General features: G+C 44.9%; 2 protein-coding genes across 3 annotated transcripts; one reads left to right on the top strand and one right to left on the bottom strand.

Annotated features, from left to right (window-relative positions):
• Nucleotides 1-16452: 16452 nt before the first annotated feature.
• On the bottom strand, nt 16453-95878 carry LOC139048706 (monocarboxylate transporter 12-like). Of its 2 annotated transcripts, none has more exons than XM_070523201.1 (5): nt 95726-95878; nt 61919-63487; nt 58471-58698; nt 53798-54080; nt 16453-31189 (listed from the first exon to the last, which is right to left on the bottom strand). In XM_070523201.1, the coding sequence occupies exons 2-5, from the start codon at nt 63134-63136 to the stop codon at nt 30876-30878; spliced, it is 2043 nt and encodes a 680-aa protein (XP_070379302.1). In that variant the 5' UTR covers nt 63137-63487; nt 95726-95878; the 3' UTR covers nt 16453-30875. The 2 variants fall into 2 exon arrangements, with proteins under 2 accessions (XP_070379302.1, XP_070379303.1); XM_070523202.1 differs by lacking the exon at nt 95726-95878 and adding an exon at nt 94428-95030.
• Nucleotides 95879-96039: 161 nt separating this feature from the next.
• On the top strand, nt 96040-131567 carry LOC139048705 (uncharacterized). Its single transcript, XM_070523200.1, has 10 exons — nt 96040-96236; nt 96360-96419; nt 96542-99146; nt 107406-108613; nt 113534-113680; nt 114124-114290; nt 117091-117345; nt 125985-126078; nt 130388-130527; nt 131020-131567. The coding sequence occupies exons 1-10, from the start codon at nt 96210-96212 to the stop codon at nt 131222-131224; spliced, it is 4908 nt and encodes a 1635-aa protein (XP_070379301.1). The 5' UTR covers nt 96040-96209; the 3' UTR covers nt 131225-131567.
• Nucleotides 131568-134845: the final 3278 nt, after the last annotated feature.

Genomic DNA, 134845 nt, shown 5'->3' with positions numbered 1-134845 from the left:
CTTCTGGAGTGTGTTGGCGCTAGGACTGCCGACGTTTCAGCGAACAATGGCGGCTGGCTTGTCTGCCCTCTCAGATTTGTTCATGTTGTCAAATGTAGCGACGCAAAGTCAGCAGCCTATTGCTAACGCGGCGGCAGCTGCTCGACAAACCAGCAGCTTTGGTTTTGAGTGTCTCAAGCGGAACAGTCAGGCTGGCGCAAATGCGACGTAGGCAGACGTACCACGTCGATCCCCTCGCCGCATCGCGACGCGGACACAGAGGCACACATGCCACTAAATAACTCGACCCGGACGGCGGAGGCATCCGGCCCTTTGGGCGAGAGTTTGCCGTCTAGCGAGGCAATGCTGCAAAATGCGTTGCTAATCATGCAGAGCTTAGCCGGCGCCCTGCAAGGCACAATGCAGGCCTCGTCGCAGAGCGAGCGACCACGGATTAAGGTAGACATGCCTACCTACAGTGGGTACCACGATCGCACGAGTGCAAATGAGTACCTCGACTGTCTGCTGTATTACCAGCAGGCAACCGGGCTTTCAGACGCCGAACTAGTCGCGCGCGTGATCCCGGTTTCACTGACCGACCAGGCGGCTCAATGGTTCCGACTCACCGGACACCGATGCCGCACAGAAGTTTCGCGCGAACTTCCGCGAAGAATTTCTTCCGGCCAATTACGACAGGCGTTTGAGGAGAGAGCTGGAGCTTCGTACCCAGCATCCGGACGAGTCCCTGCTGGAATATGTTAGAGCGATGGACGAACTTTATCGTCTCGCGAACCCTCTCGCCACCGATGAAGAGAAAGTTGAGCGCGTCACACGGCGGGCGCACCCCACTTTCGGGGCCTATTTCAGAGGGCGAAGGTTTAGAGACCTAGACGAACTCGCCGCCGAGGAGAAGCGCATCCAGGGAGACATTCTCGCGGCGCGTGCATACCGTCCGCCTCCACCCGCGGCGCTGTCACTCGAGCCTCGCTGCGCGTGGAACGGCGGCGCGATCACTTCCCACTCGTCTAGAGTCGACGCGTCGGTATCGTTCGCGGAGCAGCAGGTCCAGCGTGGTTGGGAGTTATCAGACCGCGCTTTGGACCCGTACGCCTACGCGCTGAGAACAGCACCGACTAATGCCGCACTCAGCGCGCCGCGACAGGAACGAGAGGCCGATGCGAGACTGGAGGAGCGGCACACGCCGAGCGAAGTTCAAGGAAGCTACGGCGGGCCGGAGTGGAGCGACGGCTGCCCAGCCCACCGACGCTTCAGCGGCCGCTGCTACCAATGCGGCAGACCAGGGCACATCGCCCGCGACTGCGGCCGCACGCCGGGCCGAGGACGAGCGCGTGGCTCGGGAAACGGGCGAGGCCGCCGGTGATCCGTGCACCTTGGGTTCCGTGCGGCGATGTCGAACTTGCGCCTTCGGCTTGTCGCGTAGGGGGTGTTGCGGACTCGCAGGCGCCGTTCATCGAGCTAACGATAGCCCGAAAGAAATTCGCTGCATTATTGGATACCGGAGCAAGCGCTTCATTATTCGGTGACGAGGTGTTGCATCATCTCCGCGAGAGCAATATCCGCTTGAGTGATAATGACACCACCTTCCGACTTGCTTCGGGCACAGCACAATCGAGCGATGCAGCTAGGTTAGTGATCCGTTGGGAGAAACGCGTCAGGAGACAACGCCTCGTACATCTCCCGGGCTTATCAGTGCCTGTTATTTTGGGTCGAGACTTTCTCGTCAAGTCGGGCATTGTAATAGACATCGGCAACGGAGGTTACCGAGAGAACGGAAAGGGTGCTTTAAAGCTTTTCGCAAAAGCGCTCGTGGCAGCGGAGGCACGCCAGTCTCCGGGCGCGGCGCGAGTGGGCCACACCCGGCCACAGTCAAGCGAGCAAACCGCAATCGGCGCAGGCGAGGAGGGCACAAGAGTGCGCCACTGTTCTGCGAGGAGTAACGCACCCGCCTTTGTCAGAGGTCAATATGCTGGAGAGAGAACGGGCACGACTGTGGTCGCTGTTGTACGAATACGACGCGATTTTCACCGACCGTCCGGGCCGCACTACGCTTGTCAGGCACAGGATATAGACGGGTGACGCTGCGCCATGGAAATGTAATCCTCGGCCGATTAGCTTGACTAAGCGGAAAGCACTTGATAGCGCCTTACGAACTCATCGACACAGGCGGGGTGGAAACGTCGAACAGCCCATGGGACTTCCCGGTAGTTCTAGTCCCGAAGAGGGACGATACCTGTCGCCTTTGTGTAGACTACCGCAGGTTGAATGAGGTTACGAAGAAGGATGCGTACCCTCTACCCTCCATTTCCTCTTTAGTGTCTAACCTGGGCGGGGGAAGTACCTTACGACGCTCGATGCTAGTCGTGTATACTTTCAGGTCGAAATGGACGAGCGTGACAAAGGGAAAACGGCTTTCACTTGTCCCCGGGGGCTCTTTCAATTTATGAGAATATCTTTTGGTTTAGTCGGAGCTCCCGCTACTTATCAAAGGTTGATGGACCGAGTACTAGGAGACGCGAAGTGGCAACATGCCCTCGCATATCTGGACGACATAGTGGTTTATTAGAAAACATTCGAGGAGCACTTGCGCCACTTGAGAGACGTCCTAGACAGGCTGAGGTCCGCGGGTATCACGCTGAACCCGAACAAAGCTCAGATAGCTGCGAGCAGAATAGCGCTGTTGGGATTCACGCTGGACAACGGCCGCATCCTGCCGAGTGAGGATAAGCTCGAGGCTATGCTGAGGTACCCGTCGCCGAAAGATATCGGCGAACTGAGGCGCTTTCTGGGATTGGTGAACTTTTATCGCCAATTCATTCCAGACTGTGTGGCAGTGCAAACGCCTTTGACGAAGGTCTTGAGGAAAGACGAGCGGTGCACTTGGGGTCAAGAGCAGGAGGCAGCACTGCGTGGCCTCACGAAGGTGCTCGCTGACACGGCCGAATTGCAGCTGCCCGATTTGAATAGGGAGTTTGTGATTCAAACAGATGCAAGCGACCTAGGTTTAGGTGCAAATTTGCTTCAGGAGCACGGAGGCACTCTCCGACCGGTTGCGATCGCGAGTCGTTCGTTGACGCCGGCAGAACGGAACTACTCGGTGACAGAGAAGGAGTGCCTCGCGATAGTTTCCGCTCTGCGAAAGTTCGACTATTACGTCGATGGAGTGGCATTCAAGATTGAGACTGACCACATGGCTCTCATTTGGTTGAGGCACTTGAGCGAGCCGAGTGGCCGCCTGGCACGTTGGGCACTGCTGCTGCAGCGTTACGACTTCACCGTGCGCTACCGCAAAGGAAAAAGCAATGCTGCAGCTGACGCACTTTCGCGAGCGCCAGTCCGAGGCGATGGAGAGGCCCAAGTAAGGTAATCCGTCAAAGACCGACGTTGCTCGGCCTTTGACAGATCTAAAGAACACGCCATTCTCATGGGGCCCGGAGCAGGCTCACGCGTTCGCCGCTCTCGTCGGGTTTCTGACCACCTCTTTCATACTTGCCCACTTTGATCCGTGTGCACCGACCGAAGTCACTGACGCAAGCGGCTATGGCATTGGCGCTGTTCTCGCCCAACACGAGAATGGTACCGAGTGCGTGATAGCTTACGCCAGCCGCCTGCTGTCACCTGCCGAGAGAACTTACTCCATCACCAAGCGGGAGTACTTGGCTTTAGTTTGGGCTGTCGCCAAGTTCCGGCCATATTTCAAAGGCCGCACGTTTTCGGTCGTCACGGACCACCACGTACTCTGCTCCCTCCGGGACCCGACTGAACGGCTTGGTCGCAGGGCTTTGCGGCTCGAACTATTTTCATTTAGTGTCCATTACAAGACTGGACGTCTCCACAAGGACGCTGACTGCCTCTCGTGTCACCCCCTTGATCCTCCCGATCCTGTTGCGCATGATCCGGTGACCTGCGTGATGGCTTTGACTGACATGACCGACATGCGCCCTGAACAACAATGCGATGCATCTTTACAGTCCATCATCGCCGGAGTGCAATCTGGCAGCCCCGAGTTGCTGCTTGTCCTTCCTCGTCATCTGTGACCCGTCATTCTCGAACAACTTCACGATGCACCACCGGCGGGACGCCTTGGAGTTTTGCGTACATATGACCGCGTACGATGCTGATTCTTCTGGCTGGGTCTCTACCGTTCTGTGCGTCGTTATGTCGCAACTTGCGAATTGTGTCAGCGCCAGAAGGAACCACCCCTGGCACCTGTCATTGAAGTTCCCTCTGAGCCGTTCTTTCGCGTAGGCCTTGACCTGCTTGGCCCTTTTCTGACGATTAGAGGGAACAAGTAGATCACCATCGCTACTGATTACGCGACATATGCCACGCGATAACAAAGGCATTGCCGACTAGATGCGCAACTGATGTCGCCGATTTTCTCCTTCACGATGTCATTCTCCAGCACGGTGCACCTCGACAGTTACTTACACACCGCGGCCGCTCGTTCCTGTCTCGTGTTGTGGACGACCTCCTCCGCTCTTGTGCCACTGAGCACAAGCTGTCCACCGCCTACCACCCACAAACGAACAGTCTTATGGAACATCTCAACCGAACACTTACAGGGATGCAGTCGATGTACGTTTCCAACGATCACTGGGATTGGACTGGGATCACCGCGCTGGCTTACGTGACATTTGAGCACAATTCGTCTCGACATGACACCGCAGGATATTCACCCTTTTATCTCTTGTATGGTCGCGACTCCACACTGCTGTTTGACACCATCCTCCCTTCTGTGCCACGTGTTGCAACTGAGTACGTTCGTGAAGTCATCGATCGCGCTCGCGTGGCACGTCAAGTCGCCAAATCTCGTTTATTAGCCACACAGCATATACACCGGACAGGCCACCATTGGAATCTGAACCTGGCAATGTTTAACGCTAGAACGGTATCTAGTGAGGCGAGTCTAGCAGTGCTTTTGGAGGAAGTAGAGGGCAGTAAATGGGATATAATAGGGCTCAGTGAGGTTAGGAGGACGAAAGAAGCATATACAGTGCTAAAACGTGGGCACGTCCTGTGCTACCGGGGCTTAGCGGAGAGACGAGAACTAGGAGTCGGCTTCCTGATTAATTAGGATATAGCTGGTAACATACAGGAATTCTTTAGCATTAACGAGAGGGTGGCAGGTCTTGTGAAACTTAATAAGAAATACAAATTGAAGGTCGTACAGGTCTACGCCCCTACATCCAGTCATAATGACCAGGAAGTCAAAAGCTTCTATGAAGACGTGGAATCGGCGATGGGTAAAGTCAAAACAAAATACACTATACTTATGGGCGACTTCAATGCCAGGGTATAGGCAAGAAGCAGGCTGGAGACAAGTCGGTGGGGGAATATGGCATAGGCTCTAGGAATAGCAGGGGAGAGTTACTAGTAGAATTTGCAGAACAGAATAATATGCAGATAATGAATAACTTCTTCCGCAAGTGGGATAGCCGAAAATGGACGTGGAGGAGCCCGAATGGCGAGACTAGAAATGAAATAGACTCTATACTCTGCGCTGACCCTGGCATCATACAAGATGTGGACGTGCTCGGCAAGGTGCGCTGCAGTGACCATCAGATGGTAAGAACTCGAATTAGCCTAGACTTGAGGAGGGAACGGAAGAAACTGGTACATAAGGAGCTGATCAATGAGTTAGCGGTAAGAGGGAAAATAGAGGAATTCCAGATCAAGCTACAGAACAGGTATTCGGCCTTAACTCGGGAAGAGGACCTGTGTTGAAGATATGAACGACAATCTTACGGGCATCATTAAGGAGTGTGCAATAGAAGTCGGTGGTAACTCCGTTAGACAGGATGCCAGTAAGCTATCGCAGGAGACAAAAGATCTGACGCCAATGTATGAAAGCCTCTAACCCTACAGCTAGAATAGAACTGGCAGAACTTTCGATGTTAATTCAGAAGCGTAAGGAAGCTGACATAAGGAACTATAATATGGATATAATTGAACATGTTCTCGGGAACGGAGGAAGCCTAAAAGCAGTGAAGAAGAAACTAGAAATAGGCACGAATCAGATGTATTCGTAAAGAGACAAAGCCGGCAATATCATTACTAATATGGATGAGATAGTTCAAGTGGCTGAGGAGTTCTATAGAGATTTATACAGTACCAGTGGCACCCATGACGATAATGGAAGAGAGAATATTCTCGAGAAATTTGAAATCGCACAAGTAATGCCGGAAGAAGTAAAGAAAGCCTTGGGAGCTATGCAAAGGGGTAAGGCAGCTGGGGAGGATCAGGTAACAGCAGATTTGTTGAAAGATGGTTGGCAGATTGTTCTAGAGAAACTGGCCACACTGTATACGCAATGCCTCATGACTTCAAGTGTACCGGAATCTTGGAAGAACGCTAACATAATCCTAATACATAAGAAAGGGGACGCCAAAGACTTGAAAAATTATAGACCGATCAGCTTACTGTCCGTTGCCTACAAAGTATTTACTACTCAACAATATACCATATTCACACTATCAATCAGGTGATAGAGAAATGTGCGGAATATAACCAACCCTTATATGTAGCTTTCATTGATTACGAGAAAGCATTTAATTCAGTCGAAACCTCAGCAGTCATGGAGGCATTACGGAATCAGGGTGTAGACGAGACGTATGTAAAAATACTGAAAGATATATATAGCGGCTCCACAGCCACCGTACTCCTCCATAAAGAAAGCAACAAAATCCCAATAAAGAAAGGCGTCAGGCAGGCAGATATGATCTCTCCAATGCTATTCACAGCTTGTTTAGAGAAGTTATTCAGAGACCTGGACTGGGAAAAATTGGAGATAAAAGTTAATGGAGATAGAGTACCTTCGTAACTTGCGATTCGCTGATGATGTTGCCTTGCTTAGTAACTCGGGGGACCAACTGCAATACATGCTCACTGACCTGGAGAGGCAAAGCAGGAGGGTGGGTCTAAAAATTAATCTGCAGAAAACTAAAGCAATGTTTAACAGTCTCGGAAGAGAACAGCAGTTTACGATAGGTAGCGAGGCACTGGAAGTCGTAAGGGAATACATCTATTTAGGACAGGTAGTGACCGCGGATCCGGATCGTGAGACTGAAATAATCAGAAGAATAAGAATGGGCTGGGGTGCATTTGGCAGGCATTCTCAGATCATGAACAGCAGGTTGCCATTATCCCTCAAGAGAAAGGTGTATAACAGCTGTCTTACCAGCACTCACGTACGGGGCAGAAACCTGGAGACTTACGAAATGGGTTATACCTAAATTGAGGACGACACAACGAGCTATGGAAAGAAGAATGATAGGTGTAAGGTTAAGGGGATAAGAAAAGAGCAGATTGGGTGAGGGAACAAACGCGAGTTAATGACATCTTTGTTGAAATCAAGAAAAAGAAATGGGCATGGGCAGTACACGCATAGAGGAGGGAAGATAAGCGATGGTCATTAAGAGTTACGGACTGGATTATAAGGAAAGAAAAGCGTAGCAGGGGGCGGCAGGAAGTTAGGCGGGCGGATGAGATTTGCAGGGATAACATGGCCACAATTAGTACATGATCGGGGTAGTTGGAGAAGTATGGGAGAGACATTTGTCCTGCAGTGGGCGTAACTAGGCTGATGATGATAATATACAGAAAGAATCTTACGACTTCTGCCATCGCGATGTTAAGCTCACACCAGGTGCTTGGGTGCTCCTCTGGTCACCATATCATCGGGCTGGCCTCTCCCAGAACCTTCTCTCTCGCTATGCAGGGCCCTATGAAGTCCTACACCAAATTAACGACGTCAATTACGAGGTTTCGTCGCTACACTTTGATGCATCCTCAAGTCAGATGCCTGTCGACGTACTGCACGTTTCGCAGCTGAAGCCATAGTTCGCTCGCAATTCTTCGCCTGCCATGCACCGAGACGGCGCTTTGCCACCCGGGGGTTCTGTTACAGAAGGATGAGAGAAGAGAGAGAAAGAAGATTGGAGACGCTGGCTGCTACGTGTTGTTGGTGGTGGTCGGCCATATTAGCTGTTCCGACTCATCCTGCATATATCTGTAAATATAGTTTTTATATACTCGCAACATCCCCGTAACAATACATACGCCCTCCCTGCAAAGATCTCTTGCGAGATCGGCAGTATTCCTAAAATAAGTGCGACTTCCGTTTGCCTGCTTGAGCGCATTCAATCGGTGCTCTCTTCGCTGCAGGAAAGGAATTTTTTTTTTCCACCCTTGGCGCGCCTGAAAACGTGGATGCAGCAGAAGAGCCATTCGCAAAATAAATATTGAGAACACGAAAAACTGTATAAATTACAGCAATGTGGTACATGCAAGTTTCGCAGGCTGGAGAAAGTGACCGGGCTTCAAACCACTTCCGTCTAGCAGGAGACAGCCAACACATCGCGACAAAGCTAAAAAAAAAAAAAAGAACGGAGCAACGCAGATATTCTGCCGAAATTCACTACAATCACTTCCTTCGGGCAGGTTAACAATACTCTCTCATTGTTTCTCAAGTATTACACAATATAAAATAAGATAAAAACACATGCACAAGCAGCAGAACTTATTATTCAATGTCTCAACTCGCGTAACTCTAACAAGGCTGCTCTACTTCTCCCGAGTGCCGAAACTGGGAAGGCGTCAAGTGACCAGAGGAAGCGCGCAAGGCATTTGGGATGAGGAGATATGTCTCTATGCTTAGTTTTTAGTCCTGAAGAAACTAGTTCATTGGAACATTTTACAGATTTTGTTTCACTTTGCTACCAAAGCAGTTTGTGGCAGAAATATCACAAACACAGTGAACAGCCCAAAAGACCTGTAATCCTAGAATTTACACCAGTAGGCATATCGAACTGAGCATAACAGAATCCATTGGCTTTTGCGCTTGTGCTATTGTTTGACGCTATTCTTGTGGTTCTGCCAAGCGTCAATATATTTGAAAAGTAGCATTGTTAAAGGGGTTGGGACACCAAATTTTGAGGCTATAAAAGGCATGTTGTAGGCTGCTTCCGTATGCAAGGACACCCAGAACGAGGTATCGGACGCTGCAAACATTTCAAAATATTTTTAATTCAGCTCCAAAAAGGCATTAAAAACTCCTCGTAGTCGAGACCCATCGCTAGCGCGGCAGCTACTACGTCACAGAGGAGGAACGAAAATATTGACGTCATAGCACACCAGCACAAAAACGTGACGTATGATGAGTAGCGATGAAATGCCGATTACGGAGCCTGCTGAGCCGAGTGACCGAGCATAGCCTCCACTATGACCGAGCTACAGGCATATAGAAATCCTTTCTTAATGCAAAGAAGGGGTAAGGCGTGCAGACGCGGACACAGGAGGAGAGAAGTGGACAACACGAACGCCACACGGCGGCCCGCGAATGGCAAACTGCGTGCGGCGAGTTGCCGTGCCGACGGGCCTTTGCACGTTTGAGTGTAAAACAGTAGCCGGCCGACTCCGAAAGGGACCAGGATATGCGGCGTTCGTGTTGTCCGCTTCACTCCTCGCATAGTTCGGCAGCTCGGAGCGGTCTCTCCTTCGCTTGGCCTTTCTCAATGTGAAGGCCCGTCCACGTTACCGGCACGGAAACTCGCCGCACGCCGTTTGCCGTTCGCGGGCCCCCGTGCGACGGCGGTTTTGCTCGCGAACGGCGAGATTTCCTAGCCGTAGAGAGCACGGGCCCGGGACCCATTTGTGCAGCAGCCGTACGGCGAAGCGGCCAATCAGCGTCCGAGGAGTGGTCACTCTGTGCACCGACGGCAGCTTCACCGCCGATATCGTGGCTAGGCCTTTTCCGGTTCACTTCGAAGCTAAAGCTTACGGCGCTTCGGAATGAATCAGCGACTCTCACAAGCCGCAATATTTTCTTACCGTTGTTGTCGCTCTTCGCAATAATTATAATAATCGCGACATGCACTTCGAATCACCAGTTGACCTCTGCTGGCAGAGCACGCGTATGCGCTAGCAGACGACGCAGCATAGTTTTACGTCACTATTTTTTGTGGCCCACGTGACCAAGCCATGTTCCGTTTCCTCCTCTGTTACGTCATAGCATCTCCCGGAGCCCAGAAACCGAAACCGAAATCGCTCGGTATAATAATGCTATTGCTAAATTATTTATCGGATATATATGAATCCCGCTGTATGTATCGTGCTCCCTGAAGCATGACGCAACGTTTGAATCAACAAACGCATGAACGAAAATTTTGATGTCTCCACCCCTTTAAGCTCGAGGACACGGTTTGATCCCCGGTCGCGGCGGCCACATTCAGATGGGGGCGGAATGCCGGAACCCCAGGTGTTAAAAGGCAATCCGGAGTCCGCCACTGCGGCGTGCCTGTTAGTCATAACTTAGTTTGGGAAAATGAAACCTCAGAAATTATTATACGAGATGTTAGCTGAATCATACGTAATGCATACACCATAAAGGCAACATTTTGAAATAACACCCCCCAGCTAGCCAGCCCCCTCTCTTGCTATGCCTACGATCACCGGAAAAGTACTTGGTCGAGTTCCAGTGGCGTGCTTGTCAGCCAGAGTTGTGAAGATGGACATTTGTTTTTGTTTCTCGGAAGGACACAGAAAATCCGGTGTCGGCGTCTGTTGACAGTGAGCGAAAATTTCTGATAAAGGCAATAAATAAATAGATGATAACCTGAAAATATTGTGGGGGTGTGGATTCGACACCAGGAACTATTGGTTACGAGACCGGCATGTTAACCTACTCAGCCACTGTCGGTCGGTGGTGCGCAAGCTCTTGAACGGGGTTGTACATGAAGAAGTTCGGACGCAGCACATACACATACCTTTGATGCTGCATCCACTTCCTCTTTGATAGGATCCCGCCAACCACCACCTTCCATGAATTCCGATGCGAACGTGGCATGCTTACGCTATCGCGTTCCAGTTTTAGAGGGAACTTCAAACGCCTTCAATTGTTGTGCTAGCTGCGATATACTCATGCTCACTCACCCACCTTCGTACTCACGTCTACTAACACTCACGAGCACTTACTCACATTCATACCGTCATTCACACTCATATTCAGTCACCTCAACTCACAAGCACTCGCTCACATTCACGCTCCATCCGCACTCAATAACTCACGTTCACGCTCATCTCCACTCACCCACGCTCACACTCACCTGCACTCATTCGCAAACACCACGTTCACATTCATTTCCACTTGCACTCACATGCACTCACTCACGTTCAAACTCACCTGCACTCGCACTCACAGTACTCGGTCACATTCACACTCACTTCCACTTGCACTCATTGCCACTCGCTCGATGTCACCTCTACTCAGACCCACCGTCACTCGCACTCACCTCCGCTCACTCACTTGCACTCACGCCTGGGTGATTCCACGAGAGATCAACACGGGTCAAAAATTTCATATTTTAGATTTCAATGAATATTTTATATTTTATGCGCATATCACCAGGTAGCACTAAAGTGAACGTGGCTTCTTTGCCAAATGAATATTTTAGGAGAAAAAAACGAGATTATTCAGTGTGGAGGTGCGTTTAGTACACTACTTATTCGCTTGAATGGGAATAACGAAGCGTCAGCATATCCATTACGTGGCTCATTTTTGCGTTTAGTACACTGCTTATTCGCTTGAATGGGAATAACGAAGCGTCAGCATATCCATTACGTGGCTCATTTTATTTAACAGCAAGTGTGTGCGCCTTGCAGCGTAGATAATTTGTGCCTTCTGTTAATGCAGGGCTTTTATTTTTGTGTGTGCTACAGAATTAACAGTTAACTCTGTATAAATGTACACAGGCAACAGAATGTACGGCAGGTAAATGCCTCTAAAAATGTCATACTGGTCATTACATGAACGTCATTATGCAACCTAAGAGGCTGTGGTGGGAGTGGGGGATGGTGTTGGTCAAGGCAGGGTTAGCTGGCAGATATTTCCAGCGACTGCTTATTTTACCGCCTCTGAAGAAAAACAAAAACATTAACTGTTAGAATACTATATAATCAAAAATTCGCAGTCCCTAAGGGTCACCACTTGTCGGAAAGTTCACAGTTTCTTAGAAAAGCTGGAAAGGAGCACGAGACTTCCTCCTTCAGATACTTGGGTCTTTTGCGAGACATTACCTGGTCTGCGCACTCTTGAGGAAATTGCCTTCTGTGAAAAGCCTCAAGTAGAGCATTTATTTCTTCGTTGAAGTATTGGCAGGACCAGATGAACTCTCGGCCAAACTTGCTGGTTTACAATGTATGGGATAGTCGTTGAAGCACCTCTGGCGAATGCTAAACCATGATAGTGTGCTGAGAACACGTCCAAAGTTTACGAAGCGCTGCAGTACTGGCAGCTCTTTCCGCATTTTTCTATAGGACCAGCTGATCCAGAGGGCCAGATCACGCAGTTCTAATGAAGCGAATCCAATACGCAGTGGCACAGCTGCTTGCCTGTTGACTTACTGACCTGTCAGTGCACACTTGTTCATGATGCGCACATGCCGCATAGAGGCAGGGAGAGGGCACAAGGAACTTCGAGCATACCCGCTGTATACGCTCAGAAAGACTTGATCCTTTTCCAATTACCTGCAGCAGTGTGAGACACTAATACAACGCGATCGAAATTGGTGGCGTCAGGCTCGCTTAACCAAATGTGCCATAACCGTATGCCCGGAACACGTGGCAAAGATTTCCACTGGTTCCTTTTGACGCGGCGAAAGTTCTCTACTTCATCCACATCTGCATAGAGCAGTTTTACGTTTTTCAGAGTTGCGGCCTTCTGCGCCACCATTTCAGAGGCTGACCTAATGACTGTAGTGCTGTCTGCTCCGAGATTGTACAGCGAGGCTTGGTGCTTTACTAAGCCACCAACAACATCGCAAGCGTTTTTGCCATGTCCTGCGGCCGAAAAAAGCCACTTTGTTGACGCATGCCCCTTCTGGGACAGCTGCTAAAGCTGATACTTGTTTTTGAAATGGCTACTGGCGCCGTCAGACACGTATGTAGCATGCTTGCAAAGCTGAAGTTCTTCCTTCATGCACTCAGAGATTTTTTCCAGCGCAAAGCAAGCATGTGCAGCATCATGACATACGTGAACTGCAAAACATTGAGTGGATCCGCTACTCGTGACGACACACGTAAACAGCGACACCTGTATTTTGTGCCAATGGTATGATTGTACATCGTTCGGTACAACAGCTGTCCAATTCTCTGCAAAGTAAAAGACACGGGATCCGTGCTGCTGATTCCGTTTGGCGTCGTGTATTGCTGATGCTTGAATGTCCTTATATAGTCATGGGTGATCCACTTGACAAGCCATGCACCAAGCTCCTGGAGAAAGGTAGTAGCCTGTGCTTTCTTTTTGACGAGGTCGCCATTTTCCCGTACCGCATTGTTTACCTCTGTCTCTTCAGGGATTCCCAAAGTTGTAGTAGTAAAAGCCTCCTTATTTGCACAATAATCACAATCGCCCAGGAAAGAATCGGTCGTGGGCGAGGTGCAAAGACATAGTTCTTTGAGGTGGGTAATTGTGTGGGCACCTTCAATGAGCTCTTCTAGCGCGGAAACACACTGTGTGGTGTTGGCGCAATAGATGCAAAGGTACACTTCTTGTGGAGCAAGAAGAACCCATTTCGGCCGGAGAGAATAAAGCTTAGAGAGCCTAATAGATGTATCCGGATTGGCTTGCTTAAAGAGACCATATGCCTCTCGCACCGAGCGGTTCATGAATCTCTTAGCAGCATACTGTTGGTTTCCATCAATCGAAACAGATACTACGTCCTTTTTGTTGGCACTCTGCCGAGCACATCCATGCTCGTCTTTGGTATAATATTCCACAGTGGTCAAAACGTCTGTTGGCTTCAACCGTGTTCTCTCAGGTGCGTCTGGTGCTCACCACATTCCACATTTCTCGCGCCAACGTAGGGATTTGTATGTCATGTAGGCTGACAAATTTGGAATGAGAGCTTGAACTTTTCGGCACTCCAGCTGGCTTCGCAGCAGAGTCAACAAGCGCATTCGCTTTAGTACGAAGAGCACATGTCATAGGTTTCTATAAATTTGGTGAACCATTCGGTGCACATGCCATATGTGGTACCTGAGGGGTACAAATGGCGCCTGCACTATACGAAGTAAGATTTGGATCTTGCAGGGCCACCGAGTTGAATTTGCTTTGGCACCGGGCGAAAGTTCCTTCGTCGCGAATCCGACTTCTGCTGATGAACGTGAGGCAAAGTTTCAAGTGGCACTTCTTTCTACCTCCCAGTTCGTCTTCTTCCGGTAAGAATTCATCGCCTCTCGTGGATTCACTTCCCATTCTTCTACACTCTATCAACTCGATCAAAAGAGACGATTTTTACAGCAGCCGCATCTGAAAGCGCGAACTACATATGGGCGACAATGATGGCTGAGAAGAGGCATGACTCCACAAATTTATGTCAGAAATTCAGACATTTTAGAACGGCGTGGTTGAAATAATTATAGTTTACCAAAACTGCCTTTACATTACGGTAAAGTTTAGGCAAGTCAGAGCCTTATGCACGCTGTTTTTACCCCGATGTCCCCTTTTCTTAGCACCTTGCTGCATTCTGGCAAAGCTCTCATTTCTACCACCTGTATTGTGATTACAAACAAAATAATGCAACATGTTTTTTAATATTCTTTTTCACGAGCCTTTGAATAGTTGTTTATGAGTTTTTGAGAAAAATTGACGATGTTTTTTTTTATTTTCATTTTTAAATAGCGTTCATTTTTGTCAAAACTTTATTTTGAGGCGAATTATAGAAATGGTAATTTGCGATACAGCAAGAATATTCAGCACAATTGTTGGACAGGTTAAGGTCTCGCAGTCCAGCAAATTTCAAGAGGCTACTTGTATTGGTTTAGTTTATAAAAAATCGTAAATATAGCAACTTTCGAATATTGTAGCAAATTAAGCATTTTTTTAAAAACACTTCCGTTTTGCACGGAAGCGTGAAACAGTGCCAGCTGACCCTTCTGTATGTCTAGGTTTTACACACAAGAACGTATTTTTTTGTAGCGGTAACATACTGTATTTCACATCGTTGTGAGTTTGTGAAAATGCCTTGTGCATTAAATAGGCACCTCCACACTGAAGAATCTCGTTATTTTTTCTCTGCTAAAATATTCATTTGGCAAAGAAGCCACGTTCACTTTAGTGCTACCTATTGATATGCGCATAAAATATAAAATATGCAATGAAATCTAAAATATGAAATTTTTGACCCTTGTTGATCTCTCGTGGAATCACCCGCCTTTGAAATGAATTCGAGTGAGTGCGGGTTAGTTCGCCAACCTATGCTGCTATGTATCTCGCTTCCCCGTTTGCAGGGCGCGTTCCTCAGTGGCATTTGTCGTCTCTGGCAGTGCTTGCGCCTGGCTGTCCTTCTCCCGCCTTTACTCTTGCCCTATACCTCCCCTTACCGGGCGCAGTGCCGTTGCGATGACTCGACAGGCAGTTGTAGCGTTTCGTCCCCTTACTTCTATTTTCCACCCTAACCTTGTGGGGCCACATTGAGGTCTGTCTGTCAAAGAATGAGTGCGTGACTTCTACTCAATTACCCAGAAGGTGCCTGTTCTTGAAATAAGGCAGCAGCTGTGCTGAAAGATCGCATTACCAAGAAGTGTAATTGTCAGCTAAGCTCTTTAAATCAAGATTGATCCCACATTACCCTTGTGCGTTATAGCAGTAGGGGTTACAGCAAAGATATAGATAACTTTATTTTGGCAACGTACCTGCTCTTCAGTCAGCTTGCTCCATTCCACTATGCACTTTGCTAAGCACTATTGTTTAGTGCTATGCCATCTTTACCGTTTGTTAAAGTTTCTCAATGTCCTTATACATTTTGACACATATTAATGCCACATTTTTCCTGAATTTTTAACTGCTTTTTAAATTGTGACCATGCTCCCCTCTTTAAAGCTTTGGCAATTGAAGGTAGTTAAAATAAATAAAAAAATAAACAAACTGTACCAGACACATATAAATACTTGGGAGGAACTTATCTGGAAACTTGCATCGAATTTTATGTTTTAATAATAGTAATAATAATAATAATAATAACAATAATAATAATATCCTTTATTTCATGAATATAGCAGAAATTCAAAAACCGTTCCTTAACATCCTGAACCTGCACAGTGGGATGCTGTAGCGGATGTTTCTGGATAAATTATGACCACACGGGGTTCTTTAAAAATGCGAATTCGAAGCCTAGCATTGCTGTATCCCACCTCCATTAAAATACAGCCAGTATCAGGACCCGTGACCTTGAGCTCAGCCACAACGCCATAGCCACTAACCCACTGTGGCAGGTAAGCTTTATTCGCCAAACCCGTTACTCTCCATATTATAAAGCCTTACCATCATCATGGAATCCATGCACACTATTGTTACAATAGGTATTGCAACAGCAAATGGGAGCTGCTCAGTGAAGGCAAACGGGAAGATACCACCACTGATAGAACAAATATGGTGACAAAAGATGACCACAGGCATTACCAAGAAAAGTGTCCAGTTTATTAAATCAGTTTACTATATATACAGTTCAAGGCTTGCCAAGCACCTTCTAGTTCTTGGGCTATTTGTTGCATCTTAAGGAACATAATATACTTGGGAATATTTTGCACCACAAGAGCACAAACTAAGAAGTGAAGACTTTTTTTCCCCCATCCATTATCACAACAGACCACATTCGGGAAAGTGCGTAATGTGTAAGGGCATAATATAAGAGCTACCAAAATTGCCGAGTCGTAACAAAGGCAACAAGAATATGCTGGAATATGCTAGGAAATACACACACATTCATGCTTTTGATGCTTGATAAAAACGGGTAAAACAGACAAGAGAAGGCAAGGAGGACATCTTTTTCTTTTTCCTTTAAAAGACTAACACTGAACGCACTAAACTCAAGAATTAAAACACGGCTGAGAAATGAAACATTGATTACATAACGTACGAACACCTAAACTTCCAATTTTTTATCACAGTCTGGTAAGGAAAACTCAAATGCTTTGCAGCACAGAAACACACCGACAATCTGAAACCACAAGTACGTAACACGAGGGAAAACACATGTGTACCTAGAGTTCATTAAAGACGGGATTAAATTAACGAAACAACTAGTCGGCACATTCGAATGATCACTCAAATTTCAAGAAAAGCTTAGCAACACCTTAGTGACAATTTCCAAAATAAATATGAACATAAAGCATGCAATAAAAATGACTGCTCAGGACAAATTCGCGGGTCACATCTCTGGAAATGTGTACAGCTCGCATTACTGTTGCATAGCAAAGTTGTTTGCAAACCAATAAGTGAGGGAAAGTATAATAAGCATGCCCTGGTTCTACATTTTAAGGAAACAAAATGAACTTGCTGCAGCACCGCACAATATGAAATAAAACAAAATTGCTCCAGTTCTTACTCTTCCATCTTTTCTTGGCTGCACTGCAGTAACTTGCCGTACCAACTTATGCACTAGTTGCACCTGTTTTTCCAATATGTCTTGCACAATAGAATAGAATGTAGCCAGCACGGATAAAATCGTGAAACTTTTTTGGCTCTTCATGCTTCTTTATGAAGCATGAACCAATCATTCCTGAACCAAGCATAATCTGAACCAATTAGAGACACTCCACAAAACTTGTGTAAGTGCCACAGGCCACCGCAATGCACAGCTCAATGGCCAAGTTCTTGATTTTTCAAACGAATCTGGCACTCCTAGCTCTCCAAGTGCGACTCACACAGAGGCGAAATAGAAATAAAATGTTTACCGAATCTTATAGTTCATTGTTAGGGGTTGTGGCCACCACACAAGCCTGTACAGCGCTCCTTCACTTTCACGTTAAATGTATACGTACTTCCTTTGCTCCATTTTCATATTACAGTTGTACAGAAGGCTTAAACCCTGCAGTTTCTCTTCCTTTGAAACATCCTTCTTGTAAATTTCATCACATAACACATTAAAATAAGCAGTCCTTAAAAGTTTCAATTTCAAAACTGTTATGACTGTCAGCGAGCGTATGGCACCGAGCAGCCAACAGTACAGAACAGAATGATGAAACACAAAGTGTAATAATTGTAGGAAAACATTTCTAGAAAGTTCCACAAGAAATGTTTTAGCACTCTATCACAATTTCATGATTGACCAGCTGCAATTACAGAACTTCCAGTAGGCGGCTAACCTCCAGAGCCAAACCTGCCTTTCCAAACAGAGACATCCCACTGGCATCAGCATGTCCAGCACTGCCAGAGCTGCTGGCGACTACTGAAACAAGTGTGCCACAAGAAAATACACACCTTGAAATAACAGCACTCAGTGACACAATCAATCGCTTCGCCTTTTGGCATCCATTAACATGCCTGCACAACACAGGAGCAGTCGCTTGTCTGCTGGTGCACTAGTAACGAGAAACAAAGAGGAATTGACCGGGGGGGGGGGGGGGGGGGCAAGGATAGCCTTCTGCGACAGACCTGTTGCTACTGCAAAGCTGTGTGCCATGGAACACAGCTTACGCAGCGAAGCACAAAAGTTACCAGTGCTCACCCATCGTATTCGAGAATCTGTGAAGCACAAAAATGCGCAGACGCTGACCCATTTTTGAAGGATGGTTGTTGCATTTAAAGAAGCAGTATTCTGATCACTAGGAGTTGACGAAATTTCAATAACAAGATTAATGAAATATGCAAGAAAGGGAGAGAGAGATGAGAATTCTGTTCATCAGTATGTAAAGTTAATAAAACCAACATTTTTCACAACTCCAGAAAAGACCACTTTTCTGTAAGGACCTTGCAAAGCTCAAATAATACAAGTAAGCAATGTGTATAAGGCCACCAATGCTGCTAATTTATCTACTATTAGTGTTCTAAAAGATGGTGGTTACAGAATTTCAATGCTTGTCCTTGTACATTTTTTTGTGAACTACATGGATTTGTTTTAATTTTATATTTCAATACTTGTTAATTTTTCTGATACATTTGAGGGACATAACAATAACATCCGCTGACTGCAGCCACAAAAATTATGTCCTTCATTTCAATGCAACACATTCTACTTAGATTGGTTCAGTGATTGCCTAACAACAGCACTTCAACAATTCACAATCTATTTGAATAGAGAAACTAAAAGTCAAACCTTGCATCTAAGAGCGAACGTAAAAGTGTGTCTGAGTATACTGAACATAGGGTTGAACTTGGGAAAAAAATTAATGGGGAATGATTGGCAAAGCAGGTAATGAAGGATTTCATGACCATGAAACACTGGGAGAGGCACAACAAGTAAAAAATGTTACACTAAAACACATATGCATGGAATGCTATGGGAGTACAAGGAGCTTCAACACAATGCACATGCATACGTGCAAAAAATAAAGAAGAGACTGCACACCATTTATCTACAGTAAACATTGCAACGCCTGTTTCACCGCTGCAGGTGAAAACGTTAAAATTTTTCCAGCAATAATCATCTTGACGTGAAAAATACGTACGTTTGTCCATTTTGAGATGACGTGTTGAGCAAGTTTTTAAAACCTATTTCCCTTACAGGCAACATTACATGAATTACATGATAAATGTAAGAACGCCAGTGTCAGCACTATTTGAAGACACGGGTAATGCACAGCAATGTTGCTGCCGAACAAACCTTCACATAACTTGCGGGTACTCCACAGGACACCTTGATTTAATAATCATAGTAAGGGTTGGTTGCTTATTGTTTGCTTACAATATTTCACAGGCATCTTGGAAAAAGAAAACATTTTAGTTAAGGAAAGCTAACAACAAGTTCTTAATCTTAGTTTATGAGAACTCGTTATGACATAGTAACTACCAAAAACAGCGTCGTTTTGGAGCTCAGCTGCGATTGCAAGCAGTCAAGACCAGTACAACAAATTAGAACAAACCGACAAAAGAGATGGAGAGTTGTATGACATGCATTGTTTGAAAAAAAAAAAGAAAGCTTGAGCACCGGGTGACATTTTTATCGAGGAAAAGCGGCAGACGGCGACTAGACTGAACTGGACAGAAGGTGCTAGCCTAGAAAACTCGGTGACTAGATACAGGACAGTCACACACAGGCATAAGTCACAGCCAACATTTCAAACAAGCTTTACTGCTGGGCAGTGCTTAAAGAATGCACATTATTAAAGTACACATTATTACACGGCAATCTTGATCGGAAATCTTTTAGCTGTGCACCAGTCTACAGAAATGGTATGAAAAGTTGTAATGACGCATGGCGATGTATCACTATTGCGGTCAACGTGGTGTAGAGCAAAGTATGGCATTTGCTTGAAGTCATTTTGGCATCATTTTCTCACGCGACTTATGCCATGTGTAGTACTGCCTTCGCAGCTGAACTGTACTGTAAGCAACAAAGTAAACATGCAGCATTTCACACACACTCGCTACAGTCACTCCAGGTACGCAACTCAATATATGCCATGGGTTTAAAGAAAACATAAATATAGTAAACAAGATTGAAACTTGATGGCAGAAGGTAGAAGACCAGCTGGTCACTAGATCATGCACAACAAAGTGCTATGTCACTACAATGGGGTTGCAGGAGAAACTGCTATCTGAAACCTCTGAAACCGCTTCCTCACCACTCAAAGACCATCTCCGAAAAGAGTGCACAAAATTCAACTAAGCTTATTGCCTCATTCGTCCCCAATGTATGGGGTAGTTCAGTTTAAGCACTCAAATGTTCAAAATGCAGCCAATGCGAACATCTGCAAAGTCCAGTTGCTGCGTAGTGTTATGCGAGGCAAAACATTTGCTGTGAAGGACCACACACCTGTGCTCTACAGTGCTGCCAACCCTAAGGATCACCCTAGATTAAGAGCTACTGATCAGTTTGGGGGAAATGGAAAGATCATGCAAAATCTATGGAAATTTCAAAACTTTCTGCCAGAGTTCCCAGATGCAGTTCTTAATTGCACAAGAGTAAACTGATGACTTGAAGAAAGTTTAAAAAAATTGCACACACTACACTAGATAAAGCGATATTCAACAGTGGCTGGAAAAAAACAAAAGGAAGTTTGAAATCAAAAATTTTGTTTAAATGTTACGCCAGAATTTGCAGTTCTGGCTACCTAATTGCAAAGTGGGGGCATTTATTTTATTGCTTCATACGGATATATTTGGAACCACGTACACTTGTTAGTCATCACTGTGAAAGCATTCATTAAAAAAATTTTCCATCGTGGAAGCGCAGGAAGTATTTCTATTTATGGGCTAAGTTTGGTTTAAAGATTTGGCATTGGCGAGACATTGCAAAATTAAATTTTGTTGAAGGTGCAACAAATGCTATCACGGTGCCACCTCAGCTTAAGTGCAATGGTTGTGCAATTTAAATGCTTTAAAATAAATTTAAAACAAGAAGTACAAAATTTGCACTCACTTTGCTTAACAATCAGTGTTAATTTCATCACTGCAGAAAACCCAGTGACAAAGTGAAATACCACATTTCACTCGCAAAGAAAAAAAAAAAGGAGGGAGGGGGGAAAATTGGTTCTCAATTCTGACAGCACTTTTTAGAGCTGTTTCACCTTGTGCCGTGTAGCACTGTACACAAGACACACTGTTAACCCTTGCTGCACCGCAGGTCAAACAAACCAGACATGTACACTTGGGATATATGAAAGGGACTGCCTGATGGGACTTCGAAAGTGTCTGTCCTCTTTCAGTGATACCAGAGAAGTACTACCACAAGAAAGACTCTTGAAAAAAATAATGTGCGCAGTATAAGCGAGTGATGCTGGAACTGGCACTGCAGCAGTAATAATTGTTTTCATATCAAATACTTGTTCCCTTCCATTACACACCAGCTCATGCCACAGATATTGCACAAACATGCAATATCCTCCCCTGGCATAGTAGGTCCTTATTCATTCGGCATCAACAACAAGCACAATCGTCACTCCACAAGGCATTATATCCCAGTCTCTTTAACTTTTCACAGAATCGACAATGGAGGTGGGCAGCTCTCGCAGAACTAACTGGCAGAACTGGCTTTATTGTGGACCACAGTAAAGCCCATGACGTAGAAGCTCCTAATAACCAAAGTCACCATGGCTCGAGAGTGAAGAAGCGGTTTCTTTAAGTTTGTTTGCTAGCCCCATTCGCAGGCACAACACTCTGTGCAAGCTGAAGCTTGCCTCATTTCGATGATGGAGAAGGGCAGCATGCCCTGCCCCCTTACACACCTTTCGAAAAAGGTGCAACGATTGTCCGTTTTTTTGTTACGCAAAGTTCTTGACTCCTGTGATGTCACCCTGTCTCATCTGGTACACACAAAGTGCTTCCATGACAAAACTTCTTTACAACTCTTCTTCCTCAAAGCTGCCTCACTTGAAGGAAGGCACTGCAAAGCACAACTCAGTCTCAAGCCCGCAGAAGATGCTGCTACAGACATTTGCACCCCTTGAGATTTCTTGCGAGTGACTTCAGTTTGCTTACATCTGCTGTGACAGAAGCCGACTCCACGAATTACAGTTAGCATGCCACAATGAAAAAGCATGCAATGAATATGTCCTTGACACGTAGACCTGTCCTCTAAATTTATCAGAGCACATGGGTTTGACAAGCACCGATACTAAGTAATGTATCATCATCCTAGTGGCATCACTGGCATCTGAAACTTCGAACCCTCCTCGCTTTGTTGGCTTTTCAGGTTAAGTTATGCAAGTTAAACCTTCACAAGCTTCCCATTTATAAAGTAAACCCCACTTCGCAACCTGTGCTAAGTCACATCATCAGTCGTGGGGCAACTTTTGAGTTGAAATGATTGTATCTGGAGAATAACTAAGCTCAACCATTCCAAACCAGTAAAATTAACAAGGCCCACGATCTTCATTCGTGGCTGATACAGAGTGCGACGCAAAAGCCACAATCTCAAAAATGAAGCCACAACCATTTGGCATATCTCTGATGCAAGCCATGGTGGTTGGATCATCAACATGTGCCTTTTCTCATGTAAGAAAAAATTAACTTTACAAGAGTAAATGAGAGCCTAGCCAAGAAAGAACAAGACCTTCTTTGCACTATGTACTTCCAAACCAAATGAGCGTTATGTGTGGTCTCAGACAATTCTACCAGCAACGGAGGCACCAATAGGGCTATTGCCAAAAACATGCATGTCAGATGTGGCTCGTTGCCACTCCCACCCCTTTCCAACTCCTCACGGACAACTTGGCAAGCAGCCATCCGGACCTATAAGGCCAACATCACATGCGTCTTGCGATGCAACACTGAGATCCTTTCCATTACTGAACTTGTTGAACATCCATCTCACAAAAGATCACGTGAGGTTCCTGGGCAGTGGAAGCCAGTGTACATACAGGCAATGCAGTCTCCATTCCAGCTGAGACTGACAACAAGCCGTGACCACGCTACTGTTGATGAAAACTTGAACAATCCTTGAACACATTTAAACACTCTCATTCTTCAAACATAGTTCATATGGCGAACAAGACAGTGCAGACAAAGAAAAAACCCACATCAAATCCCTTTCAGTGCTTTCAGACAGAGTAACAAGTTCATCTGGTTTGATTTGACATACTTGGACAGACATTAAGAAAAGCTACATCCCCAAAATGATCATACGGTCTCCATAATAAGGATCAGGTTTCCAATCCTGAAAACCTCCTGGGCCCACCAATGGGGTGGCTACAGCCTTTTTGCATCCAGAAACTTGGGACATGTGCATCCACAGCATCAAGTAGAGAGAGCATCTACTGACTAACAATCTATCCTAATGTCTTAATGCCTGCAGAGAGGCAAAATATTGTCTCAATGTTATACCTATGCAGCTAAACCACACTGTGAAGAAGAAGACTTAACTATCACAAAGAGTTTGAAAAAGGAGTAGTAAGAGAAATGTTTACTATGTAGACAAGTGACGCTAGCCTGGGTTGTGAATGAAAATGTCTCAAAATTGTAAGCGTGGCATTGACAAAGCTCATCTGAGATGAGTGAATAAGGTGAAGAGCATGCATAGAGTTAAAACGCCTCAACTCCAGTGCAAAATGCTATTAGTGATTGATTAAGACCCGAGGCTGAATAACTGTGCCTCTCTGAAGTACCAGAAACTAATTTTGAAAAGGATAAGCTCATGCACGATCTAAAACTACAACGAATCATAATGTCAATATTAGAATTTAGCTATCCTGGTAAGGCCACCTTTCACAAATGACCCTGCCATTCGAGTGCAACATGCATTGCAGACGTACTTTGCCACCACTTCTCTAAGAACAAAAACCAAAGAATGTGCACAGTCCCACTTCGTTAGGTGTAGCATATTGCCCCCCCCCCTCCCCCCCCAATTCTGTAAAATAATGCAGCCATGATGTGGCATCCTCTCTCTAAGGATGAAAACCTTTTTTTCAAGTGCAACTTTGGTCTAGCCGAAAATTTTGGCAAATTTGTTTCCTGTTAGGTTGTAGCTGGAAGGGTATGACTCCTCGTCCATACGTTAACTATGTGAACCATAAAATCGAGCCTTTAGGGAACCAGTGCAACAGTGGCATGAAAGTTACATTTCAGCCTTTGCTCCTACAGCGGCATTGAGATTGCCACTTCAACTCGATTTGTCACAAAGTCGTCACGTAGTGCACGATGTGCCACTTTCAGCACGTGCTGTCCCTAAAAAACAATATGTACTCCAACTGAATGGCAGAAACACCCTTGCACTTCATGCACTGATACTCTACTACAATTTACTGATAACCCTTCCGTCTTCTCGGAACACCTTTCACATCATCCCTAATATGTGAATGTATGCATTATTTCGTTCAATTTATTCTCACACGTAAGTTTCGAGAACTCGTGAATAATTTTTGCATGCAGTTGTGGCATTAGACCTCAAATCTGTGCTACACATGGAACCCGATGAAACGTAATGCTATTGTATACTAAAAGAAGGTCCCAAAAAAGTGCTTGCACTATTGACTAACACTATGCAAAGATCTGTTTAAACTTCGTAAGATTGCCTAAATTGATGATGGGCACTGGGGATTATGCAAGTGAATGGCAGGAATTCAGTATTACGCATCCACTTTCGGAGGAGCACATGATGAACAGCGGCAAAACTGGCAAGCCAACAAAGACTTCAACCAGCCTATTGTGCACTTGCCCGTAAAATATTGTGGGGCACGCAAGCGCATGACCGTGTGATGGTTGTGCTCCTCTGATAGCTAGAGCAGCCAGTACAGCCATGCATCGAAGCAAACCTGCACAGACTTTCTTTCAGTAGCTTTTCACAAGCTTTTCTTTCAGTAGCATATTGCCTTTGCACCAAGACAGCTTTGCATTTGTGTACCACATGTGAAAAGACAGCAGTTTCACCAGCTCGAGCACAGTACATTGAATCGTCGACTCAAGTAAACATTTTGTTGGCACACTAAGACATTGTAGCAGACAACATGACGCCATGCCCCCCAGGCATCACTTTACCTTTGCAAATATTTGTTTCATTGTGCAGTCAAGCGTATTGCCTGCAAGGCCCGCAATAATTTGTAGGCAAGCATACATATTTTTTTGCAAACCTCATAACTCTTTTGGATCTGCTTGGCTTTTCCATGCGACATTGCTTTCAAAACGGTTGTAATAAACACATCAGTACAGGCTGGTTAGTTTGTCAATGCAACATTCTCAACAACACAGGCTTGTCAATTGTTTCAACTGAGGCTCTTGCAACAGTTGGCATCGTAGTCATAATTTTGTCTCTTTCTTCTTTGACCTTCAATTTTTTATTTTCCAGGGGCCAGCAACCTGGGTTTCAAAGAATTACCGTATTTACTGGCATAATGATCGCACTCGCGTAATGATTGCACCCCTAAATTTTGTCGTCAAAATTCAAATTTTTTCTTTCCCGTGTAATGATCGCACCCTGAACTTGTCACAACGATATGTCGTGTGCCAAGTCTAGCTAATGATGATCGCGCTTACCATCTGTCAAATGCTATGCAAACGACTCTTGAAGACATACCAAGCGGACTGCACACACCCAATATTCTTAAGCAGATGACCCATTTCATTCCTTTAATCACTTTCCGCACTTACATGAAAAAAGAAGCGATTACCAAACTTGCCTCGGCTTTATTATTTGTAGGCTTCATGATGGTTTTGGTCAATAACAACATAAAGGGCACCTTTTGATTCTTCTTGTCTGCACTCGTGGGCACGCAACGAATCGCAAACGGCAACGATAGTGGTCACGTTTACACTGATACGTTAGAAGTGTACCCTATTCATACGCCGACGCTTGTAACGCAGCTAAGATATTCGCTCACCCTTAGCGGAAATGCGCCGTGTTAGGACAGTATAGCAGTGAAGACAAATGCCGCAGTTTCCGCAGCATGCCCGCCATATGTTTCTATGTCACTGGCAGCTAAGCGCGCCCATCTCTGTTTCTGTCCCTTCAAAGCGGACATGCCTATGTTATTGTCACAAACTTGCTGATATTAACGATATCATTCATTACTGATACGGAAGAAACTGTTTCAATGCACGCAATGTACTCAGTAGAAGAAAAACAATCGCGTTCCGCGCGTTTGGTTTGCTCCACCGGCTGCCATTTTTGTTTTGGTGTCCCGCACTGACAGCGGCAGCCGCCTGCTTGTTGCACCGTTGTCATCTCGCAGCAAATGCAGGAACAAACCAGAAAATGTTTCTTTTCGTGGGAAATTTAACCCGCAATGATCCCACCCCTGAATTTGCTTCAATTTCTTTACAAAAAACTGCGATCATTATGCGAGTAAATAAGGCATCACACGCAACAACCAAGAAAATAACAATTTAACAAATTTATCAATATAATGAAATGGCTAAAGCAATAAAGCAGCAAAATTTACTGAGCAGGTATTGGAGGGCTAGTTGTCCATAATTGTTCTAAAGGCAGTGCACTTGTTGACACATGGATGGCTGTTTGTCTGCTTTTGTGTTAATCCGTGCGTCAAAAAGTACATCTAAATTTTCCTTAGAAACACAGCTTTTTGCAGATATGCATGAATGTTGATGAATAGCAGTGGTTGAACAAGGAACCTTGCTGAAGCCTCAGCAACATTCCTTGACTGACTACTGCTAATTACTTCAAACCTCTATCTCGCAAACTTTTCTCTTGTTTGAATGTGAAGTTAGTTTGGCAATGCTGAAAAGCGTTGTATGAAAGTTGCTGAGAGGCCCATGTTTTCATACATTTCCTTTCTCTTTTTCTAATCTATTCTTCCAATGTCATTGGCTTGCATGGCGCCACACCAATGGTTATCACCGAGATCGGCCAGTAAGCGCTATGGCTGATAAGTAAAGAGCAAAGCTCATAAGAAAACAACTGTTACATAACATTGCCCCTGGTTGTACACAATGTGGATACAGGAGTCTTCCAGAGCAGGCAATTGATTGCACAATCCCTCCCGTTTTCTCCATTTGCAGTGGTAGGCCCTTAGAGGTGACAGTGGGAAACACTTAGCAATGTAGCTCTGCCCATGAAACTCTCAGCTGTTGTGCCAAGAGCTCCACACGTCGTGCTACCAACTTAATCCCTGGGGATTCCCATTTCAGCTTCTCTTTCATAAGCGAACATGCGCAGCTGCTACTACAAGTTTCTGTTTTCGTGACAGCGGTGCAGCGGAGCACTGAAACGAGTGCAGTGATTCTAGGACTTGAGCTCGATGTATTGCATATAGGACTTCCTACAAGGTAGGCAGGCTCTATGACCTCTGTGCACCTGCAGGCTCAAACACCTATTGTGTACAAACAAACACATGCCTTCCACACGTGTGTACAATAGAATAAATACATTGTCTTGCAGATGCAAGTTTGTACAGAGCGGGTGAAAGAACTAGTTGTGAAGAGTCGAGAGAAAAATCCGTGGTGTACCACGGTGTACCAGACGGTGCAGGGGAAAAGTTTGAACCTCAAGCAAAGAGCATCAAAAAGCTGTGCTTCGGGAGTACCGTACTATCGGCAGGACCAGTGTAAGGCTAAATGAATCACGGCTGAGATGGTGATTCCCGATGGACTACGTATGAGATCTACGTGCCAGTCACGCGCCCAGCAGAGATGCTGTGCATCCCAGAGCTAGGCTGTAAGCATCTAGTGCAAAAACTACAAAACCTTATTGTTGAATGCCTTTGTAAAGCTCCATCACTTGAGAAGAAATGGGGCGAGAGTTCAAGCTTAATGTAAACATGCTACCTAGAGAAGTTCAAGGCCTAGGCATTCCAAACCACACCGGATTGAAGAAGCGTTGTCAGCTTCCTCTGGGACGTGCCTTTGTCCCAGTTTTCTGTAGTCATTTCCTGTGTCAGCTGGTGCAAAATAATGACATTCATCTTTTTGCACACAGTTGTCACAATGTATCGTAACATTCAGCTATGAGCTGCACCATCACACTGGTATTAAAATGTGTTTGAGAAAGTCAGAGTAGGGCACCTAATACGCTTGGTCGCTTGAAACTGCTATGTGTGATCCAACATACATGGCTGCTGGACCTAAGCGCCTGATTAAGATTTGTGTCGATGCAACATGCACTCACAAATGTGGATAAAGGAACTCGACTTCTGGATCGTTTCCTTACATTTCCGTTTCTTCCTGGTGTGACAACGCATGCAGATTGCACTTGCACAATCAGACCTTCGGCCCTCAGAACAAGCGGTCGCACACGGCATCACGGCGAAAGCGACACTGGTTATACACGAGGATGCAGTGTCCACAAACACTGGCTCTAGTCAGGCGGCATTTCAAAAGACTAGCCAAGTTAAAATGTTTAGCTAAAACCAAGGGTGGTGCTGTGTAAACAAACTGCGCTTTAAGTGCTGATGAGGTTTAAGCAAGAAAGTGTGTCAAATAGAAGGGACCACTTTATGGGAACCAGTTTGCAGTATTTTTCACGAGACTGCCCATACCTAGAGCTGTGTTATTGCTGGTTTCAGGCAGCAAAAAGTACCGGTACCCACGTGTCATCGCGCAGAGCAAACAGTCATGCAGACAGGGTTGTTTGCGCATCCAGAAACGCTCAACACAGCACCACTTGGCAAAGTTTCAACTTGGTTCAAGATGTTTCATACTGTGTCTAGTAAAACGCCTCCTACAGTGCATGGCTGTTCAGCCTGCTGGGCCACAGCTGTGTCCCATTCATTTGCACAGAAAGCCTGAGCATCTAGCTGCACGATTTCAAGATTTCAACTTTCCCAGAAACGAGGTTTTTCACTGAAAGATGTATGGTCACAAATAGGTTTGCAACATTGGCATGCACAAATTGCCCCGCATTCTGAGCAAACTGACTCGGCCTTGACGACTGACAATTTACCTGCTGCAAGATAATGGGCTCTATTGTGCTGCATTTTCAAGCGTATAAGCCATGCCAGTGATTTCTCAAATAGGGGCGAGAAAAAGGCAGGGCTCCTATCAATAGCCGAACGTCACCTTCATGTATGGCTTCATGGCAATGCAGCAGAGGGCTGCTGTGAAGTTGCATTTAAAAGAAAAATTCAATAATAAAAGTGGACTATGAGGATGAATTGCCATGAAACCACAGTGCACTTGAACAGTGAGGAAACAGTGATGGCCAAACATACAAAACCAGATCATTTACAGAGCTTAATTTTGTGCCAAAGGCGCCCCCTCAGGAGTGCTCTTACAAGGTTATAAATGTTGCACGCAATTATAAGGTTATGCGTGCCATAGTTCTCTACAATTTATTTTGTAGCCGGGGCTGTGGGTTAAACGCACAAATGCACAGTGGGCTGCGTCACAATGTTTCACACAGGTTTGCAATATGCACAGTCATGTTGTGTTTGCAACATTACGTTTTTGTTATTTCATCTTGGCCTGCCTAGGCCTCTTTTAGACCAACCTTTAATAGAAGAAACTTTTGTATTTTGAAAAAGCTTACCATCACTGTGCATGAGCCACAAATGGTTAAGTGAAAGGATCAGCCGGATACTGTGCTGATTCGTTATATATATACATTTTTTTAATATCCTAGTGTGTCATGCTATAAGTACTGTTCGCAATAAAGTGAACCATGGTGGTACAGGGACCAACCACTGTTGCAGTGGTTAACCGATACAAGTTGTATATGCTCAACATAGATGCGGGAAAGTAAAGCTGGTGTAAGTACAAATTGATTCAAGTTTCAATGTAATTCTGCAAGACCTTAGATAAACAAAAGATAATGCAAGCAGACAAGAAGAGGCAATGGCAAAGAATCAACAAGACTGCCAGAAGCATGTTAACACACAAGGCAGGTGCTGTGTGCATCTCGCTGTTTTTGCTTACTTCGTGTTCACACTTTAAAAGAAATGCTTGCATTTGAAAAGAAAGAAAACCACTGTGCAAGTGACTACATCCAACTCCATGTGTTATCTAGGAAAGCCTTTGTTACGCTTGTGTCATTCTGAAGGAGAAGGTGAACTTGTCTTTACACTTGAGAACTTAGGCAGCCAGAAGCAACATTTTGTAACAATCCATTTCGTTTAATTTTCATTTTTCTTATCATCCATCGCGCAGAGTGACCGATCTCGGTGATAACAGTGACTTATGAGCCAATGGCACAGGACAAAATGTATGGACAAGTTAAATGGATTGTTGCAAAATGAGCCTCGGGCTTTAGCAACGTTGAAAACCCAGCAGCTGCTGCACGAAACAAACTGGGCCACGTTTTTCAGAGGCATCACATGAGACCACAGAGAGACCACATGCACCTTGCTAAAAATCCCCTTTGCAGTAACAACCCACAATGTGCTGCTACATAATGCGAGGAAAGATGTGCCGGTCTGACCTTCCCATGTGCAGGCCAGAGATCACATGACTGCCAATGCAGTGCACAAGGTAGACAAAACCAGAGAAAGAGAAAGTCTGACTGTCTGACGCGGCTTGCCGGCGTCGTGCTTCCAGATCCAGAAGATGGAGGGCAAGCTCACACGCAGATGCCGTTGCTGACTAGTGCCACGGTCTCGTGCGGAGCCGCTGCCTCTTCACCGAATTTAGCCACAGCAGGGTTGGCGCCGTTCTGCGGGAGGAGGACCGTCGTGACGTGCTTGCGCCGCTCGGTGGTGGCGGCAGTTGCTGAAGAGGAGGACGTGCTGTCAGTGTCACGGTTGTTGAAGGAGGCAGGGTTCTGGCAGCGCCAGCTGCTGGCCACGGGCAGCATGAGCACGCCCGAGGCAAGGATGCTCAGGCCGCTGAAGTAGAAGGTGGCATCGTACGCACCGGTCGTGTCGCACAGCCAGCCTGCGTAGAGCACCGAGGCAGAGCGGGTTATGACTGTGATGCAGCATTGTTGGAGACATCAGAAGGCCACAAACTTGTCGGCAAATCATGGAGCACTGACATGAGATTTTTAATGTTCTGCATATACAGTAAAATCTCGTTACTACGAACACCACATTAATGAACTTTTCAGATTTATGATTTTTTTTATCCCCGCCAAAATGCCTATATTTTCAACGTAAAAAACTTTCAGTACTGCGAATGTCAGATTACCGAATATTTCAGAATAATGTACGTAATTTAATCTGTAATCACCAAGATGCTTCCTTATTGATGGTTTTACCGCATCCAGCAAAGGAATGGCATTGCATGGCAGGTTGCTTGTGGCGAAGAAAAGGCAGCAGATGGTGAGAGTGCAGTTGACTGGTGGATCGAGTGCTTTCAAGAGATCGAGTCTTTCTCTCCAGACGACGTTTTCAACAGCGATGAAACAGCATTCTTTTATCAGTTGTTGCCTGATAAAACAATAAAACTTCAAAGACAGGTGCAAGGGCGGAAAGAAACCACATCTCCACGTATCGGTTCTGTTCTGCTGCAACTCCACGATCACGGAAAAACTCAAGCTGCTAGTTGTTGGTAAGTCTGCTAAGTCGTGCTGCTTGAAAAACGTTGTCTCGTTGCCTTGCGACTACCGAGCCAACAAAAGAGCGTGGATGACGCAAGAAATGTTCAGTCAGTGGCTGCTGCAGCTCTACAACACAATGAAGAAGAAATACAGAAAAATTCTCCTCATCGTTGACAATTGCTCCGCGCATATCGTAAACGTGCGATTGAGCAGTGTGTAACTTGAATTTATGCCCCCGAATCGTACTTCTTTGCTCCAACCTTTCGACCAAGGCACCATCAGATGTGTGAAGGCTAATTTTGGAAGGATCATGTGCAGCGCCTCCTGATCAATATTCGACTGAAGCTGCCCACACAGGTAGACATCCGTCAAGCTGCAGAAATGCTTACAAGGTCGTGGTGGAATGTGAAGGCAAGCACGATCAGCAACTGCTGGCGAAAGGCAGGCCTTTTAAAAGCTTCACCTACGCCACAAGACTGCAAGGACACAGAGGAGCTCAACCCAGAACTGTGGAATGCGCTTTCCAACAAGCTCCCCGTCGACACCGCGGTGACCTTTGATGATTACATTGACAGCGCGGCAGCTACATCCGCGAAGCTCACCAACGAAGACATCGTGAATAAAGTGCATGAGCAAGAAGATTGCAGTAGTGACGAAGATGATGCCGACACTGGATCAACACACGAAGAGGAAGACACCGTTTCCAGCTTGGATGTTTTAGTTTTTCTAGAAAAGACGCTATCGTTCCTCGGGTGCTGTGAAGATGTCCCCGATGACGTTCAAGGATGTGGAGGCATTCGTCCTGCAGCGCTTGCTGCCTACTTGCCAGAAGATTACAGGCTTCTTCAAGCAATAAACAGTAGTTAAGCTGTGCCCTGTGTTCTCGTTTATTATTTACGTACGAACACGCGCATCTGCTGCAAAGGTATGTAATTTTCGTTGTTGTGTTTCATTACCAACACGAAAATATTGCTTTCTCACTAGTATGATAATTCAAATTAACGAATTAAGTTTGGCGGTCCCGCAAAGTTCGTTGTAACGAGATTCTACTGTATATATACAGGGTGTCCCAGCTAACTTGGACCAAGATTTTGAAAAAACCTATGTGTTCTTCAGAACAGAAATCACGTGGATGTTGTTAAGAGTTTATCTAATCTTGCAGTCCCATATGTTTGCTCGTCTTTTTTAGTAATTAGCCGAGATAAATTATTTACCTTTTTAAATACAGCTTGAAACATTCAGGTGTCAATAGGAAAGTTGTGGAGCTTCACAAATATTGCCCAAGCCAGGCACTTCCAACGAGATAGACTTAGCATGGCCGTTTTTATTTGGGAAAAATGCAAGCCTGCAGAGTTTAAAAAATACCATGCGACAGCGCGCTTTGTGTGCCCAAATGCGCCGCGATTACAGCACTCTCATGAATGATTTGTAAAAACATCGCCAGCACCGCGCCTTCCCTTCACTGAAGAGAAAGGGCTTCTACCTTTGCTGGGCTCTGACATTACCAGCGGCAGCTGGCAATGGCACTCCAAAAAAGTGCTTTGTCAGCAGCCGCTCGTGCCTGTCGCCGAAGAACACGCAATCATCTATTTATTCCGATATGATGAGAAATGCAATTTTTTTTCCAGCGTTCAAGTTGATGCGGAATAGAAAAAATAATTACAAAACATGCATCATACATCTGGAATCTGAGCGAGAGAGAGCATCATTTGTTACAACGCCGCTTTTCTTCCACGCTGTGCCAGCGGCTAGATGCATGTGAGCTCGGCTGTCTATTACTGTCGTGCAGCGCAACCGTTTCGAAGAATTTGTTTGCAGTACCTAAAGCATGCCGTACTCAAGTGAGCAGAAGGCGAACATGGTCTTAGCCTTGGGAGCAGCACAGGCTGGCAAGAGGAAAGCTGCCAAGGTAGACCGAAATTGGCACTGTGGGGGAAGATCTAGCGCGAACACAATTATGAGGAGTTACTCAACGCTGGAAGAAACAGGTAGCTTCAAGAAGACGTGACACAGAAAGGGGACTATTAGTGAAGAGACTGAAAGAGACATTTTGGCTTTCATGACTGCAAACGCTCATTCGAGCGTGCGTGATCTGAGTGGTGAGGTCGGCATATCAAAGTCTTCAGTGTCAAGAGTTCTTAGGAAGACTGAAATGCATCCGTGTCACCAACAACTGCATCAAAAACTGCAAGAAAGAGACTTTCCTTAAAGAAGGGAATTGCGCTAAAAAAGACACGGACGAGTAAGGACATGGACGGGCGCAAACTCGCGACTGATTTTATTCAGAAGGAACACAAATATATATTTGTGTTCCTTCTGGCATGAAGCGCATGAAGCATGAAGCGAGCGATGTTTCTCATAAAGCATGGTCGAGAGCGTTGTAATCGTGGCACATTCGGGCGCACAGGGCGCGCTGTCATATGGTATCTTTTTAACTCCATGGGCTTTTGTTTTCCTCTAATAAAAACGGCCATGATAAGTCTATCTTATCTTGTTGGAAGTGCCTGGGTTGGGCAATATTTGTGGAGCTCCACAACTTTCCTATTGACGCCTGAACGTTTCAAGCTATATTTAAAAAGTTATTTCTCAAAGAAAGACGAGCAAAAAATGGTACTGCAAGTTTAGATAAATGCTAACAACATCCCCGCAATTTTTGTTCTGAAGAACGCATAGGTTTTTTTTCAGAATCTTGGTCCAAGTTAGCTGGGACACCCCGTATATACTGCGATAACGGGACTGACAAGTGGACAGAACGTGTTTTGAGATATTGGTGGAAAATGAAAAAGCATGACTTAGGTATAGTGATATAACTGAGCACTCTAATTGGCATAGAAAGTTGTGAAAAACACTGTCACGCTAACATGAGGTTAAACCTATGTAACCTCGATTTAAGGGGAGACGCGGGTCGAAAGATCGCGGTTTTCTAAAAAAAAATCACTTTTTGTTTTAAGCTGCATTGTCATCTTTGGTCTATTAACTTTCATTTGTGTAAATATCAGGCCAAAATTCGCACTAGAAGTCACCAAAAAAATGCGCCTAAGTGAGCGGCAGAAACTCTATAGTCTACCGAAAGTTTAGAAAGTCCGCGCCGTTTACATCGTTCTCACGCAATTGAGCGTTACTGCCCGCCATTTGCAATCATCGGGGCGTGCAGCGTCAGCCCTTTCCTCTAAGGTTCAATGGCTGCAAGTCTCGTATGTTCACGGAGAATAAAGGAAAAACGAGAAAGAAGACGAGAGTGTCGCGCGTTTAGAACTGCGCGCCATGCAGCGCAGCCCTGCCATTGGACGGCGGTGCTCCTTTTAAGCAGCAAAGCCGAACCACCGCCGCAGCGCGTTCTCGCTAGCCGCACAGTTTCCCGTGTTCTCTTGTTCCTGCGTTTTCTTGAGATGACTAGCCCGAAAAAGTGCAGTTTCAATGCCCGGAAGTATCGAACTCGGCACAAGTACCGAGGGAAATGGCGTAAGACTTAACAAACCCACAGCCGGGAACGACGCCCGCAACGCTCCGACGTCGGTTAGGCCTACTGCCGACACCGGTCACCGTGACAGTGGTGAAATCGACGCTGCTGTGGATTTCGTCAGTGCATCGCAGAAAAAGATGGAATTCTTCAGAAGTGAATGAAGGTTGGTCGGTGCCCCTGCTGCTAGCACGGTGTTGTGCGAGATTGGTGCATTGACGGCACCGGTGACAGGTTCGGCATGTCCCACTTGCCGTGAACGGAAACTCGCTGTCCGAGAAGCAGCTGAGAAGCACAAAGGGCTTTCGTCGTACCTAGAGCTACGCTGCGAAAATCCCAACTGCCCTGAATCTGTGCTTTCATTCACGCACACGTCAAAGCGGATCATCTCGGCCGGTGCATGCGGTGACCCCGGCGCAAACACTCACTATGACAGCGGGAGCTCGCGCAACAGCTATGCCGTAAACGTGAAGGCTGTTTTGGCAGCGCATGCTATAGGTGCTGGATATGACCAGCTTTCGCGATTTTGTGCGATCATCGGCCTTGCATCAAACCGCTGCATCACAAGACATTCCATGCTATTTCTAAGTGTGACCAAGATTCATGCAAAAACAATTGGATTTTGAAGAATAGAAGGTTTTGAAACTTTCAAACCTGCTTTTCTCATTTTCAAATTTTTTGATATTTTCGTGTCTTCCGGGAAGCCTTTTGTACACTTAGAATTGGTGTATACCAACGAAATTTGGCATACATACTCTCGAAGGTATGTAGAATGCTGATATAATATCAGTCGTCAATAATTGCAGTAGTAAGAAGTTATGTCTCGGGGAACTGAAGGAAACAATGGTTGAAGTGTCAAAATTTTTTTGTCCCACTTCCAATGACTGAATGCGTTTTTTGACTAGATATCAGCACTCTGTGATCTATGAAGAGCTAAATAAGCTGTAGCACAATACCTTTGTTAAAGTTTAGTTAATAAAAAGTGCCTGTAAAGATCGCTATATTTGTCATTCAGTATAATATAACTCGAGAACTATAGCAGCTACACAAAAACTAATTGCATAAAAACTCTCTAATTGGCTGAATTTTGAAGTCTCTGGTACAAATAATAAAAAAAAATGTTTCGAGGAGCCTCTCCCTTTAAGGAACTATTTTCCCTTTTCCCAATCTTAGTTCCCTTGAAAGCTAGATATTTATTTTTGCAATTTATCAAAGTAATTTCGTGAGGTGGTTTTGATTTAAGGGGGGAAGTGGGTCTTAAAATTTTTTTTCTTATTTTTGGGTGAATCTTTAATAAACTCCACTGTCTGGGGTAATTTTTCATGCTGATTTCAGATCTGTAATTAGATTTTTGATAGCTGCAGCAGTTCAAAAAATATTGAGGTCTGAAGTCAAATTAATTTCAAACTCGTTACGGGGCTTTTTGATGATGCCGTCTTGCTAAACCAAAAACTAAATGCATGACACCATTGCTAAAGACCTACTGTAGGGGGTGATGCTATTTTTATTCATTTGGAAGCATTTTGCGGACAAGAAAACAATCTTGCAATTATTATGAACATTTTTTTCTAATTAACAGCGAGTACTATACCTGAATGTAATTTTCATGACGGTGCAAGAGTAATAAAAATAGCATCACCCCCCAGATCATTTCAATACGAATAAAATGATACCACCCTTTTCATTTTTGGCCAAAGAAAAACCAGAAAAAAACCCTTGTAAGGTGGAGTACAGTGTGCAAAAACATCGAACTGAAATAAACGCATTTGAAGTTTCAAACAAATGTAGCTTTTGCTGAAGTGAATCTACAGCAATACAAATGGCACCATTTTGAAGCTCTATGTTTTGTAAGAATGGCCATGCTAAATGTGTGACTGCACACTCTCAAAATAATAGCACACTGGCCACTGAACTAGCACAAGAAACTTTATTAGGCACCATGCTCTACAAAGAGCATGGTGCCTGGGTTTCAAACCGAAGTGTAGAACTCTGTGTGGGCATGAATATACCGTATTTACACGATTGTAAGTCGACCCCTTTTTTTAAATTTGAAAGTCTGAAGTTGGGGGGTTGACTTACAATCGAAACCGAAACATGGCCCCGCCAAAAAAAAAAAAAAAGCGATGCCAACGGGAGCTACAACGTAGTTAGAATTTTGTTTGCTCTATGGCCCTACCCGTATCTTTTCGCTATCCCGCGTGTTTGTTCGCTTTTCAGAAGGGTTTTTCAACATTTTTGAGAGTTTTACAGTACATGCAACACTCATGGGGGGGTGGCAATAGTTGATGGAAGCGCCGCTGTTCCCATTTGCAGCAGCACCTCTCAGAACGGCGGCGCTTGCGGGGAGTATCGGTAGTTCATAGAAGAGCAGACACCTCTCGCTGGTTTCTCTTTCTCTGTTTGAAGGCATTGGTATTGACATGGTATTGGTTTGACGCGTTCTACTTGACTGCCAGCTACGTGCTACTTATATGCTTCCCCAGTCGTCACGAGTGCTCCAGGCCCACTAATCGTTCGGCACTCGTTCACAGCAGCGTTCAAGAGGGCTGCCATCCTTTAGGCCGAAGAAACAAATCACTGCACAGTGGGCCGCAATTTCGATGTTTCTAAACGGGTGGTGCGAGAGTGGCGACTGCAGCGAAGCGAAATTTTCACCTGAGATGACAAGTTGAGTTGAGTTGAGTTGGGGTTAATGGCACATAAGCAGCTTAGGCTATCATGCGCCAAACACTAGGTATGGATTCTTTCAATAAGTTGGGACACCTCAGTGAGTCCTTGTCTGGGCAAGAGCCCGGAAAGTCCCAACAAGTTAACTAAGGACCTCGGCCTTCTTCTCAGGGATGAGAAGGTGGATGAGGTGCTCTGTAATATGTAGTTAATATGTAGTTAAGTTAGGTTTTAAAGTTTTAAGAGAACTCCAGCTTCTTTTAAAAAGCTAAAAACACATGATACTTCAACAAGTCCATCTTCTCCTAAAATCAAAGCTGGGTGAAAAGGGATATGTTCTTTGTAGAATATGGTAAAAGACTTCTTCCTCAGTGGTTCAAGTTTTCTGCATGAAAATAGGATATGGTTAACTGTTAGTTCATCTCCACATAGTTCACAGTGGGGTTTGTCTTGCTTTGTTAGAATGAAGTTGTGTGTTAGGTGTGTGTGTCCTATGCGAAGACGGCACAGAACCACTTCTTTGAAACGTTCCTGGTGTGTACAAGATTTCCATTCGCCTAACGCAGGTTTTAGCAGGTGTAATTTGTTGTTTGCTTCATTGTTCCAAGCAGACTGCCATTTTTTTCTTAGTTTATGATGTATTAACTTCATGCAGTCGTTAGGAGGTATCTTTACTTTTGTTATTTCTTTGTGCCGGGCCTGTGCCGCACATGCGTCTGCTCTCTCATTGCCACTAATTCCGACGTGGCTCGGAACCCAGCATAATTTAATGTTCAGTCCTTGTGTGGTGGCTTTTATTAAATTGTGTATAATGTCTCCTAATAATGGTCTGACTGCATTTTTGGGATGAAGAGCTGTGAGTGCACTTAGGGAGTCTGTGTATATGATACTATTTGCGAGGTTCTCCTTTACTATTTTCTCTATTGCTATAGAAATGGCGTAACATTCGGCAGTGAAAATGGATGTGCACTGCGGAAGTCTTACTGTTTTTTCCCAGTTCCCTTGTACAACTGCGCTTCCAACATGTTCGTTCGTTTTTGAACCATCAGTATAAAAGTTTGTGAAGCTGCTGTATTTTTCTTCTAGTGCAAGGAATTCCTGAATTATGTGTTGTGGCGGAGTTTGTGCTTTACGGAACTGCGTTAAAGTGAGATCGCAAACTGTGGGAAAGATGAACCATGGGGGTAGTGGATTTTGTCTGTGGGTAATGCCAGGTAAAGTGTCCAATATGCTAAGATTCCGGCACATCTCTTCAAATCGCAGGAGCAGTGGTCTTGTAGTTTGTGGTTTGTTGTTGAAAAGTATTCGGGAAAGGCATATTGTTACAAGTGGGTAGCAAATGTGTTTTGGTAGAGATTGTATCTTGAGAATATATGCACAGGTTAGAGCGGCTCTTCTAGTTCCTAGTGGGGGTTCGTTTCTTTCTACGTAAAGGCTGGTTATAGGAGACGTTCGGTATGCACCACATGAAATACGCAAGCCTGAGTTATGTACTGGGTCTAATTTTTTAAGGTATGTCGGTCTTGCTGAGCCATACACTATGCAGCCATAATCTAAGGAGGAACGCACTAAGAAACGATAAATATGTAGAAGACATGCTCTGTCAGAACCCCAATGTTTATAAGACAGTATTTTGAGTATATTTAGTGACTGGGAAGCTTTCTTTTTCAGGGTGGTTATGTGTGGTAGGAATGTGAGCTTTTTGTCAAAAATTATGCCTAAAAATTTGTGTTCATTCTTTACTGGAAGTACGGTTTCATTTAGGTGTAGGGTGGGGTCAACCTGTAGGCCTCTTTTGAGTGAAAAGAGGACAGCAACTGTTTTTTTGGGGGAAAATTTAAACCCGTTTGTGTCTGCCCAAATCGCGAGTTTGTTCAATGTGAGTTGTATCTGTCTCTCGCATGTTGGTAAGCTGGAGGATGTGCATGCTATTTGGAGGTCATCAACATATACAGAATACATAATGGACCTAGGAATTATTTTTGCTATGGAGTTCATTTTTACTATGAAAAGTGTCGTACTTAAAATACAGCCCTGTGGCACTCCATTCTCCTGGACGAATTTCTTCGACAGAGTTGCACCAAGGCGTACATGAAATGAACGGTCGGAGATGAAATCTTTCAAGCAGTTCAGCATCCTACCACGAATACCAAGTTCTCCTAGGTCGCGAAGAATACCGAACCTCCAGGCGGTATCGTAAGCCTTATCGATATCGAAAAAGACTGCTAAACAGTGTTGCTTGTGTACGAATGCTTCTCTCACTGTATTTTCTAGGCGGACGAGATGATCAGTCGTTGAACATGTTTTTTTAAATCCGCACTGGTGGATGTCAAGGAGTTCACGTGACTGAAGAGTGAACGTCAGCCTAACGTTCAGGATACTTTCGAATGATTTTGCCAGGCAACTTGTGAGGGCTATAGGCCTATAACTACTAGGGGCGGTTGGTGGTTTTGCAGGTTTCAGGAACGGTACAATCACGGCTTTTTTCCAAGCCTCCGGAATTTTACCCGATACCCATATTTTATTGAAGAATTGCAGAAGTGCGTTTACGGCAGCGTCTGAGAGGTGAGCGAGCATTTCATAATGTATCTCATCAGGGCCGGGTGCTGTCTGTTTACCTGCCGACAGTACTTTTTGGATTTCGTGAAATGTGATTAATGCATTATAGGGTTCATTTGTAGAGCCACTTGTAGGAAGTTTTTGTTTTTCGGTTGTATGTTTGTGCTTCAGGAATGATGGAGTGTAGTGTGAGGAACTTGAAACATGAGAAAAATGTTCCCCTAGTACGTCTGCCTGTTCCCCTATACTTGTTTGTGTGCCAGGAGCTGTTAATAACGGAATTGTGAAAGGGGAGAAGCTGCCATTTAATTTATGCACTTGTTCCCACATTTTTTTGGATGTGATTGAGCTGTTAATAGATGATATGTAGTTCTTCCAGGAAGTTTTCTCAGCGTCTCGACGGATGCGGCGTGCGTTGGCTTTCGCCTTTTTAAAATTTACAAGATTATCATGGGTTGGGTATCTACGGAATATGCCCCACGCTTTGTTTTGTTTCTTTTTTGCTTCCCTACATTCTTCCGTGTACCAGATTTTATGATTATGTCGAACCACTCCTGAGGACTGAGGAATAGCTAGCCGCGCGGCATTAATAATACAGGTTGTGAACAATTTGTTTTGGTTGTCGACATTTAAATCTTTCGAGAAAACTTTTTCCAAGCTGGCCTGTTCTTGAAACAGTGCCCAGTTTGCTAAGTGTAGCTTCCAACGACGTGGTTTGCTTGGGATGATTTGTGGTGAGGATGATAAGTTAATTTTTACAGGAAGGTGATCACTTCCATAGGGGTTGTCAACGACATCCCATTTAAAATCTGTAAAAAGTGATGGAGAGCACAGTGACAGGTCTAGGCAACTCATAGCTCCTGTGCTTGGGCAACAGTAAGTTGCCGCACCAGAGTTTAGTAGGCATATGTCGTTGGTTAGAATAAAATCTTCAAGTGTTTGGCCCCTGGTGTCAGTAGTTTTACTACCCCATAACGTGTTATGTGAATTAAAATCACCACATATTAAAAATGGTTCAGGTAGCTGCTCTAAAATTATCTCTAGGTCTCTTACGGTAAAAAGTGAATGTGGCGGAATGTACATTGAACAAATGGTGATGGTTTTGTGAGCTAAAACGGTGACAGCAACGGCTTCTATGTGAGTGTTAATGGGAATTTCACTGGCTGGTATACCAACTGGCAGAACAATGGCTACACCACCTGACAGCCGGTTCGCCTGAGTACGGTCGCGCCGTATAACAGTGAAACCTTTTAAAAAGTTCTTGTGTTTTTCGCCTAGGTTGGTTTCCTGTAAGCACAGGGCCACAGGAGAGAAGTTTATTAAAATATCTTTCATGTCACCTAAGTTATGAATGAGACCTCTACAATTCCAATGGATCATGAAAGCCATTATGAAATTAAAAGGCAAAAATTGATATTAACGAGTGAATGGGAGATAAGAAAGATGTTAGGTGACATGGATCTGAAGAAGGCAGATACAAACAGAACGATAACCCTTAGGTTATCGCCTTCTTATTTTGAGTTGTTATTGGGATTTTATCCCTCTTACCGCGCTCGAGGGAGCGCTTGTCCTTCGGTGTCGAGGACACCGGGGTTTTTGTTTCGACCTCCATTGCTCTCTCTGAGGCGCTGGAGGACCGAGAGTTTGGCGCCGAGACACGTGTCTCGGGCCTTGGAGTTCGCGTGATCTTAGGGCCCTGCGGGACAGGTGTCTGCAGGGCCGTTGAAGAGGGCGGAGCAGTACTGACTGCTTCCACCACGGGGGCGGGAGGAGTCACTGTGGCACCACTGCGCGTGGGCTCGGAGGACTCCGGAAGCCTCTGTGACGCTGCCCCCGCCTGCGTCACATCGGCATAACTGCGTCGCGGAAGGTACGACAGTCGTTTTCGGGCTTCAAAGAACGATATTTTTTCTTTGACTGTTAGTGCTATTACTTCTTTTTATTTTTTCCAGCATGGGCAAGACCGCGAGTAGGCTGGATGGTCTCCTTTGCAGTTAGTACAATGTGGGGAGGAAGTGCAGTTTTCAGATTGATGATCAGTTGAGCTGCATCTAGCACAGGTTGTTTGGCCTCGGCATGCATGTGAAGCATGTCCGAACCTTTGACACTTGAAACACCGCCTTGGGTTCGGGATATATGGTCTGACGTTTACTTTTACGTACCCTGCATCCAGAGAGGTAGGCATTACGCTTGTACCAAATGTAAGTATGACATGTTTCGTGGGGATTTCTTGGTCATTTCTGCGGATTACTATTCTTTGAACGTTTGTCACATTTTGTTCCTGGAAACCTTCCAGCAGTTCCTCGTCACTTAAGCCAATAAAATCTTCTTCAGAGATTACTCCCCTGCTTGTATTAAGTGTTCTGTGGGCTGAAACAGTCACTGTCGCGTCGCCAATACTGGTAAGTTCAGAGAGCTTATCTGCTTGATCTTTGTTATTGAGTTCTAGGAGGAGGTCCCCGCTAGACATCTTGGATGCTTTGTATGTTGGTCCGATTTTGTCTTTCAGACACTTCGCTACCAGGAAAGGAGAAAGTTTCCTTACCGGAATGTTGCTTTCACTATGCACTACATAGTACTTTGGAAATGTTGGGGCGTTGCTTTGAAAGGAAAATTGAAAGGGTACTTCGGTGCGGCATCTCTTCAGACGCCGATCATAAACAATAGAGGCTTGTGCTGCCATAGGAAAAAGTGTATGTTCGGCAACAGCGCCGACCGCCCACCACGGAGCCCAACGAGGGGACGCGGCACAGCTTGTGTACAAGCCTGCACGACGCCAGCCGTACGCTATCACTATAACCCAATATGGTGTACCCAAGGTAGGATATCCACACAAGGTTAACCCTTGCCGCCGTGGAGAAAGGAAGTAAATGGAAGAGAGAAGAAGACAGGAAAGATGTAAAGTGAGAGATAAAGACGAAGGTTTGAGAAGAGAGAGATAGGAAGAGGCGACTACCGATTTCCCCCGGGTGGGTCAGTCCGGGGGTGCCGTCTACGTGAAGCAGAGGCCAAAGAGGTGTGTTGCCTCCGCCGGGGGGCCTTAAAGGTCCGAACACCCGGCATCGGCTCAACCTCCAGGATCCCCCTTTCCCCGGACACGGCTAAGCCGCGCACGGCTACACGCGGGAGGGTCCAACCCTCATGTGCTCGGGTCCGTGGTGTCGCAACGCACCAAACGCCTGCTGACGCAGACGCCCCTGCGGGGTGAGATGACAAGTGAGAAATTCCCGACGTGCCGAAGTCTGAACGCTTTCCGGAGCTGTAGGCTAAGCTTCCAGCGTACGTTGCTGAAATGCGTGATCGGTCCCTGCCAGTGAAGTGCGACGTGGTCATGAAACAAGCCCGGACCTTCGCCTTAATTTTAAGGTTCTGCTCCGCCGTGAGTACGAGTGGCTGGCGGCAGAAGACTGCAAAATTACGCCAACCGGTCCTGTCAAAAGAGCCTCCCTGACGGCTGCGTGTGGTTGAGTGCATTTGGCGTGGGCGGCTGTTCTGCAAAATGTCCTGGTGTGGTCGTTTGCCAAATTTGAAATTTCGCTGGACCACGACGCGCTGTGGGACCGCAGCAACGATGACGATGACAGCACTAGTGAAGACGAGTAGTTCAGTGACCATGTCAGCTACTAATAAATTTTCGTTATCGAATACGCCCTCGGGTATGCTCTTATTTTTTTTTTTTTCGGTCACGCAATATGGGGGGGTCGACTTACATTCGAGTCGACTTACAATCGTGTAAATACGGTAGTTCCAGTGTTGTACATGCAGGCTGTCTGATTGATAGCAGTCTCCATTACAATCAGTGAGGCATTTTTTCATTTGGTATAATTGACCATGTTACTGAATGAAGGCTCTGAGTGTAAGTAGCCTTCCAAGTCATCTTCACCTGACAGTGGCTGTGGAACTTAGGATCAGAGAGCCAGTGATAGATATGCAGCTGCTAGGTGCTTTCCAGAATTTTACTTTTGTATGATGCCTCGATCACTTCTGCAGCCAGGTGTGTGCCAGCCCAAGAGGCCTAGTGAACAGAGCTCATGATGAGGTTCTCTTTATGAAGGGGTGGTATGATAGATATTGTTACGAGCTATCGTGACAATATGATAATAGAGTGAACGCGCAATGTGCTTGGTTGCGAGTCAGAAGTGCCGATGTGCGAAATGCACAGCCACAGATACAAGGAGCCGACGCGCGATGTGCTTAGTCGCGCAGTTCAAGGTGCCGACGCGTGAAATGCCTAGTCGCGGGCTCGAGGAGTCGACCCTCGACGCGCTTATTCGGGCAGTCCGAGGTGCCGACGCACGAAATGCCTAGTCGCGGGCTCGAGGAGTCGACCCTTGATGCGCTTATTCGGGCAGTCCGAGGTGCCGACGCGCGAAATGCCTAGTAGTCGCGGGCTCGAGGAGTCGACACTCGATGCGCTTATTCGCGCAGTCGGAGGCGCCAATGCACAAAATGATTAGGTGACGGTCCGAGAAGTCCGCACGCGATGTGCATGATCGCCGAGTCGGAGACTCCCTATGCGCGAAATGTTTAGCCGTGTTTCCGAGGACTGCGTGCGCGATACGAATTTGTCACGAATTCGAAACACCGAGTGCTGAAAGGCTTAGCTGCATGTCCGAGGATCCCGCGCGTGAATGTTGGTTGCGAAGTCCGCGTCGCCGATGCTCGGAATGCTTAGCCGCGAGTCTGAAACGTCCACAAGTGCAGGGATCGGCCACGCTACTGCGATGTCCGCGTAGCGCCCGTTTTGACACGTCGAGATTACGGCGAGTGGAGACATCAAACTCGCGAGGTGCAAAGAGCCGAGCAGACGACGCGAGCGCCGGACCAATGGCGAACCGCGCTGGACCAATGGCGAACCGCGCTGGAGTCACGTGGCAGGCGCGGCCAATCGCAGACTCCAGGATGACCTTCAATCATTTGCTTTTTGTGCGCTTGTTTCTGTATGGAGGAGATCGCTGAAGCGGCAAATTTGAAGACGGAGAAATGCGCTTTCCAACGAGACCAAGATGGCGGCGCTCGGTCGCGCCGTTCCGGAGATATCGTGGCGTGAAAAATGCTGTTCTTTCTTGATTTCCGCGAGATTTTTCGCGACCTTGGCTGATAAAAGAAATTTTTTAGAGCACTTCTAACTGGTTTACAGTAAAGATATTTGGGCATCAGATAGAAAAGGGGTTATAGAAACTGAAAATGTGATTTTCAAAAAATCGATTTTTTGGCCATTTTTCGCGATTTAAAACCCGCGTCCCCCCTTAACAAAGCTTTCGGCCATTTGAAGCATGTACTTGGAGCCTCTGTGTCAAGTAAAGCTTGGAAAGAACTTCAAGAATGTCAGCCGAGGCAGACGTCATCGTGTGCCAGGCACCCTTTCGCAAAATAAGTCTGAATGGGAAAAATGCCGTTGTGTGAACGGGATAATTGGATTCCTCAAAGCGTGTGTGCGGGAGCGCAGTATACAGGAAACATTGCAACACCATCTGTCACGTTAGTAAAAAGAAACTTGTGAAGGCTGCAGCACGTGCAGTAGCTCTAAGTAATGGCGGCCAATTCTGAATGCCATGTGAAGACGCCTGGTGTAACAGTAGCCAATTTCAAAGGCCACACTATTGTATGTTGAAGGTGCTGGAAGCAATTTTCGGAGTCAGAAACATGCACTGCCAGCCATGCTTTACCCCATGGCCAGTTCCTACAGTGCAAGCAGGGGAGTGGGGGTGAGCACGCAGTCAAGTGCGTGGTGGGGGGAGGGGGGGGGGGCAATATTGCATGGAGTCAAAAATGTGAGTTTTGAGAAAAATGCAAAAAACAAACAGCACAAAATTGAATGAAAATTAACACGTTTTGCACATTTACACACGTACATTCGTAATAACCACTAGAAAAATAGTCTAATTGCCTGCTGCTGTCTAAATGTCGTCTCTTCAGTGCCCCTTGAGCACTGTTGGCCAAGGAATGACTCCGAGCACATTCTTTTTCTCTGCGTTTGTCCTTCTCAGCCATCCGTTTGTTGCTCATTGGGCTGGGATTCAGGCTGAGCTCGTTCAGGATTGCTGCCGATGTCCTCCTGTTGCCTGCGTTGAATTGCATCACTGCTTCTGCCACAGCCGCTTTTACAATGAATAGTGATGGATGGCGTTGCATTGGTGCAAGTAACCAGATTATGGCATCAAGAATCTGGGCCCATTGGGCACAGACTGTGATTAGCGACTTTATCATTAGAAGTAATATGGTGATATGTCACAATCACAGCCTTGTGAGCTGCCTCTACATCTCCTTTGTGCGATTTCAGTGCCCAACCATAGTAAGAGCTCAACTTTGTTGTGAGGTCATTTGTGAGCCTTCCTCTGCCACCAAGGTTCTCTGTCCCCTTGTGTTTCATGATCAAGTTGTGCAGGGCTGTGCCCATATGCATTTGCACATGGTAAACACAATCTTCTTTTACAATTTTTATATAGCCGTAGGCATCAGCCTCTTGCAAAGCAAGAAAAGTGTGGCTGTCGCCATCAGATAGCACTGTCGTGTAGCAAAGGCCATCTTTCTTGAGAGACCTCTTGAAAAGTAGAAGGCCAGCTTGCGCCTCCATTTCTCCAGCCTTCTTGCCTGTGTTCTCTTGGCATAAATGGCTAGCCCTCCAAGCTGTGCACATTGGGACATCCCTCTTTGGTCTCCGCTCGCAGCCAGCACAAAAATTGCTTAAAACAACATAGTCTAGCCCCGAGAAAAGTTCGACAACTGCACCTACCCCTATATGGGATGAGTGTCCATGTGTCATCCACGAACCATCAAAACATACGGCGATGTTGTTAGCGTTCCCCAAGTTCAGCACGCTGTATAGTTGCTGAACCGACAGTGCACTTCGGTCATCGCTTCTTTGGCCGCACGAATTGATGCAGGGGTCCATTTTTTTTTTCACGTAGTTCCGCCACGTCTTGTTGTGAAGACCGCGGTTGGAAATGTTCATCACCAAAAAATATCATTAAGTGCCGTCTGCTAGTTCCCAGTGCACTGCATAGCACGCGCTGCCAAAATATTTTAAAACCTTGTTAAACAGTACCCGCTGAAACAGTAGTTTCGTTTTAAAAGTAGTAAAGTCAAATCCCCAACTCAGTGGCCCTTGAACATAATGTGTTTTGTATCCGCATAAACCGTACCAGCTTATTGCGTACGCATCGGTTAAAACTTAGAGTTTCCACTTTTTGTCACGCAAATACGACAGTGCGTCGTCTCCATCGGGCGGCCCGGCAGAACAACAAGCCTCGGAGATCGGAACAACGGCCTCCAAGCGCCCTGTGCGTTTGCGCGTGAAGCCACATCAACATCAACATCATTTCGACGCCGTGCCAGAGAGCGTTGGGGCGTCATGCAAGCAAAGACTCGCGTCATGCCAAAGCTCCGATAAAGAAGACGCTGGGTGCTCAACATAGAAGAAAAACGAGACATTGTCCGTGCTATCAAACGTGACAGGAAGTCAGCGCTGGCACGCGACAGGGATCTGCTGTTGTGGTACAGTGTGTGGCATTTGGAATGCGAAGAAGTTGCTCGGCAGCGCTGATGCGACCGCGAAGCGATGTTGGCTACGAGGTTCGACTTTCCGCCATCGTTGCCTCTGTTTTTTCTGTTGTTGCCGAAGCGTCGACTAGCGACAGTGATAAGGACGACACGGAAAGCGACAGCACGGGCGATTCAGGCCCGACAGTGGCAAAAGCTGCGCGTTACGTCAGCCTCATGAATGCAATAGTCGCGACGAGAACAGGGCGCGATAACATCTATTCCAAACAAAAAGTATTCCGAACTTCGGCACCCGGCAATGAAAAAGGCACCCCGGGAGTTCTGCGGCACTACTGCGCGCTTGCACGAAGAATACGTAACGCCAACGAGGAATCTGCCATGTGAGTGTTTGCTGAGAAAAGGCGGCTGGCTGAGAAGCTGGCACACAGCTTCAATAAGTTTGAGGCCGCTGTCGTCGTGCTAGGCCGCCGCGGCATCAAATGAAAATAACACTTCTGTCGCGCGAAGTGAATAAATACTGCATGTTATTTCCCCTTTCATCGCACTCTCCCCAAGTTCCGTTTTCGACAGGTAAGTGGGCGATCTCATGCTATTTCGGTTAAACAATACAACCGCTTAGTACGTACTTTTTCCGAGCTCCGGCCAACTACGGTTTAACGAGGTTTCACTGTACAACGAACGGGTTCACCGTCTGATCGCCGCTTACGTGCGGCGAGCTCCACGCAGACGCGATGTCCCCGCAATTGGAACATGAGAGCGTAAGTTTCACACTGAGCCCGTATTCTCGCTCACCTTTCTTGAACTCAATGTTGCCGCTATTCCACACTGTGCACTTTGTAAACCTCAAAAGCTGGTTTTGCAGATCCAAATTGACGATCGTGAATGCCGTCTCGTCCAGCACACTGTCGACCACGCCGCTGTCTCGGTTAAAACAATCCGATTTCCGCTTCGTCGCTGCCATTGACACGATTTCCTGGAGTTTTTTCTCGGTTCAAATCCTGTTCTGCTCCCCAACGGAAGGCTGCAGCATCACCACCGTGTCATGGGGGATGCGGCCGCTGTCGGCTTCACGAGCTGGCGCACACGCTAGAACCACACCGTTGTCGCCAACTTCAATGCCTTGTCCACTCAATGTAGTCTCTACATGATCCTCGCCGCATCTCAGAAAAGTGTGACGACCTTTAAAATTACCAACCATCGATTTCTTTTGCTTTTTGCCAAATTTGTTCACCGTATGAAACTTTCTCGCTGACTTGGGCATTGTTGCGTTTCTCAGTTGCTGCATGCAGTTTTTCAAAATGGCGTGTCAGCGTGATGGCGGCGCACAGGCCGGCTCGCTTAGCTGACGACACCAGTTAGTTCCGCCAATCGGGTGGCGCGGTCTTCTCACGTGGGCTCGTTCAGCCAATAGAAAACAGATAATGTGCTTTTCTTTACCGATTTATTTTGCGCCATCCAATAGGCGAAACTGAGCGGCAGTGGGGGGAAACTTAAGCAGGAAGACAGCTCTTTCAAACGAGACTGAGATGACAGCGATAGGCAGCGTGAAAAGGCAGCTGCGCGATGGGAAGAAGGGGCAGTTTTGGGGTTCATTTTGGCTGGAATTCAGTGAGAACTCATTGCGCAAATTATTATTTCGCCTAAAATACTGGTTCTAGGAACGAGAAACTTGGTAGAAAAGTAGTTGTAGATTTCGAAAACAACACTTTGAAAATTTTTTTGTTTTTAAGAGCTGTGTCCCCCCTAAATGCGGCATCATGGTGGACTCAGTGTGTCTTTGAAGTCAGCACTTCCATGCTGATTGAATAAACGCAGCAAACGGGAAGACAGGTGGTAGACCAGGTTACACAAGTGTCTGGTTACACATACAACATGGAGGTGGTATTTACATGGAGGAAGCTATGGCAGCTAGGCTAGAAGCGAGTACGAGGCGGCCATTTTTCAAATGCCGACGCCAATATGGTAACGCAGATTTAGGGTAGTGCTCGATTCTAATGCGCATGCAATTTTTGCACCCGTTTTATTGAAAAAAAGGAGCGTCTTAGATTCAAGTAAATACGGTAGGTGCTGAGCCGTGCTCTTAATAGGGCTGCAGAAAATAGCACCTTGTTCCTCTCACCCCCCGCAAACCACTCACATACACACACACACACTAAAGCTAAGGGTGGGCCAAGATAGCTAGTGCTTCGATATGTGCAGCATTTCTGCATGCCTAGTGTTGGAGGTTGCGTAAACTCAAGTTTCAGAGACGTGGTGAAGTGATAGGCATATATGCTCCCCACCACTTGTACTTTTCATGCAAGTGAACAGTGAACACAGTGAACAGGCACGGTGGTCATATCATCCTATGCAAGTGACACCATGTTTCTTGATTTCAATAGCGCCAGTGTTTACTGCAAATTATTGCAGCCGATAAAACTACAAATCTTACTTCGTGTAGCTATCTAATACTTTGCTATCGTTATCAAGATTCACGGCTCTGTGCTACGTGCCACACGCAAGCTCGGGCGGCGTGAGCCACACCAATGCATTGCTCTCGGCGCAATCTACACTGTATGCACCGCCGCATGTAATCGCACAATTATGGCCCAACCTTCTCGCGTTAATTAGTTTTCAAGTGCTTACGGACAAATGCTGTCCACCAGAAGCATTGTACTTCATGGTAACTATGTTTACTCGTGAAAATTCAAAAACTCGACTCAACGAAATTCACAACTAAGTTTTTTGCTTTAACTGTATCGAGGTTTCACGTCATAGTCGAACCCACTTACAACAATATTCAAGTGCTGCTAAATTTTTTGTTATAATCGATAATTCTTATAACCGGGATGCATGAAGAAACGAAATTACCGTATTTTCGCGATTCTAAGCACCCCCATCTATTTTCGCGAGAAAATTGGGAAAAAAGTTTGCATGCGAATCTAAGCACCCCCCTATTTGTTAGGAAGAGCGTGTAGCCAAGGCCGCCAAGCGTGCTTGCTCACTCTCTCATTGAGCCGGAGCCGTCGGAATACCGAGGTAGACGGAGTCCGCGACGCGAGTACGCCGTACTGCCGGACTGTACGGCTGCACGGCAAAAGCTGCAGAAAGCGTCCCCAACAACCATGGCAAAGTGGATTTCGGACGCGTGGAAGCGGGTCCAAGTGGACGTTGTGGTCAAATCATTTAAAAAGTGCTCGATCCCAAACCACTTCGACAGAACGGAAGACGACCTGCTGTGGGATACCCACAGTGGCGGTTCAAGCGGTGCGACGAACTCGAGTGGCAGTAATAGTAACTGTGCATCCGACACAAGCGGTAGGTTCACTGTCTGCACTGATTTTTCGTTTGAATGTTTGCAAAATAAAATGTTATTTCTCGCACCCGTCTCGTCATGATGTCGCAGCGAAAAGAGGGAGGAGGGGGGGTCATTCTAGATTTTTTGAATCTAAGCACCCCCCCTCACTTTGGGCATCACGATCGTGAAAAAAAGGGGGTGCTTAGAATCAAGTAAATACGGTAAAATGGGGGATGCCATAGCTGTTCCGAGAATACTATAATGGCAGGGAGGCCAGTCCTCCTCCCCACCACCTTCCTCCATCCGGCTTTCGATTGTGTTTACTTGTTTTACTGTTTAACTCTGCTTCCTGCCTGCTCCAATCGTGTATTGTTAACAAGCCATGGCTGTCGGTGAATCAACTGCAAACAGGGGTCGCAGGCGGCAAGTGACATAGGAGCTCCGCCGAGGCATCGCTTTGGTGGCTCCAAAAGGCGCCTTTTAAAAAATGCGGAAAGGTTTGCCGTGGCAGCATCTCAGCTTGAGAAATCCAGAAGAAACACTGGGACGAGACCGCCACAAGCACCTCACCACGTACTTCCCACTGGCTTGCATGAGAAAACTGCATGTCAGCCTTCTTTGCTTTACGCGAAGCTTGCAGACATCCTTCTGTGAAGTGAAGCGGAAAGTCTTTCGCGAAAACAAGCTTATGAGGAACTGAATCATCTAGAGCACCTCCCGCACGGACAATGTTGAGGTAGCCTGCCCTACCGCATCAGAGCTACGGTCATGGCAGTCACTGTAGCTATCCGATGCAAGCATGCTCGTGACGATCGCCTCATCAGTTAGAAGCATTTAGTTTCTAAATCTATAGCAGTGCGCTTTCTTTTCACCGGCAATGTCGTGCATTGCCGTTGATGCCAATGATCAGTGAGCAGATCAGCCATGTTCTGTTTTGGCGGCAAGTCAAACAAGGCTGAGAAACTGCATGGCCAGGAACGACTTCGACACAACGAACAAAGACAAGCACAAGCGACTTAATCCGTTAGGATAGTTGCGCAGAATGAGGGCCCAGCGAGCAATTCAGGAGCAGTGCCGACACAGTTGTCAGCGCAGTTGGGGCAGCCCATTCGTGTTTTGGAGGGTGACGTGGCGCAGAGCAATGGGCGCAGCCCATTCATGTTCAGGGGGGTGGAAGGGCGACGGCAGAGATGTGCGAGGCTGGCGTGCATCTCTCATGGAGAGATGCATGCCAGCCTTGCGCGCAACTCTGCCGTTCATGGAGAGCACGCGGCAGTAGTTGGGTTGGCGGGCAATCGTGCACAGTTCGCATTTCACTTTTTCTTTTTGTTTTTTCTCAAGGATTTCGCATTCCATTACCTTTCGGCATGGGCACACAGCAGCCAGACCTCAGTGTTATAACCGATAATGCGGCACGGGGACATTGTAGTAAGCGGGTTATTTCTCCATAGAAAACATACGAAAGTTCAACAGTGCAGCATCTTTTCACTGTTATAACAGAGATTGTGCCCAGGGTCTCTGAGAACAGGTGCAGCAGCAGCTGTGTACGTGACACACCATACAGAAAGAGAGAAGTGAATGCCCCAATTTTTCGTACTGCTATGTGTAGCCATGCAGCATGGCACGACTTGCGCATGACCCTGGAGATTGTGCTGGGGAGATCTCGGAGGTCACGCCCTGCTGCGCCTTCCTGCGTGACGTGCAGCAGTGAACACACCAATTGTTTGCACTGCTGCGCGTCACCATGCAGCGTGGCACGGCTCCCACAGTCAAGCAAGTGCAAGAGAGAGAGGTCAGTGTAGAAGTGCCATATGCTCAGGTGTGCAGCTGCGCTCAGTGGTGAAAAAGACCAGTGCTGCTTGACGACGTATTTGACGCGAGGTCGCAGGAGTTTTTAACTGCTGTGGTGAACAAGTGCTGAACCCCGTGGAAAGCAATGTAAACGGTGTGCAATGGTCAGGTATTTTTCGATTTCGGAGATCAATCTAGTTTGTTGTATCCACTGGCAGGACATTTTCACTTTGTTAGAACAAGGTTTTAAACAGATGAATCTCAACGGGGTTTCAAGGGGAACTCTCTTTACTTTGTTATATCCATTCTTGTGTTACATCCTATTTCATTATAACGAGATTCGAATGTATCTCCTCGCTCACTGCATTCTTCAGCAAGAGGTCTGCCTTTCAGCTGTCCAAGGACTGTTTAAACTCAATAAATAAAGGGCACCATCTACTGCATGGTAGTGCAAGAAAGCTACAGAGCTTTTGTTATCTCCATTCAGTTTACTGGTAGTGCTAAATGCACAAGGAAAACTCACGATGACGAATTGCTTCAAGAAATCTGCGCCTCCAGCGGCATAGACTACAGCACAAGACTGAAGCGCACTCAAATTTATAACCTACAGCAAACTGTCTCTGTAAGCATCAGAGATTATTAGAGTGCCGCTGTCATCATGAAAGTGCTCACACACGCGCGCTTTTGCGACCCAGCACGGCACACCACGCATTCGTGGCACCACATGGCCGGAAGCTATACACGCACCTGCAATGGGGGGTCCCATGAGGCCAGCCACTCCCTGGATGAGCAAGAGGAGGCCATAGGCGCCCGTGAAGTTGTCCAGCGAGATGAGGTTCACCAGGATGACCGGCACCAGCGTGTAGTTGGCAGAGATGGCAAAGCCGTACACCGAGCTCAGCAGGGATAGGGCCATGTAGCTGCTCACCATGGGCAGCACCGCAATGGCCGCTCCGCTGATGGCCGTCAGCAGGCTGTAGAGCAGCGTGGGCTCCAGCCACGACTTGTCGCCCAGGTAGCCCACTATCACCTGCACAGGGGTGGCGGCAACAAAGTTTAGGCGACTACGATGCCTGACCGAAGCGGCAGGTGGTTCACCCCAGTGAGTGAGCAGCGCTACTCATGTCACCAGCAGTGCTTCTGCGATTGCCGTTGTTGACAGGTAGTGTAACAGGTAGTGCACCAAGTAATAAAAACTCAGTTGGAAGCCTGTTCTCGTCTTCATCCCATTTACGTCTTCGTTGGCCTTTGTGTTATTCTCTTACTAAAATTTGAGGGCTCGAGAATGAGCTAGTTGACATACCCAATGTTCCGTAAACAGAATGTGATGCATTGCAGACTTTTTCAGTGGGAGCTCCCTGTGCATTGCAATTGATCCCTTCAGTCACAAATTATGAGGGACTGTCAATAAATACATCAAAGTAGCGTAATTTTATTTGATGGGTGTACTAAAAAAATTCTAGGCGATAGGATTAGAAAAATCACAAAGGCTTCTGGACACTGGCCAAGTCAAAAGTTCATTGACGTTTTGGAACCCAAACAGGGGTTCCTTGTCCACAGTGCTGGAACATGAATTGACTTCCGACTTGTTCAGTGTCGAGAAGCCTTTGTCTTTTACCTAATATGATACCTGACCAGACGAGTTTCCGTTGCACCCTTGACACAGCGACAGGATGATACTCTGTGCAGTTTCCTGCAAGTCCTTATCTTCCTACAATACTTAGGGTATGTGTACACCTTGTTTTGCCATTACTGTGACAGAGGCCACAACCACTGCATTCCCACATATCTTGCACATGTCTGGCATCCCTGCAGATGGGTGAACACTTAATGTAGCGTAGTAGGAAGCGAAACAAGGTCAAGTCGGACAAGGGGAGGAAAGAGCGCAGTTGCAAGTGAGACTCTTGTCCCGGCCCCTCCTTCACTTTGTGTCGTGTCCTATTACACTGCAATTATATCTGTGCTATTGGCAGCCTTTCTGGGTCCAACTTAACCCTTTGAGGTTAACATTTTCTTGTGTTACAGATTTCAAGTTCTTTAGAGCGATTTATTTTGAGAAAAAAAAAACAAGGAAATTACTTTTTACATAACAATAAAGCAAGAAAAAAATTTATCCGTGCAGTTTTACACATCGTTCATGGTTAAATCCACAGATAAATTGGCACAATTTTTAAACAAAATGTCATAATATTCACACAGCTTATTTATTGTCTTAAATAGGTTTGAGGCAACAAGGACTTGTATTTTGAAACATTCCATTTCATTCCAGCATTCCAGCCATTCCAGCAAAGGCAATGGTGTAGCAGTCTCCGGTCCACACCCAAAGCAATGAAGAAGAGCCAGAAGAGTAAAAGTGATGTGGCTCATCAGAGAATACAGTCGCAGGAACACGTGGCCACAGCGAAAGCGAGGCATGCCGCATAAGCGCCCACAAGCAAGCTCAGTTATACGCATTCGTCACGGAAATGAAACAAGTGAGAAACTTGCAGTAATCAAATGTTAGATCTCTAGACTAATTCCGTCAGTCCTTACATGCCTCACAAAGAGAAAAAAAAGAAAGAGAAAAGAATAAAGACGGACGCGCGGCAGTATTGACAATTTGCATGCACCCGCCTTAAAGTGATCGCAAGCCTGTGCGAGAGCCATGTGGGCAAGCATCACATGGTAGTGCCTTAGCTGACAGAAAACAAGATAGAAGTAGACGTAAGTTTTCCAAATGCCCTTAACTGGACACAACATGTGCTAGAATGACCATTATAGACACCAGCTGCAGGACTGCCTACTTTTCATTTACTCAACACAAAATAAGCAAGCAATGGTCCCAACATGGTATTTAACTACATCCACAGTGAAATTCCACCCCTATTTGAAATTTCAGTACAGACAAGCCAAAGGTTTAGGCAGAGGAGTCATGCACAGGGGACACTCCTATTTACACAACATTCGGTGCAGAGGCAAGAGTCAGGTGAACATGTGGCAGAAAGCGACACTGCCTGGACCAAAAACAAGGGTAGGAAACCAAAGACAATTCAACAGCTAAATTTTCTCGTGGCCATGAGGCTCGAAGCCACAGAACCAAGCATATATCAAAGGCAGCCAGAAGAAACCAGCAAGGACCGGACCACCAGAGACATATCCTTAAAAACTTATGCTGCAGCAGCAAAAATTAACAGGGAGAAAAGTAATAATAAACGTGACACCCAAGATTTGCATCACATCTAAATATCCTTCTCACTAATTCAACTGGAAGCCCCCGCAGCAGCACAACAACGTGAAGATATGCAAAGTGGCCTCCAGCCACAACACCTCGGTTGCCTGCCATCACTGGAAAAATGTCAGGCAGTGATGGAAATATGACCGAACCTGTGTCACACAAGCAGCATGGAAAAATTGTCATAACTAATGCGCAACGTCAATGCTGAATATGCACAACTTACCAAAAACAAAAGGTACAATGGGGAGACTGCAATACGCATTGCACAGTGCACAAAAAAAGGGGGGAGGGAAACCATAAAAAGAAACAAACTTAAAAAAAAAGAAACTCCTACCCTCGTGCTGAGCTCTACTTTCCAGCATGCATCAAATTGGCACACATGCAAGTCAAAGATAACCAGAAGTGTGAAAATTTACACTTCACATTTACGGTTAGCATACAGTCTGTTCAAACACTTGGTGAAGAGTGCTGCCATAATAAATAACCACACTGACTATCGGGAGGATATCTTTCCCATATAGTAGTCGTTATGAGTAGATATGCCAAAAAGGCAGTATCAGTACGTTATCTGTAGGTTAGTCCTTTCATAAACAGAGTGCAGGCTGTACTCGGCAAACAGGGGCAAAGAAGAGCAGCTGTGAAGCTTGCTTTTTGGAGCAGTCAGCAACAAGACATGACCTACCAAGCAATCCGTCAGACAGTCTGCACAACTAGCGAAATCAACAGAAAGCCTTTGCCTTCAAGTGCCAATACAGTCGCCGACTAATTTTTCGGACTCCAAAAATTCGGACATGCTTGGTTATTCGGTCTGCTTCGCGGAACTGCCATTCTCCCCATAGACTATAATGTATAACAACTGCTGAAAGTTCGGACACCTTGCAACCTCTCGTCTGATTTTTCAGACACTCCTTGAGCCAACTCGATCGAGAGCACCATGCACCGACTCTGACCGGTGCATGGTTCGACTTGCTGAATGCCATTTTTGTTTTGAACGGAGCCTCCTCGCTGCCCCATGAAGTGGCGCTACAGCAAATCCCCGCTCATCCATCATCGTTTCTGCCTGGTTCGTGGCCACAGCAGTTCCGGTCTCAGCTTAGTAAGCCATGTCAAGACAATCCACCAGCCAATTTGTTTCTTCGTGCACGACGCTGCGAGTAGGCCACATTTTTTGTTTGTGCGACAGGTGTCAGCGTGACGGCATGGTGATGTTTGCGTTGTGTGCGGTGTCGAGGTTGTGGTGAACCAACGCAGCATACGGAAACATCGCGTCAAGCGTCTAATGGCACCGACAGTGCCCGCTTAGAATGCGCTGGGGAATCCGGGAAGCGGGTGCCGGGAGGCCTAGGTTTTGTCGCCTTCCAATGTGCTCCCTACTGACACCGAAAATGTTCTGCCGAGACCTGCGCAGTGGTTGCATTGCGATTCCGGACACCGTCTCATGTGACAGTTTCACAGCTGTTGACACTGCAGTACTGACATGCGCAGAACTCGACGATGGCAAGATCATTCGTCAGGTTTCTGCTGCACCGCCAGACGATGACTCCCGAGTCGGAAGATGACGCACCATGTGCTACGCTGCCGTTGCATGCGGAGCGTGTACAAGCAGTGACTGTGCTTTCAGCCGCCTATAGTGACTGTACGACCCTTTCCGAGATTCAGGCTTATCTGATTGCACGTAAAGGGAACAGCATGCAACGGCGCATTCATGATTTCTTCAAGCCTACTGCCGAGCCCGAATAAATGCGTGGAAATAAAGGATTTCTTTTTTTTTTCTTAATTTGCTTTTTTGCACACCTCTTTATTTGGAGATTTCCGCAGTCCCCGTGAGGTCCGAATAAACGGTCGGCGACACATAGGAACAAAGAAATCAATGCTTCTCAGCATCCAATGCATTAATTTTGATGACACTTCTCACATTTAAAACAAAAAGATAAAGCCTACCGACTGTAGGCAGTATATCTTGTTATTTATGCTATCTGTACTAACATTATGCTTGTTGTCAAAACTGCACTATGAAGGATGAGGAGAACCATCAGCAGATCAGAAAAGAATTATCCTTTTTTTTTTTCATGGTGCTCTTAACAAAAGTACTCTAATGTCAGCACTGTGGACAGTAACGTCTTGATTGCATAGTACAACACACACACTATTTTAAGAAGTGGGTAAATTAAAGAGACCCGACAAGTGATCCGTGCCATCGACTCACCACGCCAAAGGTGTTGAGGATGCCAATGAAGGAGATGAGGTAGGAGGCCCGGTCCTTGTCAACACCCAGCTGGATGGCGCTGTCAGGCAGGTACATGTAGGGGTTGTCAACGCACGCGTTGAGCAGGAAGTTGGAGATGCACAGTAGCGTGTAGCGGCCGTTGAGGAACAGCCTAACGTCCATAGAGTCCTGCAGCACCTCCTTCAAGTCGCTCAGCCACTGGCACGTCTGCATCGTGTTTGAGGGGCACAGTGGTTGGCAGCTTGGCGAGAGAGCACAACACTCGAGAGGTGCGTTCAGATAAGGACAATAATCGCAGGAGTGTGTCCCACCTATATCTTGATTTCAACTGAATTTCAACAAAATTTTCAAACAAGATAGCAAAATTATTCCATAAATCTAAATGATTGTATATGCTCGTGTAATGGTCGAACCCGTGTAAAAGCCGCATCGAGAACTTCATAAAAAAATATCAGCAAAAAATATGTTTATGAATTACCCGTGTATAAGCTGCACCCCCAACTTCTGAGAAGGTTAGCAGTGTTATCTGTTCTGCGGTGTGAGAATTCCGAAGTGTTTCTTTTTTAGTCGGTGGCAAAACAAGGCAGCAGCTGCTGGTCTGTGGGGTGTCACCACTTATTCCAACCAGAAGGTGACGTGCTACGGGAACAGCCAAGAATAGCCAGAGCCAGTACAGCAAGTTCAATAGTAGTTCAATAAAGGCAAATACCACCGAAAATATTTATGAAAAAAAAAAACCTTTTCTCCGTGTAATGGCTGCACCCCCGATCTTCACCCCAAATCTCGGGAATAAAACCTGTGGCCTTTACACGAGTACACACGGTAGCTTACTTTGCAGCATAAGTCCTCCAGTTTCAGAGTGAGAAAATCTTAACTGGAACATAGTGAAAAATGCACCATGGGCTATGACACAATATTTTGACTTTGAAAGAGCCTAAAAAGTAACTGCTTCTAAGCACACCTTACTCATACGATTACTTATGTGGAAATAATATAAACTCAGTTTATTGCACAAGCCAACTACACAAACAAAGTATGACAGATTAAACTTTTGAAGACTCACAAAAAATGGGCCTTTTCTGGAATTTTTTTTTTTTCTGTGGGTTGTAGCAATGAATTGCCATGGGAATTATTTCTGTGCCCACTTTGCTACATTCTGAACACACAAAAAAATACATTTAGTCTCTCTTATGTACTGTGCCTTTGAATTTTGGCAGCAAACTTTGAACAACCTTACTCCTAGAGAGAGCGTGGAAATAAGACCAGGGAAGATGACCAATGCATGCTAAGTTCAAATTGTATAGTCACTTATACAGGACTGAAAGAAGTAATGGAGAATGTGAATGCACTTTTTTTTTCAATATTTTGGAGGCGAATATTCTCAAAACCCATTCTAATCATGGGTTTCGCTAAGTGGATATGACTGTGTTATTATCCAGCTTCATTTCTGCAATGTCAAAACATGCACCAACGTCAATGATTCAGGTTTGAGTTACTGAATTTTAATCATTATACATTAACAAATTGAACAAACCAATTCGCCGTGCATGCAACATTAGACTATTCAACAAATCCATTTGGAGATGCAGTATAGCACTAGCTGCCACTATTTTTTCCAGCATTTATTCAAAAGAAATTACATCGTATAAAAGACCCGAAACACAGCAAGATGTGTTCACATGAGTGCTGATGATACTAGTGTCTAAACCACTTCCTTCAAAAATTGTTAAAAGGAAAAATGTGTTTGTAGGAACTTGTGTGCAACAGCTTATAGCATTTTTATGTGGTCCATTCTCTGGGAAATAAAGCATGGGACTGTAACAAAAGAATTTTTGTCCACGCTAGTTTAACGAGTAGAGATGGGATGAAAAGCTACTGACTTGTTTGTTCTCTACTGAAGAGGGTTTTCAACAAAATGTGGTTCTTATTAATGCTTATAGCATTGGCTGTTGAATCATAAATGCTACTGATGAAGTATGTAGCATGGTTTTGAATGTAGTCTAACAAGGGCATAATGAAATATTGAATGTGCATTGATGTACCAAAGGCCGCAAGGCATTTTGGGCAGACTTTTAACATCATGAATTGCGTTTAATATGCACACTGTCAGATTCATGACCAACATAATTAATGCATTTATTTCATCATATTCTAGAAAAAGCACACGTACAAAGCTACTAAAATTAAAGCAGTCAAGTAGATTACCAAACACGCTATAACATGACATGAACTATCTACATTTTTAGATAAAATCATCATAAGAGTGCTTCTTTACATATAAACACACTGCCCGTTTGCTGCAGCCAATAGCTTACTATCAAGATCATACACTGAAACATCAATGTCACAGGCTACATCCATACATTTATAGGTAGCACAATCACTGGCATGCAGCTTTATGTTGGATGTAATGAATTCAGGGAAATGATTTGCATAAGAAAAGGCTCTAAAACTGAGCTTTGAAATACAATGAAAACGATATCAACATACGAGTAAGACATACCTGCCATTCACAACAGGCTGCTTTCTAGTGATACAACTATGATAGTTGTATCAAAGAAAATTACTAGAACCCTAGCAAGGTCGTCTTCTGTAATAGTAGAACAACTAGACACAATGTAAAATGCTTTCAGAAAAGCCAGAAACACTGAATCAAATTGCAGGCCACTGTTGTATGAATTGAAAATATTGTCAGGTCAATTCACACAGCTGGGTGACACAACTGTAGCTAAAAATTTTAAGATGGGAAATATATTTTAAAAATAATGCCTTCCAATTGTTTTATTGTATACTAGTATATATTAGATGCCCTAGCATTTCTCAACAAACGCTTGTGGGCATGCTTAACCTAAAGCTATAAGCATTATATATGTAACTATATCATTACCCATGATAATGTGGCCAGACACTAAGATCAATAATGCCGAGGAAAAAGTTTTGAGCAGCTGAGCATAACTACTGTCTAGGAGCTGATCATTACTGTGATCACCAGCCTAACTCATGTTCACTGCAGGATGAAGGCCTCTCCTAACAATCTCCAATTACCCCTGTAATGTATCAGTTATCTTCCTGCAACTCCTGCTGTTCTGCATTTCATTAACACAAGTGCCATTTATGTTTACTGCACCTTTCTTATTCTAGTGATATTCTCTTTTACCTTAAGTTGTACTACCTCGCTGGTTGTCCCTGAATGATGTAATGCTTCCAGGCTTTAATTAAATAATTGATTTTCTTACTGTAAGCCCTTTTTAGCTGTTGTGTGCTACAGGGCACGACTTGAGACTGGGCAAGCTGACATTCCCTCACTAGTAAACTTGGAAGCCTGAAGGAACATCAGAGGACAAAAAGACATACAAGGACAAGTGCTTTATTGCGGTCTTAAAGACCCCGATAAGTGAAGCAAAACGAAAACATGGCTTCCACTCACCTTGTCCTCTCCACTGATGGTCAACATGCTGTTGCGGTAGATGTCGGGGCAGCTCGATGCTCGGAGCCGATAGCGGCGGATGTTAAGCATGGCACCGCGGTATGTGAGGCTGCCCCGCTGGAGCCGCATGTTACGCAGGCACGCCGAGTCAGCCCGCTGCTGCAGACGGCGCTCGCCACCCCAGCCGTTCGGCCCGTCGCGGCATCCCAGGGCGTTCGCTGTCGGGCCAGTCGCGGCACTGGCCTTTGAAGGTGGAAGCACAAAGTTGGGTGGCATGCTCTTGATGGTCGAGCTAGGGTCGATGGTGTTCCAGATATTGGGGTGCTGTACCAGAAGTGAGTTCAGGTGGCCCTTCTCCTTGTTGTAGTTCTCGGACAACACGTCCAGGGGCGCACCGCGCTGGTCCGTGATGTACGTCGGAAGCTGAATGAGCGAGCTGCAGAGCCTTTGGTCACTTCCTCCGGCAGCGGGCAGGGTCGTCTTCTCGTGAGTGTCTGTGCCGTTCTCATCTTCGTCGTCATCGCCAAAGAGGTCGAGGTCTCTCATGAGGGCACCAGAAAGCACCATGTTGAGAAAAAAGCCGGCCAGAATGAGCAGCGTTCCCTGCCAGGCATATGTTTCGAGCAGGCGGATGGTTAGAGGAGCGAAGACGAACGTTCCAATGCCTGTGCCGCAGACAGCAAGACCAGTGGCTAGTGACCGTCGCCTCTCAAAGTAGTAGGCAACGCTTACGATGGACGTTACGTAGCAGAGGGCCAGGCCGAAGCCAGACACGCTGAACGTGAGAAAAAGAAACTCGAGGGACGTGCCAACGTAGGAAGCCACAAAGCCACTGGCAGCTAGAAGTGAGCCCACGATGCAGACGCGCCGGCAGCCATAGCGGTCGGTCAGTGATGACGCGATGGGGCCCGTGAGAAGTGGCATGCTCAGGTAGAGAGAGCCCACCCAAGCTGTCTTGCCCTTGCTTTGTTCGAAGTAGTCGATGAGGTCGACGAAGAGGATGCCGAACGACATGGAGACACCGTCGGCGATTAGGTTGATCATGAAGGAGGCAAACACGACCACCCAGCCCCAGCCACCGTCCGGTAGCGTGGCACGGCGGCAGCGACCATCGCCCGACGACGATGACGACGAAGATGAAGACTGCACCGAACAACGCTGGTCTAGCAGTTGCTGGCCAGAAGGCACCTGAGACTTGGGCTCTGTGTCCACAGACATGCTGGTGCGACACACGGGGGCAAGAGTGTTGTTACAACTGGGGCCACGGGTGTCAGGTGGGTTTTGCACTCACTAGGCAGGGGGGTGGTCTCTGCACTACACTGGAGGGGTTCGAGTTTGGATTGTGGCTGCGTGCACAGGGCAGGTGAGGAGGAAATGACTAGCGCGTGCTGCTGCTCTAGGTTCTTGCTGCTGTAGATTTCAGGCACTGATATTCCGAGCTGCTGCAGGAGGACCAATTTTGCCATGGGGCGTTGCAGAGCGTACGACTTGTTACTCAGGCGCAGGTGGTTGGGCGTCCAGACGTGCTGCTCTGGCGGTCTCTCTGATCTGCCGCTGATCCCATCAATTCTGTGAAAGAGGCACAACAACATGCCATTCAGCACATCCTTGAGGGACCAGTGCAATGAACTGGTGATTCAATCTTACCTTCCTTCACATTTCTTTATAAAGGCCGATGGGAAATCACCAAGTTGTGGTGACCAAGTTTCAAAGCACACTGCACGTGCACTATAATGGAGGCCACTTAAATGGGGTACGGAGACTATTTAAATGAAGCCTTAAATGTCGATTAGTATATATTATTTAAACTATCTCGGCACAGCTACGTCGCTGGTAAATGTACAATTTTCTTATTGACAGCTTTTAAATAATGCCTATGGAGGCAATAAATGCAGTCGATGGCTAGCAGATAGGACACACATACTGGACCACGGCCTCTTTTGAGATTTTGACCACACCACAGACATGGTTTCCCACAAGAATATTAGCAGCTCTGTCAGAAGGCAAAGCAGTGAAAGCGACAGCAAACTTTAGCATTGCTCTAACAGTGTCTCGGAAAGCTGCCATGAAGGAGCACCACCAGCAGTGTTGCAGGTGCCGCATTTCAGTGGTGCACAATATGAGAACAAAGAAAAGCCAGTGGCATTTGTTAGCGCCCAAAGAAAGGATCGCATGTGCAAAATGGCCAACTTTAGGCAACAATTACATTACAATGACAGAAAGATGACAATGACAACCATGGCTTCTGACAACATGCTTTCTTGCACTTAGAAATAAGGCACTGCAATTCATTTAACTCTGCTCAACTTCATATGTCTTTTTCGCACCACTCAAAGATGTAGGCAAAGAATGAACAAAGGAAATTAATGGGCTCTTTAATGAATCCTGGAGAGGTTTGCATGGCATCAGTGCCTAGCATGAAACTCTATGTGGGTTTTATGAAAATTAAATGATATGCACAGTGCATGAGACAGTTATGCCACATACACAACACACACTGCAACACTCAACAAACTAACGTGTCTCAATGGGACCAGTGTAAAGTGCCTTCATTGCACGAGATGCACAGGCAGCATTAGTCCATGGGCCAAGAATGTGTTTCTCCATTTTGTTACTCCAATAAATCTCTAGCTATATGTGTATGCAATACATGACCTGCCAAACTCACCTTCTCTTCATGCTCAAGTAAGATGCCAGAAGAATATCAGATACTTCATGTTTGCTCTGCAATCAATATGCTGTTTTCAAAAGTCTCAATAAAAACCAATGCACACCTACGCACACCAGGAGGTGCGTCATAGCTGGTTCTGGTCAACCAATTCGACACATTCTCTAATTATGCTTGCCACAATGCCTCATTGTTTGTGAACGGCTTGCTTGCTTTCCTTGTTTGATCTGCTTATTTTATGCTGCCAAGGTATTTTGCCCGCTACAAATTAGAAAGCCGGTTACTCTTTGGCATATTCTGTACTAAGGTATAGCATCTGTTTTGTGCTGTCGCACATGTAAAAAACAGTGAGCTGTCGCCTGCAACACTTCAGCTCCATATCACAGCAATGGGCCATTGCATATTCGCCTTCGTCAGGAAGACAAGCAAGGTGATTTGTCACGGCCAAAGTGCAGACACTGGCTCCTTGATGGTGAAACACAGCTATGGCGCTTGTACCACACATATTATAGCAACGGTTGAACATAAAGCAAGCAACCACTGAGGTCAAGGAACTTTAGTAAAGACTAAGAAAACATCACTGAACAAAAGAATAAGATTTTCTGATAGGTTCTAAAGAGATGCGAGTGGTTGAACACACACAATCATCTCTCTAGAATAGTTCCTCTTAACTCGCCATCAAACTTTGTCCAAGTTTTTGTGTTTCCTTAGATAGAAACTCAATATCTAGTGCGTGTTCATACTGCTCCTTATAACCATTCTTTTTTTCAGCATATTTCTTGCACCCACCTGATATTCAGGACCACAAAAAGTTGACTGGCTCCCACTAGGCTAAAAAAAAAAAAAAAGCCATAGAACTAGAAGCATTACGGTCAGAAAATAATGATGATGACAAGTAACAAAAACCAGGGCGGAGAATTGTTATAAGGTAGTTGGCTTCGTTTGGTGGTTACTTGAATAAATACTAATCCCCTTAATGTACACCCGTGGCCCTTTGAAGCTGTGCACGTCAGGTGTATATTCACATCACATTCAGACCACGTCCTTCTCGAGACTCCCCAAATAGAGTGCTTCAGTCCAAAAGCAAAATGCATAAATGAGCGCATAGATGAACTACACAAATTAAATGAGACTAGCTCTCTTTCATTACTCCCTCTACATTGATCGGACTGGCAATCGTACACAACCAGTCGCACAGTCAACATTCCGACTGCATTACCTATCCCAGTCTTGGATCCTTCATATTCTTTACCGACCAATGTCTTCACTCAACGCATTCAATGGTTAAGAATTGATATGATAATCTGATGGCTAACCTATTCCATCGTCCTCTCCTCTCCTGCGTGATATGAAACAGACAATAAATTGAAATGCTGCTGCAAAAGTCCACGAGGTAGTAGCTCACCTTCTAAAGTACAATGCAATCCGAACTGAAGAAATTATTGAATAAGGAGTCCAGTTGCAAGGAACAGTCAACCAGCCTTCAAAGCTCCAAAGGCAACACGGCGCAGCAAGACACACTGCGGAATCACAACCACCTGCACTCGCACTCCATGGCAACTACAGACAGCGGTCATGCACAGCTCATGCCAACAACCGGCACAACCACCGCATTCAGGAGCCAGGACACACACTGATGACAACCTTACGATGGGCTCTTTCGACACAGAGGCATATTTTCTGGAATCGAGCGCACAGATAAGCCATTCCCTTTGTTCTCCACTAAAGATAAGTGACGCAACTCAAGGACCCCGCAATGTACACACTCGCAGGAGCAGGAGGACGATGTCTCGCAGACAGCGATAAGAAAAAGGAGAGTCCCTGCCCTGATATTGTAGACCGAGAAGCGGCACTTTCCATAAGAGTTAAAGTACTCAAGGAATCTTTTGAAGAAGCAAATGACACAAGGTATGAATCAATGCAATGAATGGCCGGAGATGGTGTTTGGAGGTATAAAGATAGTGCAAAGTGTATTTGACAAGAGTCGCAAGAGACACACAAGACAGTTTGATTCGTTCTCATCATCATCCTCAGCCTGATTTATGTCCACTGCAGGATGAAGGCCTCACCCTGCGATCTCCAATTACCAATAACGGCATCAATGAGCAATCAGTCTATCACTATATCACCAACTTTGCACCTTATTGTTATCGGACACAAGCACCAAGCACACTCACAGCACCAACTTGTTTCACGATGAATTTGTCACTGCAGGTTTACAGAATGAACACTTAAGATGCTAAATTCCTACCAGTTTGTCTAACCTTTCTTTCTCCTCTTCTTATATATCTTTTAAATGTACAGTCGGTAGAATTGCTTACACAAGACACTAATTGGAGCTTTCAAGTGCCCATAAGGTGCAGAAATTGGCTCATTGTAACTGTCACAACATCAGCATTTGTTTAACCACTACAGCCCGACTTTGTTCTGCACCATATATTTGATGTGACGCTGTGATGCTTTATGAGCAACATCAACATACAATATGCCAACTGTTTTGGCACCAAGCCATACAAAATTTCTTGATATCCCTTGTTTAGCACCAATTTTGACAAATATATAATCGAAGTTACTGGCAGAGTGCCACTGCTGCACCAGTTATTTGTTCCACACTGGATTTTCCTTGGAAAGCATTAACTGAGGTATACAAAGGCATTTTCATACACAATTGAGCATGCATTTCAAAGTCGTGCTAGGCCTGACATTTTTGACAACGTAGTATGCCCTTGTTAAATTTCTGGCTTCAATCTTGCAGTAGCAAGATTGCCAAACAACCAACCTACCAGCCCGCACCCCCTCTCCCACCTCCTCCACCTCCTTCATCATAAGACAGCGGCGTTAAAACAGTGAAATTTCTTAACTCAAATACAACTATCAGAAAAGAAGATTGCACATCGGATCAAGTACCATATAATTTCTAATTCTAAAGAAAAACAAAATATAAAGTTTGCGTGCAACCCATTTGGTTAAAATTGGTTTGATGATGATGTGTGGTGTTTTGTGGCGCAAGGGCCAGGTTTGGCCAAAGAGCGCCATGACAGGTGGTAGTGTTATCGATGTATTATGGAAGATGTGACTTGGCTGTAAAGAGGCCTAAAAATAGTCGCTGTAAATGCGTAAAATCTATGTACTATAAAATTATGGCGGTGACTAATGACGAATACTATGAACATTAAAATCTATCGTAGAGGAATGATGCAAAATAAAAATATATAGGATGGTAAAATTACTTGGAGCACTGCTGCCTCGCCAGAGCCCTTGAAACCCAAGGGCCTAGAGGCATGTGCTATACTAAAGAGCTATCGCAGCGGCATCCTCTGAAGAGAGGACCCGCTACGAACATGTGGGGCTAAAAACATGCAGGACAACATCTTTCAGGAAACTTAGGACTGCGTTGGTGTCAAATAAAGGTTCTGGGCCGAGTAGCATTACGGGATGTAGCGGGATAAAATTGGTTTAGTTGCACCCTGTGACATATGCATACAATACCATTTGCAAGTGCACATCCAATTACCTGAGAACCTTGTAAATGACAAACTACTGTCAGTTAGTTACCTAGCACACAATCACATCACAGTAATGGTACAAGGTGACATCACCTCAGCAGATGCATGTAGTACTGCTCTGTTCATCAAAGGAGATTGATGCAATACTACAGCAGTACAAAACTGTTTTAGAGTGATGCAAACATGGGGAAACCAAAAAACATCGATTTGATTTGCCTAGAGGCAAGGTATTCCTACAGGATGAATGAACATTATTCAGCAGGAGTTATATGCTTTATCATCAATGGATACCCTCCGACTAATGCCTCTGCACAACAGCCATGGCTCCCTATCTGCAGAATAATTCAGAACAATACCCACTGGCATCGGTCTACCTAGCTCCCACAAGGCTCCAGTAAGTGTTATAATGCATTATAATAAATAACCAAACACAAATATTTGACAACTTGAAGTTTTGCATTCTCAAATCAAATGCGAATCACATAGCAAAGACTATTCGTGGTTGAACTTCGAATAATTGCACGCCCCTACAGAAAAGAAAAATTGAGAATTTTGCTTTCTTGATCAGTTAGTTGCTATATAAACATGATGGTCACTGCCCGAATTGTGTTGCAAAAGATTTCCTGCCTGCACTGTTTTTAGTAAACCTTCAAGTACCCAAGGCATTTCAGTAGTCAGTATGAAAAAGTGAAGTAGTTAGGAAACACAGCTCCATGCACTCTGCAGCCACTTCAATGCTTGTGCTTTTTACTTTGTATTTGCCAACTGCTGAAGTACCTCGATGATTGAATGTCTATATGACAGCACACTTCACACATTGACATGTGTATTTGCCGACACAAGTTTATGGAATCCAGAAAAGTGGGAAAAATTCCAAACAATTTTGTAGCTGGAGCATGGAGCTAAAAAGTAGATGTACTGCATAACTGCATGCTTTATATGTTGGTTCCATGCCTAGGCAGAAGATTATTTGGCCTTTTTTATTGCAGTAACAAAAAAAAAACTTAAAGTCAGCAGATTTCAATTCCTCAAGCTGTCAACTGTAACGAGGTCACCAGTTATTCCTCGGAATGCCGCAAAACTTTTTGAAAAACACTCTTGCAATCCAGTGAAAAGGCCTCAAACTCTACACACTGACACAGCACCCACCTAAGTATAACAGAACCGATAAACCAAGCAAACTGTCTCAAGCCTTAACTACCATCACAGAAAAGCTTTCTTAACAAGAGAACAAGAACGTATTTATACAGGTGACTACATATGAAAATTTTTTTATTTGGAGCATGGGTGGATATATATATATATATATTCCGGTGTCTGGTTGCAAAGTTCCAGAATTCCGGTTGTACCCCGCACCTCCACCAATTGTAAAGGGGGTTTATTCGGGTCGTGCAGAAGCAGCGACCAATGCTGCAACAGCAGGTAGGGCACAGCCAGCGAACGAACTGGGTACAAGCCACGCGATGGCAACGGGGCTTTTCAGCCTGCCGATCTTCTTTGTCACAATATATATATGTATATATATATATATATATGATATGTGGTTTTTAATGGCGCAAGGGCCAGTTATGGCCAAAGAGCGCCATGGCAAATGGTAACTTAAAGGACTTATTCTGAATGGCGTGGACAGCGAATTTATTATGGTAGGTGCGACATGGCTGTATAAGGGCCTACAAACTTTCGCCTTAAATGACGTAAATATATAGCTATTAAAATAATGACACTGATTAGTTATGGACTGGACGATGGCTGTTGTGTTTTGATAAAAAAACATACGAAAACGAAACAACAGTTACACTAGAGCATCAAGATGGCCCTCAAATACAAGGGCTGGTAATCACATGTTAAAATTATATATATAAATGTATACATACAGATGTATATATATATATATATATATATATATATATATATATATATATATATATATATATATATATATATATATATATATATAAGTCAAAATGCATGAGCCATCAGCAACAAAACAAGGTTTTTCCCAAGTGATTTACTCCAACAAACAGCAAAACCTGTGAAGCATTCAGGGGTTGAAAGTAAAAGATAATATTTTACCTCATAAATTTATGTAACCCTACCGAGTAAAAGATATGCTCAGCAGTTATCTCTTATACAGCCACACACAGCTCCAACATGATCCCAACAGTTGAATAAAGCATTCAGAGAACCTGTCAATCACAAGTACCCACTACTACACTCTTAAATACCGACTGTGCTAACCCACCTCATTGAACAATTACTTTCAGAACTGACTGTTTTGGCATACCATCCTCACCAGTCGTCAAAGGAGAGGGCGTCAAAGGTACTATTACACTTCTATAGAGGCGATAAGACTTGTGCAACCTGCGCAGACAAGTTTAGCGCTGGTCCATACTGACTTGCACCAATGCCTTTGGGCGCGTATTATGTGCAGTGTCTCCTTTCCATTCTTCAACCTCGCCTTCTCTGCGGCACTTGGTGTGGAGTAGCAAGCTGGATTTTCTGCACTGGCCTACCTCCCTGGTTGACATCCATGCCTCTGCTCTTTCATTGCACAAATGTAAGAGGGAGGGCACTGAGGTCAACCAGGGAGTTCACCTAAGCCCATCAGACGAATTCACCTGAGGCCATCAAAACGACTCTAACGGTAGTCGTCGAGCACTACTTGACCGATAAGGGCAAAAAGGGTTTTCGCTGGTAATGCAAAGGGCACAGTAGGCAAAAAAAAAAAAAGGCAAGATTCCAGGAATGGAAAGTGGACGTTCTGGAGTGGGCAAATAAAGCTCACTATCTGTTCCCTACGCCAGTTTGCACACTACAAGCGTTACTTTACTGTAGCAAAGGAAAGAAGAGTGATGGTAAATATGCGGCATTTGTTCAGCGCACCTCATTGTGTGCGTCACTACTCTTCATATCACTTAGCTGAGGCCAAATGCAGTGTCAAGGAGTGACACTAAAAATCAAGCGCTCAGTCAACTTCTTTATTCACCACGAACTGGAACCATCAGCAGCCGTACAACGTCGAGTTGCGAGAAGAAGAAATGGCAGGATATGCACAGCCTAAGAAGCTACAAAACTTCCCGAGATTACTAGCAAGAGGGTTTGTGCCTATGAAGCAGAATGGTAACACTGCCTTTTTTTAACTGTGCTTATCACTGTGCTTCCATTTTTTTTTCACCAGACCACTATCACTACTACGTAACATGTGAAGCACTTACTGCAATGAGCACAGTTGTAGAATTGTCCATTAACATTTAAAATAATTAGCACACACAAATTTTGCGCAGTACGAGACAGAAGGCCCGAAGGAATGAATGAACAAGACAAAGTAACTCAAACAATGTGCCACTGTTAGTGCAAGTTATAAACCCGTGCCTACCATGCACACAGAGTGTCTCATCACATTGTGGACACTTCACACAGGTAGGATCAACACGGAATTGCAGACTTCCTTATAGAAATTCTAAGTCAGGGATAAATAACCTGAAGCTGAATCCCTCCAAGGTTGTGAACCTCCCGTGCTCGCTCTCCAATGCAATGTCAGAACTATGCTAGAATAATAGTTAAAAAATTGTTTGTGATGTTTATAGCCATAGGGCTTACAGACGCATGGAGCGTCACACATTTTATTGATTTCTTTGGGGTCTACCATCCCAAAGCAACATGAGGGGTCTATGAGAGGCACCATAGACAAGGGCTGCCAAGCAATCTCGAACATGGCCCTGTGTTGCTTACTCTGTACCCAGTGCTAGGTGCAATGTGGTTCTGCACCTCACCACAATAAGGAATCAAGCCCACAACCTTGTGCTCAACAACAGGATGCCACAGTCACTAAAACATCGTGGCAAGCATGACACATCTGAAAGATGCCAAGTGCCGTCCTAAATGTCTTTCTCTATAGTCCACATCAGTCAAATGATTGGTTGGTTGTTTGATTGACTGTTATTTTTTTTCCTTCAGATGATACAAGTTGAAAAAGGGAGGGCCAGAAAAAAAAGGCCTCAGTCTGACAAAGCCCTGGTCAGGGCAGTAACCTATATGCTTTGGAGCAACGTGAATTGGGAAGCCATTCAAAATGGGCCGAGAGACTTCTGACGCAATTGCATACGCACTTGGTCCAGCTGTGTTGGCATTGTTTGATGCCAGAAACCGTTAAGGCGAGGTGCTATATTTACCTCAGACCAACCCCCTAACCACCCACCCAGCCTGTCGCAACCTTGCACTTGGCCTGTCCACAGAGAATGCAATCAATTCAAGGCCCCTCCTTTGTTTGTTTTCACGATGTAAGTGACGCGTGACGATGCCCAACAACTTCTTCCAGGCCTGTATGCGCTTGAGTCATCACGCATTGATTAAGATGGGAAGCAGAGGGGGAGGGGAGACTTGGGCATTTGCGTGTGCCCCTTATTTTTCGTGTTGTAACCAGTAGGAAGTGCAGTAAAGAGAAACAAGTGAAACATCCCCCTGCACAAGGCAGCAAAGGCGGCAGGTTGTTTGGTTGCTGCACAGGTAAGCAGCAGCCATTTGGCAAGCTGCCAGGTAGGGGAAGACCCCACAAAAACGCGGTCAGAAGAGGAGCTGCACATGAGTGCCACTTTTATATGCATCTGGGAGACTGCTTGCATTCGGAAGGGGACAACGGAAACCTAGCGAGACTCGCAGCGAACATGACAACAACAAAAGGAAAACAAAAAGAACAGAGTTGTTTACGTTTGGAAGCAGCTGCACAATAGAAACAGTGCACAACAGCAGCACAAGCGCAGGGCCTAACCTTTAGCCTTCAATATGGCAGTGTCTTCAATGCGCCACTTAATTGACCACAAACATGGGCAAGTTTCATTTTAGCATGGACCGGAGAAACATCGCCTAGGGGGAGGGGGAACCCTGGCGGAGGGGGCTTAGGCCCCAGAGACTCCCCCCCCCCCCCCCTCCTTCGTAGTCGGCACCTATGTGGAGGGGGATGGTAGGAGATGGCATGCACTTTCAAAAACTGCCCTTAGCACACACATTTACAGCATACATATGGACTTTGTTAACAATGATTCAACTTGAAATGCAGCACACAAATAGACTTGGAACAGCAGAGATTTGTGGTAACTTGTGATAAGCAACGCATTAATTTTTTATCCCACTGAACTTTTTAGTGACTCTACCATCGCCAATTTTGCCGGCTTCGGTAACTATGCTGTATAAGCTAGCTCAAAGGAAGTATCCCTCTATTACATACAGCATCTTGTGCCACTCCATCTTTAAACACCTTTAAAACATTTTTAGGAAATTTATTTTTTTTAAACATAACCCAACAGTTGTAAAATCTTAGAATGAGCCCAAATTCATAAAATTTATGAAAAATGCGGGAGAGTTGGCAAGTATAAAACAGTTAACAGAGAGGAAAAGAAGGAAAAAGAGCAGACTGGCAACCACCACCAAAAGGGACACAACGCCTGCCTTGTCTTCAGAATTGAAAAGATATTGACAAAGTCGAAGATAGCAAGATGAGAAGAGGAAAGCAAAAACAAGATGAACGGTCACAAAGACTAAAGCAAAACAGTGACAATAAATAGGGGACAGCAGCGGGAAGAAGAAAAAAAAAGTCACTGCAAGTATTACTAATTACAAGGGAACAATTAAAAAGAATTGCAAGGTCTCATCCCAGTTTCATAAAACATTAGGATTTCTTTGTTTTGGCTCGTATGACCCATTTAATCCAGAGAAAAACTCACTCGCATCAGTCCTGCTTTAGCCCTCAAGGGACTCGCTTAAAGAGACATTGGAAAACTAAGAGCCATGTACAAAGGGGAACCCAAAATTTCTTTTCAGATATTCCACATTTTATAGTCACATTTTTTTTATTTGCATATTGCATCAAGCGTTGCCAAACATTAATCACCTTCAATGGGATCTCCCTGATAAGCAATGCACATGTCCCAGCGCTAAACTCAAAACAGTCCTGGAAACCCTGCAAACTAGCGGGCCTCTTTGCTTTCATTGTTTTTCCTCTTCATGTCCTATGCATCTCAAAAATACTTTTCTCTAGGCTCTCGCCTCAGCCTTGGAAGTAAAAGATCACAGGGTTCAAGATGTGGGGAGAGCGGGAAGGATGAGGTCGTCCCAAGTTTTGTCAGGAAGTGCCACATATTCAGTGACACCGAAGCGGCACCGTTGTCATGGCGCACAAGCCACTCGCCCGAGATCCATAAATGAATCGGGGCATTTTCTTCTAACTACATCACGCAACCGCTTAAGGACTTCAATGTAAAAATGCTTAATGACCATCTGAACTTGTGGTACAAATCCTGACTTAAAAATGTGTTTGGTGCCAAAAAATCTCCCAGGAGGAAACTCCGCTTCATGCCCAAATGCTGCTCTTTGAAGTGTGCTGTCGCAAACCAACGCAGACAGCAACAGAGGCTCAATAGAAAGCAATGCAGCAAGCAGACAAACCTCTACACAAAGACTGTTTGTACACATATGCACACGTCTGATAGACGAGCCAGCCAGCTTGCAAAAAGTGCCCTGCTGTTTCTCTCATTGCTGCCTCAACTTGAAAGGATGCTACACACCAGAGTTTTCTCCACAATCTTAAGACTGCCTTCATTAATTACAACAAGCAGCCATTATAAACAGCTACAACAGGCAACCACTATAAGCAGGCCCTTGTAAGTCCAGGCATTCGTGTCCAAAGCAGACGTCGGTGCAGCAGAAGCCATAAAGACTTGATGATGGTGGCAAAGTTCCTCATGAGCAGACGTCACTGACTAGCCAGAGTCAACAAATGGGCCACAATAAGACACGTGCACGGGGAAAGAAAGGCAGAGTAACACATTGCACGTGCTGGTCGTAGCCTCTCAGTGTGGCACAGTGTTCACAAGTTTCCATTGTGCGAGATCAGCAGACTTTCCTTTTCACTCAAGTCAGATATCGGCTGGCACTCCTTGTTTGCTCCTCACAAGACCCTTACTGATGCCTGCAATCGTGTTAATTTCTGAAGTGGCCATAAGATAACATGGCTGAGAGGTTTATCGGCAGCCACTCTGCTGTCAATTGGCACACGTCCCTGATAGATAAGGTCATGTTCGCTGGTAGGACTCTCGAGTGCCCTTGAGAGCCTTGACAGATAGCTGCGACGGGTGAAACTGATATCAGGCAGCCTCACCTTTGAGAAAGGAGGCACACCTAACTATTGCGAAAGGCTTGTTTAAAGAAGATATCATGTGAAATTGCTTCTAGTACATTGAAGCATAAGAGGAAGGGGTCACATTCGTAACAAGAATAGCAGAAAAGATAGACAACAATCTTGATCCACCATCAAAGCCCTTGCCTTAGCAAACTGCCAGAAATATTGGAAAAATGTACCAGTCTCAGGTAACAAAAGAAAACTACGCTTTTTTGCAGTACCTAAGGCAAATGACGCGTATGAGTACTGACCAGCAAACCTAATGTGTTGCTTGTTTATTTGTAATGAAAATTGTGACATCTATGCCTGTGCCACAAAGCACAAAAACATCTGGCACTTTCTGCGTGAGTCAGCCTTCTGTGTCATTCTTAACAAGAGCTGGCATACCTTGAAAGTAATGCATAGATTGTTCTTCTATGCACCATACAGAATGTCAGAACTTCCATTCCAAATATAAGACATTAGAGGTGCCACTTGGCACCTGTGTGCATAATTTCTTGTTTGTGTCCCCTAATAAAGGACTGCTTTCTTCAATTATTTACCCAACCACGCACCGACCAAATGGCATTAACTAGCATGTGAACGTGCTCCCTTTTGCACCCTCAATCACTTGGAAAGAACTTGCAGCCCCTCTAGAATACACAAAAAGCAGTGACCACCCTAGGCTCAAGCTCTGCGAGCTGCAAGTTCTAGTTTAGTCAGCTGTTGCTGCATAATTACTGATGCACTGGTACAAACGCTGGACCTTCAAAGGAAACAAAAAGTTGCACCAGCAAGAAATACAGTAGCGATCAAGTTAATGAAAGAGAAGCAGTTTATTTACAGCCAATATCCAGCAACACTCGACCCTGTATAAATGGCTGGACTAGGGTGGCACGGGATGCAAAGGCCTCTGCGCTGAGGGCGACTAGACAGAACTGGTGCAGCTAGCATGTTGCCAAGTAAATAACACTCCTCACGGCCATGCCGCATACTCCTGCACTGGATACCAGGCCAGGAGCATCAGAGAGTACAGCAATATCCATTATTGTTTGCCTACAATGAGTGTAGCATGGCATAGTTGAACCATGCATGAGCACTAAGCCCTGCGCCTAGGCTTTGTGGTCGGAAAAGAGCAACACAAGCTAGGTGCCTGCTATATATGGAAAGCATCTTTCCTTGCTTGGCGAGCAACACTTCATTCTTCACTAAATTCTAGAGTGGGTCAGATGAAAGGTGACTAAGACCTGTCTACCTCAGACAAAAGATAAATAAAAGACAAAGCGCATTATGGTCCTAATCACTGAGTGTAACGCTTAGTACTGTCTATTATTTGCCTCATTCATCAAGAAAAAAGAAATGAAGCTTATCCACAAAGACGAAGCCCAACAGTACAAGGTGCACTTGCGCACACTTCATCCTTTAACAGCTGTAAACGTCTAGGCAGGCAAATGTACACCAACAAGCACCAACTCGAGGAAGTAGCGCAACTGCATATCTCCCTCAACCAGCCTGCAACCTCAAGCGAGGCCAATCAATGGCTTCACGCATTGCCAGGCACTTAAGAGTTCACAGCCACATCGCGCATGAGCGGAATCAAAACAATGCCTTGGTGCAGTGGAGGGAGAACAGACCCCATGCACACAATTTTGAGCACGCATTGACGCTTTCAACATTGCATGTCTTTGCAGTGAAGGTGCTGTCAATGCCTCTGAAAGGACTACAAGTTGATGACACTCGTCTTTTACACCCTAATCAAATGGGCAAATTTAGTGTCCCTTTTGGCTAGAGCATATAAATGCCGTTTCACACATAGCAGGCAAGGTTAATTAACAGTTTGCTACCCTACGCGTGAGGAGAGGGATGGAGGGGGGCGACAGAGAGTGAATTGACATGGGCCTAGATCAATCACTCCTATTAAAATACAGCACGTCTACAGTCAGACACTGAGGTCTGTAGCCTTCATGTTCTGCAGAAGAGCTCATGTGATAAGGTGTGAGGCTAGGCTCTTGAGATTGTTGCTTTAAGAAAAGGCCACAAGTTGTAGTCACAGAATGTGAAGTAGTTAGTTCCATAGGAAGAGTCGTAGGTCAAAAACAACTGCACTGCGAAATGTGTGGAGCGATAAGACTTCTATGGCCACAATACTTACAAAGCCTGCTAGGTATGAAACAGTATGGCTGCTGCAAGTGCCTTTTTTTTTTGGCGTCTTTTAAAATTATGTGCTGACACAATGCTGAGTTGTCAAGGATACTTAACGGAACCGAGGGGCAATATTTTCTGCGAGAGAGAAAATACAGCGGCACCTCACACAAGTTAAACACAGTGGACCAACAGACATAATTGTTCCAACTATCCGTTATACTAATGACACGAATGTAAACAGCAGCACTAAATTTTTTCGTTCTTCCATCTGGCCAGAACCGAGCTAACCTTACATCCCTAATCCCAATGTTTCTTTTTTCACCCTAGCCATTTTTCACTTTTTCTTAGTTGACCTTTAACGTCTTATACTTTATTTAGTTATTAAATTTTTGGTCTGTCTCCATTCTCTCTCCGCCAACTTTCAACATGAGTTGCATTCGTACTCATTGCTTTCACTTGCCATCTGAACTCTTTTCTCTTGAAAAGCCCTTGGCGTTCAGTTCCCTTTAGCTCTCGTTATTTTGATTTTTCACTGCTCGTTTTTCAACTTTTCAATATTCTCTAGTTTTACTTCATGTTTTCTGGAAAGACTACGCCCACTGGATTGACAGTGCCTGCTTGCACATGAAGATTCCTTTCAATTTTTGACCCTCTTACTTGTGTGAATGTGTCACTTTGCCTGCTGTGTGTATGGTCCCCAGGTCCCCTCAATTTGTCTATAACAACTTTTTTGCCTCGAGGACCCCCAACATTGTGTTGGAAATAAACCAAAGTGAAGTGAAGTGAAAGCAGACAGCAGTAGCAGCCCTCGGCTCCCCAACCTCTCTGAATTACCAGCGCTCAAGGATGGCACCGGTTTTCATGCACTGTTGTTGCAATGACATTTGACGATAAGTAGCTGGCTATCCACAAGGTGGATACCCAGCTACTTATCGGAACGCCGACAATATGTGCAATAGAATGACCATGCTTCTGATATCGTTCCGTTCATTTCTGGTGTGCCGCAGGGCTCTGTGCTAGCACCATTTTTGTTCAATTTATACATAAACGACATAACATACCACGTTGATGTGAAGGTGCGTCTCTTTGCGGATGACTGCGTGCTATACCAAAAAATAAACACTCATGCAGACCAAATAAGGTTAAACACAGCTTTCGGCAACGTCATAAAGTGGTGCAATACATGGCAAATGTCAATCAATATGGAAAAAACTGTAGTGATGTCTGTCACAAATAGGAAAACAAAACTTAATTTCTCTTATGGTACTGGCTACGGCGTTCTCAGAACAGTAACTGAAAAGAAATACCTTGGTGTGATTATTTCTGATAATCTCAGCTCTAAAACCCAAGTACAAAACATTACCAAAAAAGCAATGAACAGTTTATACTTCCTTAAGCGCACCTTGTGCTTTGTGACTTCAGATACCAAGTTACTCGCATATAAAGTCCTTATCTGTCCAATCTTAGAATATGCAAACGTCGTCTGGTTTCCATATATGCAAAAAGATGTACACATGCTCGAATCAGTTCAACGAAAAGCTGTTCGTTTTATCTACCATAGATACCGGCGCACTGATTCTCCTACAGAGCTGCTTTCCTACGCAAGCCTAGACACCTCATCAAGCCGCGTCACGCTCCATAGACTCAAGTTTCTTTATCAATTAATTCATAACGAATTTAACATGGATCCTGCTACTTACATTAGTTTTAATCGTTCTAGACAAACACGTCACAAGCATGACTTTACGATTAATGAATACTCTTGTGCTAACGACACATATTACTTTTCCTTCTTCCCTCGAGCCATAAGAGAATGGAACGGCCTAGATAAATCTATAACTGCGCAGGATTTCTTGAAAAAGTTCGCTGAGCTCGCAGCCTCGTCAGTCTTGTCAACAATCCACACCTGATGATCATGTTCAGACTGTATTGATATTGTGTTGCCCACTCTGTGTGTAACTGGCCTGTTACTGTACTGTATACTGTTTGTATTGTTGCCCGCTTGATGTGTAACTGGCGTATTACTGTACTGTATTCCTGTATCTTTCTGATAAATCCACTCCTGTAACAGTCCCAGTGGGACTAACAGTATGTTAAATAAAAAAATTTAAAAAAAACACATCGTTGGGTGACAAGACAGGTACAATTTGAAACTTGCAACATATGCCATAGAATGGGCAATTAAAAGCTTATTGAGTGAAATTTTGTTATTCGACAATTATGTATTTCAACTTCTCATGAAAGTACACCTCCATCTCTTGAAGCAATCCAGCTCAAGCACTAGAATTGTGCCGTCTGCCACAGGCAATTTTAAAAAAAAAATTCTTGTAGGGTTAAAAAAGCACCCAATATACTCATACTCTTTCTGCATTTGCGATAGCCCTGGCTCTTTTAAAAGTACGCTTCCATCCTGCAAACAGCAGATTTCTGACATAGACCATCCATTTTCTTTTTTTTTCTTCTAATATTAGAGACATTTAGCTCAGCAGGGTTTACATTTCGCTCCGCTCGCGGTCTGCACCGTTGCACCAGTGGAGCGGCTCGAGAAAAAAGAATTTTTAGCCCGGCGGATCACTCACCCGCTCGAGCGGAGTAAAGAGCAGGGCACTCTGCTGCCCCACCTAGTGGTCCGAATAGGAGTTACTGAGAAATGAATTTGAATTACGCTTGCTTTTATAATGCAAGAAATGTTGAATAAAGATATATTACATGTTCTCAGTACATTATTTGTTAATAATGTACCGAATACTAATGTACGGGTCAGCGCCGCAGTCGCCGCCGTCGATGTAGAACTGCCGCCGTTCATGTTTGCGGCTGCCATCTTGCAGTTCCCATACACGCCCGCGCGTGCTTACGCACGCTCGCGTGCTGCGTATGCCCTCCGCTGGGGAGTGCTTTCCAGCGGGCGTAAACGCTGCTCCGTAAAACTGCTGGCCGCCTCAGCGTTGTGCGCATGCGCAGTCGCGTCTCCGCTCGCCCGCTCCGCTCCGCTGGCCGTAAACCCGCTGGGCTAAAACTCTCTATTGTCAAAGTTTTCATTAAACATAAACCTAAACAAAAATCATTAAGCTTACAATTCAATTGCATGTATTAGAATATCTGAAGCAGGGAAGATTTATATTTTTTTCAGTGATATGAATTGTACCGATTATTTATGAATACAGTTTGTACAAAGCTCATATAAAGAGTTTACACATGCTCCAAACTAATGCATCATATTTTTTGCTTGACGATCTAACAGATAGTGTTGAGTGAACTGGATCATCTGTGCTTGGTGCAGCATTACAGAGTTGTTGCTTAAAGCTTTCAGACTTTTTTGTTTGTTTGTTTGCAGTTCTTGTAAAAAGATTGATTATAAATCGAAACTGTGCTGCCAGCAGGGAATCACACTTATGTTTTTCAGTTAATCCCTGCAAATCTAGCTCAAAATGTACGCACCTGGCAAGATACGTGTACACTCCACGACATGAAAGAATCTATGTGCAACCTCGAAATGAGGCTCAGAAGCGACCAAAAAGATTCACCGAGATCACATGCTCGAATGGAGCAAACTCGTTTGTGGGAGGTGTCCAAGACGCGAGTGCAGCATATCTTGCAATGGCTGGCCCCCAGCAGCTGCTACACTCGTGGTCATCACGAGCGCTCCACGCGGTGCCCCACGACTCCCAATAAAGCAGAGTCATGCAACGACACAACGAGCGAGATAAAGATAAGCAGCTGCCTCGTGGAAGCAGAAGACCCTGCGATGGAACTATATGCAGCTCCTGTGGAATGACAGCAAACTAAAGCAAAGAAAAGAATATCTCCAGTGCACGTGGTTGCATGTTTGCTACAGATTGTGCATATTTTACTACATAATGTGTCCCACGCCAGCAGCGGACAACGAGTGCAATGAACAGCCAGATACACTGGCTAGTTTGGATATGAATGTTCCTAAGTACTAGTAATGTGATTGCGTTATTTTTTTGCTGTCACAACGAACAACGAAAAGTTGACAATGATATGGATAAGTGTATTTTTGCCAGTATAAGTTGTCTGGCCATTATTTTTTTTTTCTGCACAAAAAATACCAATTTGCAACCTCAACTGCTTAATGTCCACCAAAATTACTCTTGCTTTCTTTTATTTTTTTGTCACTAATATGAGTGCTCGTTTAACACTCATTTTTGTGCAACCATTTTCTGTGTTTGCTGCCAAGCCTCCACCACTTTCAAGCCACCCTTTGTTGCTTTTTGTTCCCGAGTTCTCTTTCTATGTATTGTCACAAAAATCAATAAATTTCAAACTTCAGTGGTCAATTAGAGTGACAGGGTAGGTGCATCAAGAGGAAAACAGAGTCGAGGGCAACACAGGGGTATATGAACTGATGAGGACAGAAAATTTGCATGCGGAGTGAAAGGTTCTGTTGCGGGACAGAAAGGCCACCAAGAGAAGCCATTGTTCTACAGTGAACCTAAAGGGTCACAAGATGGATTTTAGCTCTGGTTATGCTTTGTGCAAACAACTGACCATGATGCTTTCAAGTGTGCTCTACAAACTTTGTACTGACCTTTTTTCATTAAGCTACTAGCTAATCAACCAGTACTCATTCCTTAACCAGACCCTAAAAAGTACTGCAGGCTCCATAAAGAGGTTTCTCACAACATAAACTTGGTTTTGTTGCACTGTCGGCTTCACATTTTTTTAACTTGCTCCGAGCTACTTGGAACACCTTGTACATGCTCCTGTATACCTTTGAGTACATTGTGAACTTGTTTACTCTTCTTAGCTCTCTTTGTGCTTGATACTATGAGGCCATGATGTCTTTCTTTATATATTATTATATTTATTATTGCTATTGAAAATAAGCAGCTGTCATCACTCTAACGTAAATTTAATCTTCTTTTACATTACTTTAAACAACAAAGGAGAATTGAAGGAACAAACAACTAACAGTAAGAGTACTGCAGAAACCTGCAAGTTCAGGAAAAGTCACTGACAGGGAATGCCGACATGCATCCAGACTTCATTAATGCATGCCAGCATTTAGATTCATTTCAATAATCATAGTGCAGATTTATGAAAACTCATCTGGCTGAATTGTATTAAACACAATTACCTATAAGCTACACAAACTGCAGAGCGATTGAACAGAAAATGAGGGTTTCATAAAATTGCGTCTGGTCAACGATCCTCATGGCAGGTGAAAACAGAGCTTCGAAACTGGTGAAAACTGTTTCGGTCAGAGATATGTCGTAATGTCAATTCTAAGTGATATGGGCTCTGTTTTAATCTACTGCCGCCTAATAGGAATTTTTATCACTGTAGTACATCTTTAATTTAAGGCATCTGATGTAATCATGCCGTGCATTTATTGCTTTTCCTTTTTAGATTCACAGAGAATTCCAACTGGCCTCATGCCACGAGGCTAGTACGAGTAGACTGATAAAAGAATGTCACACTGATAGATTAATAAACATCAACTTATTTTGAAAAATACAAGGTTCTGCAGTTAAAAAAAAACAGCGCTTACATGAAGCTTACATCAACAGACGATAAAGTCAAGGAAACCATAGAAGAAATTACCTTTTCTTGACAGCAGATAAACGGAAAAATTTCGCTAATGGGGGCAAGACCCACGACATATGCAATGCCCTACAGATTAAACTACAACAGCTACACATTTGTGTACGTGTACCAAAGGCATCAAGGTTTCCAGAGTTGACGAGACTCACATGCTATAGTGAAGGTTAGCGTTACGCACTTCCAGAGCTATGATGGCTATAAATACCCCAATAAGTTCATTAAGGGACAGCCGCTGTTGTGGCTCAATAGTATGTGGAGCATCACAAGCATCATGCAGAGGTTGTGGGTTCGTATGTGCTGCAATGTGGGCTAGTTGGTTGTACACAGTACGTAGTTCCTTTACTGCACTGTTTTGGTACCGGGTAAAAAAAACAAACGAACAGGACACGGGAAAATAATTTTTATTTTGTACATGTTAGCATTACGTTTACATGAATAGGACAAGCTCATACCCCCCCCCATCCTACCTATTGATATAAATCTAATGCTAACACATGCAAAATAAAACAATTAGTTTCGGTTCCTGCCCAAGCCCTGTACTGTGTTTTGTGCATCAAAACTGTGTGGTAAAAAACTATGAATTGTGTGTTCAGTACCCACTGGCAACAAGTTGTCTGTTCATCCACTCTCATCTTTTTTATCGTTATATCTACAATACAATTAAAAATCACAGCCGATTTCCCCTGCTCTTTCCCTGGTTTCATTGTGCATTTGCTTCGTGTGGTTGTTAAAAAAATTAAAGCCACTTCAGTTCACCTTATCCTTCCTGCTATAAAAACGGGATAGGCTGGAGTAGGAGCAACATCTCAAGTGTGACAGATCAAGTTCAAAGCAGATAGCTGAAATGTAACTTGATGTCTGGTTTGCCCTTCAAGTGTTAGATGTGACCAGTTTTCCTCTCACTTCCATATGGTGTGGCAGTGACTGTTTTATCATCTTTCAGAAGCAGTCCCTTTCTTTGCCTTGCTTCCTTGCTGGCAAAATGATAAAAGATAGCTTCGCTGTTTGTTATGGCCGGTTTACACAAATACCGACTGCATCCTGGTTTTAAGTCACTGTGCCTGTATGTGGTTTTACACACGACAAGCCTGAATTTAAGCCCGCAGCTTGAACGAATGTTGTTTCTGCAATAAGTGCAATTTGTTTGAGAAGACGAAGCCTTTACGAACTGTTGAGCTTGCTTCCCCAGTGTAGAAACTGTGCAGATATCTGTTCCTCAAAGAAAGGGTTGTGACACCAACTGGCCCTCACCAGGTTTCAGCATTACAAACTGACAAGCGCAGCGCATAGTCATGCGGTGACAGATTTGTCTGCGAGGAATCGAATTGCCGCACATTCCAAAAACACCTGAAACTTCCAGCCAGAAAGCCAAAGTCACATGTACACATAGTTCCTTATAAGAACACTACCTGCAATGTCACCGACTGTCGCACGTGACCTTGGTGACTTGTTTAATAAGAACAAGGCACTGGAAGTGTGCCGTGCAGCTAGAAGAGTAAGACAGTGGAAAAAAAAAAGCAACATTCCATCCTCGACAAGCATCACACATTGCCTCTGTTCTTGTAACACGGAAAGCTAACAGCTGCGGGTGACAACGGCATGTGCATGTCAACGGCATGCCATGTACTGCTGCTACCTCGTCGCTAACTCGCACAAAGCTTCATATCATTTAGATTCCAACATTGCATTGGATCTGCTCTTTTTTTTTTTCCTTTCTCTCCACTTTTTATTAGCTGAGCAGCGCATTTCTGAAAGCAGTTTTCCACGCTCTGCATTTTGCGGGAATCCACACATTGATCACATTTCTGCTATTTCTGCACTCTAGTTGGTACCTGTGATGTGAATAGAAGAGCTACAGAAAGTAGTCGTTGCTGTTCAATGGACTTTCTTGGCTACCTTAAATAGAAAAGCATGAAAGCTTTTGTTTGAACTTTCAGTAGCTTTTTTTTTTCGACATTGTAAGGTCGTGTTCAACATGAGCTGCAATACGGCGCCCGAATTCGAAAGCAGTCCAAGATTGAACAGCACCACCAATATCAGGAAATTTGAGAATTAGACACCTTTTCAATTACTGGTATTCATACAACCAATATTTTTGCATGATAGTACAATCACACAAGTCTTGCAATGCGTTTATCGCAAGTACCACATTGAAGCTCATGTTGAACACAACTGTACATTTGTGCAATACCTTGCAGGCACGACAGTCAGAGCATGACGTGTGCACTGATGATCAAAGCTGACGACATACCCTTTTGAGAGAAAGCATCGCTTCCTATTCAACAGGCATGTGAAAGGCAGAAATGATTCCATACGACTACTGAACTGATCTGAGCTAGATTTTCAGGAATTAACAGAGAAACACAAATTTGATTTCCTGCTGGCAGCATAGTTTCGATTTATAATCAAACTTTTTACAAGAACTGCAAAAAAAAAGGACCAGAAAACTTGAAGCAACAGCTCAGCAGTGCTGCTTACCAAACACAGATAATGTAATTCACTAAAGTCTATCTGTTAGATCTTCAAGCGAACAAATATGACACATTAGCTTGGAGCATGTGTGAGCTCTTTATACGAGCTTTCAAAAAACTGCATTCATAAATAATCGGTATATATCAGAGCACTGCAAAAGATATAAATCTTTCCTGCTTCACATTTCCTAATACAGGCAAATGAATTGTAAGCTTAATGATTTTTATTTACGTTCACTGATAATTAAATTTTTCACAATTTTGGCAGAGGAGTACATTTACCTAGGTCAACTAATCACAGGGAACCCTGACCATGAGAAGGAAATTCACAGAAGAATAAAAATGGGTTGGATCACATATGGTAGACGTGCGCTCCTGACTGGGAGCTTACCGTTATCATTGAAAAGGAAAGTTTACAATCAGTGCATTTTACTGGTGCTGACATATGGCGCAGAGACTTGACGGCTGACAAAGAAGCTCGAGAACAAGTTAAGGACCGCGCAAAGAGCGATGGAACGAAGAACGCTAGGCATAACTTTAAGAGACAGAAAGAGAGCGGTTTGGATCAGAGAGCAAACAGGTATAGACGATACTCTAATAGACATTAAGAGAAAAAAATGGTGCTGGGCAGGTCATTTAATGCGCACACTAAATAAACGTTGGACCATTACGGTGACAGAATGGGTAACAAGAGAAGGGAAGCGCAGTAGAGGACGGCAGAAGACTAGATGGGGTGACGAAATTATGAAATTTGCGGGTGCTAGTTAGAATCGGTTGGCGCAGGACAGGGGTAATTGGAGATCGCAGGGAGAGGCCTTCGTCGTGCAATGGACATGAATAGGCTCACGATAATGATGAAATTTTTGACAATTTTAGAAAAAAATTTTTAAAAAATGGATGGCCTATACGAGAAATCTGCTTCAAACAGACAGTCAACGGATTCCTTAGCTTTTTCTATTAAACACAGTCTCAGCTTTAAGATACAGTTTCATTAACACTGATAAAGCGATACAGTGGATACAAAACTAAATAGTTTAACGTGTTTGCTTGTCTGTAAATTAATGCAACCAAGGCAAAGTTTCCAAGTATTTCAGAGGAAGAAAACTGTTCCTATTTAAACATGCGTGAAACAGTGAAAAGAGTCATAAGGCAACAGGAGAACTGCTGTCAGCGAATGCTGTTGAATTTAAAAGCAAAATTCAAGCTCTGGAGACTGCAGCGAGCAGAGTTTAGCACCTAAACTTGCTGCAAAAATTTAAGCCAATCAGAAGCTTGCAAGAAAGTTTGAAGCATCACTTTGACAACTTTGCAGCTCCACAACAGCAGAAACAAATATCTCAACTCTGCAAACAGAGCACTGAAAGCACTTATATGTGCTCTATTCAATATGCAGTTTAAACACGCATTTCGTTTGCTGGAGCTTTTAGAAGTCTTATTCACAATATGACATTGTCTGGAGAGGCACAATGGATCACTTCTGTTGCTTTATATGCTCTGTCATTCTTTTTTTAAATAACTGCTGCATCTCATTGCTGCTACTGTGGAATTAGGATGTAGCAAACTCTATGATTAAATTATCTTCCAATTCTCACCGACATTCGTAAAGGAAACTTGTAATCCTAACTCAAGAACTTGCTCCAAATTTTTGGCATCATGAGGGTTTGATTTATTTGAAATGTGTGACCAATCTTACAAAATCAATTCAGCAGCTGCCTATAAGGTCATCATTCTTGATTTCTGAAGGCTTCTTCAATAAAAAGGAGCCATCTCTCAGCCTAAAATTTTGTGTAGAGTGGAAAAGCATGTGCGCAAAAGCCACGCGCAAAAATGACGAGACCAACTGGGCAAAATGTGAGCGCGTTGTGCTGCATACAACAACACGGGCCTGCAAGCTACGAATGTGATGTCTAGCTGTCCTTGCATCACCTTTCCACTCATAACCCCGGGGCAGCAACCTTCACGTGTGACTCGTCAAAACAACTGGAGAATGAATCAGCGAGCTTCCTGGACACCCGATCATCAATCGTAAACTACTCCCCTGTGGTATCTCTTGGCACAACAGCTGCGTTTAATGGGAGAGACACCACAGATGCTAGCAAGCAATGTGTTATCCTGCACTCATTCATCATGTTTAAAAGAACTTGTTGTTGGGCAAGTTGGTGCATATTAGCAAACTTCTTTTAAACCACGCGAATAAACAACCACAGAGAGAGCGCACAAGGAAAGATGCAGTCCTTGTCCCTGTCTTTGTGAGCTCTCTCTGTGATTGTTTATTCGCACAGTTTAAAAAATGTTTTCCATTTACTTTGCACTGTACTAGTGATGCCCAATACATTATTAATGACGTGACCACAAATCACAAGAACCCGCTGTTCTAATGCACCTTATACAAAGTGTATTTTCGATTTACGTTATGTCTACTATGCGAGGTTACCTTAAGAGCGAAACACTGTTGTACAGAAGCGTTGGTGTGCTGCCAGCACGGGCATTTTGTAACAGTACCAACCAATGCATGGTACTCATGTCGACTGAAGCACATGGTTGCACCGAAGTGCCCATTGTTTCACGACTGAGTCAAGCTGACATCACTGCATACAAAATTAAAATTATCTATTTCACAGCCCAAGATGGTGGCGGTTACGGAGTGTAAATAAAATTGTTTGTTTTGTATTTAATGGCCAGTCCACAACAAAATAAACATCACTCATGACTGTGCTCACACAATTAAGCTATTAATAATTAGCAAGCACTACAACTTCACCAAAGCATCTTTTTTTTTTAATGTACTAAGCAGTTAAGACCTCGATATCTGGGTGTCCCTGTAACATAACACTTCCTTGTAACATCATGGCTGCTTGTAACATTACATTCGAGCATCGGAGATAAAAACAACATAAGAAAACCAACGAATTAAAGTGAACTCAATCTAAGAACGCTATGGCTCTGAAGCGGGCGTGCTATCTATACTCCAAAACCACATTTCATTTGTGTTGTAAAACATGGGCAACTGGGGATCCCTGGGAGAGGCTTTGATCCATGAGTGGATGCAAGTTGGGCTGATGATATGTCCCCCTTTAGTGTTCAAAACAACAACTGATCTTACAATACTGTGGTATTTCAAATGTAGACAGAACCAAACCGTTAAGTTGGATCCATGTTCCATTCCCATTTAACTCTACTAGAAGTAAGGAAAATAAACACAGCTATCAATAACAACTGGCAACTGTACAATAGTATAGTTCGGCTGGTTATTGCAGGAGGACGCAACTGAAAGTTACACTACTGAAACAGCAAAGATGTAACTTTTCACTGAGGGCAGACATTTATCCACAACAGCAAAGTCAACAGAAGCTACCTAATTCCTATAGCAACCGCTCCATGCGAAACCACAAACAGTGAAGTGTAACAATTAATCGAGGGTATAGCAGTTTGTTTGCTATCACAAAGGACAAAGGCTTCATATTTGAACACAAAGCCTCAGCCTCGCAATGTATGTGGATTTCTCCATATGAACAAAGAGCCAGAATATATAACAAAGATGGAACAAGATCTTGGGCATCATTCAAGAGAAAGTGAGAAATCAAAATTTAACTCTGGCTACAAATGCCCACCACCTTTCCTAGTGTTTCAATTTGAGTACACAAAATACAAGAGAGCTTCAAGTCAATAAAAAAAGAATTTTAAATGCAGACCTACAAGCAGATGTCTTCATTGGCATTTTCTTTGTTGTGCTTTAAGTTCAATATTGCAGGTATTTCCCAATATATAGTACAGTCTTGGCAATGTTGCTCTCTAAACATTTGTCCTGTCCTAACACTGTCTTTTTTCAAGATTATTTTTCATACAACTTTTGAACATCCCTTTCAGGTACTGTGCACATGAATGTACAGTGCAGTCCACTGTTAAATGGAACACTCCTAACGTGCGGCTCTGACCTAGCTGGCACTCTAGCCGCAAATTCCAGCACAAGCTTACATCGGTCACGTGCTGCGAAGACAAGCGAATGCACATTTGCCAGCGGAAACAATGTGCATGTGCTCCACACTCATGTGTTCCCTTTCGCAGAGGACCAGATGGTAGACTCCAGCACATTGCTCAAAATAAGAAGGACTAATGAAAATAACGATGTTTAAAAAGCACGTCAGTTACATCTACGAGATGACTCTGTCTGGACTTGCACTGCACTATTATGAGCGAGCAGCGTTGGAAGAAAAAAATTAAGTCGGAGCCTAAACTTACGAGCCTTTCCAGTACATGTGCAGTGCTCAGCGAATGAAATGTGATACTTGGAGCGCATGGCTGCTGGCACTTTTTGCACAAGTGCCGAGCTCTGGGGACACCTAGCTAATGAATTGTGGTATGTATATGTATATGTATGTATATGGTATGTATATAAGGAAGGCGAGAGCCTTTGTGCTGCCTTTGCTCCCCCAGCGATCAACCAGTGCTCTCCTGTGGCGGCGGCCACCATGCGACCCAGTATGATGTTTTCATTACTGAGCAGTCTATGTGGCTGCATAGTTCATTCTCCTTTTACATAGTTTTCTTTTACAGTTATTTATACAATTCCCATCACCAGCTGTTTCCCAAGGCACGTGAAAGACAGGCAACTGTACTTACGTACGTGAAGCATACTTACAAGAGTAAAGTGTGGGAGACCACGTTTGCCGCAAGGCAAAACTTAAAGAAGGATTCAAGAATTTTTCTTTTCCTGTTGGATGTTGTTTAACGATGCTGAAGAGGCAACAAATGTGCTAGAACTGAATTTTCAAGGGGCAGGGCCAAGTGCCACTTGATGTAGAATAAGACATCCATTCGGGGTGCACCTTCATGCTGCCATAAAAACTTGATTTAACCATTGATTTTTTTTTTCTACAAGTGTACGATCGATAGCCAGAAATGAAGGTGAAGAAGCTCCTTTAACTTTCCTTGATGTGGCACCATGTTTGAGGTATTATAGGGTAAGGGTAGATGTTCCTTGAAATTTTTTTATTATTACTTGCACTAGAAGTTTGAAAATTTAGCCAATTATAGCATTTTCAAGCAGATTTCGAATATGTCATTAGTTTTTGCCTAGCTGCTTTGTTTCTTGAGTTATGTCTTGCACAACAGCAAAATATAGTGGTCTTTGCAGGCACTTTCTTGTGTATTACATTTCCACAAAAATCACCATGCTGCAGCTTATTTAGCTCCATTTAGACTTTAAAGTGCCGATATCTATCCAAACAGCATCTACTATTAGTGGAACTACGCAAAAAAAGGTGAGTACAGTTCAATATATCTTTTTTCCCAATTGCACGAGGATAACCTTGTGCCCTTATAATTGTCCCGCACTAACAAAATTTGGCACACATATACTCTTCAAGATATGTAGAACGCTGATATCTACTTGAAATAATAAGCTGGCTATATTAGGCTGGTTCAGCGACAGCATTTTCAGCATGCCTCGAAGACAAGTACACTGCCAAACCACAATTGCTTGGCTCGTTGTCGCCATAATGCTTATCCAGGAAGGCCCGCAGCCTCTTTCGTCTGCTTCCTGTTTTCCAGATCGAGGGCCTTCTTTCCGACATCCGCCACCACAACGCACAACCCATGGTTCACAGAAACGGAACAACCGCTTTAGACTTCATGCAGAAAGAAAGAAAGAAAAAAAAAAAACACTTCAGCCCCTAGCACCGAACTCTCTCTCTCTTACCACGAAAAAAGTGCAATTGGAAGAAATAGGAGCATTGCACTTATAAAGAAAATGGGTGTATGCTTTTTAATGAGAGGTGCATTACAACTGATTAAATACGGTACAACAGGCGTCGCATTCTGCCTAGCTCACTACGAGCTGCGTGTCATTTTACGAGGCTGTGTGAAGGTGGAAGAAAAAGCAAATGAAAAATGCCACAAAAGCTGCCAGAAGACACCATATGTGCTGACTAGAAAAAGGGAGTAGATTTTCTTTTTTATCTACTTCTGTCTCTGTACACAAAGGTAGACAGGTAAATGGGTTGGGCCCTTTGGGAAGGAAAATAAAGAAATATGAAACGAAAGCTGTGTCAACAGTCTTCCACGAGATGCCGAGTTCAACAGAAAGGTGTCTCTTTATGACTCAAACATGGCCCTGCGTCTGTTGCTATGGGATACTTGGCTGACTCCCATCCTTGTGGCAAGATGCTCTCAAACAACTAGCAAGAACACCGCCCTGACGAGTCATACACAATTTCCTTGCTCCACAAAATTACTGTACCTACACGAATCTAAAGCGCCCCGATTGTAACCTGCACCTGATTTTTCACAGCCAGAAATTGAAAATTCAATGTCCTCAATTGCAAACGTGCACCCGGATTTTCTTACAACAAAAAATCAGAATTCAGCAGCCCTTGATTGTCCCCTCACCAGACCTTTACCGTGGGAGAGAGAAATTGGAATTTGCTCTAATTGGAAAAGGAAAATTTAGAACCATAAGGTGGCTGAAGAGCAATTTAGACTCCAATGATGAGAAACTTCAAGTGCTTGCAGCAGCTTTGCGGCGCCCACAGTACGGCAAAGCATGGCTGCATGGCCTTCCAGATGGGAAGTTAGGGTGCAAGACTGGGATTCGGACATCACCTATTGCACTTTTGGTTTCGTTACTTGATTCTAACATGCATCATAATGTCAATTAATTTTCCTGAGATAAACCTGCATGTTAGAATCAAGTAAATAAGGTAAGTGTGAATGTAAGCACTAAAACAATTCCTTTCAAAACAGAGAAAGATTTCCGAGTTCTCAAACCTATTAGTGCTATTGCAACACTTTCCAAATAGTAAATTGCTAGAATCCCGTTATAAAGGGGGAAAAAAGAAAAGAAAATGAAACACAATGCTTGCCTTCTATTGGTGTATGCCTGGGGAACGTATCTAGAGCATGATGATGGAGTTAATTTGTTTAAACAGACTACAGAAAAAGAAAGTGTCACAACAGAAGCTGTGTTGCTTTGTTGAATGCTTTACTGAAGTGGTGTGTGTGTGTGTGTGGACGTTAAAATTGTAGTGCACTCTTCAGTGCAGTCACAGATGCCAAGTAAAGCTGAAAGGAAAGAATCCGCAAAGCGTTTGCAACTGCAGCGCATTTTTACGGTGCAAAATGACAAGCTTTGCAATGCTGGCACCACAGCATTTTCTGCTGTGTTCTGCGAGAACTGTGGAGCATCTCACTGGTAGCTTCGTGTGCCAGCATACCGAGGTTTGAGTATGACAAGGACACTTTTCTACGTGCAACCGAGCTGCAACTGCGCGCTGCCCACATGTACATATCGCAGTTTGTCCCTTACACATATAAGGTGCCAACGTTAATGATGTTTTTATATACAGCACTTTATACTGAGACAAATATATCTGGCATACAGATGCCTTGAACTGCACAAGAATTGCTATATTATTGGAGTGAAACAGCAGCAATTTTTATAGTAAATGAAAATGCACACGAATCTCCTGAGATGCACGTATTTCTGCAGGTTGCAGCTCACGTAATTCCTTTCCTACTGCTATAATAAATGTGTTTACTTTCGGTCCTTTATGTTTTAACATTTTATTTAAAGAAGCAGTAGTTGCAACATATAACCTAATAGTATAAGTATATAAGCATATAATATAAGTATAGATAGTATAAGTACTGAGTGAAAAAAATCTTAAATATATAAAATATGCCCTCTGGCTTTTAGTTCCCAACAATTTTAAGTCAGACGATGAAAAAAAATCATTATGCAGATTTGTTGGCATCAGTGCTAGCCCATGCTATGCAGGAAAGCAGTAGCTTTGCAAATGTGAAAATGAGTAAGTTTCTACTGTGAAGAGAGCATTCATATTTTACTAATGGTAGCAGGCACCTGGTTCATTTTTTACAGCATTCTTTAGGATTGCAAAGCAATGGGTGCCAGCTCAGTGAGAATGCAGAAACCTACTCATTCTTGTATATTGCACTCGATCAGCTTTTCTGTGCAAGAAAGCTGGTCTAGTAAGGGTTCAAATTGCGCTAGAGTCTTGCAAGTATTTTGTTCAGTTAGTCAAGCTTCGGTCGTAGGTTGGCCTGAAATCGACTGTGTGCACTTGTGAGAGGCAAAAACCCCATGCAATGGGAAGTATTGAACGTAATAGCTTGTACATCACAAGGGTGATGGATGAAAGCAACCGACAGTGGGAAGAACAGTATTGTACTTGATATTAGTCAAGCAGAATTATCAAAATAATATGCACTCATGAGCATTTACTGTTGATTGAGGCATTGTTAAACCAACTTAGACGACCGATCAGAAAATTAGACAACCCCACAAAAGATTCGGTGCCTTCACTGCAGCTGTCATTTAAATATTTTGCTGCCGAGTCAATAGAAATGTGAATTCTGCATCGTTTCATTGAGGAAGTGCCAATAGCAATGGAGGCTAGTTTCGATGATACCTTCAGTCAAAGCCTTATTCTTCCAGACTCTTGCTTTGCGAAGCACATATATAATCATGAGTATACGCTTGATCAGGAGGCCAGAGGTTAATAGTCAGTAGCTTTTAAGTGTATGTGTATATATTAAATAGTGGAACGGAAATTGAGTAGATAGTTCAAATGCGCGTAGCCTAATGGTCGTTTCAGCGTTCGCCCAGTTACTGCTCAGAGTCGCGCGATAGAGCATAAAGGTCAGCTGGGAGAGCCTCGTGAATAGACTATAGCAAGACGAAAGGCAGCGACCGAGTACGCAACAAGCGGGCAATAAAACGGACACTTGCGCGATCACAAAATGGAGAAAAAGCGCGCGCGCGAGAGAGAAAGGTTTCGCAGCAGAGTCCCGCTTCCACAGCACGGCAGTAGAAGCGGGCCCGGCGTCTGCAACTAAGCTCTCCGCCCGTTTTACGCTCGTGGAAACTTCCGAGACTCAAGTGCGATGTTACGTGCAGCGTGCCGATTGCTAGGTGTGTGTGGTTTTTCGCGGTGGCACACTACCGAAAAAGGTATAGTTAGAAAAAGAAAGCAAGAAAACGAACCCAATTGCAAGCTGCGCGTATCCCGGCAAATCCAGACTGGGTGCTGCGCGACCTTGAATACCAGACAAAAATAAGAACGAAAGCCAGTCATAATAAAGTACACGCCCCGCAATTACCGCGCGTCCCAGCGAGCCGGCCAAAAATGACCCGGAACGTGCCGGACTGACACGCCAGCGGGTCGATGATTGCGTACAGGCGAGAACACTCGCGTGATGAAAAGCGCCGACGGGCACGGCTGACGGCAATGAAGAAAAAAATTACAAAAAAAAGCAAGAACCGACGCCTCCAACAATGTAGAGGCGTGCAGAAACAGCGGATACCCTGGCGACCGCCGAGTTACTAACACGCCACTATTATTGGTCACTGGGACAACAGCTGAGAGCATTTCTACCGCTGAGGACAATTTGCCGCCACGACAACGCAACCGTGATAATTCGCTCTCGCATTAAATTCGCACGAGCGCGTACCACGTAGAGCTCGCTAATATTTGACTCGACGCATTTCGGTTGTGCGCGCGCACGGGAGCAAGCGCAATGTGCCGCTACACTGACGCTGCAATGCGGACAAATTGAGTGGACGCGCGCGCGCGGCACACCTCCACGACGTACTATCGAGTGCGGCGCGCGTTGTATAGTTATATATTACACGAACGCGCTTACAAAAGAAAAATGCGCACATCTTCCGAGAGTGCATTCGCTCCTTGCGTGGTCAGGTGTTTTTCCACTCGGCCCATTCACGCGTCCGGGCGCTTTCCGAAGCACGCAAAGGCACCGTACGACCACGCGCCGTCTCCGATATCCGAAACCCCCGTCCGAAACAATGCGCTGGCAGGACAGGACGTGTCCCACCGAATCGCTCGAACGGATGCGACGTCTCAACTGACGCTACCCTCCCAGCGCACCCTACGATGCCGAAGGACGCCCGGGATTTATCCGGACGATGATCATCTTTGCTGCACAGAACGTTCGTGTCGAACTTGCTGATCGAAAATTAAACGTGCAATGATGCGCGAGAAATTAAAAAAGCGCACGATCGACGACACCTGTAAGGACGGAACAAAGAGTACGAAAGGCAGGTTTGGCCGTGATTCAACGGCACCCGCTTCACCGAAAAGCGAAATTAAGCGCAGTGAAACAAAATAACAAAGAAGTAATACAGAAAAACGGAACCACAGTGCATTGCTGCCGCGATCAGCTGCGGCGCGCCGACGATGGGTAGTCTAAGGGGAAAAAAAAAATTGAAGAAAAAAAGCAGCAACGCACTGTGCACGAAGGTAAACAGGATCACGGCTTGCTTACCTCATAATTCGTCTCTCAGCTGATCATGAAGAAGATAAAAGTTATGTAGCGTCGTTTCCAAACAGAAACTGAGGAATTACAACAAAGAAAACCAAAGAGTCAACACAACCGACGCACACTGGCTGGCTGGTCGGGAGCTAAACAGCTCTAAAAGCGAGCTGGCCAGCAACACACCAAGAACCTCAGGGACACCTGGCGACAAGAACTAATAAGAGCAAGTCTTGATCTTTTAAGGCTGCTGCTATTCTCAAAACTGCTGCACTTAAAGCATCAAAAATAAGGATCAAACAATTATACAGTGTATTCAGATGCGTGAAAGCGTGAGTACACTGCTGGAACGATTTGCGAGCAGCAGGTGGCGGAGAGAGAAAAACATGGCGGCGCGCGCCAGTCTTTGGTTCTGATCGCTGCCAACTTTTCTCTGTAAGCCGCGCGGGCTCGCGAAATTTGGGATGACAGTTCGCAATATTGCCAACACATCACCATGGACGTCTCTAGCCGACAATCAGAGGTATCTGAGTTCTGTTTCAACACTTAATTTGTCTTTTCATCGCGCAGTTAACCCCAGCTGTGCCGCCTTTTTGAGCAAAGTTGGCTCTATAATGAAACTTTCTTTTCGCTCGTCTCTCTTCAGATCCTCGGGCAATTGGAGAAGATGCGCAAGGAGATTGCTAGAAAGGAACGCAAGTTGCAGGTTAGTTATTTGCCTGTGTCTTCGTTTGAGTTTGTCTCGGCAAACTTGATCTTTACTCCGATGCATGGTGACATGCTTTCATGCCGGTGCCTTCCTTTCTTTCATCTTCTCGGCGCCAACAGAAACTGAAGCGTCTGTCTGCTCAGAAGAGAAGTTACGACAGCGCCGAAAACAGCTCCACCGCGGTAGAAGACACTCGATTGCTGGCTTCTCTTGGCGTTCGGTCACCTCTACGACCGCTTGAAACGACGCTTTCTCAAAGTGAAATTTGCCAGTCGAAGCCGCTCCGGAGAATAGATTCGCAAGGAAAAAACATTAATTTACGGGAAACAGAAGTTGATTTGTGGGAAACAGACGAAAGTGCCTGTGAACGCCGTTCGCACGTCGATCGGACGCGAACCGAGATCGGTGAACGCGAAGCGGCTGCCAGTGCCCAAGATGGTGAAGTTAAGCCATGCGGTGCGTCGGCATGTGAAAGAGTTTCGCCGTCGGACGCGCTTCCCGGGCCATCAAAGGGGGAACAGAAACACCCGTCGAGAGCCGATGACTGCCGATATTCAAGCGTCGAGAGATCGCCTGCTGAAACAAGCCGTGATTCTCGAGTACAACTCACCTCGCACTTCTCGCCATATCTCGTGAGCCCTGTCCACAGTGCACCTACTTCGGTCACCGAAGCAAGCGTAGATCCTATATCAGCAGGCTTTAGTTCGGGGAAGGAATTGTGTTCAGGAACCAGTCTTAACATCTCGAAACGCGAAGGCGTGGCAGTGCTTAGCACAGCTGAGTGTTTTCCTGCTGCTTTTGGGCCTAGCAATCTACGAGGTGGAGTCAACCAACATGAAAACCAATCGGTGGGTCTATTTCAACAAAACGAAGAAGATGGCAAGCACACTGCAAGGTCGTCTCATGTCAGCATTATTGGAGGTAGAAGAAGCTGCAAACAGTCATGTGTGACCTCTGCCGATGTAGCCATGCCAATTGTGCAATGCCACGAAAAACAATCAATTGTTCAGAATGATGTCCAGTTGCTGCCCATTCCAGACAGAGAGAGCTTGCATGACGAGCATGTGGATAACTCCCAGAAGGAGATGTTCGAAGAGCAGGAGGTGTATCTGGACAGCCAAGACAACAGAGACACCGTCACAGTTACTGAAGAGCCTGCAACTGAGAGCACCGAAATGACAGAGCCTCAGTGGCAAACAACCGAAACTTCAGATTCTCTCAGTTCCAAGTCATGGTCTCCCAAGCGCAAGAGGCGGCGGACAATGTGCAAGCCACCGGCACTATCGGCCGCTGCAGAAACAAAAAGCTACAATTTCAGACAACGAAGGCTTTCTCACAGCCCTCCTGTAATGAGACCGATGAGCAGAGAGGCCAAGAATATCCTGGGCGCTTTTCAAAGGCTCATTCAACAAGCACGTCAGCTACCCGTCTCTACATTTCAGCTGCAATTTGAGAAACTGGGCTTGCATCAATATTGGGACGCGAAGGGCATGCCTGGTCAAGCAAATCCACAGAGGCTTGAAAATGGGTTTTGTGGTAGGTTGTTGTCAGAGGAGTGTTGTGATGAGACGGCCGTTCGCACAGGTGCAGAACAGGTCAAGGGACGGATGAATACCGATAGCCCTTCTGTGCTCCAGACACCAACGTCCTCTAGGAGGTTTGAGTCGGCTTCCGTAGCTCTGTCGCTCTTGCCAGACAAGGGGAATGGAGTGCCACAGAATGCAACAGACTGTGATAAACGAGAGACCCGACGTAGTCGCCGCCAGAAAGGACAATCTTCTGTTTCTTCGGGCTCTGCTCAACTGGAAAGTATCGCAAGCTCCACTGTGGCTCCTGGTGGCCGGTCCAGCAGAAAGGGGAGGTCGATGCCTGGTATTGTTGTGCGCAGTGTCAGCAACATGACTGATGACTGTAGTCAAGCCACTGATGCGGAGCCAAAAGAATCTTCTCCAGTTTGTGAGCACACAACACCTAATGTGCAACTGCCGGAAGTGGCTCGGTTCCCAGGTGGCAGAACTGCAAGCCGTACTGTGGATCAGTGTTTTAGAAAACAGTGTGAAAAAATTGAGACACCAGTGTCTTCGACAGTTGTCTGTGAAGTTGCCGCTTTACCCGAGGAGGTTGAACAAAGCTCGATGCACGTACACACAAGTCGGGAAGTGTCAGGTGTAAGTGTTAGCACAGCTATCAACTCCTTTGAAATTACTGCTGTTGAAGTTCAGAAGCGCACGGTAGTGGAAATGTGTTTGCATGACGTCGGCAGCGCTTCCAGAAACCTAATTACTAGTCCACAAGAGTCCGGAAATCATGTGCACCTTGTAGACAAGCAAAATAGTTGTAGAACTACAAGGAAAGTGTTTACTGCTTTAACACGTGTGCTTGATGGCAAAGACGAGTGTTCTTCACAAGAACTTGACAGAAATGGTCGGCAACTAGAGAACATAAGGTGCACAATGTCGTCCACACGGAGTGATGTTTGCGAACCAGTCAATGGGCAAGGTTCAGAGTGTAGCGACGGCGAAGATGCTTTGGCAGCAACAAGTCCAGCGCACAGCAACCTGTTCACTCAGAGTGAAGAAAGTGACAGTGCTGGAGGTGAAATCAACGAGTTTGTCACCACTGTCGTAGCACAGCTTAATGCACGGACGAGTGGTGCTGCAGACCACAGGAATGTGGATCAGCCACAAGACAGCCAGGCTAGCCAGAGTGACAGTGCAACTCCTGGTAAGTGTTGGCTTTTCGAGATCATCAGTCATCCATTTTAGCAGGCCGTTTAGCCGTTGTTGTTAAAAGCATTTTTCATAAATGACAATATCACGTAAATATTGGAGAAGTGGTGCCAGTACTTTATAAATATGGGGCCAGTTCTTAGTGACGTGAATTATCTGGCAGTGATTCCTCGGCGTCTGCACTGCTCAGCATCTTGCGTTGAGCCGTGCTTGCACCGATTGTTTTGTGCAGTATTCATTTACATGTCAACTGTGTAATATGTGAAACGTCAATGCAAGCTTTTGTTAGCTATGAAATTATGCATATACAGTCATTGTTAATAGTTGTGACCTGTATTTGCACTCCTGTAATAGCACTTTATTGAGGATAACAGTGGACATAAATAAACAATGGCTAATGAAGAAGCATTCAAACATTCGAAGTTATTCAAACATAAAGAAAAATGCATTGCCAGCTGTTTCTTTTTTTTCCTTTTCTTTTTTTCTTTCTTTTTTGCAGAGGGGCTTATTGATGCTTCATTTTTGCGGCACTTTGTTGACACTGTTTGTGGTAATGTGCTTTCTCTACACCGCCTCTTTTGTACTCGCAAAGGGCGACAGAGTGTGGACACACACCGTCATTGACAGCATGGAAATCCTGCACTAATACACAGTCAACGTGTGGTTCGTTCTCCTTAAATGATTTAGGTCCAAATTCGCAACTTCCTTTCCTTGTGATCACTTGCTAACCTTTTATGAACATCTTAGCACCTCTTTACTGTGAAGTGCTGGTGGAGGAAGCAAGTTTATTCTGAAAGCTCTCTTCATCCAACCTTCCAAAAGCACTGCTTTCTTAACACTTTACCTACCGTAGATTAGCTAGGCAAGTCCATGTGTTGCACCCCAGCTACCATGGAGGAGCTGGGCTAGTACACAATAAAAAGAGCTAATGTATCTTACCAAAGACAATGTGAGTGTGTACACGCATCTAGTTATGTTTTTCAGTCACAGGTGGCACTGAAAAAAAGATGTGAAATCTTGGCAGAAGCATGTATGAAGTTGGCAACAAGAGAAAAAATTATGGCAGAACTTACCTTGCGATAAATTTCAACAGTAATGTGAATAGTAATCGAGCGATGTAGCGACCGATCATATCTAATATCTTGAAGTGACGATTATTTAGCACGTATTGTGGTAATTCTGAGACTTTCATTGCTTCAGTTATATGCCAACTGCTCTGCTATCGTTCCACTTTGCTATGACACTCACTTGCCAAGGTTGCCCATGGGCATGGAGGCATGATGATGACTAAGATGCCAATGCAGAGACGATGGAATAAGAACAAAGGAATGATATTGTTACGTAAGAAGACGCAGATGAAAAGCTATATACAAGTATATTTACAACGTAATACGCCGCACTTGGCCAAGAGGCAACAGCCTGCACTAGCCTCCAATCGTCGTCGTCGTCTTCTTACTGCTCGCCTCTTCGTCATTGGTAATACTATTCCATAGCACTATCCCCGGCAGCAAAAGCGCCGTCCCGGAGCGACTAAAGGCCGGACTCAGAAGCAGTGTAGTAGGCCTTGAGCCTATTGACGTGCACGACATCACTAGATGCCAGAGTAGATGACGAGGTTCAGCTCACAGGAGCAATTTTGTACGTCACAGGCGTCACCTGGCACAGCACGCGGTAGGGCCCTGTATATCGCAAAAGGAGCTTTTCTGAAAGTCCGACGTGACGAGAGGGTGACCACAAGAGCACGAACGCACCAGCCGAAAACTGTACGTCACGGTGGCGGGCGTTGTACTGACGCTGCTGAGTGGTTTGCGAGTCCGGCAGTCGAGCACGGGCAAGCTGGTGTACATGGTCGGCGAGGGCGATGGCGTCGCGCGCATACTCGCTTGTTGAGATCGAAGCAGGAGGAAGTACCGTGTCAAGGGGAAAGATTGGTTCGCGACCATAGAGTAGATAAAAGGGAGAAAATCCGGCGGTGTCGTGCCGGGAAGAATTATAAGCAAATGTGACGTAAGGAAGGGCAATGTCGCAGTCGTGGTGGTCTTTGGAAACGTACTTGGACAGCATATCGGTAAGAGTACGGTTTAACCGCTCTGTCAGGCCATTGGTTTGAGGATAGTATGAGGTAGTCAGCTTGTGTTGAGTGGAACAGGAACGTACAATGTCGGCGATAGCTTTCGAGAGGAAGTTATGACCACGGTCAGTGAGCAGCTGTGGCGGGGCGCCATGAAGTAAGATAATGTCACGCAAGAGAAAGTCCGCGACGTCAGTGGCGCAACTGGTAGGGAGAGCCCGCGTGATAGTGTATCGGGTGGCGTAATCGGTTGCGACGGCTACCCATTTGTTCCCAGAGGATGACGTGGGAAAGGGACCAAGGAGGTCTAATCCAACACGAAAGAATAGTTCCACAGGGACAGTGATCGGCTGGAGATGACCGGCAGGTAGCACCTAAGGTATTTTCCGACGCTAGCAGGTATCACAGGCAGCAACATAGCGTCGGACGGAGTGAGCGAGACCAGGCCAGTAGAAGCGGCGGTGGACGCGGTTGTATGTGCGGGTTACGCCAAGATGTCCTGCAGTAGATGCGTCATGCATCTCAAAGAGCACAGTCTGTCGTAGATGGAGCCGTCAGGGAGGAAGTTCCTTCTATACAGAATGCCGCCCTGGAGGACATATCGGCGAACGGACGCGTCGGTAGGTGTTGAGTGCAGATGCTTGATAAGTGCTCGCAGTGATAGGTCTCGGTACTGCTCATCGGCGATGTTAACGAAGGCAGACACAGAGAAAATGCCGTTGGCGCTACTACTTTCGGCGGCGTCAGGCTCGTCTACCGGGTAGCAAGACAGCTAGTCAGTGTCCTTGTGTAGTCGGCCAGATTTATAGGTGACAGTATACGAATATTCTTGGAGGCGTAAGGCCCAGCGACCAAGTCTTCCTGTAGGATCTTTCAGTGAGCATAACCAGCAAAGCGCGTGATAGTCTGTGACAACAGAAAAGGGTCGGTCATTTAAGTATGGGCGGAACTTCGCAACCGCCCAAACTAGGGCCAGACACTCACGCTCAGTGATTGAATAGTTGCGCTCGGAGGGTGAGAGGAGCCTGCTGGCGTTGTGCCAGTACTGCGCCAATTCCGTGACCGCTGGCATCAGTACGGACTTCGGTAGGCGCAGAAGGTCGATTAGATGCAAGAATGCAGAGGCCTTGTTATCGCCCTACTGGAAAGGGGCGTCTTTTTTCAAAAGCTCGGTTAGTGGTCGTGCTATGACGCGAAATTTTTCACGAAACGGCGGGAGTAGGAACAAAGGCCGATGAAGCTGCGCACATCCTTGACACACTTCGGAACAGGGAAGTGCGTAACAGCATGGATCTTGCTTGGGTCCGGTTGCTCTCCGTTCGCGTCAACGAGATGCCCAAGGACGGTAATCTGGCGACGGCCGAATTGGCACTTCGATGCGTTCAGTTGCAGACCGGCGCGACAAAAAAACATCCAGGACAGCCGAGAGGCGCTCGAGGTGCGTAGCGAACGTTGGGGAGAATACTATAACGTCGTCCAAGTAGCACAGGCATGTGGACCATTTGAAACCGTGAAGAAGGGAGTGCATCATGCGTTCAAAAGTGGCAGGAGCGTTACATAGACCAAATGGCATCGCTTTGAATTGGTAAAGACCGTCCGGAGTTACAAAAGCAGTCTTCTCGCGGTCGAGATCGTCCGTGGCAATCTGCTAGTAGCTGGAGCGGAGGTCAATAGAGGAGAAGTAGCGAGCACCATGGAGGCAGTCAAGGGCGTCATCGATCCGAGGTAGGGGATACACGTCCTTTTTGATAACCCTGTTAAGGTGCCGATAATCCACGCAAAAGCGCCATGAGCCATCCTTCTTTTTTACCAGTACAACAGGTGACGCCCATGGACTACATGACGGTTCTATGATAATCATGACAAGCATTTTGGGAACTTCTGCGTGAATAACTTGACGCTCAGCCGTTGACACTTGATACGGGCGGCGATGAATAGGAGGGGCATCGCCGGTATTAATGCGATGTTTGACAGCTGTAGTTTGGGCCAAAGGACGATCGGTAAAGTGAAAAATATCGTTGTAGGAGAACAGAACGCGGTAGAGCTCACAAGCATGCTCGGACGGCATGTCAGGGGAATCATTTTCTGGAAGTCAATGAGGGTACAAGTTGTCGACTGCGATGGTAGAGGAGGATCGGCTGAGTCGAGTTGTCATCGCCGGGAGCCATGAAGCTAGGCTCGACGTACCGTCCACTGCGAAGCTCCGTGACGAGGCACAGGGAACGTCCACCTCCACCAGATATGTTACGTAAGAAGACGCAGACGAAAAGCTATATACAAGTGTAGTTGCAACGTAATACACCGCACTTGGCCAAGAGGCAACAGCCCGCGTTAGCCTCCAATCGTCGTCGTCTTCTTACTGCTCGCCTCTTCGTCATTGGTAATACTATGCCGTAGCAATATTGGTAAAACAGCAAAGGTGCATAACAATGATGACATGATGACAATGAGATGTTGATTAGTAAATTATGACGCTGGTATAATGACAACAAAGTAACAACGACAATGTTCGGACAATGAGTTGACGACAATGGCATGATGTTGGCAGTACGGTGGCAACCAGATGAAGCGGGAATGACGACAACAGTACAGCCAGTATGATGAGTATACCATGAGTAACAGGGAATAACGTCAATGGATTGGCGAAGGTCGTACGAAACGATGGCATGACTACAATGGGATGACGATACTGAAGTGATGGTGAAACGACAGCATGATGATAATCAGATGTCGAAGTTACAGTGATGACGATATAACGACCGTGATGGCATCCCATTGACGGTATGACAAAGAATGCATGACGGCGACTGTATGATGACAATGCAGTGATGAAAATGGCTTGAGGACAATGGGATGGCGATAGTGTATGACTATCGAAACCTGTGTGACAAAGACAGAGTGACGAAAGTCTGATGATGAAGCTGGAGTGACGACGATGACACGACCATGGCGGCATTGCGAAGATAGTCTGACAATGGAGGCATGGTAGCAACTGTCTTATGATGATGGCATGACATAGCCTGTATAATCATGATTGAATGACGACAGTATGACCAACATACAATGACGAAAAAAGATTGACATCGATGGAACAGCTAACGAGGTATGACGTCAATGGCATAATAACGATGGTGTGATGAGAGTCAGACGACAAAGCTCAAATAATGATTGTGCAATGACCACGACGGCTTTACAACTCCAAACACATACCTAGTGGCCCAAGCAATGACACAACTTGGATCACTGGGTTGGAGTACATGCCATGACGATAACAGCATTTCGTCAGTCCATGGAGCTGGAATGGTGACGATCAAACGACCACGACAGCATCACTATGCAGGTGTCACAATGAGTGAACGATGACAATATCATGATGAATGTCAGATGACAAAGCTGGAATGACGGAAATGCATTGAGCACGACGGCATCATGGCCACGAGCCCATACCTAGTGGCCCAACATATTAGACATCTTAGGGGTTGCGGCAGAAGGCGTGGTGACGACACCCTGACGAGAGTCAGATATCACGGAGTTAGAATGGCAATGGAATGACCATGACAGCATCACACCTAGGAGCACATATCATATGGCCAAAACAGGCAGTGAACTTGCGCCACGGGGTCAGATTAAGAGATTAGACAGACAGACAGACACGCACGCACTGAAGAGGCTTAGATGAGCTAGTTGGTTGCTGGCGTGATGAAACATGGTTAAATCAGCGCATGTAAGGACAGGACAAAGAAAGAATCCATGGAGGACTATCGCCGATGTTCTCCGTGAATTCTTTCTTTGTTTTGTCCTTACACGCAACGCTTTAGCCATGTTTCATCAAGATAGAGAGACAGAGAGGCTCAAAACAGCTAAAGTAGGCAAAGAATGCTAATCGCATTAAAATGACATTGTCATCATCATTTGGTAAAGGCCATACAGAATGACACTGCACTAAGTAATGGCATTCTACGTGTCTAAATGTGATGTCACGTGGCTATCAGCTGTGTCACAATCACAACCCTCACAGTGCAGAGAAGACGCATTTTGGATGTTCAATTTTTTATTATTATTATTATTATTATTATTATTATTATTATTATTATTATCATCATTATTATTATTATTATTATTATTATTATTATTATTAGCTGAAGAAGATGAATTTAAGCACTGCACTGAAGCCAACTTTCCTTAGAAATAATAAAATTTGTGTTTTCCATACAAATATGTCATTCTGAATGTATGTCTGGCAAATTACTTATGTGATAATGCTGGTCTATCTAGCATGAAAAAGGAACGGTATTTTGGAATGTTATTTCGAAAATAATTTGGGAGGCAAGGACTTAAAAAGGGCCTTGACAGGGTTCTCCACCAATCCTCAGTTTGTCATTGTAACTGGGGGTGGAGGGTCCAGTATGATTACACATAAAAAGAAATTGGGCTTTCAGCACACATTTTAACATGAAATTTAAATTTTCAAATCACTACCTTTAAGCCCCTCCTACTGACAGCAAATGCCATTTTGGCATGTGTTGTGGGAAGTCGGGAACTGTGGGGCTGCTGTGTTGACTGTTTCAAAACAGTCGGGAACCACATCGGACATCTTCCACTGCACATTCTGGAACCCAGTGTGGCAGCAGGGACATTACTGGTCAATACTGCCCACAATTTTTTCACTTGCACAATAAAAGGAGCACAAACCAGAAAACACTTGCAGAAACTAGCTCGAGCTGACTACTGAGCTGCACATGCAAAAATAAAACGCATTGTGAACATGACATATTTCTCATTGCTAATATTGTTTCTGGTGCTTGCAGTACAAAAAGGCATGTTTTTTTTTTAGATTGGCTTCCTTTACTTTGAGGGAGCGATAACTGGGGGTGTGAATCGTCTTGTCAGCGTTTAGTGTTGTCAGACTGCTATACAATTCAAGTGTGATAATAAAAAATAAAAATTTTCTACCACATGGAATGTACTTGAATATTGCCAGTTTCCAGTGGACGTAACATGCAGTGAACTAGTTTGCAGTGCAGAAATCAAGACTGAAAATCAGTTTTCATGGTCCCTAACAAACGTATACCATGCATCTCGGCTCGAAGGCACCTGTCATAAGTTTGATTTAAATGCATTTCAATTATAAAGTAAATGAAGTTGGTCAAATATCTCTTGCCTCAAAGTGCTAATATACACACGTGTGGTTGCCTTCTTACAGTCTGGCTTACTTAAAACAAAAGATTGCCACAGATTGACATAACTGAAAGTTGGCAAAGTTGGCAGGGATTCACGTTATTGAAAGGCAGGCATGCAAGCATGGACAAGAGTAAGAATAAAAAGAACTGCACGAATGCAGCATTTGCGTTTTCCAATTCGTTCCTATGTGTACCCATGTTTGTGCACCTGACTTTTAGTGGCTAGCACAAAATGTGACATGATCTGGCCACACCACCATGCCTATTGCCTTGCGAAAGGCCATTTTTTCCATACCACACTCGGGTCTCACCGCCGTTCAGCAACAGGTTACAGCATGCACTACCTCCACAGGCGAACATCACATGGGAGAGCGATGAGGTAAAGTGCTTGTACAGGAAATGTTGCATGGAAGTGGCTTTTGGGCTAACTGCCTTTATGGTGAAGAACTCGCTAAGGGCACAACTCACTGAGTAACTAAGGGCACCTTAGTAAGGAAGCTTTCAGAATCGATGCAAGGTGGATTAACTGCAATGAAAACTTCCTCACTGAGGTAGGGAAGGCTTCAGAATTTGTGCCTTAATGTAAGTTTTTCATGTCCCTTAAGTCCCTCATCTTATTGCATGCGGTCACACACATTGCATTGACCTGTTACCAAATACAGGCTTGGATACTTAGAGAATTATCCACTTTTCATTTAGCATGTTTGAGCGAAATACTATTGGTTAAGTTATTCATGTTTAGAGGGCAGCACTGTCTGAGAAGGTCTGACTTAATTGAGTTTGCGTACGAGGCACCAACAACCTTCTAGGCACGGATGTTGTTCACTTTCCAATGTTGCATTGTGGGCCACTGATGGATGGGAAAATATATTGGCTTTCAGCTGCTTGTTTCCACTGTCAAAATTAATGTTATGTATTGCGTGCGTATAGAGTTTTACCCTATGTATTTGCAAAAAGATAGTTTAAGTAAACCTCTTATCTGTGTATTGCCTCATTGCTGCAGACAATATAGACCTACCTGAAAGTCTGACTCCAGAACTAGCCGGTACACCAAGGCACTTGTCACCATCGCATGGACACCAAGGTCTGCTTACAGAAGCTGAAAAAGGAGGACTGGATAGCAAAGAAGAAGGTCTTGGCCATGTTGCCGACAACCCCAAGAATGCCGAATTCTCGTCTTCTTTACGTGCTTCCAGCAAGGCATCGGATCTTCCCTCAGGCTTTGCAGAACTTGCTTCTAGTACCTGTGCACCATCATCTGGCCTTCCTGGCAAAAAAGGAATAGGCAGTGGCACCGAAGCTACAGATTTGCATTCTCATCGCTCGCCCATTTTGTCTGCAGCTGAAGCAAGGAAGGCAGAAGAACAGACCGCCACTTGCCTGCCTGGTGCTGTTTCAAAGTGTGTTGCCAAGAAGCTCTTTGCTGATGCCTCAGTTGGCAAGAAAGCTTCAGCCTCTAATGCGGACTTGTCGGCCCTGTTGGATCCGCAAGTGCTGGAAGGCATGTTCGACGAGTGGTCAGAAGATCTCGACAGCGCTGCTAGGCCTGTCAATGCAGCAGACACCGACAACAATGGAAGCAGGAGTCAGAATTGTGTCATTGCCATCCAAAAAGAACACTTGGTTAATGAAGCGTCGGCAGCTGCTGGTGGCTGCAGAAACAGCAGTGCATGCCACACACCAGTCCAGATAACATGCAGTGAACTTGGCAGGTGGCAGACAGCAGGCGGGTTGCCACAGAGCTTGCAGATACATCAGTCAGGCGATAAATGCAGTGCTGACAGCGAACACACTGATGGCCAAAACCACAGCCAGGGAACAGAGGATGCAGAGGAAGCAGAATGTGGCTCCCCAGATCCTGCACTTAGGGATAGCATTGAGGCAGAAAGGAAGTTGCCATCAGAAGACCAGTGTTCTCAGTCTGTTTCAAACTCTCTCGAAGCTCTTTCAGGCATGTCAAGGTTTTCAGATGAAGCGGAAGAAAGGGGTGTGGTGCCAAGTCCCGAAGGCGACCAGCAGCTTGGCTGTGGAGACCTGAGCTCGCCTGTGCGGTCTGATGGCAAGTACGATGGTTTGAGTGAGGAAGACCATGATGGAGCAGGATGGGACAACACAGGCGTTGCATATGAAGAACCGGACCAAATGACTACCTGTCATCGTGGTTCCTTGCTTGGCACGGGCAATCCCCTCCTGTTCTTCTGTGAACTGAAGGTATGTACTGTTATTACCAATTAGAAAAAAGCCAGCGGTAAACATGAAAACAAGTTGAAGTAAATAATGCGACATGTTGGAACTATCAACTAAAATTTATTACGGAAGAAAAACAAATGTACTCTCCAGCAAGCCTCCCAGCACATACACAAACAATTATTGCAGAAGATACATAACAGTCTTGTTACTACTACACTCCACTGCTAAGGAAACTCATCTCATTATCAGTGAGGCTCAGGGAAGTATCACCGACACAAGTGTTCTGCCTAATTATGACTTGGCACTACTCCATATATCACATAAACTTGAGGCAGTGGTAATGGTATTAAAAGAAACTCAAGTTTTATGTACCAAAACCAAGATGTGATTACAAAGAGACTCCTGATTAATTTTGACAACCTAAGTTTTTTTAATATTGTCACATGGAGTGATGTATGAGGAACACAGTAGCAATACTGTGAAAGACGAAACTAACTTTTATTGGGCGAACCTGTGCCCACAAAAGCAGGCTACAGTTAAATAATGACGACAACGTTGAACACAGTCGGCGATCATCAAAATCTGATCAGCGGGCCGAGCGCTTCGGCCTTTATACATCAGTCATCGAATGTTCCAGAGTAATCGCTGGGACCTGCGTGCCTTCCACAAAGTTCTACATTATTCGTGTCATGCACATATGCAATCAGATTACACAAGGTTCGGTCACAGACAGAGGATGGAAGCATCGATAACATTCCAGAAGCTTCCGATACATGCAGGCGCATCCTGCGCTGTGCGATAACATTTGTGAAGCGGTGAAACGTGTCGCCCGATAAAGACAAACAAGTAAGCGTGTCAATATGCACCTAAATCCTAGTACGCGAGCGTATTTTGCTTTTTGCCCCCTTTCAAACGTGGCCGCACAGCCGGGATTCAAGCTACGACCTCAAGCTTAAGAACGCTGTACCATAGCCACAGGGTTACCATGGCAGGTATGGTCACGGTGTCGCAAATCACTAACGGGCACCTCACTCAACCTGTTGCAGTACTTGCAAGCCACACAGTGACCATTTCACCGCAAGTTGGGTGCACACTGCATTGGACATTTTAAAGCAATAGCGCTAATGGCCCTGTGGCAGATGATAGTGGCAGATTGTAAGTTGAATAGATACAAGAAAACAATTCTGTTATGCAGAAACTCAAACACAAACCCCTTTTGACGCTACTGTATAGTGTTTTCCAGCTGCCGTTTGAGGTCAGTCTTAGTAGGAGCGGTGCGGCCTGCTCGGTTCCTTGCAACACCATCAAAGAAGAAAGACAAAGCTCGCCCTTGTGCATAATGTTTGCCTCCAGCGTCTCCAGGAAAACATTACGGTTACATAAGCTGCAGTTGCTGGGAGGCGTCAGAAGCAGTCAGGGATTTTTTCAATGCTATAGCGTTCCACTCTTAAAGGTCAAGCTTAAGCATCCTCCAAAATTTTTGTGTTTCCCCCTTTCACTTTGCACTACTGAACATGAAACTAGAGAGAGCCCTCATCCCCTGATGTCACTTTCCTCGGAATGCAGAACGCCCTTCTTACCTCAGTGTTGTTTGCCTAATGTGCCCCGCTTTCTGTGAGGTGATCATGATGAAAGGCAACTATATTGCCATCCACCCAGCAGTAGCATGAAGCTACATAGGCAAACCATATGGCTTTCTTAAGAAGGAAGCTTTGCAAATGAAGAATTAATACTTGTCCAGGGTTCACACTACTCTCAGGCAGATGACAGTATTCCACTTTTGTGAAACGTCCTTCACCTTGCCATTTTCTGCAGAACTGATTTGCCATATTCGGTGTCCCTGTGCTTCAAGTTGTTGATTAATTGACCCTCACTCTGTAATCAGCTAACCTCCTGGTTAGCTCAGATGTTAGAGCAACTGCCCTGAATAGCCATTGGTCCTAGGTTCGATCTCCAGACCAGAACAATTTTTTCATCAACTGAAAGGCTTTCTTTCTGAGAAACTCATATTGGCTTCCCTTGTAGCTTCGTCATACTCCTGGGTGGATGTCAATTTCCCCTTTTGTGAACCGTCATCCACCTTTCAGGATTTTGCAGAAATTTGCTGGACGATCATAATGTGGCTTGTAACTACCGTACATTACTGACTGACCTGCTTGTCAGTAGTGTCACACTACCAACACCTCCAATTCTTGGTACTTGGAGCTTTTCAATGCACCTAAAGCTGCAATCCTTCTGGCATGCATTTTGAATGGCCACATTAAAAAGATAGCATAATTTACAGTTTGTTGTGTATTCAAGGAATTAAGGCCTCATATTGCAATTACAGCGTTCACAAGTAAAAAGAAACTCAGCATTAGAAAAGTTTCTCTTAGTACAGTCTGCTTCTTAATTTGGCCCTGGCATGATTAATTTGACCCACCAAATATTTTGTTTAACAAAATGCAGGAAAAATGCCAAAACACACCACTGATCCTTTTGGCAACAGTTGCCTGATTCTAACACGCCCCCTAATCAAACGTGTGCTCACTTTCTATGTGTCAAAAGTAGAACACTAATGTAGAAATGACATTAAAGCTCCTAAACAAAGTACAAATGCAATACACATGCAAGTGTTTAGCGATAAATGGTGTTGCACAGTGGCAGCCGGTTTCTTAAAGTGAGCTTTGCCACGCGGTACTTTAAAGTTAGCTTCGCCGCAATGCGTTCATGTTATGCGTTGTGAAGGTTGTTTCAGTTTCTTCTGCAATTGCAATATGCAGGCAATTTTCAGTCCAATTTTATTTTTAAGAAAGGCACGTGTTAGAATCAGGCAAATACTGTAATCAGACATTCTGAGCTACAGTTATTTAAAAATCTTCCTAGGGCAGGCCGCAAATGATAGTTGTCCACAAGCAGTAATGCGTGTTCAATGCATTCACTGCTCTCTAACTTCTGCCCACCGAGACAGACGCTGTGACTAAAGCAATCGTTATCGGAGTCACAGTAGGGGTAAGGTGCATGCGTGCTGACTGGTCGAGTTTGAATTATTCGGCAAAGGTTAATTTTACCATCGAAATAACTAAAGTTTGAGCTCGTAGAAATCCATGGGCGCCTGCCGGGACCTTCGGCTGGGATTTAATTAACCACAGTTGAATTTACGGAAGTCTGATGTACTTTAAAATTGCTCTTGGGTCCATCAGCTATAGGTCGCTAGTAGATTGCTTCTTTGAGATCACTTGTTCTAGGCAGTGTGTTGTATAAAATGCCATACAGAGAATTCATATCTGCAGTAATGGCAATGTTGAGCTTCAAGAAATGTGCTTGCATTATACTGTTTGTGCTATAAATTGACAACAGTGTTAAAAATCATTTAGACAAATTCTATGCACATGCTTGAATCAAGCATGATGTTTTGTGAGGAAGCTGGTTCTGTGGTTCTGTCTACGCATGTAGGCTAGAAGTGTGCTCAAGCTCGGGCTGGCTTGGAAGACCATACCCAGTCTGACCTGCAGGCCACACTTGGCCCTGGGCTACTATATCTTTTAACTTGATAGTCTTAAGGACCCTGTGTCACAGAAAATCTGGCGCAGAAAATCTGGCGTCGACGTCCCTTGTCCAGCATTGACCATCTGAGCATAAAATCATTCCAAACCATGCCTACTCAACCATGCAGGCCCTCTGTGTATTGCAATGACATTACCGAACTAATTGAATTTCTCAAAGTAAAATGCATCAGAAAAATCATAAAGTGTGACTTACACTCCACCTAAAGACATGATAGTATCGAATTGTAATTTGAATGTGTGTGAAAACGTAATTCTGTTATACGGAAACTCAAACACAAACCCCTTTTTTCAGCTTTTCTACTGTTGATAGAGTGGCGCACCCAGTTCCTTGCAGCACTATCGAGATGGCACTTGCCTCCGTGCATCCATGGCCCACGCAATAGGCTGCGTTTCTGCCAGAAAGCTCGCCTTTGTGCATAGCGTTTGCTGCCAGCATTTCCCGGAAACATCACAGTCACATAAGCTACAGTTGCTGGGAAGTGTGAGAGGCAGTCGGGGATCTTTAAATGCTGTCGTGTTCCACTCTTAAAGGCAAAGCTTAAGCGTCCTCCAAATTTTTCAGTGGGCAGGTTGGGCCACATGCAAAGTCCAAACTCCAGGCTGGAACACAGAGGCCATGCAAAAATGGTCAACATGATGACCGTAGTGAATACTTACCATAATAACTTGAATAACAGTTCTGGAAGAACAAACTAGTCCAAGTACCCCAGCTTGCTTTGTTTGGTGAAAGAAATCCTGGTATTTCTAGAAATTAACGCAAGTGGCAAACAACCCTTGAGTGCTTGGAATTTATAATGTAGCAGCATTGTAGTTGCCTGAAGCCAGAAGCGATGAACAACCTTTAGTATAACAACCAATAAACTGGATGGCTTGTGCATATTGTAGCCTCATATTTTTTATAAAGCTTGTAATTCAAGATAACTGTGAAATATATTCTATGTGTGAGAAGTTTTTTTTTTTCTTTGTCATTACCAGTGCAATGCCTTAGAATTGAGCTTAGCTTCAGCTATTTGCCTTCCATATTGTGCCGGATGTGATCCTTCTTCACTGTTGGGTTTGGACAGGCCCTCTGTTGTAAACAGTATAGCTGGATTGGGCCCAGGCTCATGCAATAGACACAAAAGTTGAAATCAGTCAAGTATTTTCATGTAAACAAGAGGAACGTGACAGAATTCTTATATAGCCTAACCACAGAACTCCTTGAAAGTTTGTGAGAAAGGCTCATATATTTAATACAAATAACAAGAAGAGCAGTGAAAAGTAGGCAACTATTATGGAAATAACCCATAACAGCTATAGCTGTAAGAAGACAAGAGTGTTAGCTTGCAAGTTATGCAATCATAACTGCCCTCTGACCAGCTTTGTTTCTTTTCTTTTTTCACCATGTGGACAGTGTGAGCAGGAGCAGCCCATAACAAGTGTGCACCTGGTCCAAGCAGTGACACACCCATTCCTGGTGTCAGTGCAAGCGTCCGCCATCAATGTCTGGCACTTGGAGCAGCACGGTTGGCAACACAGCCTGGTGATGAGAAAGCTCAAAGTGAGTGAGTCAGAACTTGTCCCCTGAGGCTTTCGACAGGACGACTCGGTCGATTGCCATCTTTACATCATGTCTCCTTCACACATATCTCAGTGCACAAGCCATTGCCTACTAGTTGTGTGCGTGAAGTCCTGAAGTCAGAGAACAAATAGATGTAGCCATTATTGCAGTTGAGATTAAGAGGTGTTTGGTAGGTCACGTAGTGTGCAGAGCAAATAACCTAATGTTTTTTAACAGACTGAGTATCAAGGGTGGGAAAGCACATTCGAGGACAGCAAGGAATACCTTGGTCAGATAATACACTCGGAGGCATAGGACAGAATCGACTAACGAAGTGCATAGTTACGTAACTTGAAATCGTTGGGATATGCCTCTGTGCAGCAGTGGGCATAAATTAGGCTGATGAAGGTGGCGATGAAAGAAGTGTTGGTGCCACCTTGCAGTTCTCTGTGGAAGAGGACCACTGCCTCCTGAGCTGCGATCAGTGGACCGTCCTGGTGTACCTGAGTGCCAGGACGCCCATGCACCTGCCGTGCCTGGAGTGGAACACGCACAATGGCCAGGATGGTAGCCAGCTACTGCTCACACTGGGCAGCCTCGGCAGTGCAGAGTGAGCCAGCATAAATTCCTGTTTGTTTTGTATGTGCCTTCACTCCTCGTCTTTGCTCCAAGCTATTTATGAATCTGTTGGAGTGAATTCCTGCTCTGTTCTTGGGGAACGTGGCAACACCAGCAAGGAGTGGATGTCATGCTTCTTGAGGAGGTGTTGGGGCACACCAAGCAGTCAAGCTTGTGTTGTTGCATAATTATGCAACTACACTCAATGACCGATTTTCCGGACGCCTTTGCGGCACCGTGGTGCCACTGTAACCCATAGAGTCAATGTATAACAAAGTCTGAAATTTCAAACGCAAGAAGCCTTTGCCGTTTAATTTTCCAGACTTTTTGCCAGGATTGTAGGTCCAAAACAGCATTGATCGAAGCCACCACCGCCGCCGTTTTGATTAACTCACCGCCTCGAACAGGCGCTCTCACACGCAGATCCGCTGGCAGATGTAGCTGCTACCACAGCAATGCTAGGCCTAACTGCTTCGACGTTCGCTACCAAGCTTCTTGCTATTTTGTGCCTTTCACTAAAGCAATTCGCCGCTGTTTGCAATGGCACCGGCTCCGCCTTTGTAATCCTCTTCCATGGCTCTGAAGCAGTGGCGTAGCTAGGCCGTCTGGCACCCGGGGCCCATAGGTCTTCTGCCACCCTCCACCCTCCGGGTGTAGTCCGTGAAAAGAGGGATGTCTTCAGACATATATGACACCCCCCCCCCCCTACTTTCCCCTTGCACCCAGGGCCCACGGCCCCCCTCGTTGCTACGCCACTGCTCTGAAGCTCTCAAAGCACACATGTTGCATAATGCCGGTTCCCGAAAGTCAGCTTCGCCTGGGTACATAAGTGTTAGTCGGTGAAGCATGCGTGAAGTATTGCGGTGAAGCATACCAAGAGTGGGAAGAGGCAACTGTCACGAGACAGAGTACGTATTCCTTAATTATAGATTCATGCACCCGCCGTCTCCTGTCACATTACGAGCACCGATATGCCTAATGATTGTACTGGCAGGCCTTCAGAGCTTTGTTGCACGTGCCTGTGGCGATTTGAGCCCTTGAGGGCAGTAACAGTTAGTGCTTCGAAAGGTCAGTCAGGTATGGGCGACAACAGCCGAATCGACTCGTATCTATTTGCAGAGGCCACATGACAGACGACAACCTGACAAACTACCTCACAACAAAAGCAAATGTACGGGATGGTACGAACATTGTTTTCCACTGCCATCATTATCTTTGTGACACATCGTACGGTGGCGTCTCATTTAGGTACCGTTCAGAGACAGTTTCTTGTCAAGCTTCTAGCATCGTTATTGGGTGCAATACACTTTTTGTCTAGTATAGTGAAGCACATCAAAGCACTTCCCGTAATTTGGAATGCACATAAAACATTTGCCATCACTTTTTGTCTTGTGCCCAGGCACATATCTTTGTTCTCATAAGCCTCCAAAACTTTATTTAATTGTTTACAAAATTAAGTTCCTTGCCTACCCAAATAAAAATGTTTGCAACATACCGTGCATGGTATACTGTTCATAGGAAGGCAAGCTTAATTGGTCGCTGTTGGCTTTGTGTCTTGCTTCACTGTTGAGCAGCAGTTGCTGAGTGCACAGTAATAGCATGCTTTGTCAAATGGCTACAGATTACTGCTATACTACTCCATGTATTCCAAAAAGACAAATTTTTCTGCTCCAGAACTGCTCCTAAATGCTGGTTTGGCTGCTCCTGAACTGCTCGAGAACAACATTTTTTCTGCTCTAAATATTGCTCCAAATCCTAAACTGGCTGGACCACCACTGAACTGTGCAAGGTCTAATTTTTCATGTCACTGTTTCGACAGTCGTATCTCATAACTTCTGCTTGTTGCGATAGAGGGATATCAAAGCAACACTCACACCTTACATTCCCATTTCCTTAATCTAAAATGTCCCCAGTAAATGGTGAACTCATGTTATGCTGTATTATTGAAATAAATAAAAAAGAAAAAGAGCAAAGTGACATTGGCTCTGATGCTTTGGTACTCACTTTGACTCGCTCAGCCTTCTGTTGGGCTGCGCAACAAGCAGCAACACAGCAGGACACCAAGTGAGCCGGAACAGGCGCCAAAGCATCATGATTTCCTGCGCCCACCCTGACCAATCTCTATGTCGTGACATCACAAGGCACACACCTGCTGGGGAAAGCAACCAATACTGAATGGTGGAAAAGTTATTACAGTAAATTACTTAGGGCACTCCGAGCTTTGCCAGTATTTCTTCCAGGGTTTCTAGTGAGGTCAACAGCCTCCACTTAGAGGCCAACTGCAATGAAATTTCACTTTGTCTAAATTTGTTATAAATGAGTAGTGTATGCCAGAGAAGCAATGTTTGGAAAGCTGCAGCGCTGTTAATTCTGTAGTTTTCTTGTTAGCAACCAGCACCTATGCAGATGGCACGTGCACCTGTTGGTTGTTGTTACTATGGCACGGTCACCCGCAAGCACTGCCTTATCGTGGCGGTTGTGCCACAGAGTTGTGCTCTCTCGGTTATACGTCACTTCTGGCGAGCGGTAATGGCAGGTCTTTTTTTTAAATTTCGTTATCAAAAATTGCCATATTTAAGAACTTTTCGTAATGCTTCCACTTGTATTTCAAACATCAAATTTTGGACAGAGGCTCCTTTATATGGACGCCGTCTTAAACTAGGCTTTTTATGCAGTACAAAATTTAATCGCAGTTCACCTTTCAAGCAAAAAAACACAAGTAAACAATATCATGAGGATATTCCTTTCAACCTCTTCAACCAACCCTTCTCCCCTTTTTCTTTTACTCTCAGTGGCTTCTCGTTGAAGAGAAGTCAGCGCATCTATCGTATAGCCAAGCTAAGCCGAGAGGGCTGGTTCGCAACTGCGCTAAGGACCACAGGCGGGGCCACGCTGTTGCGCATTCATCGGCTGTGTCACGTGCACGGAGAACTCGGGGATGAGACGGATTTGCTGGGACGCACGTCAAGTGCGCTTGACTCGCTCATCAGCATTGAAGGACAATGTGACGCACTGCTCGGGAACTCTGCCAACATATTCTACGTGTGGTAAGCATAGTTTATTTTCTCGACATTTTTCAAGTTGCTCCAAGAAAAACTCATTGTGCAAAGGTGCATATCGTAGAATGGGCAGTGGTTTGATTGAGTGTTCTGGAGTATCAAAAATGGTAAAGCAATGCAGAAAACATAGGTAAAAGGAAATTGTTGAGCACACACAGGCATTGCTGTGCCTTTGTGCTTGTGTCAGGGCCTGCGTGTGAGACGCAGATCTTCCTTTTGTCCATGTCGTGCGCTCCATTTTACCATCCTTAACATCAAACCAAACATGCTGAGTTGGTGAACTCTGGAGAAAAACCAAAGGCAAAAGTTAGTCAAGGCAAAGTGATGAATTACTGGAATTACTGTTTAAAAAAAGCTGCAGTTTTGCTCAAAAGTGATAGCATTGGTAGGAATAGTAGAGTAGTACAGTTGAACCTCGCAGTAACAAAATTGGTGAGGACTACAAAAAAAATTCGCCTTCGCAGGAGTTTAGTTGTTGTGAACTGAGACAGCACAGGTAGGTAATACGTTGCAAAACGGAACTTTACTGTAAAAATTCTGTTAGCTTAGTTAGGCAAGCTAGCTCGAGGATATAAAACCGCATTGCCGACAGTACAAAAGATGTGCCGCATGCGTCGACCATCAGTGGCACCACTTCCGTGCAGCAGTATTCTCAGTCAATTGCTTACAGACATTTGATAACTTTTGCGAGATTTTGCGTAACTCGGCACCGGACACAGAGCAACAGTACTCCAACATGCAGCAGCATTTCTCCAGCGCACGCTGTCGCTTGTAGGCGCCGACACGTCCGGTGCCGAGTGCGAAAGTGATTGTATCGTGTATACCCGAAGGCAACCGATCGAGATTACGGCCTCGTCGCACAAATTTACGTATGACGCCGAATCTGCATACGATGCCTGTTGGGTTGCATCAAGACCAGCATTCTTGAAGCAAGGAATGCGTCTTCCCGGGCAACCGCTCAATTCGATCACAGCCCGATGCGTGGCACTCCATGCTGCAACCGCCATCCCAAGCGCCATAAATAATTCCAAGTCGGTGGGACGTAGATTTCCTTGTTTTTGCTGCATTTTTCTCGTTGTAGCACTCATTACGCACTGCACTAGGTGTGCAAAAACCGTCGTCACATGTTGGTAGTGACATGCGTACCGCTTTGAACGGCGATCATCAAACAAGATCGCGGCCATGACGTGTTTCTGTTGCGTGCACTTGCTCTCGGCGCTTGGCTGTTTTTGTAAACAAAAATGCCGGTGCCCACAAAAGTCTAATGTGGTGGTACTTTATGCAATTTTAGTGCAAAGCAGTCGCACTTGAGCACATTTTAGAGCTGCTAGCCGTACGCGAATAGGTAATATGTGGGGTTACGTTGCGGCAAATTTCGTTGATGTGGGATTGTAGTACAGTGACATTTCGTTGTTGAGAGGTGCGAAGCGCATTGAATTTTATGGGCGTTCGCCGGGGATATGCAAATATTTTGTTGTCGCGAGAATTTAGTTGTCATGGGGCTTTGCAGGTTTCGACTGTATTAGACTACACGAATTAAGGTTTATAATTTTATTGGCTGTGTAATTTGCAATAAAGATTAACCTACTACTTAAGTTAACAAGCATAGTGTCATGCACACACAGTGCAACATATACAAATCTCACTTGATAACATCAAACACTCGCTGTCGCATTGCTGTCGTGATGAAGAGCCTCAGCAATGGAGAGTGAGCATTTTGTGCTGCCTATCACGGTAACGTGTCTCCGAAACTTGAGATTACACAACTTACAATACAAGGCACGTGGGATCACTACGCACATGAAGCCACCAGCCATCTCGGCTCGCCCTTGGCATTTGCACCTGTCACAAATTACCTCCAAGATGTGCTCAGCTCGGCAGAACTGACAGCCGCGCACAGTCACGGCTGGGCGAGAGGAAAGGATGCTTGCTCACCTGGCCTCTTAGCACCTGCTTGATCACGCTACCACACACTTTGAAACTGAACCTCGGAACAAACCTCGGAACACAGTTGTCACGCCTTTAGCTGCCAGCCACAAGTGGCATGCCTTTTATGCCTCACCGTCACGCGGGCATGAAGCAAGGATCTTTATCAAGCGGCGATGTTGCCGAGATGCTGTGAACTCGTATGCTCACCTCGTTTGAGGCCAGCGCATGAACTGATCGTGCCTGCTGAAGTTCACAATTAATATGCTGTAACCACATTGATGCGTCACTCATAGTGTCCTAAATAAAAAAAACTGTAAAACGAAGACTTGGCGCCCAGCTCATTGCTGCTGTGCAAGGCCATAATGAAGTTCATCGAGCAGGTGAGTAAGTGCACACAAGTGGGGATGCAGAAAGGAGAGGAAAAGAATAAGCTGAGATTGCAGCTCGGCGTCAGTGCAGTTTCTTGCTGCCGCTGAACGAAAAGTGAGTGCAAGCAACACTGCCGACATTGTCCAGTTGCCAAGGCACAGAGCGGGGCAGCTGGTACAGATATTTTCATTTCATTTCATTCCTTAGACAATGTCAAAGAGCAGCTCGAGGCTGAAGGCTAAATTGCCAGACGAGGGCTCAGCCCCCTTTACAGATACAGTAGACTTCCGTTAATTTGACTCTGGTTAATTTGATTTTTCAGTTAATTCAATCCTGACCAAACGTCTCGGCCAGCACCCATGCATGTTTATTGCCCAAACTTACGTAATTTCAATCCTAAAATTGGCCTTCACCGGATCATTTGAACTTGACCAGTCAGGGTGCAAACGCTTGGACCTTATGTTGACCCTACTAACTACCCTTTTACTGGCAGCGTCTGTCTCGGCATCAACAACACCTATTTTAGGCCTGCACTAGGAAGCTTTCCAGCAGTAACAGTAGCTCACAATATTTGATTGAGGTATCTACCAAAAGAAAATTTGGCTAAAAACTGCATTTGGGGCATTCATATGCTTTGCCAAATAACACAGCTTTATTGCGGCGAAGTTCACTTCTAAAATAATGTGCAGCAAAGCTGACTTTAAGAAACTGGCCGCCACTGTGCAACACATATTAGACCCTTGCCTATGGTTCTTGCTAAAACATCAGGCATGCTAGATTTCACCTTTGTTTAAAGATTTAGTGTTATATCTAGGTTAGCTTTCTACTTTTGATGCATAGAAAATAGGCGCTCGTTCAATTTGAAGGCGTGTTGAAATCGGGTAAATGCTGTAGAACTCTGCTAATTTGTTCCTTGTTCATACTTTTTGCCAGGTATTACATCACTAAAATTGAGTCCCAGCAAAGGGGTCATAGACATATGTATTAGAATCCCCTTTGATATGTTGTTGTTCGCACGTGACGTGTTGCGACTTTGGCATATAATTACAAGAAATACCAAGTGCACCGCTTATAACTTTAAAAAGTACAAAAGAAACGGGCCAACCCTGCTAGACACCCTATCTACACACTTCAGACCACCACCAATGTCTGCTTTTGACATAGCACAGCGTTGGTGGTGTGGTCATGGCGGAAATCTTGGATACCTTACACCGTGGTATTTGAGATTTGGACTATGCCTGCATACCAACAACTAATGGGCTTCAAAACATGAGAAATTGTGCACTTGCTCCATCAATGTATGCATAAAATTAAAATGTGGTGGTTAGAAATAAAAGATGTACAGTTTATGTGCATAGAAGGATCATAGGAGAAGCATGAGGTATATCCATAACATTTAAAAGAAGTTACATGAAACATCAGTGATTTACTGTGGCACATTTCTCTAGTGGTAGAAGTCTTGTGATGAATCTTGCGTATTGTGTTTGAAAAGAGGTCCCATCAATCTATCAAAGTTTGACAGAAGTCATGTCATTTACTCCCCTCGTTCGTGTGGCTAAATAGCAACAGTTGGGCTCTGGTTGCTCACTTTGAAGTAACCATGGTTGGCACGGTGCAAAGGAAGGAGGCGCACTCCGCTCTGAGTGAAATAGGGCACCTAGAAAGGAGGAGGGAATAGTTTTGGGCATGTTGGGAATTCGTTATACAGATCCACATTGAAACAGATAAAGTACATCGTCATACAGACCAACGTTGAAAGTCAGCGCTTGTCCTGTCTCAACCTGTCCTTTGTTCTTACTGTGCTATGTATTCTGTATAGAGAGGAGAGCAGTCGCCTACGAAGAATTTCACGGACATCGCATGTCATTTCCTTGTTTATGGGCCAAATAGCATTGTTTGCTAAAGGCGCTAGTTAATTTCTCTGACACAACCTCGGGTGGCATGACGCAAAGTGTGGAGCCGTGCTTCACCGGGACTGACGTCAGGCCTCTCCTGCAAGCATTGCACTACCTGCTGCAACCACAAGGTGCACGCCAAGGTTCACTGATGTTTCTTTTTTTTCACCAAATTTTTTTTCACCAAATTCAAAGCCTCTGGGTCAAATTTTTTTTTATTGCAGGTTTAAAACCTTCGGACTGACCTATTTTGAAAAATATATATATTGCCATAAGTTCTTTGGTGTGACCATAAAGTGACAAAAAAATATTTTCCATAGGTAAGCATGCATTGTTAATTCGTGAATACAGGTGGGCTTCCATAAATACTTATAATAAAATAAAAAGGTAGATGCACTGAAATAAATATCTTCTGATTGAGCACTTGGGTAGGTGACTACAGCAAAGCCTCGGTAATTTGACCCTCGTAAATTAAGAAAATCGGATAATTCAGACTCGCCCTTTGGTACTGGCAGGTGCATACGTTATTTAATGCAATCAAACTCATTAATTTGGACACATTTGGGCACACAATGGTTAGTTCGGACAACTCTCGGAGCTCCGCGAGCGTGGACCGCCGCAAACATGTGACGCAAAACAGCAAAAATGTCGTTGCCGTCCACTGAAACAAAATGGCGGAGTACGCATCGCTTTAGGTATTAGTGGAAATCGTACGTGAATGTGAATAACAGCAACGACAGAACGCTGCATGCCTATCTGTGCCTTCAAAGCCTTTATTCTTGCGTTTGCCGTCGCACATAGCATGCCAGCTGCCACATGCCTTCATAAATTCGTAGTTGCCATCCGTGATCACAGTTAGTGGCCATGGTTTCGTCTGCAGTTGCAGCTAACGGTAGTTTCATTTTGACTTGGTGCATGCATCGGCCGCACGCCTTTGCACCGCAAGATTGCCATCCATGACCGCTCTAACAGCGGCTGCGGTTTCAACCGCATCGATTATGGCAAAGAGTAGTTTTTTTTTTACTCAGTGCAAAGCTACCGAGGATGAAGACCACCATCTACATCGTGATGGACGTTGACCTAGTGACACTGACGGAAAAGAAATTGCGATGCGCATGCGGTAGTGAAAAGAGGGTCTCAGATGAAGACACGTGCCACGGCCGCGCTGCGAAGGCAGTCATGAGGCCTTTGCTGCTGCAAGCGCTAATCAGTCACGAGATGACGAGAACTGCAGCTTCCACACTGCTTTTTTGCAAAATGGAAAGAGGCTTTGCTGAATAATTCGGTGAATAAGGGGCTGTTGGTGTAGTAAGCTTTTGTTTATTGTTTTTTTCTTTGATACCCTCGGTAATTCGGCATTCGGTTAATTCAGACATTTCTGTTGGACCTGTGAAATCCAAATTAACGACTGTAGTAGTCTGCATCGGAGGAATCGCTGCTTGACTTACTTGCAGCAGAGCAACCAGCATTCACAGCCATAGCGTAATCAAACAGTATATGTGAGCGCACACAAGAAATGTCTGTGCACTCGTCACAAAAACCAGGCGAGTCAGAGACATCCATTAATGCTTTGTTCTGTCGCCACCGAAGGGCCATCAGTTTTCGAGCGACTCTTGAGAAAAGAAATGCAGGCATGGCAGCATCGTTCGTATGTACAAGCACTCACCTGTGAGCAACAAACGAGCAAGCATGTAACAGCGACCTTTTGAGAGATTAGAAGCCAGTTATTTCGAGCGTGCAGAATGGAATAAGCCTGTGAGACAAAACCAAAACTAACCGATACTAACAATACTAACCGGAGACGCGAGTGGTCACTGAAACGCCAGCATAAAGCCGTGGAATAAAAACCAAGAGACTAGTAAGCAAAATATCCGAGGACACCTGAGCACTTCTTACAAATTCTGAACGTGAAAGCATTAATGTCCAGTTGAAGGTCGCCGAGAGGTCCTTCAAGTCATGAACTCCTCGTGGGCAAGCCAGTGCATTGAGACACTTGAGTTTTAATTTGGCCTTACTGAGGTGCCGTTAGAACACGGGCTAGAGCTTGCACGGACAATGAATGCGTCAATAACACAGGCTTACAAGAGCTAGAGCGAGGGTGACGTAGCGTTGCGGCAATGCCCTCTCCCCTCACGCAACAACTGGCATGCTGATGTTCTGATGCGCCCGTTCTGCTCCGTCGAGGTGCACTCATGCCATGGCATTGCAGTGAACGGGAATTCAGGCGGCTACAGACGCTGGACACCTGCTTTATCGCTCAGTGAGCCATTTTTCGCATAAAAGAAAGGTCCTTGTATGCACACAGGGTGGCAGCACTTGCTGGGCACCAAAGAGTTGGAAAATTGGCGTGTTTTTAAAACATACAAACAGCACCGTAGATATACAGCATTGACCGTTTTGGATTAGCTTGCGATGGCATATATTTATGGCACTGACCCTCGAAGGGTTAACTAGAAGTTGCCATAGCTACAGAATTCTGTTTTAATTTTTTGGTGATATTGCACGTGTGCACAAAGTATGGAAGCCTTTGGGTTACAACTTTTCCCTGGTGTTTTTTCATTCAAAATTTCAAGGTATCCATAGTCCAATGCAAATCTTTTTCGAGATGATAGGCCAGAAACACATGGAGCTGATGCCATGGTGGGAAAAAAAAAAAAATTCAACATGACTGATTTGAAGGAATCAGAGCTCAAGTTAATGAGAGCTTTCTGTAATTGCAAAGCAACCTTCATTGCAATGCAGCTTGCCAAGCTAACGGCAGCAGTAATTTTTGCAGTTAGCATATACAAGCATCTACAGTCGAAACTTCAAGGTTAACAAAGGAGCTTGAGAAGAAGTTGAGCACTGCGCAAGGAGCAATGTAATAAAAAAATGATAGGCGTAACATTAAGAGAGAGGAAGACATCAGTGTGCATCAGAGAGCACACGGAGGTCGCTGATATCCTAGTTGACACTAAGAAGAAATGGAGCTGGGCAGGCCATGTAATGGGTGAGGCAGGTAACCGGCGGTTCATTAGAGTTGGGTGATAAGGGACGGGAGGCACAGTCGGTTATAGCAGAGAATTACGTGAAGGAATGGAGTTAGGAAATTTGCAGGCTTAGGATGATTTCAATTAGTGCAACACAGGGATAAGTGTAGGTCGTTGGGAGAGGCCTTCGTCATACTCTGGGTATAAAAATAGGCTGATGATGACATACAAGCACAGCTTGCTTGTCTTATGACATGAAAAATGTAGGCATAGCTCACATGATGAAACCACGTGCAACAGTGAAGCCCCCGCATGTTCTTCTTAACTTGAACCACAAGTGGTGTGTAGTTTGGCAGATGTGCAATGCAGAGAAGTCCTCTTGCAAATTAGGAAAAGCATCTATTATGCGTTTGTGCCATGACCATGTCATTGTAACTTGCACTTGGTTAATTAACATCGAGTTTGAAAGAGTAGTCAACTTCCATTAATTCGATTCTGACGGGACCGACAAAATTGATCTAATTTTCCGGTGTTCGAGTTAAACAAGATGCAGAAAAAAAAACGGCAAAGCACACCATTGATTCATTTGACAGTATTGTCGAAAGATTAACACATACCCGAATCAAACGTGCACCCACTTTCTTGTGTTTCCAGAGTAGAAAACTAACATAGAAATGACATTAAAACTCCTAAACAAAGCAGAAATCTAACTTGCATCCAATCTGCTAAAATGGCGGCCGGTTTTCTGAAGTCAGCTTCGCCACTATACAGCCTTGTTTGTGGTAAAGCATATGAACGCCATGAGAGCTGTTTTGATTTCGCACCCGATCGCACCACGCGGCGAACTTTCGACCCAATTTTCTTGCAAAACAAAAGGCATGCATTAGAATAAGGTAAATACCATAATCAAACATTGTGACTGATAGGTATTGCTTGAAAATTTTCCTAGGGCAGGCCGAAAATCATCATTTTCAATGAGAGGTGAGGCGTGTTCATCGCATTCGCTTTTCCCTAAGCTCTTCCGAGACATACAGCCACTAAAGGTGTCACTTTTGGTGTCACGATAGGAGTCAGGTGAATTTGTGCCGAATGGTCAAGTGCGAATTGTTTGGCGAATGCCAATTTTGGGTTCAAAATAACGAGCATTTGGGCTCATAGAAATGCATGGGCATCGGCTGCAACCTTCGGTAATATATGGAATTAACCGGAGTCTAAGTAATGGGATCCTACCATAATCCAAAGTTGACAGGGGCAAGAGAGTAGTGCATCAATTGTGCCATGTGTGTGCTGGTAGGTATCTTTATTTTGTTGTCGTAGACTGTCCCAAACTGTCCAAGATACCATCTTTAGCCAATAAGCATGGGCATATGCAGCTTCTGGGACAGTCCTAGGCATTCCGTTACAATAAATCGAAAAGGCCCAGTGTCCTGGTGTGGAAATTTAACAAGGCTTTTCTCTTGTCCAGGGACTGCAACGAAAGGGTGCTAGTGAAGAAGATGATCCACGAGCCAGATGTGTTTGGAGACCTGCAGCACATCTCCTGGTGCTGCTCTGACAGGGTGAGCAAAGAAAGACCACCTGCAGCTTGTGTGGTTGTGGATAGTGGGCCTAAGCACGAAACCCTTTAGCAGGCAGCCTTTGGCCTATCCTTTGACAGCAATAGAGGAACGCAGCTGCCAAAATTTAAGACAGCTGATGTTTGAACATCTTTTAAGGGACACTTAAAAATATATATAAGTTGAGCTGTATCAGCACATTATTCTTTTTTGATGCCGACAAAGCCACTCTTACCATGAGAGGGAGCTTTATACGCCAGAAAGGACACAAGAACGAAAGATGGGTGGCAGTGCCACTGTGTTGAAAGTTCCTGCAGCAGCTCGTGAGATGACATCTTAAATTTGACACTGTCTGCTTCTTTTATCGGTAAAGCTAAAATGTGCTGTAATTAAGAGGAGCCAGAGACTATATTTAGCAAGACATGATTTTTGTAGGGCAAAAATTGAGAAAAGGAAAAACCAGTGAAAGAAATGAGCAGGCAGAAAGGCAGGTGCGTGTTTTATAACCACCGGTTTATAAGATAGTTACAAGCAGCCCCCTGGCCAGGCGTCTGGCTCTCCATGGGTGCATTGCTTGGGAAAGGTTCGTACAAACCGCCACGCTTGCTCTGCAAGAACCAAGATGAACAAAGTACTTATACTCTTCAGAAAAAGGAGTCTAGCAGTCTCATGCCGTCAACTTCCCGATAGGAGGGCATCCATCCAAGTGTCTGGAACTCCCGTAGTTGCCGAGCACCTGGCCGGGAGCACCCTTGTACCTATTTCACCGGTAGGTATCTGACAGCAGCGCTCGTGTGCCTCCCATAGCAGTGACGGATGCTCAACTACTTCACCGCAACTGTGGTGGGTCAAGTGGCACCCAGAGACCTTCACAAATCTCTATAGGGCCCCCTTTCGAGATGAGAACCCATATAAACAAGCAAGTGCCAGGTCGTGGCACATCTCTAGCCATTAAGAAAAAAGCGGCGGATTTCCGGCGCCATTAGAAGAGTAGCAGCTGTCTTTCTGTCTGCTCTTTTCTTTCACTGGATGTTCCTTTTCTGAATTTTTATGCTGCAAAAATCATGTCTTGCACTAAACATCGACTCGCCCAAGAAGAAGTTATCTTGCACTATATGTGGTGAGTGTTTACATCTCCTACTGTGCTCTAACAACCGAAATACTATGAGAAAATAATTTAAAGAGACAGTAAACAGGAGGTAACAGGTCCCTCGCGCTAGTTGTTGTGTTGCATCTTGCTCAATCTCCGTCTGCTTGTGCTGTATGTACTCGCAAGCAAAAAGGAATTCTTAATTACTTTATGCCAGTAAGGCGGTCTTTCAAAACTGTTTTTACTCCTTTTAAGCTGGATAAGGTTGCTTATTACTAGGGAAAATAAATGTCAAACATCCCTTTGAATGTTGCGTGAAGTTCTCATTGCTGGTACTTCATTGAGACGTCGCAAATTTTGTTATGCAGTCGCCAACTGATCATTTGGATGCGATGGTGCCCACCAAAACGTACGAATAATTGGGAGTCTGAAACACCGGATTTGGCTAAAAATAAGTGACTATTCTGCAATTGGCCAAGAAAGGTGTGCTGTATTCTCGTAGCGTCACATTAGGAGACATCTTCATTTCGTGCGACTAAAGCAGGACACATCAAAATCTTGGCACAGTGCCAAGCATGCTACCTTTCACGCAACTAGCGCAAGACGTGACAGCGTTTACAAGCGATGTCATCCTAGGCCTGTGCCAAGCATGTTGTCTTATCACAGTGTGGAAATGCCGCTGCCTGTCTACGCATCTAGCGCTAGTCACTCCAAATATTGCAAAACTGATAGTATCTTTTTAACATGATTGCCCAAGAATATGGCCCAAGTTTGTCAATGCATGTTGCTGCATGCATATGGCGCTTGTCTTTGGGGTAGACATTCCAGGGCCATGTTTTACTAGCAATGCATTTCATGTTCTTCCTTTTCATGCTTCGTCATTGGTTAGAGCGGTGCTCTGCACGCATTGTCAACTGAATCAGCCACCCATGAATAGTAGATGATAAGAGTGGCATAGAATCGAGCAGAAAGCGTCGGTACAAAATCTCAGCCCATATTTCGACAATTTTCGTGCCTTTGCTTCGCATCGACAAAGGTGCACCCAATGCATGGACCGAAATCTCGTTGGCTATTAACTATTGCCTGGGTATTGCTAGTTTCAGTTTCACGGAGCGCCAGCAACATCACCGGCAATGTCTCAAAACAAAAATATCCCTATTTCTGTTTGATTTGGTGGCCAAATTAGCACATGCTTGTGAAGTCGAAGTCCGAATTATCACACGACGCACTGTAAGATGTCTGAAATTTCGGTCATCTTTATACATTAAGTCTATGGGGCTAGTGGCGGTGCCGTGGGGCTGTTCGAATTATCGGTGTCCTGTTAATTGGTCATTGACTCTGTTTTCTTGTAAATTCATGCTCTTTTCACAAAGGCAAACTTTTTAAAACTTGTTAGGCTGAGTCTTCTGTTCTTTTAGGATGTAGTGAAATCTTTTTCTACCATTAAACAGTTCAGTAGGCTTACATAGGTGCTGTCGAAAATTTATGACATTAGCGCATGATTATCAAAGGGTGTACGGTAGCACGATTAAAAGACGGGACAAAAAAAGACACACAGGGACACACACAGCACTTAGTGCTGTGTGTGTCCCTGTGTGTCTGTGTCTATGTCTACTGTACACCCCTTGAAGATGCATTACCGACAAGCCCACATTGCAACCCTCATGAATATCAAGTTAGTGTGGCAACCTTAGGGCAGTGTCACCATCTGGTTTTCATTCTTGGATCCTTTCTGGTTTACAATGCCTCCTCTTATACAGTAGACCTCCGTTGATTCGACTTTGGTTAATCAGATATTTAGGTTAATTTGATCCCGGGCTGCACCCATACATATCTACGGGCCCAAACTTTCATCGCTTCAATACTAAAGTTGGTCTTTGCCAGATAATTCGTACTTGTCTGCTCAGCATGCACGCCCCTGACCCTAATGGTAACCCCAACCACGACCCCTTTTGCAGCAGCGCGTATCTTGGTGGAGCTTACGAAACAGTGAATACATCGAACAGACCCCATCTCGTGCTGCAAATGCCTGTTTTTGGCCTGTCATAGGAAGAGTTTCAAGTGAGACCGCTAGTGCAGAATGAATAATTATGGTATTTACTTGATCGTAATGCATGACCTTTTTTTTTTTTCGAATAAAATTGGTTCGAAAATTATGCGCACGGTGCAATCGAATATGACTTAAAAACTGTGTTTGCAAATGCTTAACCTCATAGCCACTGTCAGCGTCAGTGCTTTCAGCCAGAATTTAAAATTGTGGCCTTCAATATCTTTTCTAGTAATCAACCTGTTACTGCGAAAGTTATGAAAATAGAGTCTTGAAAGAATACTAGTAGAAACTAGCTTTGTGTTTCTCTTTAGTGGCCCCTGCCTTAGATGGAAAATTCATGTTTCCTTGCCAGTGGCACCATGGGGAAGTTGTATAGACAGTGTTTCCCTGCACGCTTCCATTAGCATTTTCTGGAAACATGATAGATATAAGCAGAGTTACAGTTATTTACAATAGGTAGCAGCAGCCTGCTAACCATAAGCTGCTTGGACAATGCACGTGGTTACAGGTGCATCCCAAAGTTGCATGTGCAAAAGCCACGTCCTTGTGCGCGCTCTGCAGCTGGTGTTAAAGGGAGCTAGATTGAAAGATTAGTCTTCTGTAAGAACGAATTCATCATTCGTAGCGAGAACAGAGCTTCTGTAAGCAATAAAATTAAGAAAATGAGAAATTGGAGTGGTGCCACCTGTTGTGGACTGTGGTACCTCTCCTGTGACATCAGCACTTATCCGATTCACAAAGAAGGTCACATGGAGATAACTAACTCTTTTCGGTCAAGGCAGTTCAACATTGAGGAGCAGGAATGAAATCTCTTGCAGCAATTTTCTATGTGACGAAATTGCATTTTGGCACACAGAAAATGATCATAGAATTTTAGACAAATAATCTGCCGACCTAGTTCGAGTTAATATTTTTCGTTGATGACGCTCCAGGCTCCAGTGACTCTGATTTTTTATCTAATATTTTAGACCACCCCTTGATAAATGGATCCTTGATCCTGTAACACAGAAAATGGTTTGTACAGCGCAGCACAGGACAGAGCAGTGGTTACAAGTGCATCAAGTCATCCTGCGTCAAAGAGTTTAAAAAATCTGCTGTCTGACAAGATGTGCCAACAATCCCAAATGAACACGTTGCTAATGATCTTGGATGATTGTACAATTACCTTGCAGGGCCTGTTGTTCGTGTTAATGCAGTCGTTCGGTGATGTGGCAACAACACTGGTGGCCATGAACCCATTTAGCTGTAAGGCTGAGGCTTTCAGCAGCTTGTCCTGGAAGCTGGCTACTAAGGCACAAGCTGGAGGCTCAAGGTATGGTGACAAAAATTTAGTTTGAAGTGTTCAGAACTCACATATGACATGGGCTGCAACAACAGCAATTATCTATAAGGCATTGGCTTGCTCCATACGATAACGTATTCATTCGATACATTAGCCTATTTGGCCATGAATTGCATTTGTGAAAAGTTTGGCAGGCAGTGCTCCCCTTGACTTATCAATCTATGGAACTTGAGATTTGTTGAGGATTGATCAATGCCAGTCTTTGTTCCTTCTCTGAGAACAAATATGGAATATAACAAAGAAATATATAACAGTGAAAGCTTTTTACCAAATGGAGCTTCATTGTATTGAGAGTAAATTGAACTGCCGTCATGCAAATACTGGCCACTGGCTCACTAGCAAAGAGTCATCAGTCAGATTTGATTGATGCACAGCTAGTGCGCCTTCACATGATTCATAGCTGCAAATGGCATCACCACACAAATTTTATTGCCCTGATTTTTAATTTCATTTCTCCTGCAGGTCATGTAGCATTCGCGTTGAAGGTCGCTACATGGCATGTGTCGCCCCGGGCTACGGCGTGCGGATTTGGAACATCTTCACTGGCAACCCCGTGGCCAACATGTGGTATCGCAGTTCAACAAGTGTGACAATGACTGAGCTCTCTGGATCAATGGTGGCTGCTGTTGGGTTGGATGACGGTCGCGTGCTTGTGTTCAATTCCTAGCAAAGTGCTGCATCTACCATTTCTTCATCGTGTTATGGCAGGCAAGATTTGGTGACCACTTGGCCTGCCATCCCCAAGAAGAGTTCCTAGCATGGATGTATTCCACCAACCCTTACCTCAAGAATATGCGGTCATGATGTGCGTCACGGCACTCGAGTGACCTTCATGAGCAAAAGTGAACAATTCCAAAGCTGTGCACGCTGGTATTTATTGTGTATATGTATATATATTTGTATATAAGCATTGGATGTGTCACGTGTATACAACCCATGACCTGTACATACACTCACCTTGTTGCTGTACAAAAGTTTGTTGAACAAGAATAGATGAGCATATTGCAGTCATTGCTTGCCACAAGCTATACATAAAGTGTATGCCATGTGCCTATTTCCTGTGAACTGTACATGCATTTTACTGCTCTATTTACTATTGTTTAAAAGAGCAGCTAAGCGTGTCTTGACCAGTGCACATTACAGGTGGCTTTATCAAAAGCAGCACTTCCTTGACAGATGTGTTAACAGTTCATTATGGTGTGTACTGCATTATAGGACAAGCAGATCTCTGCTGATAGTTTTACCAATTTATGCAAACTATGTAAACGCATCCTTTCTTTTTTCCTACCTGAATGGAGAAGGAGCCAGTGGTGGATCTGATATGATTACCATACTCAAAAAGTGATGTGTGATAGATGAAGTGTGACTGTCTTCTGTGGTCATTCACCAGTGCCAAAATTGTTTTTAGACCTACGAAGTCATGCCACACACCACTTTCAGATTTCCCAGTAGGAGGTGAACGTATGCCAAATGAAACAAAATTTCGCAGGCGAGAGGTGAGCATCTTGAATTTAAAACAGCACAATGCGGGACAGTAAACAGAAGAATACACATAGGGTGCCAACTTCCAACACTTCTTTTTCCTAAAAGATGTTTGCTCTCTAAGGACAAAGCAATGGAAGTAATTGCTGTATGTGTTCTATTCCCTTTTCCCCTGTTTTGAAAACGTTCAACCAACAAGCCTGATTGTGAAAGAGATAAACCCCAGCTTTATATAACTAGGCTCCTCCACATGTTCATAGCATTGCCAATAAGATAGTTGGAAAAAAGAAATTGAAGCAATGACTTGCGCACTCATAGTGAGATGGTACAGCGTGAAAGAGCATGCGAGCATTCTTTTATGCTTCACGCCCACTGGGAGCATAAGCATCAACCTTTCGGCACCTTTCCAACAGAACACTTCATTAATTTACCAATGGCATTCTATGGTCATAGCCTCAGCGCTCTTTGGCCGATTCTGGTCCTTGTACCAAAAAACTCCAATCATCATAGTCAACAGAACCCTTTCAGAAACACTGTTGCCTTTCCAGTGAAATGGCAATAGCTGCCACTAGGCTGTGATACTCGTGCTGAAATTAAAGGACGAACGGTAAGCACAAAGAGGAATCGTGAAGTGGGCAAGTTGGAATACATTCGCAGCATTACAGCGTGGAAAGGCATGGACATAGGAAAGTATGGATGAAAAGGATCTCTCGTCTGAACATCTTTTAGAAACACCTGACCTCTTTATTTAGTGTAAGAAAAACAAAGTACAGGCAAGAGCCGACTATAAAGTGCAAAAACTATGAGGAAACGAACAGTCGTGCATACGAGTATGTGTAGTCAATTCAATGTGGGTGGTGCATGAAAAACGAGGACGTGGGAGAGATGGGGACCTACGTAGTGCTACATTTCAACTGCTTTGGCAGCACTTGTGTCCCTGTTTCCCATTAGAATCAAGTTTGTGGCAGAAAACAACATGCATATAAATATGTACAGGGAGGGGGACCTCCTGTTGGAGATTACAATCAAGAGTAGTTGCAAAAGCAACATTCTAACATCAGTAAGCTTAGTTGCATTGTAACACAAAAATTAACACACATATCGGGAAAAGCAATATGGGAACTATAAACAGTTAACAGTTTTCAAAAAAGAGAAAGTGTGAAACTGAATAATTAAGTAAACTACAGTAATATTATTTTTGTTTTCAAAGTACTAAGTCAGGAATAGTGGTTAATGTAGGACTTAATGTGAACAGAAAAATGCGCAGTATGTCAACCATAATTTGTGTTGCACGTACCAAAGAATTTGACACAAATCTAGTAGGACTAATGTTAAGGAGAATGACGACACAAAATACATGTGACGGTGTAAGATGATTGACTGATTTAAACGGCCCAGTGGCAAGACGATATCTCGGCAGATGAGAAATTGAAAGCATATTGAAATGAAAGCAACATAGAGGCACTGCTGTAACATGAACTGAACGTTAGCATTGGAATGGCTTGGTTTCTTTCGTCCTTGTTTTCCGGGCACTACCTACGGTGAATTGTGCATTTCCACCTCGCCCGTACGAGTATGCATGTAGGCAATCGTTTCTGCATTGCAGTTGACTGAAAGTCAAATTGAGGACAAAGAAAAACTAGACCATGCACGGTATTGCCATTTCTTGCCTTTGTTATTTGCTCTATAGAAAAAGTGAAGTATTATCACCTTGTCTAATTCGCTTTATGCAGCCACACATTGTGAAGTGCGCACCTTGTGATTTCAGCTGTTCCACAGATGCACAGAGTTGCCATTCTCTGGTCACCAAGCTGAGGAGGAAATGGTATCATGGGATAGCAACCTTCTCATTCATGAAAAAGATGTGTGAGGAAGCCTGGTTGTACGATATCTTGCTCACCATTTGCAGAATGATGTCTGCTAAATACAGTCCTCTTCACTAGTCCCATTCAGAAACCTTTTTTCAGAGCAAGATTCTCTTCTTTTTTTCGCTTTTGTATATGAACAAGTTCAGTTTAAAAGATTGCACGAGGAATACGGGGACAAAGGACAGGAAAAAACACGCTGGCACTGACTCTCGGTTGATTATACTGTGTTGGAGAAATAACAGCTGTAGAAAGGCACAGCCAAAGAAAGAAAACAAAGCTGAGACCAGACTGGTGCATGCTTTCGTATGTGTATGTGGCCCTGACGAACACAAGTGCCTTTGTCGTCGAGCGATTTTTCAGAGCCTTTCTTCTTGGACCCACTCAATTATTCTAACCTACCAGCAGCAGCAGCCCCACTAAGATGGCAAGTGAAATTTAGGCCGCCATTACATTGATAATTCACGAACTAACATCATGAACATTTCCATTTTTCCGTGATGCAAGTAATTTTTTCATGTGAACGTAGGAAAGAGTCCCCTCGAAACAAGGTCAGGTATATCTTTTAATAGTGTGTGTGTGTCTTGGCTAATGAAACCATTAAATGTGGTTTCATTAGTCAAGGCCCCTTTTAGTATTTTTCGCAAAATTTTAGTATTTCTCAGCTTTGGTGGTAGTGTTTTTTCCATTTGTAGGATGGCATACTCGTCTGAGAAACATCCCCAATGCATTTTTTTGTGTCCCTTGTGTTAGTTATGTTGGTGCTGTATTGAATCCTTTAAAAGAAACGTTATCCAAGACAGCCTGGCCTTGTCGCTTCAGTATCGCCATGAGTGTCCAGAAGATCAACGCTAATTACACTGCTGTTGGGAAAGAATTATATGTGTGAGCCTAAAAGACAGAATGTGTTTCCTCATCACTTCCTGCATGGGTTCTATTTT

The sequence above is a fragment of the Dermacentor albipictus genome, chromosome 8 (genome assembly GCF_038994185.2).
Source record: "Dermacentor albipictus isolate Rhodes 1998 colony chromosome 8, USDA_Dalb.pri_finalv2, whole genome shotgun sequence".
NCBI classification, from domain to species: Eukaryota; Metazoa; Arthropoda; class Arachnida; order Ixodida; family Ixodidae; genus Dermacentor; species Dermacentor albipictus.
Note: the sequence above shows the minus strand (reverse complement) of the source record. Positions and strands in the feature narration are given on the sequence as shown.

Excerpts from the sequence above, each read along its gene's own strand:
- LOC139048706 (XM_070523201.1), bottom strand. The coding sequence starts at position 63,136 with ATGTCTGTGGACACAGAGCCCAAGTCTCAGGTGCCTTCTGGCCAGCAA. Across the intron at positions 54,081-58,470 it reads TCCTCAACACCTTTGGCGTG|GTGATAGTGGGCTACCTGGG; the intron begins GTGAGTCGATGG and ends ACCCCTGTGCAG. Across the intron at positions 31,190-53,797 it reads CATGGGACCCCCCATTGCAG|GCTGGCTGTGCGACACGACC; the intron begins GTGCGTGTATAG and ends TGCTCTACGCAG.
- LOC139048705 (XM_070523200.1), top strand. The coding sequence starts at position 96,210 with ATGGACGTCTCTAGCCGACAATCAGAG. Across the intron at positions 96,237-96,359 it reads TCTCTAGCCGACAATCAGAG|ATCCTCGGGCAATTGGAGAA; the intron begins GTATCTGAGTTC and ends GTCTCTCTTCAG. Across the intron at positions 99,147-107,405 it reads GAGTGACAGTGCAACTCCTG|ACAATATAGACCTACCTGAA; the intron begins GTAAGTGTTGGC and ends TCATTGCTGCAG.